Source organism: Osmerus mordax, chromosome 3, assembly GCF_038355195.1.
Source record: "Osmerus mordax isolate fOsmMor3 chromosome 3, fOsmMor3.pri, whole genome shotgun sequence".
NCBI lineage: Eukaryota > Metazoa > Chordata > Actinopteri > Osmeriformes > Osmeridae > Osmerus > Osmerus mordax.
The window spans coordinates 12181237-12325415 of record NC_090052.1 but is presented as its reverse complement, the minus strand read 5'-3'; the positions used below and the strand labels follow the sequence as shown (position 1 = coordinate 12325415).

At 41.4% G+C, this 144179-nt stretch overlaps 2 protein-coding genes across 3 annotated transcripts; both read right to left on the bottom strand.

Annotated features, from left to right (window-relative positions):
• Positions 1–26508: 26508 nt before the first annotated feature.
• Positions 26509–85288, bottom strand: ift70 (intraflagellar transport 70). 2 transcript variants are annotated; one of them, XM_067233040.1, is made up of 19 exons: positions 85137–85288; positions 84623–84688; positions 63242–63451; positions 63017–63073; positions 60737–60872; positions 60404–60508; positions 60024–60152; positions 45627–45676; positions 45260–45412; positions 40830–40895; positions 40601–40654; positions 40314–40379; positions 36847–36923; positions 36496–36706; positions 29504–29575; positions 28039–28142; positions 27729–27807; positions 27122–27251; positions 26509–26971 (listed from the first exon to the last, which is right to left on the bottom strand). In XM_067233040.1, the coding sequence occupies exons 1-19, from the start codon at positions 85188–85190 to the stop codon at positions 26835–26837; spliced, it is 1956 nt and encodes a 651-aa protein (XP_067089141.1). In that variant the 5' UTR covers positions 85191–85288; the 3' UTR covers positions 26509–26834. The 2 variants fall into 2 exon arrangements, with proteins under 2 accessions (XP_067089141.1, XP_067089142.1); XM_067233041.1 differs by having other exon boundaries at positions 36847–36917.
• Positions 85289–103554: 18266 nt separating this feature from the next.
• fbxl16 (F-box and leucine-rich repeat protein 16) lies at positions 103555–116119 on the bottom strand. The gene is made up of 7 exons (XM_067233045.1): positions 115968–116119; positions 113831–114533; positions 111724–111966; positions 110771–111036; positions 107969–108053; positions 106780–106843; positions 103555–103703 (listed from the first exon to the last, which is right to left on the bottom strand). The coding sequence occupies exons 1-7, from the start codon at positions 116057–116059 to the stop codon at positions 103555–103557; spliced, it is 1602 nt and encodes a 533-aa protein (XP_067089146.1). The 5' UTR covers positions 116060–116119.
• Between the last annotated feature and the right edge of the window lie 28060 nt (positions 116120–144179).

Genomic DNA, 144179 nt, shown 5'->3' with positions numbered 1-144179 from the left:
CACAAGACGTAGATATTCAGTCAACTCGTCTCATTAAAAGACTAAGAGCACTACTACACAACTACTACTACTGCACCTGCTGCTATATCTTATGCCACTACTACAACTACCATATTTTACGGTAAATAAGGCGCATCGCGTAGAAGCCGCACCCCCCCAGAATGAGCACCTTGTGTTTGTAAATCAGAGTATAAGCCGCACTGGACTACAAGCCGCACTTTATAAGCAAACAATGTTACCGTTGCGTGGACCAATGCTGACAAATGATCACTTGCACGTTCATGCTATGGTTGCGGACAGCTTGGATAGCGATCTAACTAGACAACATTGCCAATCAGGGTGAACACTCAAATTATGTAAACTATAGACCATAGCATTACACATATCAAAACAGAACGAACACAACAATAGAACTCCAAACAATGCTTATTTAACTAAGCTAATGCCCTTAACTTAGTAGCTTTTCAGCTTACCACAGGGAATTCTGGGTACCAAGAGCAATGCAGGAGTATAGGCGATCTTAAAGCATTGTGTAACACACTTCGTTTGTGGATAGTATGTCCAGAAATAAATCCAAGTCACTCATTTAGCGGCAGAATCCATTGTTATGTCTACAAAATTATTTAGATATATTATAAATTTAGCTAGCTTGCAAATCCTGAGGATAGCCTACTGCAGCAGACCTTTCTATGTGACAACGGACAAGGGTGTTTTGTCCCTCGGGAGTTGCCGTAGGGTTGATGCTGAAAGCATTACGTGAAATCTGAGGGCTGTTCGAATGGCAATGTCAAGAAGAGCAGTGGTAAAATACAAGTTATGAAAATAGACCGTGTCCGTGTCTTATTGTCCACACTATCATATACAATTATATCTAAAACGAACGTACAAAGAGCTCTGTTAGACTACCAAAGTTAAATTAGTAATGTTGTTAGCGATGCTAGCGTTATTTTGCTAGATAGCCTAGCCTATAACATTTCACTCGGTTTGCAGCTGTTTGATTAACTGAAATTATTATGAAATGTTATGTTCTACTAGCCATTTGCCTACTTTAGCAAGTCACTGTATTTCCAAGCCCTGATAGTGTAACTGAGAAAACAGTAAATAATTCCTCTTTCAAGTAATAAGCCCCCGTTCAAGTGTTGAGCATAAAAGTAGCTGCACGGTCAGTAGAGATCTTGAGAAAAGCCACTTTTTTGTTCTATAACCGGACTATAAGCCGCTTCGAAATATAAGCCGCTCAAGCACAAGAAAACTGTAAAATCGTAGTACAAGCCGCGGCTTATTTTCCGTAAAATACAGTACTAATTCTGCAGATGCTGCTAATATCTCTTTTACTACTATTGCTTATGGAACTGTTTAATCTAGTACGCCACTGATACTGTATCTGCTACTGCTATTACTATCCCAACTATAATTTCAGCTACTAAAACTAATATTCTCTTCTATTACTTCTAAAGTTTAACAGTTCAGCTTTCAGCTTCTCCCGCATTGTATTTCAATTCTTAGCATTGTTAGATGATGCAGTTCAGATTCCACACTGCCTCTTTTGTGTGACTCACACATTTTTGAAATTCATTTCAGCTTGGGGTATTTTATCATTTATGTATTTTCAGCCATTTAAAAAAAAAAATCCGCTTTCAGCATTCCAACGCATTTTCTGCAGGAAATGCACTTTCTAGTTTGGAATCAGATCCTGATACTTTGGGGTTGGAGGAAGAGCTTCAGGATGCCAATCACCTCCTTCAGGATTTGGAGGTATTGTTCTTAAATGTTTGCATTATTGTGTCATAATAATTTTCTATTCAAGAAAATTAGTTGTGTGTGTTGATTATACTTAATTATGTTAGTTTCATTTTTTACAGCTAGATTGCAGGGTAATAGTAAATCAACAAGCCACTTGACTATTTTAGGCAGTGAAAGTTTACTCCAATACCTCTCTATTAGCCTTTTTCTACAGCAAGCCCCCCGTAATGTATTATTACTAATACAAATAATATTTATGTTCTAATTCCTTTGACCCAAAGCCTGTCCGGTGGAAGAAGCTCAACAGACAAGGGCTTGTTATTCCTCAAAGGCCGCCATCCAGTAGGAAGACCAGTTGCATGCTACCTAGTCAGTATTCTCACTCATATTTCTAATTTGAAATGTTTGCTTCAAGTTTTTGCCTTTTTATTTTTGTTTATGTTCTTTAAGGATAATGTCATTACTTAATTTATTAACACAGAACACTCCAGATGTGAGCCACCAGATGTGAGTGTTGCCAATGTCAACCCAACAAAAGGTACTTACTTGTATGAAATGTGTATGGTAATTGCCTGGATATATTTTGCTTTTAATTTGTTGAGGTGTCATTTATGCAGCCAGAAGTCATACAACCAACAATGTTTGGTTCACTTTCTGGCATAGTTTATTTATTTATTAATTCTTTCCTTTCAGTGTCTGAAACTGAGGTGCTTCCTCCTTGAGCTGCTGGTGGATGGTCTCCTGAGTCAGCTGCTTATGCTACTGATTGGGAGATCAGAAACACTGTGTCCTCACAAAAGTGGAAAGAGGCCAGGCCTTTTCTTATTGAAAATATGCTGGCTAGTCAGGATCCACATCCAAACAGCAGGTGCCAATGTGGCAAACAAGCCAGTGTGAGGTGTCTGGACTGCCTACCTCTCCCATTCCTTTGTGAGGACTGTGATGTTGCTGTTCACACATGTTTGTCCTGCACAACAGAGAGGCAGTAACTGGAGGGTTTTTGCAGCCTTTGTCAGAGTTTCAGCAGCAAATAGGTACCGTTTATAAGTCCTATGCTTTTCATACTATGTATTAAAAATATGCTATTCTTGTTAATGGATTCACAAGAAAAATGCATTTATTCACGCAACATTGTTGATCATGTTTTCCCCCAAATGTCACAAATCTATATCTATAATGTAGACCTCCAGTCAACTGAGGGTATACATTTTGTGGATTGGGGGTGTATGCTGTTATTGTTTATTTAATGGCAATTCAGTATGCATAAGCCACTTTATCTCAGTATCCGACTGCACTATGTTGACCATTCACGCTGCTCATTATTCTTATTTTTTTATATATTTTATTTTATATTTAAATTGTTGTATTCTTAGATTGTTTAGTTCTTAGAAATAGTTAAACTTTTGTACTTTTACTTAATTTAATATCTGTACATGTTTAGTGTTTTGCACCTCCCTGCCACAGTAAATTCCGTGTTTGTATAACATACATGGCGAATAAACCGAATTCTGAGTCTGATTCTGATTCTTTAAACAATTAACATGTACAATTGTTACCATTTGTCTTTCATTGTTAGTGCGGCTGTTACCTATACAGAGGCCAGATCGTGTCTGTGGCTGTTCATCAGGTGAAAGTCATGTTTCACATGGCAGAAATGTGGTTCTTGTAACCATAAATGGTAAGTGGACATTCTGTCACACACTATACACACAATGCATGTTAAATGATTTTAGTGCATGTTGCACCTTGCTAACTTGTTTGTAATTATCCTGGGTACAGTTTTGGCACTTTCCAAAAATGTCTAATGATTCGGATTTACTGGAGGGCTTGTAAACAACATGGAAATAATGCATGTGTTTCTGATCCCATGGCTGAATTTGTAATTTTGTGGCCAGCACGTATTATTTAAAAATGATAAAACTGTAAAAGGCTGTTGCCTACTTCTGGTCTAAAGCATACAGAAGGTTAGGTAACTTACAGGATTACTTAATTCATTGACTGATTGAATTTATCCTCCCTACAGGTCACTATAACCTTGCATTGCCAGTGGTGAGTTGCACCAGCTGTGGCGCGACATGGTCCCCCTCCATTAGGGACATCCATGATGGTGGATACTGGCCTGGCAGAGTGAATTTCTGCACCCTCTTTGCCACTGATGTCTTTCGGTCTTTCTGTGACATCAAGATGGCCGCACCAGGGATGTCACTTAGGCATATGTCCAAATGCTTGACAAGAGAACAGTGCACTTTGGAAGAGTACGTATAAATGTTTTTGCAACATCAGTTTTAATGGTGACTCTAACATATATAAATAAATATTTTGATTATAATTCTTTGCTGTGTTTTCCTTAAACCTACAAGACTGGCAAAATATCAGCTGATACCTTCAGCAAAAGCTTCTCGGAGTGGGTTGCTGTAAGATTTCAGGTGTAGAAGATATGTCAGGAGACATTTTTCAGCTGCCCTGTCTGCACCCCAGAAATGCTTGCCGTCTCCGTTGATGGAAACCGCAAGCTTTATCGCTTTAAATCAAATGCAAGGTACTCTACATTACGTATGACATGTATGGATTAATATAACCCTAACATAGTCCTGATGAACAGTTTATCAAATATGAACATGTAAAACATTTCTTTGAAAACCACTGTATTGTGTCAGCACTTCACAGCAAAGCAACTTTGAAGATGTCTTCATTTTAAAAGATGAGGAGGTTGCTGACTTTGTAAACCACGTCCACAGACAGACAAGTCATGTAGAATTATTTTTGTATCATTGCTGGCATGTCACTATTTTAGTGTAATTAAATAATTTTTGCAGTCATAAATCAAATGTATTTATTGATCTGTAAACAGAACACAGTCTAGTCCTGTTTCTATTAGCAGCTGTAGCCAGTAACAACCTTGATACGGTTTGATCATTCATACTGGATGTAATTAAGGTTTTAATCTTTGAATGTATAGGTGTCAGGAAAAGGGTCTTGTGGATCTTCAGCTTGGACAGCAGCTACGGAGTCATTCAGGAAGTCCACCAGCAAACGGGATGAGGAGGGGCTTGAAATAGCTGTTTGTCGCCATGGAGTCCTCCTCAGTGCTCTAAACATGTATCAAGGAGATAATTTGGTAACCCTTCCTATTTACAGTCCCTTAAGTACTAGATATTTACATAGAAAGTAAAGGGTATGTTTTGTGTTTTATTGGGTATTACCGATTGGTACCAAGGTGGTAAATACCTAGATAATTCGAAGTATTTACCCATTAACTAAATACTAGCGTGCAGATCATTACTGGGTATGTTTTCTGTATTATTGGGTATTACCGATTGGTACCAAGGTCGTAAATACCTAGATAAATCGAAGTATTTACCCATTAACTAAATACTAACGTGCTGATCATTACTGGGTATGTTTTCTGTATTATTGGGTATTACCGATTGGTACCAAGGTGGTAAATACCTAGATAATTAAAAGTATTTACCCATTAACTAAATACTAAAGTGCTGGTTATTACTGGGTAATTTTCACTGGTCCTAATTAGGTAAAGACAGAAGACAAAACTTAGTATTTACCTGGAAACTTATAAATATTGCTATTTAAATACCGCTGGTAGTAAGTTGGTAACTACGGGAGATATATATGGTAAATTATAATGTGTTATTGGGTAAATACCACTGCTACTAAGTAGGTAAAGATGGCCAAGCTCCAGCAGAATTACGAACAAAATACTCTACTATTACCCTGCAGTTACCTACGGTTTATGTCGGTAACAGTCCACGTCTAATGAGAATATAAGATAGTACTTTACAATAAAATACCTTTTCAGATACATTTATCAATGATGGCCTCATTTACTTAGCTGGTATACCTACCTCCGCGGGAAGAGTTTTCCTCTACTGTCATGGTAAATCTTCTTGGATACTGGATATGTTCTTGCGCATGTTTGGACTATTTACACAGTAAGTAATCTGAAACTGGACTGCAAAAGGAAGCCGTGTTTGTTTCCATGGTGTTACCAGGCTCTTACCATACCCTTTGTAAGCGAATACCACTTTGTCAACGTTACCCTTAGTGTGAACTTGTACTATACATTCCAAGGCGATACCAGGGAAAACATGGCTATTTACTCGTAAGTAATCTGAAACTGGACTGTAAAAGGAAGCCGTGTTTGTTTCCATGGTGTTACCAGGCTCTTACCATACCCTTTGTAAGCGAATACCACTTTGTCAACGTTACCCTTAGTGTGAACTTGTACTATACGTTCCAAGGCGATACCAGGGGCATGTACTACGAATCAAGATTTGGCGTTAGCGAGGTAACTTCAGGTTCAACCCAGGGTTTTCTGTACTACGACGGAGGATCACTTGTTACCGGGGTAGATCGCCATGGTTAGCCGCTCACATGCTGAACGGCTAACCTGGTCAGGTAACCTGGAGCAGGTTAAGTTGGAGATCAGAGATCAACCAGTATAAAACCCCCGCCCACTAACTCATTCTTGAGGATAATGCCGTCACCGCTCATAGAAGATCCTGTGGAGCTTGGGGCGCGGAAAGTGAGAGGTGCGCTCAGAAGAGCCAGAAGATTTAGAGACCCACAAAACCCTTTCGCATTCCCTCATGAGTATCTTTATTTTTTTCAATGGCTGTTGCCACCATACTCTGATTAATGGAGTGATGAAAAAGAGATATCCAAAGTGCCCTTTGTAAAAACTTTGGACTCTAATATGTTGACAAAATGAAACAAAGATTTTCATTCTGTCTTCATGCAATGTTCTGATTTCCGCATCATTTGCTCATTTAAACATAAATTTACAGGAAACTAGTAATGAAAACAATATTTGACCTAATATTAGTTATCAACTGGGGAGGTTTCATGTTGATATGTTATCCCTATTCACTGGGGTGTCTCCCCTTAACCCATTCTGTTGTCCTTGGGTTGCTTTGCACCTTTTCCTAATCATTTCCATATCAGAAATGTGTGTTTCTTTTAACCAAAACATTTCAAACCAAAAATGTGTACGGTACCATACAATGCTCTTCAAAAGTTAAATAAATTATCATTTCACTACACTTTCAACAAGTGCCCCCTAGGAGGGGAGACGTTTCAATGTTCTGCACCTTTGTATTATGGGGGGGTTATCCAAAGGATGATGTCTCTGAATTCCCCTAAGGGATCGTACGACAAAGGTCACCTGAAAGAATCCAGACAAGGTCCAAAAGGCACCTTCCACGGTCCCAGATTGAGTGTGTATTCAACAGAGTACTCGGGTGTACCCGTGAAAAACATTAGCTCATTTTGTACTACGCGGACCGTCTATCATCAAGACAAGATATTTCTGAGAGGCAACCGTGATGATTGTGGTCACTTACTTGAACTAGAGGAGGATTGGGAGTGGAAGGATGCGGTTCAGGTATTCAACAACGTTCACAGAGTAGACACATTTTCCGTGGAAATGTTGAAACGTGACTATGATACTACCATGATGGCCGTAAAGGGAGAGTTGATAACTAAAAGGCCTCGACGGTCAACAAAACTCATTGCCATGATAAAGACTTTACACGATTCCGACGGACAAGCAGCGCTTGCTATGAGACAGGGTATGGCGAGGCCAGTAAACAATCCACAAGACCGAAGGACTCAACCTCTCGAAGACTCGCTCACTACAAGTAGCTAGTGACATAAAAGCAATGACACTCAACAGTACTCGGTGGACAAGCTTGCGGCAAAAAGGAGAAAGGTTGCCAGGGTGGAAGATAAAGAAAACTGAGTCTCCAAAGTGACCTCTGTAAGTAATAAAATTTTCCATAGGCACTACGAGCTGGTTCCTCCAACCCACACCCGTCTAAGGTTAAGACCTGTGAAAGGAAATCCAACCGAGACCTGTCAACAGTGCAACCGTCGTCCGAGTCACCTCCTTCCTCAAGTATATAGCCCACTGTTTTACATACTTAAGGCTATTGGTTTATCAGAAGTTTAGAATGTCAGACAGTGTGCACATCTTTCAATTTTTCAACTAGTCAGTTATACATTACACAGTCAGAGACGTACAACCTGGTGTGTTACTTCATTTTTATTTTTAATAGATCTGAGATTCGGATTAGTTGTGGATCATAAAACAAATGTATTCTCAACAGCAACACAAGCGATTGAGGCGGATTGGACAGCAATGTCGGATCGCCCCTCTAATTTATAAATGTCTTAGAGTTATGGGAATGTCCAGAATATGAACTTCCACCAGTTCATAAGCATGTCTTTGGACCAGTACAAAGCACACGGTGACGAGTTTGTCAGCCGTTACGCCAAACTGATTGATATGATAGAGGCGCTGGTAGACAGCGCATTATCCTTGTCTGATCTCAATTCACATCCTCCTTTTGAGTCAACCAAGTCGAAACCTGATATACTTCCAGTGACAGCAACAACTTTCAATAACTTTTTGGACACCCGCGTAGAGGAGAGTGATGTGGTGAAAAGAGACGTAAGCACTGGTAAAGTGGACACCAAGTATCACGCAGTGCACAATTGTGGATTTGTTTGGAACACCAACACGATGGGGTTTGTAAATGATGCATGGGCCAACAGATGTATGATTATTGAATCTGAGTTCCCTGACCATGTGACACGAACACATAGTACCAAGCAGGTTATGTCAACCAAGCCGAAACCTGATATACTTCCAGTGAAAGCAACAAGTTCAACCCGGGTGCCTACGAGGGACGCTGAGGAATTGGACGATACCGATGTTCCATAGCCGCACACTCTCCACAGCAGGACATCAGACCAGGGCCCCGTTCGTCGTAAGGGTTGAAGCTAAGTTAATCAATTGTCCCTTTAGCCCGTTAACATTAGCGAGATGAGTGAGCAACAGCAAATATCGGTTCGTCAACGGCTGATCCGCATCCAAATCATGTGGTTAATTTCAATCAGGCTAAACTTATCAGGGAAATTGCACGTGCACGTCCTACTTCAAAAGGCAGGAAAGGTCGATCACCAAAACCGTGATTTTCTAACGGTATGATGGAGGAAAAAACGAAAGAGAGAGCGGTGATAGGCTATTCTCGCCATCCGAGCAAACTATAATGAGTCTCTACGAAGACAATAAGCATATTATCATGGCTAAGTCAAACACCGCCGCTGCCAGAGCAAGACAAGCAGCTTGGCAAAAAATTGCTGATAAGCTATAAATGCGAAAGTTTTGGGGAAATGTATAGGCTCATCTTAAGTGCCTCATTACCCCAATCAGATCACATTTCTTTAAATGTGCCTGCTGGCAGTAGGCTTAATGGAAATTAATAATCGAATGAGAACTTGCAAGCGAAAATAATGATCTCAACTCTTTCAGAATAAGTAGGCTAGATAAAAACAAGGCCAAAGAGTATCTAATTGATACTAATTCATAGACACTTATGAGGATATATGTAGGCTACTGAGCTTATATCATGTACTATATATGTGTATATGCATGTAGGCCTATGTGTAAATCCCTCTTTGATTTCATTGACTGGGACATGGCCAGGGAATATGATGAATTGATTCATCAGCTGGTTAAGCGCCAAGTACACTTTTTTTACAGCAACGCATGCTGCGGCTTTGCCAATGTTTTCTGCATCGCCTATACTGTATAAAAATTTTGCCTATACCTGACGCAAAAAACCTCAAGGCTATGCAGAGTCTGAAGCACAGTTAAAGTTTATTGTCAATTTCTTCACATGTACATGTAATCATTTAGCAGACGCTCTTATCCAGAGCGACTTACAGTAAGTACAGGGACATTCCCCCGAGGCAAGTAGGGTGAAGTGCCTTGCCCAAGGACACAACGTCAGTTTGCATGACCGGGAATCGAACTGGCAACCTTCGGATTACTAGCCCGATTCCCTCACCGCTCAGCCACCTGACTCTTCACATGAGAAGACATAAAAAGGAATCGATATGACGTTTCCCACTCTCCCACAGTGAAACATATTAAAAGCACAGGCACAACAGATAAGACAAGACATTTCCTAAAACATAGCGTTACATATTCACATACAACAGCATAAACTCATAATAAAGCATAAAGCTTGCTGCGGCGTGTGATATTTGCAATGTACGGCCCGAGAAGGTCTTGCAAATAAATGAGTCCTTGTCCGCTGAATCGATATCGCTCAAACAAAAACTCATCCGTGTGAAATAAAGGATCTTGGCAATCGCGAAGAACTCTATTGGTATGGAAAGCTAATCAAACTAAAATATAGCTCCTTGGTCAACTGGGTCTCTCAAAAAGGGAGCTGCCATGTTATTTTCCGGGGGTGTGGCAAGCTTATCCAGCTACACTTACGTTAGCCTGCTCTGGAGCAGGTTAGTGCTAATTGATATGTTACTATGGTGATTTATCGAAAGTTGCTTCCACAAACCAAAAAGAGGGGCGTTTTTTATCTTAGCCTGAAAATTAGCTCGCTAAATCGCTTAGCAAGCTACGACAAATACCCCCCTGGCCCTGTTGATCAGATGTGACTTTGTTTTTGATCAGCCGTCGGATGAAGACACGCAACTGTTGGACGTTTGTCCCCACCGAATTGGCGAGTGTGATAGAAATGAATCCTGGGCGTTAAACAACCTGGCCATGCGGTAGTTTTCATCAATGTGAAGTTTCAACCACTATAATCACATGTGCCGCCTTGTACTATCAAAAAATAAACTCAAAGACGATGTACACCATGAGGGTTTGTGTTTTAATTATACCACATTACATCCACACATATTTCACATGCATGTTAGACAGATAATAAAATACTCTATTTTAAAACGGCTACCGATGACCTTCTTTCTTCGACTTGATTCCTTTCTACACAAACAATGTAACACCATGATCATATACAGGTTGACAGCCAAGCCTGCGATCATAATTAGTGCATGGCGGAAAGGGATGTAAAATGTCAACTGTATTCATAAAGAGAATAACATTGTGAAATAAACTCTTGATAGTATGACGTGTTATTGAATGTGATGTTGACGATGGCGTCCATTCTTGTGATACAGCTAAACACAAAGCCTATGATAATCTTGCTACGAATGCAGAAGCCTTTTAGACTTCATGTCATGGAACTTGTCAACAGTCCAACCGTCCGAGGGAGCTCATTCCTCTAACCGAGACGAGGAAGTTCTCATTTCTCCAACCGAGACGAGGGAGTTCTCTTTTCTCCGACCGAGAAGAGGAAGTTCTCATTTCTCCGACCGAGACGAGGAAGTTCTCATTTCTCCGACCGAGAAGAGGGAGTTCTCATTTCTCCGACCGAGAAGAGGGAGTTCTCAGTTCTCCGACCGAGAAGAGGAAGTTCTCATTTCTCCGACCGAGAAGAGGGAGTTCTCATTTCTCCGACCGAGATGAGGAAGTTCTCATTCTCCGACCGAGAAGAGGGAGTTCTCATTTCTCAGACCGAGAAGAGGAAGTTCTCACTTCTTGGACATTTCAGAGGAGGTTGGATACTGAGTGGTTGGACACTGAGCAGTTGGATGATTCAGGAGGTTGGTTCTCTTGTAAAGGTGGTTCGATTCAGGCAGGTTGGAGTGTCCAACCAGTGCTAGTATTAAAACACGTCCCACTTCTACTGTCCAATCGGTGGTAGGTGGTGTCATTCAAGTGTGCTATGTAAAAGCTCTCAGACCAGCCGTATCACAAGACACTCTGTGAGGCAGAGAGGTGTCTGGCTGGCTTATGCTTTACAACGTAGGTTACATTATAGTAACGTGTTGTCTATATACAGTCGATTTATAACGTGTGAATGCGACATGGACAAGAAGACGAAATTTGTTGTGACAGAAAAACCTTCGTGGTATTTCACCTTCAAATCGAAAGATGGTTTCCGTTGTGAAAGTACAGAAGGACTTTTTGAAGAAGTTGCCAACCTGATGGTAAGTCAAAAGCGTCAACTATTTGACAGAGAAAAACAATTTAAACCAAAAACGAAATACACGAAAATCAAGGATGTGTTGATAAAGGACATTGGTGCTATACAACAACACCCGTCGAAATCACTACTTCTTGCACTGATGGACTTAGTGGACATTGAAGGTGGGAACGAATTTGAGTCTGTGATCAATCAAGACAAGACCGGTCTTAAAAATGTACTGCTGGCAGGTAGGAACTACAACATGTTATACATACCGCAGACAGAACTGATAAGTAGCAATGGGAAAAAGGTGATTCCTGTTGTTACACAGTACTCTGAAAAATATAACTTTGTCTACTGTGACAACGACAGATCCATGGTCGGAGGCTACGCCGTCGTCATCCCGACTACTGCTGAAGGTGGCATTAAGACATATTTCGTACAAGATGTACTGCTCGTCCCAGGGTACCAAAGTCTCGATGTGTTGAAAGCTGTCACGGGTACCAAGTTTGAATTCTGGGACTTGACTCTTGAGGTGCCAACACATCCCACAGATCTCATGCCTTCTTTTCAACAAATTCAACCCGTTCAGTTATTGCGCACCAAAGACGGAAAGCCGTTAACTTACACCAACGCATTGACGCTTTGCGTGGAATCTATAAACCCCATGTGTTGCGTGGTAGGCACGACTTCCAAGATCCAAGATGGCGCCGATGATGGCTGCCTCGGTCGTTAGGTGCGCTCTTTTTTGTCTTCGCACCAGGGTGAGCTACAACAACGACAAACCCTGGTTTAAAGCTAAACTCAGAAGGTTGAGGTCAGAGAAAGAGGCCGCGTTTAGGAGTGGGGACAAAGACAGTTTCAAGGAGTCGAAGAACAGGTTTAGCAAGGCGGTGAGGGAGGCTAAACGACTGTACTCAGAGAGACTAAAACACCAATTCTCTGCAAACGACTCTGCTTCTGTCTGGAGAGGGCTCAGGCAAATTACCAATACAAGCCCAGAGCCCCCCACTCCACTAACGACTCCCGCCTGTCCAACGACCTGAATGAGTTCTACTGCAGATTTGAAAGACAATTGGACAGTCCTGAACTACCCCTTCCCACCCAGGAGGCCTCCCACCTCCCCCCCTCTAAAGTGACGACTCTCTCCATTCAGGAGGGTGAAGTTAACAGACTTTTCAAGAGGCAGAATCCCCGCAAAGCAGCTGGGCCGGACTCTGTCTCTCCAGCCACCCTCAAGCACTGCGCTGACCAGCTGTCTCCGGTGTTTACCTACATCTTTAACCCTTGTGCTGCCTTCGGGTCACATGACCCAAAGGTTCATAACGAACTACCGTTGTGTTTACCCAATTTTACCCAATACAAAAACAAATAAAAATAATTTTCTTTTAACCATTGCAATGTGGGGGGTCTGAGACAGCCCGACAGTTAAAAGAAAATGCTTCACTTTGTTTTTGTAGGAGGTAAATTTGTCGCAATACGACGGTGGGTCACAATGACTGATGGGTCAGAATGACCCGAAGATAACACAAGGGTTAACACCTCCCTTGAGACATGCCATGTGCCAGCCTGTCTCAAGTCCTCCAACCATCATCCCTGTGCCCAAAAAGCCAAGGCCAACAGGACATAATGACTACAGACCCGTCGCCCTGACCTCTGTGGTAATGAAGTCTTTCGAGCGCCTGGTGTTGGCACACCTTAAATCCATCACTGACCCTCTACTGGACCCCCTGCAGTTTGCATACAGAGCCAACAGGTCTGTGGACGATGCAGTTAACATGGCCCTCCACTTCACCCTACAGCATCCTATGCCAGGATCCTGTTTGTGGACTTCAGCTCTGCCTTCAATACCATCATCCCCGCCCTGCTTCAGGACAAGCTCTCCCAGCTGAACGTGCCTGATTCCACCTGCAGGTGGATCACAGACTTCCTGTCTGACAGGAAGCAGTGCGTTAAGCTGGGAACACAAGTCTCTGACTCCCGGTCCATCAGCACCAGATCACCTCAGGGCTGCGTCCTTTCTCCTCTGCTCTTCTCCCTGTACACCAACAGTTGCACCTCCAGTCATCCGTCCGTCAAACTCCTGAAGTTTGTGGACGACACCACCCTTATTGGGCTCATCTCTGGTGGAGACGAGTCTGATTATAGGTGGGAAGCGGCCAACCTGGTGACCTGGTGCAGCCAGAACAACTTAGAGCTCAATGCTCTTAAGACAGTGGAGATGGTTGTGGACTTCAGGAGGAACACAGCCCCACTCAACCCCATCACCCTGTGTGACTCCCCAGTCAACACTGTGGAGTCCTTCTGCTTCCTGGGCACTATCCCAGGACCTCAAGTGGGAATTGAACATCAGCTCCCTCATCAAAAAAGCACAACAGAGGATGTACTTCCTTAGGCAGCTGAAGAAGTTCAACCTGCCATAGACAATGATGGTGCACTTCTACTCAGCCATCATTGAGTCCATCCTCACCTCCTCCATCACCGTCTGGTACGCTGCTGCCACTGCCAAGGACAAGAGCAGACTGCAGCGTATCATCCGTACTGCTGAGAAGGTGATTGGCTGCAATCTGCCTACCCTCGAGGACCTGCACACCTCGAGGACACTGAGGCGAGCGAGGAAGATTGTGGCCGACTCCTCCCACCCTGGCCACTCCCTGTTTCAGTCACTCCCCTCCGGCAGAAGGCTGCGGTCCATCAGGACCATTACCTCACGACACAAAAACAGTTTCTTCCCTTCTGCTGTTGGCCTCTTCAATAAGGCCAAGGGACCACACTGACTCTAATGACTTCTTGCTCAAAACACACTGCTTTTTGCACTGCATTACAACATGGTATCTTGTACATTTGTATTTTTTGTAATATTTGTATTTTTGTATTTTTATATTGTAATTTACGGCAACTTATATTTTATTGAATATTTAATTATATTCTAATCCCACTTAGTACTGCTAGTTTATGTACCCTTAGTATAGTTAGTCCACATATTTCAATTTTAGGTATATGTTTATTGTATGCACCTTCCTGCCAAAGCAAATTCCTTGTCTGTGCAAACTTTCATGGCGAATAAATCCCATTCTGATTCTTCGGGGGACATGTCAAAGAAGAAACGTGAGATCAGCATGGATTGTTTCACCGAAACCCAAGTAATATTTGATCTGAAACATTTCCACTACGAAACTGGAGGTTGTCTTACTGTTTACTTTAGAAAGAACAGTAAGTTCATGGCTGGCAAGCGAGCAAACCTGTTACCGGTTGTTGATTTGAGAAGTGGCCAAGCTCCTGCTGCTAAACTGTACGTGTCTACTACATTGAGGTTTTTAAGGGCGGTGACCCAACGTCGCTTGAAGGGTAACGGAGAATTGGTGAGTTGCTGGAACAACACGCTGAAGGACTTGACCAGGGATTCATTTATAACGGGAATGGAGATGTGTCAAGAAATACACAATGCAGCCTTGACAGCCTTCATCAAACGTGTGAATGTAACCAGGTGGTGTAATTATATACCAAAGCATGTGTTGAGCAGGATTCAGGACCCCATGATGGTTGAAATTGTAGAACTGGCAATCAAATTCCGGGATAGTAAGATCCCCAACGCCTTCGCGGTGGCTGAGCTGATATACTGTCCAATTGATAAAGTCCTCAAATACCTGGAAATCTGGAAACTTTACTCCTCCGACAATGTCATGCGTGCCAAAGTGAACAATAAGCGCATCGCCACAATCAAGCATGAAATGAGAAGAGAGTGGATGTTGTTGACCGACACAGCATTGAAATACATCCGAAAGAGATTTGGCGAGAATGCCACATCGATCTACTCAGCATGTCGAGAGTTGCTCAAACTGCAACTCCCTGACAGCATAGCCCAGGTCCAAAAAACGTGGCAGGGTCTTGCCAAGCATGATGGGATCAAAGAAAAATACCTGCTAGAGATGTTTGCCACCACCAAGGTGCTGTTTCTGAAACTACACACTTACCAAAACAGATTGAATAAGTCTTTGAAGGTGGGAGTAGAGCGTTGTGATACTGAGAGCAGATCGTCATCTCCGCACCATGACAATCTTCAAACTTCAGATGTGCCATCTAAATGCCAAGCTGTCGAAGACGTCCGTGAGAAAAACGAGGATGTTCCTTCCATTGTCAACTTTATTACTTACTGAGCCCTGGCTAAATGGTGATAATCTTAGGAGGGAAAAAAAAAGATTAACATCTGCTATCAAAACACGGGTTACCGAGCCGGATTACACTCACACACAAAAAGTGACTCCTGCGAAGATGTGGGTCATTTTGGATTGTGTATAAAGGGGGTAAACACTTCCAGGATAAAACACAGACCACCCACAGTCATTGACACCACTGACTCTGAGCAGGAGGAGACGGTTAAGAAAACCTACACCCCCTCCCACAAAGCGGAACATACACAGTCCGCGAAGACCGTCAAGGTACGACACCCTCTTGAAAAAGAAGACGCCATCAACCATCCCAGTACTACAGCTTTAGATCGACGTCCTGGTGTAGAAGATAACTCAAACCATACAGCTCAGCCTGCTGTAGAATCAGAGTCATCGGACGAAGAGGTTGCTGATCTAGAGGCTGACTTAAATTCTATATTGGACACCATAACCGGAAGCTTGCGTAGTGACCTTCACAACGACACCGAGTATTCTGTGTCTATGTGAGATTTCGGTATCATGTCTTCCGCTATGGCTAAAAGTAAAACTTCTCTTCCTGGACCTCAAAGTGCTTACATGATCAAATATTTAGAGGTGTTGGCTAATGGTCTGAGTGTATATCAGTTAGAACGACCTTGTACGGCTGTATCGTTTACTATGCGTCATATTCCAAATCGTAATGTAGCGAAACGGAAGACTCGTCAACCTACTCTGGATAGATACTTCTTCTTTCTCTTTGGCTCTCGACGAAGGCGGTCACATTTTTCTCTCCTCCCCTCCCTGACCTTCCCTGCTTGGCTGTGTCTTGTGTCTTGTCTTTTCTCAAGATACTCTCTCATCATCGCTCTCCGAAACTGTTAGCTGGTCTCTCAATGCTATTGACACCATCTTCTCGAAGAGAAGCTCGGGTTCGGGGGAACCCAACTGTCCGGACGGGACGTTCGCAGCTGGCTACACGATGGACGCGTGGGAGAATTGGCGTGTCGTGTGTCTAGCGGCGCTTTCCGTGGAGGACGTTGAAGACATCTTCATATTCGGAACCATGATTACAGGCTTTCTGCTGTTTGGAATAGGCGCTGGCTTTGTATATGGGAAAATTAAGGAAACGGCTGCAGCCATCAAAAGCCCCGTTAGGCTGCCCGATATGATTGATGCGGTGGGCAGAGTTGTTGGAGCTCAGACTGTGAACTAACGCAGCATTGATTACAACAGGGATAAGTTTGCGGCTCTGCAAAGGAAGATGGAGGACATGGAGACCTTCCTGAAGGGTGGACGTGAAAATTGAGTTGCGGCTACTCATCAAAACAACTACCCCAATCTTATCCACTTTCGGCCTCGTAACCAACACAGGCCTTGGCCAAGGCCGTCGCTGGAAAACAACTCCCCTGGAGAGCGCTGAAGCGAGACTATCTTGCTCCTCCCTTCCCCCCCTCCCCCACCGACATCTGTGGCTTGGTCTCTGCCCGGGTCATGACCAAGGATGTCTCCTGGCCCACACAATCTGCATAGGGAGAATCGGACTGATTGTGGCCTAGGTCGAGGGTGCCAACCCAGACCTACTCACACATTAACTTTCACCTACTACAGATATCACCACACCCCCACCCCCCATTTGAAGATACACAGACTTCTTTCCAGCAGTAGAAGCAGTGATCGTACTAGAGCAATGACACAGATTGTAATTGGGTGTGCTTTGCCTTCGGCAAGGGAACAACCTTTGTTCTCTCACATATATATTATTGGGTGTGCTTTGCCTTCGGCAAGGGCACAACCTTTGTTCTCTCACATATATATTATTATTTTTATTTCTTTTTGCCCCTCTAAAACTCAGTCAATATTTGGCCTACATACACAACCTAGGTGTCAAAAGTTTCGTCTTGGTAGCCATTGAGTTGCTTCTATTGGGATTTACGTTCCGTTGCATGGTTTAGGCTCAACTTAAGTTTTTGTGGCGAAAAGTGAAGCTAACGGTGGCTAATTTGCTAGCCACAGTCACTGATGTTACTAACGTAACTACGTCACTAACGTCACGAAAACACGCGTGACTACCTTTGGCAGAACATTCGTTTCGCATACGAGAAGGGAAAAACTTAAAAGGACGTTTAAATCATAGAGATTAGGTCAATTTTTACACCGGTCTGCCAAATTTATTCATTGATTCAGCTATGAGGCTGCCTCTTGCAGGGGAAATGAGAAGACATCATATTTCATTCTACACTTAACTCGTATTTTGAGTTGTAAATGAGCAGCAAAAAAAAGATGCTTTTAAATCTATGTAATCTTTATAAATAATAAGTATGCATTTTTATATAAAATATACAGAAATATCAGTTGTAAAAATGTCATTCAAAAACGCACCCCTGTCCAACCAACGCATGCAAGCACACCCTACAATTTCCCCAGAAATTGTACCCTCTCTAGTTATTTTTATTTTTATTATTTCTTTTTGCCCCCCTAAAACTCAGTCAATATTTGGCCTACATAGACAACCTAGGTGTCAAAAGTCTACTATTTCACTGAAGTATTAGCATCATGACATTAGCCTGTGTTGCCCGGGCAACACATACTACAGTGGTCTATGATGTATCTGTTTTCAATCGTTAAAATAAACATTCCTCACATATACATTTTCGTTGTAGGATTTATACTGACATTAGTAAACGATTTGTTGGTGAAATTACCATTACCTGTGGTTTCAAACCAGTGTAGCTCACTGCAACGCTGTAGTTAGCTTACGCGAGACACACTACAAAAACATCTACAGTACACAGCTGTTTAGGAAGTCAAACGGCGACAGAACATGTTCGGCACTCCCCTTAAATCAAAAGTCTATCTAACTACTAACCTGAACTTCATTGCCACAGCCTAAACGTTGTCAATCTGTTCATGAAAATAATTAATTTCAGCCTAAACCGTACAACGGAACATTGAATCCAATTCAACCAACGCAATCGCTACCAAGACGAACACAGCAGTAGTCTAGTACTGTACCGTAGTAGTACAATTTACCGGGGTAGCTTATATCGCATTTTGCGTTGTTACTGACAATGATCGCAACCAGTGAGCTTTTTATGAATGAGCGATTTTCCACGAAATAAATGTCAAGCTTATTTACTTTCTTGTAGGGAGTCAGATGGCTGAGCGGTGAGGGAGTCGGGCTAGTAATCTGAAGGTTGCCAGTTCGATTCTAGGCCGTGTCAATTGACGTTGTGTCCTTGGGCAAGGCACTTCACCCTAGTTGCTTCGGGGTGAATGTCCCTGTACTTACTGTAAGTCGCTCTGGATAAGAGCGTCTGCTAAATGACTAAATGTGAAATGTAAATTTACGTTTTGGGTGGCATATTTTCAGTTAGCAGATGGTACTGTTTGAATTGCGAATCCATCTTCTACTGCCGGGTAACGTCGTAGAATAATCTTCAAAGGGGGTTCTTTATTAATGAATGAATGCAATGAGTAGGCTAAATGCCTGAAAATATCATGAGAAGGGAAAAACTTAAAATGACATTTAAATCATAGAGATTAGGTCAATTTTTACACCGGTCTGCCAAATTTATTCGTTTTGATTCAACGATGAGGCTGCCTCTTGCAGGGGAAATGAGAAGACATCTATTTCATTCTACTCTTCACTCGTATTTTCAGTTGTAAATGAGCAGCAAAAAAATAAATGCTTTTAAATCTATGTAATCTTTATAAATAATAAGTATGCATTTTTATATAAAATATACAGAAATATCAGTTGTAAAAATGTCATTCAAAAACGGACCCCTGTGCAACCGACGCAAGCAAGCACACCCTACAATTTCCCCAGAAATTGTACCCTCTCTAGTTGTAAGAGTTGTGTGTAAAGAGTACGAGATGTCAAATTCAATATATGTGATATACATTTAATAGTCTGTTAGACTGAAAGTCGCAACGCTCTGGAAGAGCGCTCTAAGAGATGTCACTCCTCCCTGTGTGTTCAATAGAACCATGAGAATTTTCATCCTATAGTATTCTACAGTCAACTCATCTACAGGCCCGTGTCTCTTAAGCTTTGCGTACATTATTACAGGGGCCCACTTTGACATACTCTGCGATACTGCGTTGTGTGTGAAATAACTGACATTGTCATCAGCTAACCTAGATTGTGGCAATCGATCTACATCGACAACCCTGGATAGTGTCGAGTTATTGAGAGTCACCTTTGTGAACCCCTGTGTGCAATCCAGTGTAGTCACTTCAAGTCTCGATGATCCAAATACTTTGACTCTCATCTGTTTCTAACCACTTTACTCAGCTTGATGTCCCCCACACATTTCGTCATCTGGTCGCATCTGAAAGTCTTCGGCTCCCCATACACTAGCACCTTGGCAGCGCTCCTAGTATGCGGGGATTCCTCCTCACCTATGCATGTCAGCCAGTTAGACATGTCAGAGGAATAATCCCGTAACGTGAAAACGTTACCATCTAGAGTTGAAATGCACGGCATTACCCTTTCGCCAAAGTCTATGTTGCTCAACCACTCTATAGATTTGGTCAGCACATGCAAAGCTGACTTGCTGTCATTCAAACCACTCAGCCATTTACACAGATTCTAGCTAGGTGCTTTGTCACCATACTAGTACAGAGACGAACCAAGCTCCTACAGTCTTTACCAAACAGGGAAGATTGGGACTTGCTGAAATTCTTACTCAGGTAAGAGACAATGTCAATCATCACAGCTCCTTTGCTAATGATGACATCCTTCCATTCTGTCATGTGAGCTGGCAATAACTTCATATCTAAGGAAACCTTGAGTGTGAGAAAGACTTGTAGCATAAAGGCGTATACAGAGTTCGGCGAGTCCACCTTGGTCCAGTCGGTTACAAACTTGCAGCCTTCGAACAACTGAGCATATTGGAAGATGAACATCTCATTCCGGCAAGACCACTTACATAATTCATCTCTGGGACCGGCAAATATAAGAGGGTAGATTTGGCTCAAGGTCTGTGAATAAACAACCACGTTGTCTTTGAAACGTATCACCTTCTCATCCTGACTTTTGAGAATAACCATAGTTGTATCTAGCTCCCCCTCTATCCTTTTACTGGGTGACGTAAAATCACGTCACACTGCAGATTGGACATTGATTCAGGGTTCAACTTTGCGGTCGATTCGTCAGGTGGGTCTGGTACGTCTTTGCCAGTCTCGGCTACATGTGCATCCTGAACGGATCCTAAGTTGATGTCGATTGTATCTGAAGTCGTCTCATACAGCGCTGAAGACTCGTCGTCGCCTCGTTCACTACAACTCAGCATTTTAATTGAATCGTCAATCCGGTCAATGGCATTCAAAAGGAGGACGGGTGGATTTGTTGACAGGTGTCTTGCAGCGTTTACAACGCATCTTTCAGTGTTAGGAATCTCAATGGGTCTAACTGGGGGTCTAACTGGCAGTATGTCATCTAGCAGGTCCGGTGTCGATGTCACGTCTGAAGAGCCATTGTGGCTCAGCCTGATGGTGTCCAGAGCTGACTCTCAAACTCCCCTCCTCTGGATATTCTACGCAAATCTCCGAAGCCATCTTCGAACACCCAACCTCGACTGGGTCATCAGTGTCACCAGCCTTGCGTTTGTTATACTTGCTATTGTCTGAATCTTTGAGTTGTTGTACATTCTTTGATCGCTTACTGCTGGAAGGGTCCGCTGTTTTGTTATACTTGCTATTGTAAACATATTCAAGATCTTTGGCCTTTTTCGAGTATCAGTTGTGAGGCTGGATGAAATCAGGAGCTAACCTAGTGAAATCTATACCGTAATATGCCTTGATGTCAGATCTTATCACTTCAACGGGGAACCCCGCATGGGATCTCTCCGTTATCAGGTTAGTGAGTCCATCAGGGATACAGTCGTCGGCAACTATGATATCGGTTGGTCTATACCCCCCCCCACCTGCACAGACAACGGAATCCGTTTTGACGGTAGATAAGCGGCGCTGACATCTTGATTCAAATGCTGGTATCTAGTGAGGTTGAGTAGTTCTGAAGGAGACAACCTCTCTTGAGGGAAAAGTGTAATGCACAACACTCCCATATCGACAAATGGTTTGTCCTTTACGGTGCAGCCCATTTGAAAGAGCTTTTCCGCTATCATCTGCATGGTGGGTCTGCTGTCTTTGTGTTTTACGTGGAGGATGCGGGCGTTTATAGCTTTCATATAATCCATTTCGAACGTTTCATCATTCTCTGGGTTATAAACCCCGACCAAGTTGGACACATTTTCAGCGTATGTTTTTTTACAATAGCTTTCTTCTGACCCCTTGTATTCTACCAATGGCCAGCCACAGTGTAACTCCAACATCACGCAGTACTAGCTGAACATGTTACTCCCAGTAGCAGAGTTCAAGCACCAGAGCACCTCTGGGGCCATGTTAGTACGGTTACCCCGCGGTTGATCTGGGGTAGAGAAATTACAAGCCGTGCCAAAGTCGCTAATTTTGAAAGTGAAGGGAATGGGTGTTTGACCCGTCTGGTGACAAACCAATACGTTTCTGTGGGTGAAATCCCTGTGCTGGATGGTTCTATATCTCAAGTAAGCCAGCCCTCGAAGAGTGTCGAGTTCAACCGCTGGTATGACAGAGGTGTCATTCATACGCCACATGAATTCCTGCAGCGAAAAGAGGGCTCGTTCCATGATTAACATGGCTGGACCTCCCAACTGATAACCCGTAATTTCACACCAAAAGCCTCCGAATGTGCGCAGGACGTTGGGATCTTTCATTGAGACGCCAATCATAACCTCTTCCATCTGAGAAGCGATGTGCGCGTAGCCATTGAATTATTTGTCTATGAATGGAATTCTCCAGTTCACCATTTCTGGAAAGAGATTGGTTTTTGCAACAAGGTCATTGTCAATTTTAACAGTCACCCCTAAGCCTCCGAGGCCCAACATGTCAAAGTCACATTTCGACCCATGGGCTCTACCGACATCAGCGTATATTTTCCACGGATCAGCCTTTGCAGTTGACTTTAAAGGTTCCCAGTTTCTCCCAAAGTTGTCCATCGTCACAATTGGTATCCTGGGGCTGGTCGTCTTGTAATTCGATGGTAAGTAAGTAAGTAAGTAAGACTTTATTTATATAGCACATTTCATACAAGAATTGTAGCTCAAGGTGCTTTACATAAAATCAATAAAAACAATAATACAAGTGATAAACAATTCAAACAAAAATTAAAATCCCAATAAGATCTCTGTTCAAGAGAGAAAACAACTTTAAAAGTAGGAAAACCCTTTTGAGATAAAAATACTTAAATGCTTCGGTAAAAAGGTAGGTTTTAAGCTGTCTTTTAAAAATGTCTAGAGTGTTTGCTTCCCTAATATTTATGGGTAATTTGTTCCATAGTTTTGGGGCGTAATTGACAAAGGCCAAATCACCAATTTTCTTATGACTGCTTCTGATGACCTCTAATAGGCCTGCATTTGATGATCGCAGTGTTGTAGCAAAAGAAGCCATCTATCACTGGATGCGACTGCTGAGAAAGTGGACGGATCCGCAGAGGAGGATATTTTGTGAAGGTAGGAAATATGAGTGTGTGGATTCTTGGTTATTGCCCGTGTTTGTCCTAGCAGTTTACCCAACTCCTGCGTGTACGGAACCACTGGATTACAGTTGATTACCAAGAACAACACAAGGGAGTTGTACTTAGAGGCCTCAATTGTCTTGGCATAGTCTTGTTTTACATATACAACTAGACAATCTTGTCCTAGGACCTGAGGTTCATCAGAGATACTAACCACTCCAATGTTTGTGAGATTACACTGGTTGACAATCCTATTAATAACCATTACGCTATCTTCGTTGTGGCTGAAGGTGCCATCGCCGGGTTTTATTCCAAGCCAGTCTAGCACACCTGCCACGTTGCTGTAACACAAGGTCTTGACGTGATAGAGATTGTAACGTTGATACATAAGGCTATGTTCTCGGCATGGTTCTCATGAACACTGTGCCGTAATGCTACGTGATAACGTTTTATACGCCCATTGGCTGCGCGCAGTTGAAGTGAAACCGGCGCGAGAAACCGTGGAAACGAACGGAGCGTCCACCAGAAAACACAAGGAAGAAGTAAAACGAAGCATAGCGGATCATAGGAGGTAATAAGAGCTAGCTAGAGTAGTAAAGTAAAGTAAAAAGTTAACTTAATGCGGCGGTGGTTAGGATAAACTTCTGGGGGCAAGAAGAGGAACGAGGCAGGGGATGAGGATTTTGATAGCACTAGAGAAACGAAGAAAAGGTAATGCCAAATGGCTGACGTGTCGGGAATGGCTTGTGTTTGACAATTAAAATGTTGTCATGTTTTGTAAGGATTGCCGCATTTAGTCTACGCATAAGAAAAATTATGTTGCTTACTGACACAGTCTTCGGTAATTTAAATACACTGTTCTTAATAAAGAGTATATTAGGTCAGTTTAATTAATGCCTGCTTAGGACAAAACGTTACTGTAAATGCATGGGCAGGAGTCAATCTCATGGGGATTCATGGACGTTTTAGCCATTTACAATAAATCGTGTCCTTACTTAGTCACGTGTTGGTGATTTCACATACCCTCGCATCATACTTCTGTGCTTCATTTTACTTCATTTTCTGTGTTTTTCATGCCAACAATGTTAATAAAATGATCAAATGCATTCAGTGAAACTCATAATTGTTCTTATTTTCACCGGAAAGAATTTGGCTAGTGGAAATTCTGATTGGCTGGTGATCAAAAAAGTTAATTTAGAACCCTGGATGTATATACCCAGAGCCGATCTGGAATCTCTCCACCGTATGGAATGTATTAGCATAACATCTAACGAAATACCCATCCCTGATCAGATAATATTAGATGTCCGTACTACATATATCTATTGTTCCGTTACTGCATGAGCTCCGCGGGACCTACGATCTACAACTATCAGGGTTTCACGATTAACCAGCTCATCAGCGAGAAGTCAAGAATATCACAGCTCCCTTAGTGGATATACCTGGAAGCTGGCTAGAGACTAAAGTGTGCACAAACTGCCTTTCGGCTCCACCTATCCCAAAAGGTAACTCAATTAATGACTTTCCAAATTTTGCACCCCAGCAGCCAGCTCAGAGACAACCCCAATCTGTAGAGAACCATCTACATCTACCACACCAGCTTCCACGTCAAACAACGACAGAGGTCAGGGATTACCACAGAGGGGGGTATGTCAAGCAACAGGATGTATGTATCCCGTTGCAACGCAACACCAACCACCAACCATACAGCCAGCGGGCGTCACAATTTAAACACTTAAGTAAACCTACGTCAAACCATGTAACCTTTAAAGGGTGTTACAATTCTGACATTGACTGCGAGGACCAGTGTTGATATTGTAAACATATATAGCATACTAACATTGTGTGTACCAATGGAGCATTCTCTAAAACGTACATCTTTGAATTTGTCTAACCCCAATTGCTGACTGGACACGGCTGGGCACTTGACCTCGGTTGGACACTAGACCTCGGTTGGACAAACGTTTTACGGAATATATAACATGCCATTAACACTTTCCACATTACAAAACCATATGTAACAATGGCAACAGGGAGGGGGTTCAGACACGAGTCAAAGTCACCCCTTGAAAACTTAGCCCTCAGCAAGCGCAGTAGATACATGGAATGTGCCGTGTGTTTAGAAGTGGTATTCGATAAAGCCAATCCCAAGGACTGCGTATTTGGCCTTCTACCCAACTGCAACCAGTTTTTGTGTGGCGTGTATTCGCGCGTGGAGGAACGGCAAACCCCCTTCACAAAACTTGAAAGCGTGCCCAGTCTTTGCAGTGCCCAGTCTTTGCAGTGTCAACGTAACAATAAACATCTGGTCCCGTCAAAGGAGAGCAATCACAGAACGAACAGGAGACAACCAAAATTAAACCGAAAGGCCAGTACTTAGACTAGGCCTATCAAACAAACTCCGAACTAAATGGACCTTGCTAAAACGTACCTTTACCCACAGCCTGTATTCGGGGCCAGGCCTTTATTTGTCCGTATCGACCACACCCCCGGCTACTATCTGAAGCCTGGCCTCTAATTGAATCCCGGTCTTTATTTGATGATTAGGCTATTCACATTTTGTTGGTGTTCCTTTTTCTTATTGTTGCAGTGGATATAACAATTATACATTGATATGTGGATATAATAGTTCAAACCTTTCAAAGTGCCAATACATGAATCTGTATAAGCCCGGCATGAGGTGTGTAGCCAACCAGTGCTTGTTTAAAGCTGTCATAACCGGGTTCATAGGAAGATTAGATAGATACTTAGGAACTTCAGGAACTTCAAGCAAGGCGCAAAGTCTGCGTTAATTACACGTGGTTGACACACCTCTTAATTGCCCACTGTGCGTTCCATAGTAAACAGTAGACTGTTGCAGATGAAACGTATCGAGTTGACAAACAAAACCCAAATGCAGATAAATACACTGCACTCCTACACGCATGTCTTAGAAACAAGACTGTTGTACTCAACATATCGTTGTTGGAACTTTTAATTAGCGTAAAATTAATTCGTTATTTTCTGGTTGAAAGGTTGATAATCAGAAAATGTTCAGCAAAAAAGAATTACAGAATTTGTCATGTAGCATGTTTTGTTTTCAATTTGCAAAGTCACATTTGTGCCTACTGAATGCAACCCTCTTCCATTTCTGTAACTTGGGACTACTAAAAAGCAATACCTGCATATTATTTGATAGATGAAGACATAAGACTATCGTGTACATACATTTTTTATTCTGTAGAAAAATAACAAAAAAACAACAATGGTTTGTATTATTACCGGTTTGAACATGTTTTAAATAACTATTTGCCAAAACGATCCCAACTAAACTAACAAGTACCTAAACTATACAAGTGCATGAGAGAAGTCAAAGCAACTATCATAACCTCCCTAGACATTTACTGATATGGACTGGGAAGAGAAATGTCAAGGTCCATTGTGGTAGTTGTCTTCTATTGAAGATCATAAAGAGTTTTTAGTTTGTACATCCCACATTCTATCCATGCCTTGGTATAATGACATCATTCATTTCATTCCATTTGATTACTGGTTCCATCCAATAACCTCATAGAACAAAGCCTTGAGCAGGCGTGACTCGTAGGTGACCGTGTTCTTGCCAATGTGCACGTGGTCCTCCTCCAAGGGCTGCTCGATCATCGCTGGCTCATTTTTACCATACACTGCAGAAGCAAAGAGAGTCAGGTATAGAGATGAGGAAAGCGAGAGAATGTGAGGGAAACACTTCATTCTCAAGAGGACGGTTGTGGAAATGGAAAAAGGCTTTGTCTTTGGTGAAAAGTCTGTGTTTGTGTGTGTAAGCAAGGTCGTACCTTCGCAGTGCTCCAGGAACTGAATACCCTCCTGCACGACAGAGTCCCTCAGCATAATCATGTGCTTGGCCATGTTCTCCAACAGGGAGAGGAAGCAGCGCTTGGCATAGAACCATGTGTCTGTACCCAGCTTGACACCCCAGAGTGAAGAACCAGTTAGCGAAGGGGAAGAAAGTGAAGTTCATGGACTGGGTTCTCAAACAGTCTGCTTGATCTTATTCACACAGTTTACCACTGAGAAATAATTCCCTTTCATAGACAATTCAATTGGTTTGAATGTGCTAACTCCAACCACCGGCTACCTTGGCTGAAAAACTAAATGCACCCTTGACAACGATGAGAACCAAGGGGGACCCAGGTGGCCTGGTGACAAACGTGTTAGTTGTGGGTTAACTTCCTGTAGTTTAAAATCCCAATATAAAATCCCACAATTGTGATTAACACACAAGTCCTGACACTATTTTTATACCCTCCCCCACAATCCAGTGCGTTTCTTCTGCACAGTGCTCTTTTAATTCCACAGCAGGTTTCTGAAATAATGGTTCAGACCATGAGTTATACTGACACCTCTGATGGGGGATTGTCAACTATAAACAAGATGTCCAACCTTCTTGTTGTAGGGCTCCAGGCTCTTGATCACGCGGGTGATGCCAAAGTCATAGTTTCCCTTGGCACAATACAAGGTCCTGGGAAATAAACGTGGATTTAAGATGGCAGGCCACGGCTGTAATATGTTCTATTTGGGACTGCATAGTTGGGGGTGACTTACAAGGTGTAGGGGTAAGGATAACCAGAACTACTGTACCTATCTCAGCTAAAGGTGGGGTTCCCAGTGTCTGCTGTGGTCGACTTTGAAATGAGGAGGCTTTGATGATGCTTCATCTTCGTCAAAACAGCCAACAAGTCAAAGCACTTACCCGATCACAAGGTTGACTATGCAGAGGTGGAAGACCTTCTTGTCTGGGTCATCATAGGAGATCTGCTCCTCCTCTTTCTCGATCTTCCTCATCAGTTCTTCTGCCTGAGGTGATTGGGATTTTTTTTTTACAGTGTGTACATCTAACTCGCATGCCCCTGTCCTGGTTAGTGTTTACACAGCCCTCAAGCACATAAGCAGAAATAAAAGTGCATGCATGCATGTCAGCGGAGGCCAGGCCCGGGGTGGGTAATCGGGAGAATCGGGAGAGTTCCCGGTGGGCCGCTTCACTTTTGGGCCGGTTGAGGATTTTTTTGTCGTTGACATTTATCACGTTAGTCTATCTTCTCTTAAAGTAGGCTACACAGTTCCGCATTCTGACACCGCAGCATCTGCATGGGTTGTACCATGTGAGGGAGTTCTCCCGTCCCAAATAGAGTTGGTTGGGTCCATAGCCCGTCTTTTCCTAAACGTTTTCTCAGATAGGCTACCGATAGCTGGGCCGGGAGGCCCTACCTTAACGATACGCGTCAGGGGGGATGGATGGGAGCAGGGCCGGAGTGATGGCATCACTAGACAAGGTTTTACCAATTGAAAAACGTCTATGTTTATTTTACATAAAGCTCAAAAGGCCCTGGCGGAGGCTGGTGACAAAAAAAAATTGAGGAGGACTAGAGAAAAAACAACCATGTTTGTAGCAATAACCCAACTAGCAACCTAATGCAAATGTACAATTTGCAGATGGCTGAGCGGTTAGGGAATCGGGCTATTAATCAGAAGGTTGCCAGTTTGATTCCAGGCAGTGCAAGGAACTTGTCCTTGGGCAAGGCACTTCACTTGGGGGAATGTCCCTGTACTTACTGTAATTCGCTCTGGATAATAGCGTCTGCTAAATGACTAAAATGTAAATGTAAAATTTACTATTTACCTAGGGTAACGTAATGCATCTTAAGTGTATCCCCATCTTCCATAACTCTAAGTAGCAAATATAATATCATCATACTGAATAGAAAAAAATGGGCCAGGTGAACGAGAGGGAAAGATGCATCTAATCACTGCCGGCATGGGAATGAAGTGAACAACACATTTTACCCTCATAACACCCTCTGTTTAAAAAAAGGAAAAACAAGATACAGATAATAACTTAATTAAATTCACTCATACACACCAGCCCATGAGCCCATATCAAGGTTCAAACTTGGGCCCTCTGACCTACAGTACGAACGCGACGACCACCTCTGTAAACATCACTTTCAGCCAGCTACGCCACCGAAAAGCTAGCTCTTTGAAGGAGAGGGTGTACGGTATTTATACTGAGGGGTAAGTTTAGAAAATTCAATTCAGTTAGACATGCACACAAACTAACGTTTACAGGTTGTAATGCTGATACAGCATGCACACACCCACAGAGGTGTACAGGTACTGTGCTACGTGTACACACACACACGTGATTTTTACAAATGTACCTCTTCATTCTGGCTGGTCATGATGTAGGATACACAAAGGTTTGCCAGGACCACAGCACTAACATTTAGGATCTGTAAAAGAAAAGAGCAAGTCAATAAATTAGATTGAAGCAACAACATTCAACAGCTTACTGTGGAGGTGTGATAGATAATGACTGTAAACGGCACTCCAATTTGTGCAAAACGAAAACCTCTCATGCAAAAGACTTTGAAAGATCAGGGCTGCGTTTACAGATAACGATTGATCTTAGTTATTAAGTGTTCTCTATGAGCAAAATAACAATTGATCGTTATATTTTACATGAATTTCCCAAACATGCTCGTAACAAGAACGGACATACCTGTCTCTTAAGAAAAACTTAAGAAGCTTTCTGGATGCAGAAATGTTATTGTTCTGTCGCAATTTCAATACTTTTGTTAAATAAACTTTTACCAAAATAATTTATTATTCACGGTACACAAAAATGATTATTTACTGTTGGTACAGAAAACATTTGACATTTATCATAATTATTGGGTGTGCTTTGCCTTCGGCAAGGGCAAAACCTTTGTTCTCTCACATATATATTATTTATTATTGTAGCATTCTCACTATTGTTTTCCTGTTTCTCCTGTTTCTCTTTATTATTGTTGGAATGCTGCCAAGTATTGTTCTTTGAATCTTTATTCAACTTATTATTTTTATTGTTGGAATGCTGCTTCAGCATTCCAAGTATTGTTCTTTGAATCTTTATTCAACTTATTATTTTTATTATTATTATTTATCTTCTATTTCTTCCATGGCACCTTTCAGCGCCTTCAAATCTTCAGCTATTAAAACCGTTCAGCTATCAAAAAAATCAGCAGTTTCAGGCCATGGGTGCTATGACTTTTCAGCTTTGTACCTCTTATGCTTGAATTAATATAAATCAATATCCATAATATTTTTAACATGGGTTTCCAATAGTTTTCTTTGAAATCCTCTCAAACTTCTTTAAACTTTTTCAACTTCCAAATCCTTCTTCTTCCTCAATCTTTCAGCTAGAGCCACCATTTAAACTTTAAAATGTTGACAAAACCCTAAACTATTTTTTAATTAATTCAGCTTTTTGACATCTATTCAACTTTTTTGAATCACTGATTATGTTTCATGACTTTTTCAAGCCGTTTCTGAGATTTACATGGGTGTTTACGTGAAACCCTAAAGTGCAGACTGAAACGCTTAGAGTGGAGGGCAGCTTCGGATGTTGTTGAAAAAATATTTCTAGTTTGCCAGCATTGCCACAATTTTCGCTCTTCATGCTTCATTTTTAGATCAACAGATAGCAAATTTTGTGCTGGTCGTAGACAATTGTCTGTTGAATCCAACAGACGTACACATTTGTTCAGAGCCCCACGAAAGCGAGACAAAGTCCAACTCTCGCCCCATAGAGACCAATGCAAATCTGGTGACAAAATCGTCAGAGAAAGCAAAAAGAACAAGATTTTGAAACTGCCGGTAGAGTCGTATTTCTGACCGCACAGACATATAAAGGACATCTCTGGTTTCGGCAGAGTCTTGGGTCTCGGAAAATATTTAAAATATAAAAAATATTTTTTGGATTGGACGTATAGTTTTGCGTCTAGGTTAACTTGTTTGAGGTGTGGATTCTAGCTACATTTCTGTTATTCTCTGCCCTCAGCGCGTTAGCAATCATAGCTGCACCATCACCGTGGCAACGACAGACACGCACCACTCAGTCTCTCACACAGGTGATTTGTATTAGCTGATTAGTGGAGTCACAAGACAGAGCTATTCAGTCAACTCGTCTCATTAAAAGACTAAGAGCACTATAATTTCAGCTACTAAAATGAACTACTTCTACAGTTTAACAGTTAAGCTTTCAGCTTCTCCCGCATTGTACGCTATTTAAGCTCTTAGCTTTGTTAGATGATGCAGTTCAGCTTCCACACTGCCTCTTGAAATTCTACTATTTCTTCGATTGCTTCACACCGAGGTGAAATCAGTCAGGGAGGGAGTCAGGTGGCTGAGCGGTGAGGGAGTCGGGCTTGTAATCAGAAGGTCGCTGGTTCGATTCCCGGCCGTGTCAAATGACGTTGTGTCCTTGGGCAAGGCACTTCACCCTACTTGCTTCGGGGAGAATGTCCCTGTACTTACTGTAAGTCGCTCTGGATAAGAGCGTCTGCTAAATGACTAAATGAAATGAAATCAGTTTCATATTCGAGATTCAACAGACATTCATATTCGTACCTCCGTTCAGGCTCCGCGTCATATTTAGGGACCGGGGTAAAAGAGTTGACAGTCCGAATGTTTCTTCAATATCTTTGTCAGAAATGACCACAGAAACTTCAGACCAGTTTCACATTATTCTACTCCTAGCTGACCAAGTTGTCCAAGCTTTGGTTTGGTGATAAAGTTGATTATTGATTAACCCGTAGCCAACTTTATCACCAAACCAAAGCTTGGACAACTTGGTCAGCTAGTAGTAGAAGAATGTGCAACAAGTTTGAAGTTTCTATGTTCATTTTTGACAAAGATATTGAGAAAATACTGAAATATTGGTGTTTTTATTGATTTGTTGGCAATGGGTTAATCAATAATCAACCTTATCACCAAACCAACGGTTGGACAACTTGGTCTGCTAGGAGTAGAAGAATGTGAAACAGGTCTGAAGTTTCTGTGGTCATTTCTGACAAAGATATTGATGAAATACTGGAAAATGTGTGTTTTTATTGGCTATGGGTCAATCAATAATCAACTTTATCACCAAACCAAAGCTTGGACAACTTGGTCAGCTAGTAGTAGAAGAATGTGCAACAAGTTTAAAGTTTCTATGTTCATTTTGTACAAAAATATTGAGGAAATACAGAAATATTGGTGTTTTTATTGACTTATTGGCTATGGATTAATCAATAATCAACTTGGTCACCAAACCAAAGCTTGGACAACTTGGTCTGCTAGTATTAGAAGAATGTGCAACAAGTTTGAAGTTTCTATGTTCATTTTTGAGAAAGATATTGAGGAAACAGAAATATTGGTATTTGTATTGATTTATTGGCTATGGGTTACATTTAGTCATTTAGCAGACACTCTTATCCAGAGCGACTTACAGTAATCAACTTTATCACCAAACCAAAGCTTGGACAACTTGGTCAGCTAGTAGTAGAATAATGTGAAACAGGTGTGACGTTTCTGTGGTCATTTATGACAAAGATATTGAGGAAACACTGAAATATTGGTGTTTTTATTGATTTGTTGGCTATAGGTTAATCAACAATCAACTTTATCACCAAACCAAAGCTTGGACAACTTGGTCTGCTAGTAGTAGAAGAATGTGCAACAAGTTTGAAGTTTCTATGTTCATTTTTGACAAAGATATTGAGGAAACACTGATTTATTGGCTATGGGTTAATCAATAATCAACTTTATCACCAAACCAAAGCTTGGACAACTCGGTCAGCTAGTAGTAGAAGAATGTGCAACAAGTTTGAAGTTTCTATGTTCATTTTTGACAAAGATATTGAGAAAATACAGAAATATTGGTGTTTTTATTGATTTATTGGCTATGGGTTAATCAATAATCAACATTATCACCAAACCAAATGTTGGACAAATTGGTCAGTCAGTAGTAGAAGAATGTGCAACAAGTTTGAAGTTTGTATGGTCGATTTTGACAAAGATATTGAAGAAACATTCTGACTGTCTACTCTTTTACCCCGGTCCCTAAATATGACGCAGCGCCTGAACGGAGGTACGAATATGAATGTCTGTTGAATCTCGAATATGAAACTGATTTCACCTCGGTTTGCTTCACAACGTTCAAACTTATTCTCCCGCATTGTATTTAAGCACTTAGCTTTGTTAGATGATGCAGTTTAGCTTCCACACTGCCTCTTTTGTGTGACTCACACATTTTTGAAATTCATTTCAGCTTTCAGCTTGCGGGTATTTTCTAATTCTGTAGCCTCTGTCAATAACTGTCTCTGGAGTGGGGGGTGGGGGCTTCATATCCAACAAATTACACCCCTGAACTTTTAAAACAGATCTAATGGCCTACTACAATTGTAAATATCCTATGGCTTCTTCTCCAATTGGGCCTCGATACACTGCAATCTAATATTTTCTGCCCATTCTGCACAGTTTTAAGGGACTTTCCACACCAGCACCCTTTGCCCAGTTCCCCTATTCTGCCCTACTACATGTGCTTTCCAACACCAGTTACAATCAACCCTGGGCAGGGGCGGCGGCAGAGAATTTTTTATGCAGGTGTTGAGGGGGTGCTAGCAGTCACAGAGCCAGAAGGGTGGCCGGGGTGGCACTGGACCCCCGTGATATCGGACTGGCCACCCCAGGTGCCACCCCAAAATGTAATTCGCTATCCCTGGCAATTGGATGCTGATTGACATTAATTTATCTTGTTAAAAGAAGCGTTTCTTTTGACATCTGGCAGCGCATTTTTTCAATCAAGAATATTTCCACAGTTCACCAGTCAAATCACTACGCCAGCGTAGGGGTGTCATGATACCAAAAATTCAGTAGTCGGTGCCAATACCAGTAAAATAACACGATTCTCGATGCTGATTTCGATACCACGTAAAAAAGATTTTTTAAGATTCCATGTACTTGAACTTCTTTATTAACCCGTAAAGGAGTAGCGTCGCACATATGTGATCGTTCGAATGCGGGTCTCACATATGCGATTTCAAACATTCCAACTGAATATTTTCCGATTGACAAAAACTATGCGACAAACGCTTTAGTATGGCTTCAAAATGTACAAATGAGAAGGCTAATTCAACCAATCCGTCCGACTCCGTCCGTCCGTAACGGAGTCGGAGAAGTATAATTCCGCATTAACAAGTAACACTAGCATGGTAGTAGAATTGCTACGAGTATTATGCTAGCTAATTTAGCCAGGAAGCTAACGAAAGCTAGCTAGCTACTGTACCGTTTCGGATAAATAACTTGCGCTGTGTGGACCGTCGGAAATATTTAGAACTCGCACGTCTAAAATACTTGAAAAATATCAAAACAATACATAAAAACGTGCAATATAGCATAGAATAAAATAATAAAGTGCAATTAATGCTTATAGTGCAACAAATACTGGAACACTGAAGCGTATGCTGCACCCATCAGTTCTTGAACCGATGCTGCTAACACTGGCATCGTCGCTAACGGTGCCTACGGTGCTTCAAAAAAATGGGCATCGTCTGTGTTTTGACATTTTAGAACCGGAAGGTATCGGTAGTATCGGTTCTCGTGACATCCCTACGCCAGCGTCTGATACAGCGCCAGCGACGGAAGACAAGAGCATCATATTACAGTTATCGTTTTAAGGTTTAGCATTGGGGTTGAGGCTTCCTGAACAAAATGTTATGAAAGTTGAGTTGCTGGGCCGCAGAGCCCTAGAAAAAGATGCATATTGGCAATTTGGTTCCATAACAGATTCAGATAAGAGAAATGTATCTGTTTTTGTTTAGCACTTAGCACTACCTTAGTAGCTAACAGCGCAGTTCCTACTGTGGTGTAGTTGATTCAATTTCGTTTTTTTCATTTTCATTTATATAGCACACTTTTAAAACAACAACAGTATCATTTAGCCATTTGAAATCTATTGTAATGACCTGACTAGGTCAGAAAGGAACAATCGTCCAGGCATAAGATGAGGTTCCCGAATTGACGTTTATTAACCACAGGGTACACAGGCTACTAGTAAGCCAAACAGCTGGTTGGCCCTAGCCCACGCCAAATGAAAGAAAGGTAGCCCACAAAACAATAGTGACCGTCTCTTGTGAAACCCAGACGTAACAGAAAGAACAGACACTAAACCTGGTCTTAACTTCGAATGCGCCAACCCCCCTCCATGCCCCATCGCCAACCATCAGGATGCCCGACATCCGAACATTCCGGGCATTCCCGTGATTGGCACACAGCAGGTTGATTGGTATGTCGGACCCCGCGAACACTACTGGTAAACAACCAACTAACAGCCTAACATATAACACACGTCTTTCTGTGTGGGGGCCACACTATTTTTGTACTTTAACTGCTAAGATTCCTTGATGAGATGCCTTATCAATCTATTAACGTTACAAAAGATTAACACTGCAGTCAGATAGCTACCCTGTTTGCTATTGTATAATGCCTGTTTGAAATAAGTATTTCAGAGTAGGGCTAGCCATGATCTAGTAACTTAAAGGCTGGTAGTTGATTGAAGATAATAATGGGGATATGTTTAAGATTGAGATTGGACTCAAATGTGGGTAATTGAATGTGTAGGCCTACGTGTTATTTTTTGCTTAGGGTTCACTTCAAACATTAAAAGAAAGGGTGAGATAGCAGACTTCAAAAAGCTCCAAGACAGATGGAGTAGAGCATCATTTTCGGGCTTTACCCTTTGGTTTTATAAGGTTCAACGTTTAGCCTACAAAGACTTAAATGTCTTTGTAGAATTTGGCATGAAAGAGTGTAGCCATGCAAGCAAAGATGCCAGGTTGGTTAGAATTGTGAAATGTTTATTGTAGGCCAACAGAATCGAGTATTCACCCATGTAATAATTAATTTAGCTCGATAAAAATATTGAACTAAGTTTTCTTGTGATCCCATAAACGTACTGTTGAAAGCTACATATTAGCTCTTTTTCCGTGGCACACTGCAAAAGTTGGAAAAATTATACTCATGTGACACACCACCACATCCAAATCCGTCCGAGTGCAGTAGACTAGCCAACATTTTTTTTTTAAGAAAAATGAATATATCGTCATTTACACCGTTACCATCCTTGCTTAAAAATTATATTGTGATATAAATGTTAGGCCATACTGCCCAGCCCCATTACAGCATTTGTATTTCTTTAGAAGTAACTTAAGTAATTGATTATGGGTCAAGTCCTCATATAGCCTAGCATGATAGCTAGAAATATTGACTGGGTTGGTTAAAGGCTACAGAGGTAGTGACCAATGGCAGGTTAATTGATCTTTCTCTCCCGAAATGGCTGCCGTCAACTCACGTTGTTGTAGTGTTTCTTGACGATGGGCTCGTAGAAGCCGATGGCCTCTTTATACTTGTTCTCCTGCATGAAGAGCACGTGGGCCACGTTAAGATTCCATGTGTCGTGCTCGTTGCAGAACTCCACTGATTTACGGAAGATCTTCTCCACCACGTGGTAGTTCTCCCTGTTCCAGTAGATCTTGGCCTGAGCCATGAGGACTGGGATATACCTGCAGATGTGCACATTAACACAAAAATTTGCTCAATGTACCGTGAATCAGAAAGAAGAGTAGGCAAAACAAGTCAGCCATGTGTACGCTAACACAAGTTTTAGTTTGCAACAAACTAAAAGCTTCGTTTTTCTACTCACTTCTCCAATATCTCGTCATAGTCTTGCAGAACCTTTTTTAAGGCTTCATCGTCACGAGCTAGCCGGGCTTCCTGCACCTTAGAATATTTTTTTAAATAACAATCAGGGCCGGATGAAACCTAATGCTTTTTTAAACATAGTCCGAAATGTTTCATCTTTGATGTTTCCATGTGTGTACTACCGTATTTCTTCGAATAAACGCAGCGGCATTTATTACACAATGACAATTTTGGGTGCAGCGTTTATTCGAGGGTGGCATTTAATTAGTAAGAGATTTAGAGAATTGCAGCTGCGGTGCGGCCATAGACAAACAAAGAATAGACAAGGAGGTCAAACACAAAGCAGTCTAAAATGAAGCCCCGCGTGTCTACATTGTGTAGAAATCAGAAGCAGCATGCCGAAACTTTCTTACACTTTAGCTTTCTAACAGAAAGCAGTGCAGAAAGCACTCACCAGCAGCAACAGATCTGTGGCACGCGAACTTGGGGTTGATGAAAGGCGAATTTGCCAGTGGTGACATTAGCTACCTCGCTATATTGTAGGCTACAATTGTCGAAATTACATTATAACTAGAGAGGGTACAATTTCTGGGGAAATTGTAGGGTGTGCTTGCTTGCGTCGGTTGCACAGGGTCCGTTTTTGAATGACATTTTTACAACTGATTTCTGTATATTTTATATGAAAATGCATACTTATTATTTGTAAAGATTAAATAGATTTAAAAGCATTTTTTCTTTGCTGCTCATTTACAACTGAAAATACGAGTGAAGTGTAGAATGAAATAGATGTCTTCTCATTTCCCCTGCAAGAGGCAGCCTCATCGTTGAATCAAAACGGATAAATTTCGTCAGACCGGTGTAAAAATTGACCTAATCTCTATGACTTAAACGTCATTGTAAGTTTTTCCCTTCTCGTGATATTTTCAGGCATGTAGCCTGAATGCATTGCATTCATTCATTAATAAAGAACCCACTTTGAAGATTATTCTACGTTACCCGGCAGTAGAAGATGGAATCGCGATTCAAACAGTACCATCTGCTAACTGAAAATATGCCCCCCAAAACGTAAATTAGCTTGACATTTATTTAGTGGAAAATCGCTCATTCATAAAAAGCTCGCGGATAGCGATCATTGTCAGTAACAACGCAAAATGCGATATAGCCCTGTGTGGAGAAGCTGCCCCGGTAAATTGTACTACTACAGTACAGTAGACTACTGCTGTGTTCGTCTTGGTAGCGATTGCGTTGGTTGAATTGGATTTAACGTTCCGTTGTACGGTTTAGGCTGAAATTAATTATTTTCATGAACAGATTGACAACATTTAGGCTGTGGCAATGAAGTTCAGGTTAGTAGACTTTTGATTTAAGTAAGGGGAGTGCCGAACGTGTTCTGTCGCCGTTTGACTTCCTAAACAGCTGTGTACTGTAGATGTTTTTGTAGTGTGTCTCGCGTAAGCTACAGCGTTGCAGTGAGCTACACTGGTTTGAAACCACAGGTAATGGTAATTTCACCAACAAATCGTTTACTAATGTCAGAATAAATCCTACAACGAAAATGTATATGTGAGGAATGTTTATTTTAACGATTGAAAACAGATAACGCTACATCATAGACCACTGTAGTATGTGTTGCCCGGGCAACACAGGCTAATGTCATGATGCTAATACTTCAGTGAAATAGTAGACTACTGTTTCCGAAAGTAGATGTACTTCCTTAATAATATCAGCTTATACTGTACATTACACATGACAATTGTGTGTCATATCACAAAGTAAAATTAGTAAATAGTTATCACCCTAGCCTCTTTGCTTGTGGCGTTTCTGCAGCTGCCTTGCAGTAAAGCTATAGTTAGCCTAGCTATCCCCCAAGTTAACAGATGCGAAACGAATGTTCTGCCAAAGGTAGTCACGCGTGTTTTCGTGACGTAGTGACGTTAGTAACGTCAGTGACTGTGGCTAGCAAATTAGCCACCGTTAGCTTCACTTTTCGCCACAAAAACTTAGCTTAAGCCTAAACCATGCAACGGAACGTAAATTCCAATAGAAGCAACTCAATCGCTATCAAGACAAAACTTTTGACACCTACGTTGTCTATGTAGGCCAAATATTGACTGAGTTTTAGGGGGGCAAAAAAAAATAAAAAAAATAATAATATATATGTGAGAGAACAAAGGTTGTGCTCTCGCCGAAGGCTTGAGCACACCCAATAATGTATAATTTGTTTTCAACCAATGTCATAATTTTGAATTATATAATTGCATTCAGTATTATTTACCCTCGTGCTGCCTTCGGGTCACATGACCCAAAGGTTCATAACGAACCATCGTTGTGTTTACCCAATTTTACCCATTACAAAAACTAATAAAAATAATTTTCTTTTAACCTTCGCAATGGGGGGGGTCTTAGACAGCCATACGGTTAAAAGAAAATGCTTCACTTTGTTTTTGTATGCGGTAAAGTTGTCGCAATACGAAGGTGGGTCACAACTCTTATCAAATAAAGTCACTTAACCCTTGTGTTATCTAGAACCCGAAGATAACACAAGGGTTAAGTGACTTTATTTTGAAGGCCTTTTGGAACGCTCGTAAGTGAGAGAGTCGACAAGCTAACAGCAAGCGAAGCACACGGACAATTTAATGCTCCGATAAAAGTTTATGGTTGTTATCGGATGTTAGCGATCTAAGGAAACTATTATTATTATTATTAACTAAACTATATTCCCTTGTGTACAGCATGCAGCCAACGAGGTATGTTGTTTTGTGTCTGTATTTTACATTGGTGAACGTTATTTATATGCTGCGCATGTCATTGTATGTTCATAGTAAGCTAATGTGGTATTTATTTACTTGTTATACTGTGGGTTTAGTTTCACGGTGGATTTGGAGAAGAAGCTTCAAAGCTGTAGCAAGAAAGCCATTTGTGTCTGCCAGTGCTTCGAGGGAATTATAAAAAACTTGTGATTTACTTGTGTGATAAATACTGTGTTTTAATTTAACCAATTAGATAAGCGTTTTCAGATTTTTTTGGTGCGGCGTTTAATCGAGGGCAACGTTTATTTGAGGGCGGCGTTTAATCGAAGAAATACGGTATTTGTCTAAAATCACTGCTAATGGGAATCCAAACACAAAAAGTCACTTTGAACTTGTCTACAGTTACAGGAGGCAAATGCTCCCAAAACACATACTGGAAAAAACTTTTTTAATTTTTTTGAAATGCATGCTCAGAACACATTTGGCATCCCCATCCTCCATAGTAAAATCTTATGAGACTTCAAATACGCCAAGAAGTTTTCTTACCATAGAACATAGTATGCTTGAGTAGGAACTATTGAGAACAAATCTTCATTGCGAACACTGCCTTCATGCACACAGCAAGATTCTTATTGGTGACTTAAAAATTCATTTTGGAGCTAAGGTATCCCTTATAATAATGAGTGTGTCTAGCCAGAAAAAGATGGAAAAATTTAACCTGTTTTCCGAGCTTGCGCAATTGTTCTGTGAGCTTGGCGTTCATCTCGTCAAACTTCCTAAAGGCCTGTATTGGTTAAACACGAGAAGCACATGTGATTCTTAAATGGAGAATGATTCTCAAGTATAATCAAATTGAATGGCTTCAAATTTCTTGACAGAAAATACACAGTTCTTGTCGGATAAAACTAGCCCCAAATTGCCTATGAATGAATGGCATTGGGACGAAAAAAACGTAAACATAAACTTGTGTGTCTGTTTTAGTTCATGTGTGTGTGTGTGTATTACCTCTTCTGGGGCTGTCTGGCAGGTCAACATGGCGTCTAAAAACTCATACAAATACTGAAATGACAAACAATACACCATATGAACCATCTATTAACACAGACTTTCTTGCTCCATCCAATACCACTAAGCAGTGAAGGGTGAAAAATTAAGAATTGTTTGAGGAAAACTATCTAAGGTTAGATATTAAAAAAGGAAGAATGATCAAATACAAGATACGTGTACTTCATACCGGTGAGAGGAACTTGTAGGTGAGGTGAGGGTTTTCGGCCAGCACATCGGCAGCTAAGTCAAAGTACTAATAGAGGGAGGGATGAAGAAAGAACAGGGGGGTAAGAGAGAAATAGGCACAGGGAGAACACAGAGAACCCAACAGAGACAGTAATACAATTTTAACTAGAGAGGGTACAATTTCTGGGAAAATTGGGTGCTTGCTTGCGTCGGTTGCACAGGGGTCCGTTTTTGAATGACATTTTTACAACTGATATTTCTGTATATTTTATATAAAAATGCATACTTATTATTTATAAAGATTACATAGTTTACAACTGAAAATACGAGTGAAGTGTCGAATGAAATGGATGTCTTCTCATTTCCCCTGCAAGAGGCAGCCTCATCGTTGAATCAAAACGAATAAATTTGGCAGACCGGTGTAAAAATTGAACTAATCCTAGTCCTTTTAAGTTTTTACCTTCTCGTGATATTTTCAGGCATTTAGCCTACTCATTGCATTCATTCATTAATAAGGAACACCCTTTGAAGATTATTCTACGACGTTACCGGCAGTAGAAGATGGAATCGCGATTCAAACAGTACCATCTGCTAACTGAAAATATGCCCCCCAAAACGTACATAAGCTTGACATTTATTTAGTGGAAAATCGTTCATTCATAAAAAGCTCACTGGTAGCGATCATTGTCAGTAACAACGCAAAATGCGATATAGCCCTGTGTGAAGCTGCCCCGGTAAATTGTACTACAGTACAGTACTAGACTACTGCTGTGTTTGTCTTGGTAGCGATTGCGTTGGTTGGATTGGATTTAACGTTCCGTTGTACGGTTTAGGCTGAAATTAATTATTTTCATGAACAGATTTACAAAGTTTAGGCTGTGGCAATGAAGTTCAGGTTAGTAGTTAGATAGACTTTTGATTTAAGTAAGGGGAGTGCCGAACATGTTCTGTCGCCGTTTGACTTCCTAAACAGCTGTTTAGTGTAGATGTTTTTGTACAGTAGTGTGTCTCGCGTAAGCTACAGCGTTGCAGTGAGCTACACTGGTTTGAAACCACAGGTAATGGTAATTTCACCAACAAATCGTTTTCTAATGTCAGAATAAATCCTACAACGAAAATGTATATGTGAGGAATGTTTATTTTAACGATTGAAAACAGATAACGCTACATCATAGACCACTGTAGTATGTGTTGCCCGGGCAACACAGGCTAATGTCATGATGCTAATACTTCAGTGAAATAGTAGACTACTGTTTCCGAAAGTAGATGTACTTCCTTAATAATATCAGCTTATATTGTACATTACACATCACAATTGTGTGTCATATCACAAAGTAAAATGAGTAAATAGTTATCACCCTGGCCTCTTTTCTTGTGGCGTTTCTGCAGCTGCCTTGCAGTAAAGCTATAGTTAGCCTAGCTATCCCCCAAGTTAACAGATGCTAAACGAATGTTCTGGCAAAGGTAGTCACGCGTGTTTTCGTGACGTTAGTGACGCAGTGACGTTAGTAACGTCAGTAACTGTGGCTAGCAAATTAGCCACCGTTAGCTTCACTTTTCGCCACAAAAACTTAACTTAAGCCTAAACCATGCAAAGGAACGTAAATTCCAATAGAAGCAACTCAATCGCTACCAAGACGAAACTTTTGACACCTACGTTGTCTATGTAGGCCAAATATTGACAGAGTTTTAGGGGGGCAAAAAAAAATAAAAAATAATAATAATAATAATATATATGTGAGAGAACAAAGGTTGTGCTCTCGCCGAAGGCTTGAGCACACCCAATAATATATATGTGAGAGAACAAAGGTTGTGCCCTTCTCGAAGGCAAAGCACACCCAATTAAAACTCACACTGGTGCCAAAAGCACAAGGCCACTCCACCAGTGATCCTTTAAACTCCAATGCCACAGGGAGAGGGCAAAGCCCACTGCAAATCTCTAGCTCACAGCATGGGCTCTCGTAACAACTTGGTAAAACAGCATGCAGAAATACTATGTGGGACACCCCACTATCTCAATAATGGTGGATTCCAACATGACAATGCAAGCCACTTCAAACATCTGTAAAGGTCATGGAAATACAATCTGGGTCACGATCGTACACAATCAACACAACGTGTTCACGTTAGAGAAGGTGGAGTCGGAGGCTGATGGAGGATCAGATTCGATTTCCCTGGGATAGGTCACTGAGGTAGTCAAACAACTCCACAGTGGCAAAGCCCCGAGAATTGATGAGATCCGACCAGAAATGCTGAAAGCTTTGGATGTGGAGGGGGTGTCGTGGATGACAAGTAGGGTTGGGTATCGTTTGGATTTTTAGGATTTCGATGCCGAACCTGTACTTTTAAAACGATTACGATTACGATTCTTGAAAAAGTGAAATGACATCAAAGAAAGGCTCTTTTGTAGTTTTTTTTTTATTGAAAATTATTTAATTTAACAATATATTAACTTTTTAAAGTAGCCTACTTAAATATATAATAAGTATTCAAACTTTATCAGTTCTTATGCAGAAAAATGACCATATTTGCTTTCTCTTGCAAGATACAACACCTCTTCCTGACTTTTGACATGTCCTGCACAGGAGAAAACTCTCTCAGTTGTCCCGGGACCAGGGACTGATGTCCGCAAGCTGTCGAACATGGTGCATCCCTCTGCTTTAAGAAGTATCCCGTGTGTCGCCGCATGTTTTAATACATTTGACGTGCTTCCCCCTTTGCACGTAATCGTTTTGAAACATTTGTTGCATTTTGTGATGTCCGAATCCTTGGCTGTGAAATACTCGACCGCCTCGCTTTAGGCATTTTAAATGCATTAAAAGCTAGCTAGCTAATGATAGACTAGCAGAGCCAGTGTAATATGTTTACTAGCGATCACATGCAGTGAATGGTTAATATGCTTTTACGTCCGTTTTGGTGAGCCCAGAGGGAAAATATGGCATTTTAAAAGTAGCCTACATTTAAGGTAGCTAGCTAATGGTAGACTACAGAGAAAGTGTGATATTTTTACGTCCGTTTTGGAGTGACAGAGGGAAAATATTTCAGTCGACACATTAAGTGGAACCGAAATGAGGAACCGAAATTTGAGTTCTAATCTGGTCCGATTCCTACCAGTTGCGTAGGAACCGGGTTTCGGTACCCAACCCTAATGACATGCCTCTTCAACATCGCATGGAAGTCTGGGACAGCGCCTAAGGAGTGGCAGAATGGGGTGATGGTTCCCCATTTTAAAAAGGGCGACCAGAGAGTGTGTGCCAACTACAGGGGTATCACACTTCTCAGCCTCCCTGGTAAAGTTTACTGTAAGGTGCTGGAGAGGAGGGTTCGGCCGATTGTCGAACATCGGATTGAAGAGGAACAATGCAGGTTCCGCTCTGGTCGTGGAACGACGGACCAGATCTTCACTGTCGCAAGGATCCTGGATGGGGCCTGGGAGTATGCCCATTTGGTCTACATGTGTTTTGTGGATTGGAAGGAGTATAACCGGCTCCGCCGGGAGATATTGTGGGAGGTGCTGCGGGAGTACGGGGTGAGGGGGGCCCTTCTTAAGGCAATCCAATCCCTGTACACCCAAAGCAAGAGCTGTGTTGTCTCGGCACAAAGTCAAATTCGTTCCATGTGGGGGTTGGTCTGCGCCAGGGCTGTGCTTTGTCACCAATCCTGTTTGTGATATTCATAGACAGGATATCGAGGCGTAGTCAGGGTGGGGAAGGGTTGCGGTTCGGTGGGCTGGGGATTTTATCAATGCTTTTTGCGGATGATCTGGTCTTCCTGTCATCATCGGTCTGTGACCGCTGGCACTAACTGGATAGTTTCGCAGTCGAGTGTGAGGCGGATGGGATGAGGATCAGCACCTCTAAATCTGGTCATGGTTTTCAGCAGGAAACCGATGGAGTGCTTACTCCGGGTAGGGAATGAGTGTTTACCCCAAGTGAAGGGGTTCAAGTACCTCAGGGTCTTGTTCGCGAGTGAGAGGGAAATGGAGCGTGAGGTTGGCCGGAGAATCGGGGCAGAATTGCATTCGCTCTATCGCACCGTTGTCACGAAAAGAGAGCAAAGCCGGAAGCCAAAGCACTCGATCTACCGGTCAATTTTCGTTCCTACCCTCACCTATGGTCATGAAAGTTGGGTCATGACCGAAAGAACGAGGTCGCGAGTACAAGCGGCTGAAATAGGTTTCCTCGGGAGGGCGGGCATCGTCCTTAGAGATAGGGTGAGGAGTTCAGTCATCTGTGAGGAGCTCGGAGTAGAGCCGCTGCTCCTTTGCGTCGGAAAGTAAGGATGCCCCCTGGGCGCCTCCCTAGGGAGGTGGATGGAGGTGTGTCCATCCATCGTCAACCGCAGATAAGCGGTTGACGATGGATAGACGGATGAATGGACGTTAGAGAAGTACACAGAGCAACAGTTAAAGTCCCATTAGAGTATGGCTACCTCGTATCGGCAGTAGAGCAGCAGCAGGTTTCCAAAGGTGACAGGGGGAAAAGGGATTTGCTGCAGCAGGAAGGCCAGCTTCTCAAAGCCCTCTGACGGCTTCTTATCCATGTTCATCAGCGCCTGGTTGTGCAGGGTCACCGGGTCCAGCTCCTGTCCATACACACAGACATGTTCTATCTAACACACACTATATACACAATACTTATACTTATACATGCGTGTAGCACTGGCGTATCGAAGGGGTGGCAGAGAATTACTTGCCACGTAGTAGGATAGCATGTTGCTGTATTATTAAAAAAAACACACACCTAAGGCTGAGGAGGATAGAGAAATGGGCGAGGTCGCGCACACACACACACGGTACCTCGTCTGATCTGGGGGGCATGTCCGTCAATGCTTCTTGTGCGCCGTCATCTGGAGAGATTTCAATATCAGGACAAAGTCAGAGTCACGTTCAAAGTCAGACCGTGTTATTTGGTCAATCATAGTCTGTATATACTTTGCTTTATACAGCAGTGTTTCCCACACATAGACTAATTCATGGTGGTGCATCACAGAATCAACACCGGCCGCCACATATTGCGTTTTGTTATAATCTTTTACATTTTGTTATGCTATTTAAAACACGCAGCGTATTCGTTCAGCTGCATTTCCTTTCTCTGCTCTCCCTGTCTCTCGGTCACTCACGCGTCTCTCTCACGTACACACACAGTCCCAACGTCAGCAGACGTTAGCAAAGACACATAGATCCGCCATTCTCGACAGACAGCGATATCAGCGAGCCCTCAGCATTAGTACCATAGCTAAAAGTTTTCGCTAGGTACATATGAACATGTCTTTATCTGCTAGACAAGTGGGTTCCTCTTCGTTCTTCGTTCCCGGTAAATTGTAAAGCTAGCTAACTAGAGAGCGTATAGTGTCTTGCTGAGTGAACACTGGGACCGCCATATTGACTGCGAGTAATCAAGGCTGTTGTTTATATTGCATTTAGCTAAAACTTGTCTCACAGGTAGAGCTTAAGGGCAGCAGTTAGATAACTTGTATATACTGGTCAAAGAGTAGCTAGCAAGTGAGTCAGTTTCGGTTTCAGGGTACTCGAGCCGCCTTTTGTTTGACAGTAATTGGGGCCGTTGTATCTGGGCATTAGCATATTTAACCCTCGTGCTGCCTTCGAGTCACATGACCCAAAGGTTCATAACGAACCATCGTTGTGTTTACCCAATACAAAAACAAATAAAAATAATTTTCTTTTAACCATTCCAATGTGGGGGGTCTGAGACAGCCCGACAGTTAAAATAAAATGCTTCACTTTGTTTTTGTATGAGGTAAATTTGTCGCAATACGACGGTGGGTCACAATGACTGATGGGTCAGAATGACCCGAAGATAACACAAGGGTTAAGGCGCCTAGCACTGCAGAGGCAGCCTCGTCTGGCAGCCTCGGCGCACAAAGACTCGGTCGAACAAAGACAGGGAGTCTACCTGCGGGAGTCGTCCGAGGATGGCCGAAGAGGCGGATCACCTCTTCTGATAAGCATCACCCTATTTATATTCTATTCTACCTAGAACATATTCATAGCTAGCATGTGTTTCCTTAGAATTCCTGTTCATTACACTACCCGTAGACGTAAATATGTCACAAACTATATACGGTCAACTTCTAACCTTCACTACCTATCTAGATCTTCTCCACCTGTCCTCTCTCTTTCTGTAGGGCTCTGGAACTGCCAGTCTGCTGTGAACAAGGCAGACTTCATACATACGCCCTTGCACTGACAGAGACATGGATCCGCTCAGAGAACACTGCAACTCCAGCTGCTCTCTCCGTCAACCACTCCTTCACCCGCTCAACCGGGCGGGGTGGTGGGACAGGTTTGCTTCTTTCCCCACATATTAAATACACATCCACACCACTCTATGTTACTGCCAAATCATTTGAACACCATTATGTGATGCTAACTGATCCTATCAAAGCATGCTTAATTGTTCTTTATCGCCCACCAGGACCGCTAGCCGGCTTTGTGGAGGAGCTGGACATGCTCCTCATCATCCTCCCGGATGAAGGAACCCCGCTGATAATCCTCGGGGACTTCAACATCCACCTCCAAGGAACGCAGGCCGTCGACTTCTTGTCTCTCCTGACCTCCTTCGACCTGACGCTGCTGAGCACACCGGCGACCCACAAGGCAGGCAAACAGCTAGACCTCATCCTGACACGTAACTGTATCACTGACTTAACCTCTGTAACCCCACTGCACATTTCTGATTACTACTTTATCCAATTCTGTCTCTCTCCCTCCAACTCCTCCTACCTCCCCTCCCCTCGTAATTTTCCGGCGGAACCTCCGCTCCCTATCCCCCTCCCATTTCTCCTCTATTGTAACAGCCTCCCTCCCATTGATGAGTTCTCGTCCCACCCCACTAACACTGCCACCAACACCCTGTTAACCACTTTAATTGCATCACTTGACTCTCTCTGTCCCCTGTCAACCAGGCCTGCACGATCTTCTCCCTCCTGCCCGTGGCTTACGGATGTTATTCGTGAAGAACGGTCTACCCTTCGGGCAGCTGAGAGGAGATGGCACAAGTCCAAAGACGGTCTGGACCTTGATAAGTACCACTCCCTCCTTAAATCCTTCTCTTCTCACATAACTGGTGCTAAAACCCACTACTTTCTGAACAAAATTGACTCTGCTTCAAACCCCCACAAACCTTTCTCTACCTTCTCCACCCTTCTTAACCCACCTCCCCCACCCCCCCCCCCCCCTCCACCCTGACAGCAGACGACTTCCCCTCTGCCTTCAAACAGGCCTGTTACCCCTCTACTCAAAACACCCTCCCTTAACCATGCCGTCCTCCAGAACTACAGACCAGTATCATTGTTACCCTTCTTTTCAAAAACAATTGAACGTGCTGTATCTAACCAACTGTCAAACTTTCTCTCTCAGAACAACCTGCTTGACCCCAACCAATCGGGCTTCAAGACTGGCCACTCCACAGAGACTGCCCTCCAGTCTGCCAGAGCGGCTTCAAGGTCGTCCGTCATCATTCTGCTGGACCTTTCTGCAGCGTTTGATACGGTTAACCACCAGATCCTGCTCTCCAGACTTTCTGAGATGGGCATCACTGGCACTGCACTCCAGTGGATCTCATCCTACCTGTCGGGAAGATCCTACCAGGTCTCCTGGGGAGGCAAACTGTCAGGCCCTCGCTAGCTCTCCACTGGTGTCCCACAGGGCTCCGTCCTTGGACCCCTCCTCTTCTCTCTGTACACCACCTCACTTGGACCAATCATCACCTCCCATGGCTTCTCCTACCACTGCTACGCTGACGACACGCAGCTGTACCTGTCGTTCCCCCCGACCGATCCGGAGATCTCAGCTAGGATTGAGGCCTGCCTCACAGACATCTCCACCTGGATGACCAAGCACCACCTCCAGCTGAACCTCGCCAAAACAGAACTTATCATCATCCCAGCCAAACCCTCCATCTCCCATGATCTCTCAATCACCCTGGGATCGGCGACGGTGACCCCTTCATCCTCTGCCAGGAACCTTAGGGTTACCATGGATGACGAGCTCTCCCTCACAGCCCACATTGCTGCAGTCTCCCGGTCGTGTAGATTCACCCTCTACAACATCCAGAAGATCAGGAGATACCTGTCTGTGCACTCCACCCAGCTGCTAGTCCAAGCACTTGTCCTCTCCAAGTTGGACTACTGCAACTCGCTGCTCGCCGGTCACCCAGCATGCGCAACCCGCCCTCTTCAGAGGATTCAGAACGCAGCGGCCCGCCTTTTCTACAATCTACCCAGACGCTCCCATGTTACCCCGCTCCTCATCTCCCTCCACTGGCTACCCATCACGGCCCGCATAAGATTCAAGACCCTGGTACTGACCTTCCGAGCAGTGAACGGGACTGCACCCGACTACATCAAGTCTTTCCTGCAGCCTTACACCCCCACCCGCCACCTACGGTCTTCTTCAGACAACCGCCTGGTGGTCCCACCGCTCAAGAGCGCCCGGTCCCAACACAAGCTTTTCTGCTGTCTGGCCCCCCAGTGGTGGAACCAACTCCCCACCTCCATCAGAGACACTGACTGTCTCCCCACCTTCAAGAAAAGGCTCAAGACGCACTTGTTCCGGGAGTACAACGGTACTTAGGACTGGTTTGCTGGACCCAATGTTAGTTTCCTCAAGGATCACAATGACTCTTGCTTGTAACAGCTGCTGTGAAACGACAGCTTTCAAAAACATTCCCCGCTGTGACGTCCCAACGGGGCTCCATATTTTTTTGCTCTTTGTCACGCCCCGACATTTACCTACAGACCAGCCCACCGGTGTTCTGGCCCAGGCCAGGAACATAGGCTAAATGGAGGTTGCGTAGATCTCAGACACTAGTTTATCTGCGCGCGGCTCTGTGTAGCCTACTTCCACGGGAATTGAAAGAACAACGTTTTCCAAGTTTTTCTAAGGATATTGAAAATGGACCACGGTCGTCCAGGCTGTACAGGGAATGCTGACAGTCATAGTCTTCCCACGGAACCAAACACTCAACGGGCATGCCTGATGTTTGTCTATGAGAAGATCCCTGTGAAGTTCGACACTCATTTATTCATTTGCTCGAACCATTTCACCAAAGACAGTTTGAATGAAAACCTTGGACAATTTATAGAAGGATTTGCTAAGCCGCTGTTGCTGAAAAGAGGTGCTGTTCAAATGCTCATCACAAACGCAAGCTGTAAGTATGATTTTGTCGCTAACAGTTAGCCTATTAGCAATGCTAACGTTTGCTGTATCCAGCATAGGTAGAATGCTGTTTCTAAACACATCAACACACCTTACTTAGCAAATTACTCTAGCTGTAGTTGGCATTAGAAGGAAAGCTTCCGAAAAATACCCAGAAAACGAATAGCAGTCTAGCCTATTGCTAACGCCTGTCTCGATTATCTATTTGAAAGAACTGGAGAAAGGCAGGTGCTAGATACAGGATACGTTAGCATTGCTAATAACGGTTAGCGCCAAAATCATACTACAGCTTGCGGTTGTGATGAACATAAGGTCGGAACGCACCTCTTTTCAGCAACAGCTTCATAGCAAATCCTGCTTTACATTGTCCCAGGTTTTCAAACCCGTCCTTGGTGAAATGGTTCGCGCTAATGTGTCGAGGGTCAACCTGCACAGGAATCGTCTACGCTACGGTATAATCAGAATCAGAATGGGATTTATTCGCCATGAAAGTTTGCACAGACAAGGAATTTGCTTTGGCAGGAAGGTGCATACAATAAACATATACCTAAAATTTTAATATGTGGACTATCTATACTATACTATAGACAAACATCAGCCATGCCTGTCTAGTCAATGTTAGCTAGACTCTAGCTCATCTGCTTTTTATTAACGCTGATTTGCAAGGAATGCTAGATTGTAGGGAGTCAGGTGGCTGAGCGGTTAGAGAATTGGGCTAGTCACCAGGTTCGATTCCCGGCCATGCCACATGACGTTGTGTCCTTGGGCAAGGCACTTCACCCTACTTGCCTCGGGGGAATGTCCTTGTACTTACTGTAAGTCGCTCTGGATAAGAGCGTCTGCTAAATGACTAAATGTAAATGTAGATAGCGAAAATATCTACACTGTAGGCATGTAAACTAGTTTAGCTTGCTGACTCAAGAGCATAGGTAGAATGTTAGATGATTTAGCCTAGTTTATTGGCAATGGGGCTAACGTTATATCATGTTCCTGACTGTGTCTCATTCAAATAAATAACCTGTGTTGTCATGTACATCGACAATTCAAGGTGCATGTTTGTCCAGATCTATTTTTCAGCAAGATAGCTAGAGCTAACTGAAGGTGAGTTGAATCACGATAGTTTGTTTGCTAAGTTGTAGTGCTAACGTTACCCACCTAAGGCGATCCTGTTTGCTTCCACAACAGTTTTATGTAGTCAATCTGTTGAAAAATGTGTTGTGTAGACACAATAGATTTATTTGTTTGTTTTTATTTCAAGTCTCCACCTTCGTTGTTTCAGTGAGTGCTGTGGCCGTGTTGCGTCTTTGCTCCGCAGCTTCACTCGTTGTAAACCAACCAATCAGCGCGCAGGTCATCTATATATTCATGAGCATACCATAAAAGGAGAAAACCTAGCCTTTTTTCCCGGGAAAATTTCACTGGATGTATAAGGGGGCATACAACAGCACCTGGGGCATTTTCAGCTCAACCAATATTACCTACCCTATTCGGAGACCTTAAGGAACAGTGTGAAATACCCAAAAAAAACAATCACCCCTTTAAATTGTTGTACTCGCTGTGAAATATTTTTTACCGTTGCTTGCTTTTCTACAGGTACACTTGCACATATAGCTATTCATGTTGTTTAATTGTAACTTGTTTAACTACATGCTCTTATGGTTCTTCCCTTTGGCACTTATTTTGGTTGTTCACAATACGTGCTTCATGTTTTGGATACCCGCAATGTTTTTGGGGCTATCTTGTTGTTATTATCAGTGATCTATGCACTTTGTAAAGCTCTCTCTTGGAAGTCGCTTTGGATAAAAGCGTCTGCTAAATTAATAAATGTAACTACTACACTTCTGTAGTAGTGCAGTAACTACTACACCCCACAATTTCCCCAGAAATATTTTCAGGTTTCAACCAGTGCTGCTCAAGCAGACAGGGTCAGGGAGAGAAAGAGATAGATTCGTTAGGCATTGAAGAAAGAGTAAGAGAGGAGGACCGCATCCAACATGCTGCTGTGAGAGAGCCAGCTGAAGCAACGGGTGAGGTGGACAAACAGATGTAGAAACAGGCAGGTAAGAAAGCAGGTCTCAGGATAAGGGAACTCATTTATATTCTTCCGTTTCTGGCAGATATGACTTGAATGGGGTGTGAATTTTGTATAGAGTGTTAAATGTGTGTATTTTGGGTTGGGCGTGTGATTAATTTTTTATTAATATTATTTAATATAATAAAGTTCTGTGTAACAAATTATTAACGAAGGAATCAAGGCCGTAGCCATGGAGTTAACATTGGGGGGGACGAATTACATTTTTTATGATCATTTCGGACAGTGTGCGTGGTTGCCTGTCGTAGCGTAGGACATTTCTATATTTTTATATCAATATATTGGGGGGGACATTTTGACCAGATTTAAATATTGGGGGGGATTTATATTATGATTACGGCCTTGGGTCCGTGTACTTTGCGGCCAATGGATTTTAGTTTTGAAATAAGAAAACCAAAATCGGGAAACGAGCTGTTTCCCGACTACCATTTAGAAATAGGAAAACAAAAAACGGAAAACGACCCATTTTCCATTTTCTGTTTTGATAATAGAAAACGGAAAACAAAAAAACCACCCGTTATCTGATTTTCTTTGATGTGCTTAAACATGGAAATCGGGAATTAAAATGTATGTGTGGAAATCTTCTTTCTCAATTTTGCGTAGATTTTTGTGTTGTGACCCCGAAGTTGCTCCCACGAGCTTGACAGTCACATATTCAAGATGTCAGCAGAGGGCGCATAGCAGACCAGATGAATGATAAAATTGCTCGCAGAGCAATCGAGATTCAATGCAAAATTGGATTACATCGGACTGAAGCATGGTTCCAGAGTCTCATCAGCCACCTCACAAAATAAAGGTTCTACACCAAATTTTTATATTTTTCTAAGAAAGTCAGCGACGGGATATATTTTATAAATTATTTTAAAGTGAGTCTTTTGGGGAAATGGGCCATTTAATGAATATAAAATGTTTTTGTTTTTTTTATGGACAATGCAACCATATTCGGAACCTGTACACATTAGTTCGAATCGAACTGGCAACCTTCGGATTTCTAGCCCGATTCCCTCACCGCTCAGCCACCTGACTCCCATTTACTGTCAAATAAAGTACAATCATTAATAAAAACATTTGGTAAAGTTGGTAAGGGTCTTATTCTTACATTTAACAATGTGCTTTGAACTAACTGTAATAATGGTATCGGTATTGCTTTACAGATCTTGTTGTATTCTCTATAAGTACAGTTTAAATTATATTTGTCGAAGAAAGCTATATATTACAAAAGGTTACCAGACATCTATAACATCATTCACAAACACAATGCCCTTTTCATACCAATCATATTTAAACAATGATTTCCTATTGATTACAATGACCCTATTGTTCCATAAGGCTCAAATTTGTTAAGATAGAAATTTTTAGGCTCGAAATTTTTAAGCTCAAATTTTTGGGGGGGCTCAAATTTGAGCAACCTGAATTGCTGAGTCTTGAATTTTTGGGTCAGATTTTTTTTTTTCTTCATTGAAATATATGAATTTTCTGTTGTTTAAATTATTCAAAGTATTCAATGCCTTTTAAAATTCAAAACATTATGTCACTGATTTGCTTCCATACAAATGGCAGCGCGCCCTCTGCTGACATCCTGAATATGTGACTGTCAAGCTCGTGGGAGCAACTTCCGGGTCACAACACTAAAATCTATGCAAAATTGAGAAAGGAGATTTCCACACACTATTTTAATTCCCGATTTCCATGTTTAAGCACATCAAACAAAAACGGAAAATGGGTAGTTTTCCATTTTCCTATTTCTAAATGGTAGTCACCAAACAGCTCTTTTCCCGATTTTGGTTTTCTAATTTCAAAACGAAAATCCATTGGCCGCAAAGTACACGGACCGCCTTGGAAAGAATCATTTTGAACCCGCCCCCCCCCGTCTGACATGTAACAACCCCCCCACCACAAATTGCTTTCTAATCTGTGGGAAACACTGTACAGTATATGTCTATATATCACATAACTAGCAATGATAATCAGCTTCCAATCTTGAAAATCCATTCCCAGTCCTGAAACTCTGCGTGCACAGTAGTTTGCCACTTCATTAACCTTGTAAAACTCCTGAAAACGCCTAAACAGCATACCCAAAGTAAATTGAAAGCTGTTCTTGAACCATTTGGAGTACATGCATGTAAATGGTCTCTTTTGAAAGCTGACACTGAAGTTATTTCCCCTGTTGTCAGGACCCCTGTAAGTCCTACTGGTGTTGGGTAATAGAGGCTTGAACACAAGGAAATTTTCTAAGTCTGCCTAGATTTTGTTTTGAAAACAGAGGCCTGAAGAGGTCTAGAGGTGGTAGGTATTAGCTGGAAGACAGCATTGGACCACAGCTTGAAGCCTTACCCAATTCAACTCAAAACTCGAATATAATACCATGAAAAATGAATGTTATACACGTTTTTCTAGGGGTACATCCAGGTGTTTTCTATAAGTGCCCTTTGGAGACTCCAAAAGGACCCTGGGTAACCATGGCCACATACCTAGCATAAAAAGGCTACAACTTTTGAACTCTTTCACCTACAGTCATAGGTTTGGGCTCTAATGAAAGGTGACACTTCAGATTCACCATTAGTGTTGCTGAAACAGAGTAACTGAAGCATTAGAGTGCTTTTTACCTTCTTGAAACTAAACTGTGCATATAAAAGAGTCAAAACAAGTGCTATTGTGGAAAACTCACCTGTTCAAACTGGCATACTCTATAACTGGACCCTGTGCACTTCACTTGTTTTTATGTTGATGTTCTGTTTTAATGTTGTTTCTATCTTTCATGCTTTCATCTTTCATCCTGTATTCTTTTATTGTAAGGTGACCTTGGGTGACTTGAAATGCGCCTCCAAATAAAATTTAAAAGCAGTTTATATAAGACACACCAAACTATTTACATACAGTGAATTGTGACACTAATTATTTACAAACAATTTCACAAAATGTTTTGGGCAACATGCCAGTCATTGTAGCAGTCACGTTTGGGGACAAAGCCACATCACAGGTTGAGCACTTCACTGGTGTCTTTACACAGTGCCTGCACTTCAGCCGACCAGCGGTGCTCTCTACACTGATATGCACTGGCATGTGACTAGCTGTGGGTTGAGGCACGATGGAAGATGAGGGACCAGGTGAGAGGTGAGACCCCAATTCTGCCAGCTCAACAACAAGGGTCTCTCTGAAGGCCTTCTGGGTCAGAGGTACCTGTCCTTTTCCTTTTGCAATGTCTTTGTGAAGGAGGAAGGCGTTTACAATTGAATGTCTTGTGAAGTACTTTATAGTATCCTATCAGTGCATCAGAAAGGTCCACTACACCCATGCACTGGTTGTAGTCCTTTATCACTGGCGGAACTGGGATGTCTTTCAGTACCCAGCGCTGATCTGCACCTTTGACCTCCTCTGCACCGTGTCCTGTGCATGTGCCGTGTGGAGCGTTGAACACAGGAAGACGTCCCTTGTGTCTCGCCACTGGACATTTACATTTACATTTATTCATTTAGCAGACGCTTTTATCCAAAGCGACTTCCAAGAGAGAGCTTTACAAAGTGCATAGGTCACTGATCATAACAACAAGATAGCCAAAAAACATCGCGAGTAGCCAAAACATGAAGCACACATTGTGAACAACCAAAGTAAGTGCCAAAGGGAAGAACCATAAGAGCATGTAGTTAAACAAGTTACAATTAAACAACATGAACAGCTATAAGTGCAAGTGTACCTGTGGAAAAAAGCAAGCAACAGTAATAAAACAATATATCACAGCGAGAACAAAAATTTAAATCAGTTACCACTAACCACAAGAGCAACAAGTCTCTAAGCAAGAGTCATTGTGATCCTTGAGGAAACTAACATCGGGTCAAGCGAACCGTTCCTAAGTACCGTTGTACTCCCGGAACAAGTGCGTCTTGAGCCTTTTCTTGAAGGTGGAGAGACAGTCAGTGTCTCTGATGGAGGTGGGGAGTTGATTCCACCACTGGGGGGCCAGACAGGAGAAAAGCTTGTGTTGGGACCGGGCGGTCTTGAGCGGTGGGACCACCAGGCGGTTGTCTGAAGAAGACCGTAGGTGGCGGGTGGGGGTTTAAGGCTGCAGGAGAGACTTGATGTAGACGGGTGCAGTCCCGTTCACTGCTCGGAAGGTCAATACCAGGGTCTTGAATCTGATACGGGCCATGATAGGTAGCCAGTGGAGAGAGATGAGGAGCGGGGTAACATGGGAGCGTCTGGGTAGATTGTAGACCAGGCGGGCCGCCGCGTTCTGAATCCTCTGAAGAGGGCGGGTTGCACATGCTGGGAGACCAGCGAGCAGCGAGTTGCAATAGTCCAACTTGACTATTGCAACTCGAGGAGGGACAAAGAGGAGGGAGTCGTTCCTGATCCAGCGAATACTGCCGCGGGGAGATTTTGTATCCAAACTGTTCACTTTTGTTTTCGGGAATCCAATTCTGTTTGTGCGGATGGTTCCGCATGCCCAGATCCTCTTCTGAAGGAGGTCTCGGAAAAGGTTGGGACTCATATATAAATTGTCAACAAAGAGCTTGTACCCAGTTCCCAGCAACTGTGTGTCAATTAGCTCCATCACTGACTCATAACTCAGACCCTTGCCACTGTTTCCCTGGAGCTTTCCCTCGTATACAAAAAAAGTCCCACGTGTATCTTGGAGTCAGCCAAAACAAACAGTTTGTATCCCCAGCGAACAGGCTTATTTTTCATATATTGTTTTAGGCCAATGCGGGCTTTGGAGGCAACCATCCTCTCGTCAATGGCAATATCCTGGCCTGGGTGATAGTTCCTTTTGCAGGCCTCTCCTGGTAAACTGGGTTGATCGTGCAAAGACGGTTGAAGGCTGCTGTGCCTCTCCTCTGCTCATTATTAGCATCGTCCGCCATGCTACTCAGGTGAAGAGATCGGGAGATTCGGAGGAACTTCTTCCCGGTCATTACCTGTTTTGGGAACGGGAAGCTGTGTAGTTTACCCCCTCGCCAGTAATCAGTAAATGTAGAGCATTTTACTAAACCCATGTAGATGACCATGGAAATGAAGGTAAACATGTCCTGCAATGTTAGATCAATCCAGGGGTGAGTGGGTGTTGAGTGGTGAGTTGAGCCAAACTCATTGGTGTTTAGAAGGACAGTTTGTAAAACTGAGTTGGTCCAAAAAAGTTGGAAAAGCTGCAAGGCTGTGTAGGTCGCTGTTCGGATGAGCTGAGGTCCAGGTGACTTTGTCGGCATGAATGTAGGCTGAGGGGGTGTTATGTCTGGAATGTCAACATCATTCCATCTCTCTCCAGACGGGCTCGTTGACGCTCCAGCTTTGGTTCTGCTGCCCCTCCCCCGTCCTCTTCCTCTTGGCCTTCTCCTGCTGGCAGAACGTCTGTGGGGAGTTTGAGGCTCATCACTGGATGAGCTGCTGCTGTCCTCCTGTCCTACTGCTGTACGGGGCCGCTTGCCGAGTTGAGCAGGAGTATCTGGCTCGTAGTCCTCATTAGATGTTTTCCCATAATGACAAAATAAACAAACAGTCAGTTACAAAACATTCCCATCTTTTCTGTATTCTACCTTTTCACAGGTTACTGCCTCAAACATCAGCAGTTCACACACTGAAACAAAGACACACACACCTCCCCCAGATTCATTTCACACCTTTAAACAAAGAGACTCACACACCTCCCCCGATGCAGTTCAAACATTGAAACAGAGAGACACACACACACAAACTTCTGTTGTAACTTATTATACTATATATACAAATATATAGCTTTTCTGGTGCTAGAAGAAATAGTGTGCTTTGGCTATGTAAAAACAATGTTATACCATGACAAATTGAGCTATCTGATCTGATTCAGTGAAACAACATATGTATGCATATAAAGTTACAAAAACAATTACGAAAACAAAATGTTGCCGTGTGTTTGTTGTTTCTTTGTTCCATGTTTCACTAAATAAGATATACTAATAGTTACTTATTGATATGGTATAAAACATTGTTTTTACAACTCCAAAGTAGCTCTATTAGTATCTTATTCAGTGACAAAGAAACAACTACAAATTATTACAAACACACGGCAACATTTAGTTTTTTGATTTCAAACTAAAGCTTATTTGTGCGGAATATACAGTAAAATATGTTTTATAATATAAAACGAAACTTACTTATCCAGTGTAATATCTCCTCCTCAGATAAATTGTCTGATAAATCACTTTCACGTCCAGTAACCTCTTCCAGAACTTCTGTGAGAGAATACTTGGATTTCTGCATCTTCTTTGCCATCAATTCGCTGTATGACCTTACTTGCTCAGAGCGCACGACGCACAGACAATATGAACCTGCTTACGCAAGAAACTTTAGCTTATACACGTTTTCACTTCCCTGGAAACCCCCATATCATTGTTTTCAGAATTCGATTGGCTAAAGGACGTGTCAGTCATTTCCACGATTGGTTTTGATTGGGCTGAGCTTTAAACAAAGAAAGAGAAGGTGGGTTTTGATTGCCCGACAATTCAGATGAGGCACTGGTTGGCTGTTAAAGGCCTTGGCCAGACAATGGAAGCTCTGATTTGGTCAATCTTGGTGTCAATCGAAAGGGGAGAATTCAACAGACATTTTGATGCCTTCATATCGTAAATACTGCAAATGTTTACTCCTCGACAGGTCTGCAAACGCCTTTGTAAACCGAAATTTGTTAAGACGTTTGTTAACTGAGACCGTAGATAGAGGTTTACAAACAAATCGTTTTAACAAATCGAGGCGACAAAGCGTTTGCTGACCTGTCGAGGAGTGAACATTTGGTTTCTTATATACTACAACAATACGTGGGAAGATCCCAAATCAAACACGTCGAATCTGGAGCAGACGCCATGTTGTCAGAGCAATCAGCTGCACTTGCACCGGTGACGTCACTACATCTCCAAGGCAACATATCAACAACTCTGTGGAGTTTCAATAACACAAATACTTTATTTGGTGAACAGAACAACTGTCTGGCTGAGATATCACAGAAATTAACTTTTTGACAATGTACCGATGTACCAACTCTGTAGAGTTGGTACATCTGCTACAGTTGCTACATTGCTCCAAGGCAACCGCTTGTTGCTAGGTCCGTAAAAATGTTTATTGACCTCTGCGAACTTTCAGGAGGTTTACAAACGTATTTATTAACTTTTGAGAATGTCTTCTGGACCAATAAGAACAGCGTATTGGTCCAATTATTACACTAGTATATTAGAAACTCCGTTGCTAACCGGAGAAAAGACCACTTATGTGAACAAGTTGTTTCTTCCGTCGGCTAACTTGCATAATGAAACAAAGCATAATGGCTATTTATGAATGTAAAACATTGTATTTGGACGAACTACTTGACATGGTTAGATACTTTGGACCCTTGGGAATGTACACAGATCAAGTTTTGATGGGTTGTTTGCATACCTGGACGACACTGAACCTTTGAGGGTAAGTAGAAACGTTTGGCTTTGGCGTTGTTTACAAATGGGTGACTGGACACAGACGTTGACTATACTTGTTGTTGTAACTCGATCTTGAAATGGTTTACATATCTACAAGCACAAGAATCGTAGCTTTCCAATGATGTACAACATGTGTAGCAGTTAAAAAAATATATTTGTTAAAAGTGAGTGCGCAGTAACTGGGGGAGGAGGGGGCAGCGTTTCGGGCCCGCGGGCGGGCCAGGATCGTAGTCAGGTAAAAAAATAAAATCATACTTTGACGTTTCATTCCATATTTCTGGCCTACACTTGGTATTTCTATATACTCATAATGCAGCCTGCTTCATTGTCATTTGATGATTGATTGTGTATTGTGTATCCAATTTAGCGTAGAGGGCACAGAGGAGCTGAATGAGGTCCTGTCTGAGATCCTTCAACATATGTGGGGGTGGAGTGTCCTTGGGAGTAGAGGGTGGCTTTTGATCGTGGTGGCGGTCAGACACTCACTGTTTTTTAACTGGTACTCGATGGCGGCCTTCAGGTTAAAGCCCTCGATCAGGGCGGTCTCGTGAAGTCCCAGGGTGTTTCCCACACTCCTTACATCGATGCCCTCCGTGGTCATGCCCACACTCAGCTCTGAAGACGTACACACACACACACAGGTGCACCAGCCACACACACACATTTTCAGGTCACATGAAAGTACATGGGTCACACACACACATATGCATGGGCCACAGAAACACACACACAGACAGACAGGTCTTGCACACGCACGAGGGAGTCAGAAAACACAAATGCATCGACAGATGAAAGGAGAGGATACCCGCATAACACGATCCATCCCTCTAAAACAAGACTAAAGATGGCCGCATGGATGCTTTTACCCGGGTGCTCCCTGATGCCACGCTCTATGATCTCACTGATGTACTTGAGAGCCTGAGCATACTGCTTCATGCTGTAGTAGCACAAGCCGATGTTGTAGGAGAGGTCTGGGACAGACAGTGGGGAGAGATGAAAAGGAAGACAGAGAGACAGGAGGGCAAGAGGTAGAGACAAATAGATCAAGAGAGGAATAATAGTTACTTTTACCATCATCCAAGTGACTTGTGTTTTATGTGAAACGGTCGCGGATGCGTTGTCGTGCATTACAAATGGTGCTTTTGTTTCTATCCGTCAACTGTGTGTATGTGTGTGTCTGTGTATGTGTATGAGGTCACCTGGTTGGTAGCCGAGCACCTGCATGGCAGACATGAACTTTTTGCAGGCCTCCTTGTACTCGCCCTCCTGGTAGAGCAGACAGCCCATGTCAACATCATAGTCCGGGTCGTCCTGGGGAAGCTGTTCCACCAGCGTCTGGAACAGACGAGGGGATGGGAAGACTGAGACAGAAGAATACGCTGGAAGTTCTGCAGACCTTTCTTTTTCTCTCTTTCATTTTCTTAATCCATCATTTCATTAGTGCGTCCTGTCTACTATGTTCGGCCAACCCTTTCTCACTTTACTGGCCAATGGAGTCCACCTGTTTTCATTAAAGCTCTATAATGTGATGCATTGAACTGTACAGTGAGGGGTAAATTTGTTTGATCCCCTGCTGATTTTGTAGGATTGCCAACTAGCAAAGAAATTATCAGTCTATAAGTTTAATGGTAAGTTTGTTAGAACAATGAGATACAGAATAACAACAAAAAAGGAGGAGTAGAGCTGAGGATACAGGCAATGACAGCCATCATCACCAGTCTTGCCCTGGAGAGGCTTTGGCCAGAAGAGAACAGGCCTTACACCATGAAACCAAGGGTAGTGAATATCCATAAGCAGGGCTTGAAATTAACTTTTTTACTTGGTAGCATTGGTGCTCCCAACTTTTAGAAGTTAAGAGCAGCAACAAAACTTTAAATTATCCTATAAATACATTCTGAGCCACTCGCTATCTGAATCGTACTGTACTAATGAAGCTTAGCGCAAGTTCAGTTAGGCAAGACCGATCCCTGCACTCTGGCATACTCGATAATGTTTCACACTAACTCCCACCACTAAGAACGCTTTCCCTCTTTCCTATGTCGGGCTGTCATCTGGGTTTCAGTTCGCTTAGCGCTCCCGTCTATCAATCAACGCTGTCAAATCTCCCCCGTTGCTGTCAGCCTATCAAAAGGATCCAGTGCCTTTAAATACGATTCTCTCCCTGTTTAGTTTGTCCATGCTATCAAGTGCGCGGCCCTCCACCTCCCCGTCACCACCCGGTGCCTTGTCTCTGTTCTTCAACTCCTTGGCTGGGTCGTCGGCTGTCGCCAGCGCCACCAGTGTCTGGACTCCGTGGGGGATTCTTCTTCGGATGTTGGGCATTTATCATTAATTCCCCGGGGTCTAAGCTCCAAACACTTGTAGTACATTTATCATTCTGTAATAAACATCACTTTACTCATTCCAGGTCTCTCCTGATTGAACTAGTGCTTTCTTCCAATCAGGCATATTTCCCTTCTGGGAGATTTTATTTTACAAACTTATCTAAAAATACAATCAAAAATATTTTAACACATATATAGCTTAAATAAATGTTATTTATTTATTTTCTTTACTGAAGTTACGTTACCAGTATTTTCACTGAGTTCGCTATAGTATAGCTAGCTTGAGTAGCCTTCAGTCTACTGATACCTCTAGCTAAAGTTACTATACTAGCTCTATTCACGATTAATGAAATATAATTAGTTGGCCATCAACATCACAAACTGTAAAATATAGCTAACTTCACGTTAGCTATCTAGTTTAATGTAAATTTTCACTTGCACTATCTGGAGGTTCTATACTCTGCCCTGTTTGCCACTGCCAGGCAGAGCTGAGAGTACAGAGTGCTCCACTGTACTCTCGCTGTTGTTTATTAGGTTGTCATGACTTTGTGAGTGATTGACTTCCTGTCACTGTTCAGTTGCTCATCCTCCAAGCGGAGAGAGCAGCAGAAGACAATTTGTTTGAGTTCTGTGGAGCGAACAGTTTGTGATATTTCATAAAATTCAGAAGCAGCGGTGGCAATGATTTTGTAGCGGTGGGGCGCCGCTGCAAAATGCATGGAAACACGTATTTTTCCATCCGAGTTCCTGGTGAGTAGGTACTTATTGTAATTAGCTTGTAACATTCCATGTTACAGGAGATTCAATCTCAGGCTGAGGTGATCCCTGACCTAGCCCTCCGAGAGAGGAGCGTGAAGCGAGGTACTCAAGTCTGACAGACAGCTAGGGAAAAATTACAAGGACAGGACATGACAGAGCTTTCTACTTTGATATAGGCTAAACAGAGCCTACAAAACGTTGTATGTTGTAGTAACACTTACAAAAGGAGAGGGAAAATATGGAAAGAGAGAAAAGAAGAGGAGAGGAGAAAACAATGTCTCCAAAATAAAAGTATACATACAGAATGAAGAGGGGAGGGAAAGAGTAGTATACAATAAACTATCATGTAAAGATTAAGTAATGCAAGTAGATCATTAGTAACTTGAAACGTTTCACCTTTGCTCCAGAGTACTCCTCCTCACCATATTTGATAGCTGCTTGCAGTTTAATCATCTGGGTGCCAAATTAATAAAATTTGGGTTGGAAAAAAACAAGAAAAAAACCAAGAGAAATAAAAAAAGATTACTTACTCCATCATTACATCAGTAACAAAACGGCAGTCGTTATATAAATAACAATAATTACTCTTAATGTACAGGTGTGTTTTAAGACCTACATTACCTTAGTATGGCTGCTGGGGTTGTCCAGGAGGAAGGTGGCCTTCATTGCCTCTGGGTATGCACAGGCCCCATACAGTGACTGGGCGTAGTACAGTTTGTATTCCTCCACCTCGGGGTGAAGTTGGGTCAGCTGCTCGTAGCACTCCGCCGCATTGGTGAACTCCTGCATGTGATAGTAGCAGTAACCCAGCAGAGACAAGGCTGCCCTGGACTGGGAAAACACATGTGGTTTATGCAACTACACTCACTCAAGAGTGTCTATATACTTGCAGTTAAGTTGTTAAAAAGTTTAAAGAATGCCTCCACAGGTCTCTAGACTGCAACATGTGCGACCTGTGGAGAAATGAAAACATGTTGCACCAACACCGTCAGGGTATATTTTGGCAGATTGTAATCGTAATGCAAATATAGAGCTCTGCTCTACCAATTAAGGCTTGGCAATTCGCGAGACACACCTACTAGTGTTTTCGTTGGCCAATTCCCATCACAGACTTGGCAAAGGGGAGACAATTGATACCAAGTCCCCACCCCTCGCACCTCGGCTTGACGTGGATGTTGGTGGTACTGCCTTTCCGATTAAGTACCCGGCTCGTCCGGTTGATTTTATTGTACTAACTCTAGTCAACCTATCCAAAACTATGTTGTCCCACCCCCCAAAAAAGAAAAATCTATTCTCGAACCTGGCTCATACCACTAGCTTTTTCATAGAATCATTTTTGCTCAATCCAACATGGGTAAACTAGTACCCCATTTACTTGCTTACGCCAAGAAAAGTTTCTGGGAACTGTGCTCGCGGGTACGAACAGGGCACAAGCACAAAGGGGAACATTAGCGAATCGCCGATTTACCTGGAGCTGACTGAGCACAGGGAGAAAGGGCTTGATAATCTACATATGCCTGTCCTGCTGTAGCCAGTTTTGCAAATAGTTGGCACACATACATGAAATGTTGTTTATAGAGTTTATTCCTGTTATTTTAAAGCAGATTTTTTATATATATATAGCTGCAAGCAGCAATGCGGGTTCCTCCGCAAAATGGCAAAATATTATTCAAATGTACATTGTAGAAGGTCAAGAGTTGGACAACAAGAGAGCAACATTACTTTATATTTGGCCAACAACAACAACAGGCTGAATGGAGATTTGAACTCAAGAGCATGTGGTTGCAAGTCAGCCTCTCTATCCTCTGCTACACATCAACTGTTGAGTTTATATGAATAGAAAAGCCAGGGTAATAGCTTTGGTCAGCTTTGGGACAAAGTTTCAGCAGCTGTAATTCATTGATCTTTTGACATATCAAGATGAAATTGCTATGGTACTTCAGAATGATGTCATCCTGTTTAACTAAACAGATAATGAAAATTATGACAGGGTCAAAGACTGGCTGAATTTGAACCTATGACCTTGCACTTTATAGTACACTGTCTCAGCCCATTGAGCTATTCTCAGTATTGGGAATTGTCATGGTCAGTTACTATATCAAAAAGTAAGCTGTTTCTCCTGTGGTAAGCATTGTTAGATTTGGTCAAAGTTTAAACAGCTCTAATTCAATCATATTTTGACATACCAAGGTGAAATTGTTTATGGTACTTCAGAGTGATGTTATCTTGAAGCCTATTAGGTTTGAAAAACCATCAGTCAAAATTATATTTGATTTATTGACACAAAGATATTGAGGCCATGTGGAAATGTACATAAATACACCCCTTTCAGCCATTTTGAATTGCATTTCTTATTCCATTTCACCCTATATAAAGACATTCTACACATCTGTAACAAATTCCAAGTCGATTGGATATATAGTTCATGAGGAGAATGGTTTCGAAGGTTGTACCAAATGTTGACAGGACAGTCGTGATTTCCCCTGCGCCCCAAGTGATTTCCCCTGCGCCCCATTACTCCAAAATGCCTGAAAATTGGTATGCCTTATTTCTTATGGGGGAAAAAAAAGCCTCAAGGACCCATAAGGTCCGCCATGATAGATTTTGCTGTACTGTCCAAATTTGTCCAAAAAAACTTTCTCCTCATGAACCATAGATCCAATCGACTTGAAATTTGTTATAGATGTGTTAAGTACATGTCTTTATATAGGGTGAAATGGAAATGCAATACAAAATGGCTGAAAGGGGTGTATTTATGTAATTGTACACATTGCCTCAATATCTTTGTGTCAATAAATCAAACTTTGACTGATGGTTTTTCAAACATAAGAAGGGTTCAAGATGACATCACTCTGAAATACCATAAACAAATATGCAAGCAGCAATGAGGTGGCCAAGCAGGTAAAGCAGGTAAAATGAACGAAAAACATTTTACACATCCTCAGAATAGGGTTCTGAGGAAATGCAGCTTTGAATCCATCAAAGATTTGCTGATACGACCCAACTTCCTGTTTGCCGGCTTTGCCGCAGATTTTGATTGGCTGTACCGATCAAACCGTTTAGAAAATCTAAAATAATTTGGATAGTTTGTGTGAAGATTGCCATGACTATATACAGCTAGACTACAGGTAGCTAGCGACTGCGTTGTACCTGGCTACCTTTGCAGTGGCTTACAGTCTAGTAACCAGTGACATGGCAGGCTCGTTGGCTGGATTCGAACCTCTTACGTTGCCCTTTCGAGAACACCAATTTATCCTAGTGAGCTATTCTCAGTGCTGGAAATTACTGTGTTCAATTACTGTGTAAAAATATAAGCAGTTTTTCAACTGGCAAGCGGTTGTCACATTTGGCCCAAGTTTAAACAGCTGTAATTCAGTCCTATTTTGACATGCCAAGGTGATTGTGGTCTGAAGATAATCTATGCCAAATTATTTATAATTTTTTTAATTACGTAAAATTGCAGCCGCATCAATTCATCTGGTATCACAAGTTCACATGCGTCAGGGAATCGCCCCTTAGCGGTTAGATGACACAACCTTTGGTGAACCTCTTTGGAACAGGGTCCCGAGCACCTGTACCAAGTTTGATGTCAATTCAGCAAATATTTCCTGAGATATGATCTCACTTCCTGTTTTGGCGGCTTCATCGCCAACTTTGATCAGCTTTACCGGAAAAACAGTTTTGAAAATCAACAACCATGTGAAAACGTTTGTGAGGCTTGATCTGAAGATAATTGGTGCTTATTGCAGCGCCACCTAGAGGTGAAATGGCATGACCTATTGGACCTCTTTAAAACAGGGTCCCTAGTCCTTATATCAAATTTGGTGTCAATGCAGTAAAGAGGTGCTGAGATATGACCTCATTTCTTTTATGGTGGCTTGGTTGACGACTTTGATTGGCTGTTCCAGTCAAAAGTGTAGAAAATCAAAAAAACGTGATGTCTTTTGTGAGGCTTGGTCTAAAGATGATCTGTGCCAAATTTGGTGAAGATCGGACAAACCTTATAGGAGAGGTAGTGAAAAAACTTTATATTCAAAATGGCGGCCACATCAATTCAGCCACATCAAGTTGATTGGCTGTAATTAACAAACGGTTGCGAAAATCAAAGCTCCAGGGGATAACTTTTGTGAGGCTTGGTCTGAAGATCATCTGTGGCAATTTTTTCGTCAAGAATTGTATGAGGAGTAGCGAAAAAACGCTTTTCCTTTACATTCAAAATGGCGGAGAATCTATATAACTGGGTATGATGTCATAGAGTGCGTTGAACTCGTCTTGATCCAGGGAATCCAATGATACCCCATTGGTGGCGCTAGATGGTTGTAATGGGAAACATGAAACTTGGTGAAATTGATGAGGGGACTGGTCCCAAAGAGTGTGCCATAGACTTCTGACCATGTGACCATGTGGTTGGGGCTGCCATAGACTCCCATGACAGATGTGTAATAATAATAATAACTAGAGAGGGTACAATTTCTGGGGAAATTGTAGGGTGTGCTGCTTGCATCGGTTGCACAGGGGTCCGTTTCTTATTGACATTTTTACAACTGATATTTCTGTATATTTTATATAAAAATGCATAGGGCCTACTTATTATTTATAAAGATTACATAGATTTAAAAGCATCTTTTTTTTGCTGCTCATTTACAACTCAAAATACGAGTGACGTGTAGAATGAAATAGATGTCTTATTTCCCCTGCAAGAGGCAGCCTCATAGCTGAATCAAAACGAATAAATTTGGCAGACCGGTGTCAAAATGGACCTAATCTCTATGACTGTTAGTTTCCTCAAGGATCACAATGACTCTTGCTTAGAGACTTGTTGCTCTTGTGGTTAGTGGTAACTGATTTAAATTTTTGTTCTCGCTATGATATATTGTTTTATTACTATTGCTTGCTTTTTTCCACAGGTACACTTGCACTTATAGCTGTTCATGTTGTTTAATTGTAACTTGTTTAACTACATGCTCTTAAGGTTCTTCCCTTTGGCACTTACTTTGGTTGTTCACAATGTGTGCTTCATGTTTTGGCTACTCGCGATGTTTTTTGGCTATCTTGTTGTTATGATCAGTGACCTATGCACTTTGTAAAGCTCTCTCTTGGAAGTCGCTTTGGATAAAAGCGTCTGCTAAATGAATAAATGTAAATGTAAATGACTTAAACATCCTTTTAAGTTTTTCCCTTCTCGTGATATTTTCAGGCATTTAGCCTACTCATATTGCATTCATTCATTAATAAAGAACCCCCTTTGAAGATTATTCTACGACGTTACCGGCAGTAGAAGATGGAATTGCGATTCAAACAGTACCATCTGCTAACTGAAAATATGCCCCCAAAAACGTAAATAAGCTTGACATTTATTTAGGGAGAAATGGCTAATTCAAGACAAGTTTGCTACGAGCAAGCTAGTTGCGGTGGCTAGCCAAACTTCACTGAGTGAGGGGATTGTTTGAAAGCACCGGAAATGAGAATGTTTGTTTTGACAGAGTTTAGGCTGTGGCACTGAAGCCAGCGACGCACCACACAAGCTTGAGTTTAAACTTTACATACATTATTTAATGTGACATTACTTACTGTACATGCAAGTCTTGATTTGCTTAAATGTACATGTATGATGCTGCTAGTAGTAGTACACCACGGCACAATACGATACTCGCTGTGCAACAGCACATCAATCCATGCGTCGTTGCTAACGTGTGCTGACGTAGCTAGCACTGAGTACCCTTCGTTGACTAAAGGCACTTTTTGCCACAAAAACGTTGTAACCTCCTAAACCGTGCAACGGAACGTAAATACAAGCAACGCAATCGAGACAAAGACGAATATTTTTACACAGGCGTTGTCTATGTAGTCCAAATATTGACTGATCCTTAGGGGGGCGATATAATAAACAATAAATAATAAATATATATATGAGAGAATAATAAGAAAAGGTAGAAACACATAAGTGGCTTCGCGGCTTGGCCACCAATAATAATAAGAAAAGGTAGAAACACAAACACTTCTACGGCTTCGAAAAAGTTCTGGACCACCATCCGGCGACTCAGGAGGGGGAAGCAGTGCACTGTCAACGCTGTATATGGTGGGGATGATGCGCTGCTGACCTCGATGGGGGACGTCCCGGATTGGTGGAAGGAACACTTTGAAGACCTTCTTAATTCCACCAACATGCTTTCCGACGTCATGGGACGTCAACATGCTTCCCGAGTCTGGGGACATCGGGGGGGGCCCTTCTATCTCTGGGGCTGAGGTCGCAGAGGTGGTTGAAAAGCTCCGCGGTGGCAGGGCCCCTGGGGTGGATGAGGTCCGCCCGGAGTTCCTTAAGGCTCTGGATGTTGTAGGGCTGTCTTGTTTGACACGACTTTGCAACATCGCGTGGACATCAGGGACAGTGCCTCTGGACTGGCAGACCGGGGTGGTGGTTCCCCTCTTTAAAAAGGGGGACCGGAGGGTGTGCTCCAACTTTAGGGGGATCACACTCCTCAGCCTCCCTGGGAAAGTCTATTCAGGGGTTCTGGAGAGGAGGGTCCGTCGGATTGTCGAACCTCGGATTCAGGAGGAGCAATGTGGTTTTCGTCCTGGCCGTGGAACTGTGGACCAGCTCTACACCCTCGGCAGGGTCCTGGAGGGTGCATGGGAGTTCGCCCAACCAGTCTACACATGTTTTGTGGATTTGGAAAAGGCGTTCGACCGTGTCCCTCGGGGGCTCCGGGAGTACGGGGTACCGGATTCCCTGATCGGGGCTGTCCGGTCCCTGTATGACCGGTGCCAGAGTTTGGTCCGCATTGCCGGCAGTAAGTCGAACTTTTTCCCGGTGAGGGTTGGACTCCGCCAGGGCTGCCCTTTGTCACCGATTCTGTTCATAACTTATGGGGGAGTCAGATGGCTGAGCGGTTAGGGAATCGGGCTAGTAATCTGAAGGTTGCCAGTTCGATTCCCGGCCGTGACAAATGACGTGTGTCCTTGGGCAAGGCACTTCACCTTACTTGCCTCGGGGGAATGTCCCTGTAGTCGCTCTGGAAAAGAGCGTCTGCTAAATGACTAAATGTAAATGTAAACTTATATGGACAGAATTTCTAGTTGCAGCCAGGGCGTTGAGGGGTTCCGGTATATTTGGCTGCACTGTCCAAATTTGGTACAACCTTCAAAACCTTTCTCCTCATGAACCATAGATCCAATCGACTTGAAATTTGTTACAGATGTGTAGAATACAAAATGGCTGAAAGGGGTGTATTTATGTAAATGTCCACATTGCCTCAATATCTTTGTGTCATTTAATCAAATATAATTTTGACTGATGGTTTTTCAAACCTAATAGGGTTCAAGATTACATCACTCTGAAGTACCATAAACAAATTCACCTTGGTATGTCAAAATATGATTGAATTAGAGCCGTTTAATTTTTGGCCGAATCTAACAATGCTTACCAAAGGAGAAACAGCTTGCTTTTTTATATAGTAACTGACCACATTATTTCTTAACACTGAGAATAGCTCAATGGGCTGAGACAGTGCACTGCAATGTGCATGGTCACAGGTTCGAATCCAGCCAGAGCCTTTGGGCCTGTCATGATACTGATCTATCTGTTTAGTTAAACAGGATGAGATCATTCTGAAGTACCATGCGCAATTTCACCTAAAAATGTCAAAAGATGACTCAATTACAGCTGCTTAAACTTTGTCCCAAAGCTGACCAAAGCTAATACTCTGCCTTTTCTATTCATAAAATCTCAACAGTTGATGTGTAGCAGAGAGGATAGAGAGGCTGACTTGCAACCTCATGCTCTGAAGTACGAATCTCCATTCAGCCTGTTGTTGTTGGCCAAACATGAAGTCATTTTGCTCTCTTGTTGTCCAACTCTTAATCGTCTACACTGTACATTTTTATAATATTTTGCCATTTTGCGGAGGAACCTGCATCGCTGCTTGCAGCTATATTTAGACGTTTCGTTTGAATAGAAAGTTGACAGTAGGCTATGGAAAGTCTGCATTATGGGAAATTGCGGTTAGCAAAATAGCTATTTTGTTTTCTTTGCCAGACGAGAACAATGACGAAGTATTCAAGTTTACAGTTTATTTAATCCGATACAATGCGTTGGAAATCATACTCAAAACATGAAGCAAAAACACTTTAGGCCGATATGGTGAGTTCCATATAGAATAGGCATATATTTCTAAAAACCAAGTGAACTGTATCGTATTTAGGGCTGGGCGGTATGACGGTATATACCGTGCGACGGTAGAAATGTGTCTACCGGGAGAGATTTGGCTATACCGTTTCAACTGCGGTATACTTTTATACTATATTTTTGTATTACACGTGTCAATTAAATGTCTGGTTGTTGTATTGTACATAAGCCATCATATAAATCGCATTCTTGCGATATTTAGAATTGTAGTTTAACTTTTATTTGATATGCTATTTTCGTTTGACCTTGAAGCACATTTGCGTTGGTCTGACGGAAGGAGTGTATTTTGTCTAAGCTTACCACATTCATGCAGATGCTAATTAATAATAGATTTGATGACCCATTCTGCAGGTAACCAATTCGATTTGCTGTAAAATTATTGTTGTAAAATTACACTGGTGGCGTTGCTAGCATTCTTGATCAAGAAGTGAAGGCTAACTACTTACTAACTGAGAATGAGGTCATGCGGGAAATATCAAACTGAGGCTTTAACATATCGCCTGAGCTTTAACGAGGTTGATACGCCGAAACCGAAGTTAGATATGAATAGTAAAACTCAGACTCCGGTCGCTTTCGCTCATTACGGGCATTACGGATCTGTATTAGGCTGTGAGTAGGTCACCATGCGGATGGCATGACCTGCGCATCAGCCATTCGGAACGCTCGTACTCGTAACCTTTTTGAGTATTTTGTTGTTAACTCAAGTGTTGTCATGTGAGGCAGTTGTTTTTGTTTGTAATAAATAATCGAGTGTGATGATGAAGTATGGTATGGTTATTTTGTACCATTTCTTAATTGAATTTACAGAACAATTACTATACCGTGATATATACCGTAACCGTGATATAAAATGACTCATACCGTGATAGAAGATTTTGGCCATATCACCCACCCCTAATTGTATTCAGCATTGATTTTAGTTTTCATGAAGTTCACATCATGTTGGCCCATCTGCTTCTTGATCGGATTTGTACCCCATTCTGCCAGTTTTCTGACTCTACTGCAATGCCTTAGCTCAGTGGTTCCCAACCCTGGTCCTCAGGGAACACCTGTCCTGGATGTTCCCTGCTCCAACACACCTGATTCAAATGAATGGGTCGTCATCCAGCTCTGCAGAACCCTGCTTATGACCATTCATTTGAATCAGGTGTGTTGGAGCAGGGAACATTTTGCGACTGGTTGTCGCAAAGTATGACTTGTACAGATATTTGCAAGCGTGCACGAGCCTCGGAGCTAGGAGCATGGCGAGCCACTGTTCTGCGCAAGACCGGACGAGCCGGAACTGCTAAGATGGCGCGGCCCCTTTCAAGCTCTCGCTTATCTCACTGCAACAGGCCACATTTCTACACTGATGTACAAAGCTACTGTGATATACATTAATGATAACTGACTCATTCAATTTAGACATAAGAACTTAGATTCTTGCAGAAACAAAGCACAAGACTGACTTTGTGTGATAATATTTCTGCACATGCACAATCGAGAGCATCCTGACAGGAACATCACTGCCTTGTATGGGATGTTGATCTTAAATCTGGTTTGCTGGTTCATTGAGTTGGCTCTGATTAGGCTAGGCCTTCTATTAACCTCTTCATCCCTAGGCCTATTTCTTAAGTCCCGCCCCCGAAAAGGCACGCCCAAATCTAATGGAGTATCTTCAAAACGACAAGGGCTATAAACATAATGTTGGTATCAAAAAGATGGTAACGCATGTGAGATGTATCCCGAATTATCAATGTGGGTATTAGTGTGTCAGAGGACATGAAGCTAGAACATTAAATTAAATTGTGGAAATCTAAATCTAAAAAGTAAAAAAATAAAAATAAAAAAGGAAACCTTTGCTGAGACCCCCATGACATCTCAAAACTATATACAGTGATATTAGGTCCTAAAACAGGTTCCTTAGTACCCTAAAACAGAGGTTCCCAAACTTGCTAAAGCCCTGTTGGCGGTCCCCAGCAGAATGAGTTTCAATGATTGCGCTCTTGGATATCTCTCACGCTTGGATATCTCTCACGCTTGGATATCTCCCGGTTCGATTGGTATATCATGTGACCCCTCATCATGTGACCCCTCTATGGAAAGCTAAATATTAGCTGAATTACACGAGAACTGAGAGTCTGGGAGTCAGGTGGCTGAGCGGTGAGGGAAACGGGCTAGTAATCAGAAGGTTGCCAGTTCGATTCCCGGCCGTGCCAAATGACGGCACTTCACCCTACCTGCCTCGGGGAGAATGTCCCTGTACTTACTGTAAGTCGCTCTGGATAAGAGCGTCTGCTAAGTGACTAAATGTAAAATGTAAAACTGTTTAGGAAAAACAGTTGCTTAGAACGATATAGTCACTAAGGTTCAAGCTAATATTATAGTTATTAGGAAACAGTGTTTGCGATTTGAAATTACTTCAGAATGTCAACAAGGCATGGAACTATCTTACCGAGTGGAATTAGTCGACCAGACACTACTTTTTACAACAAAAATCATACAAGGTAGGACAAAGTTGTTGTTGTGATTTCAAAATTGTTAAACTTTTGGTGATATATTTATGGATTGTTTCGTGTGTGTTAGTGTTAGCCCAACATGTTTGGCATTTTTAGGAAGGGCTAAATAGTGGCTTTCAATTGGCGTATTGCTTTTGTGGCTACGTTGAGAAATATCTGTTCATTGATCACTAGGGCTGTCAATATGCTCTTGGTTGACTAAGATTATTTTAGTCGGGCTGCCGTATGGCAGTGTGAGATCTGATTCCCGCTTGTGTCACCATTGCTGAATTAAATACATTTTCTAGAGAAATTGTAGACTACATTATTTAAGACAAATAAAGCAACTCTAAAAATATATAATTTAAAAGAAAAGGTGTTACTGTTTTCCCTTTCATTAATCTGCGCTTAGTTTTTTTGCACAGGGCACAAGCACAATTGGCTACTGAACTACAAACTCTGCCATAGCCTACTTTGTCGGTGTTATTCGTCAAAATGGCAAAGAAATCTGTGGTATGGCAGCATTTCATTAAAGTACATTTACAAAGTACCGGGTGACTCGAAAAACGTTGAATGCAAACTATGCCAACAACGGTTTATTTTTCATAGTTCAACGTCGAATATGATGTAGCCTACCACCTGAAAACTGTAAGTTGGCCTATACTTCGCTCATGCTAACGCGCTGGGTTGAAAATGAATATGCCTATTATAAGAATCACATCCAAATCGAATTACATTATCTTCTCCGGCCAAGACAACAAAATCTTTCTCTGTTGCACCGTTCCCCACTAGGCTTCTACGGAAGTTCACATGCTGCACTTTTTCAGGCAGTGATCAGCGCGCTCTGACGATTTGCATGTTAAACAAACAATATTTTTTATTTGTAGTACATTGTAAGAGATAATACATAATAACCAAATAGGCATTTTGTATTATATCGGCATTCGGTAACAACAGGACTGGTGACAATACTTATTATTAGTAATTAGCTTATTTTGTAGCGGCTGAATCTGGAATGTCTAGCAGCTAGATTGAGTCATATCGGGAAAATGTTTGTACATTTATGTTTCTCTAGTTGTCAATCTCCCTTCTTACATATGTATTTCTTTCATATGATCTCTTAAAACAGTGAGGTAAAACATCACACCAAAGGGTTTGATGAAAAACATTGGGACATTTATAGAAGAAGAGAAAAAAAAATCAAATTTCGATTAGTCGATTTTCAGAAGTGTTTAGTCGAGTCTTGGTCGACCAAAGAAAATCTTAGTCGGGGACAGCCCTATTGATCACATTTACATGGGATCAGCAGTGCCGCAAATGCGGACGTCGGTTTGGTTGTTGCTACTTCATGCAATCCATGCATTTAAATTATTTGCTTTTGGCAAAAACTGTTTTGATTTACAGATGAGATCCTTGTCGTTCCAGTGGTATATAACATGACTGCTTTCGCGCATGTTTACAATCCATAATTACCCGATGTATGTGACGTATGCAGCTAGGTCCCCGGTACCGGGTACCCTAGGGATGAAAAGGTTAAGTCGCCTTATACAATTGACCAAGACTTCTGAAATTTGATTGAGTTTGATATATTCTTGGGTAAGTGTTGCAAAGAGTGAAAGTTGACATTCCTTATATGAGACGAGACTTAGTTGTAATACGTAATTCTCTACCAAGGGCCTATTGGGTTGTATACTAGTGATGTGTCATTCGTGAACGATTCGTTCATTTTGACGGGTAGTCTCAGAGTGATTCGTTCAAAAAAGTAAAACAAACAAAACCTGTAATTATCACTTGTGAACAAATCTCATTCACGCCTTACTATACTAAACCTAGCAGTCACGCGAAAGTGAATTAGGTAAACAAATCCTTTCCGTTTCCTCTTCTGAGCCTATACAGATCACGTGAAAAATGATCCAAAGTGTCGTACGCGAAGACGCCGTCGGGAAATGAACAAATCCTTTCGACTTCCTCTTAGGGGTGGGAATCTTTTGATACCTCACGATTCGATTCGATTCTTGGGGTCACAATTCGATTAAAAATCGATTCACGATTTGTTATCAAATTTCTATTAAATATATGCCAAGATTTGATTCCAGTTTACTGTTACTTGTTACTATTTGACTGTGATAGGCAGTTACAGTTTTTCTCAATTGCTAAAACACTAAAACCCATTGGCTGAACAAAGTTCTCAGTTGCCTGAACTCATGTAGCTAATTGTGCCTGTCTGTTGTCAATACCTTAAACCATTTCACATGGTAAAATACAATTTGCAGATCTCACTTAGAATTTTCAGCAAAACTCTAAACACATTCTCATTTTTAAAACACATTATGCACTCTAATGCACATGTCATCCATGCTGGTAAACACAAATGGCAACAATCAAATACAAATAGAGAAAACGTGTCATTGACTAAACACAACCACTCAAAATTGATTTCACTTGTTTCAAATGATGTGACACAACCAATATAAGCCAGTTCAGAGAGCAAACAGGTCGTTGAAGGTGGGAAAATATTGCTTGTGATGTCGACAAAGTGCTCTGGCCTGACCCAGCCCAAAGACAAGAAGTAGCATATTGATCACGTTTACTCCTTTGATTTTTGTCCCTTTTATTATTGTATACTGTAGTACAGTGCATTGTAGGCTGTATACTGTACAATTAACAAATTGTATGGCCCTGAACATTGGGCCTCATTCTCAAACATTTTCTGAAGTTTCTTCTGAAATGTTTCTTACGGGCTTCGGAAAAACAACGTAAGAAAAAGACATCCGCCAAATTCATGAACGCTTGAAAATGTGTTCCTACGCAGCAGAAGTTTTCTGAGCTGTGCTCCCCCGAAAGAGTTTTCTTAAGTTGAAAGCGCGTCCTCGTGCTCCTGAATTTGCATACATACACGCCTCGACAGCTCCTTATAAGGGCACGCAACAGCAGTGACGTGTGCAGTCAGAATCAACACCATTAGGAAAGCAAAATTAAGTCCAAGCGAAAAGCAATTGTGCCATATTGTATGCCTAGGGTGCACACTCGTCCCTTTAAATAGGTCGAGTGATCAGTGATAATTGGATGGCCTGGTTGAATTTATATGATGTTCAAGTCCAAGTGCAATTTAAAGGTTTTATTTGTCACATACAACATCATACCAGTAAGATGAGCAGTGGAATTGTGCTCCACTGGATCTCACAGTGTGCACACTAAGCAAGGTAAATTATTATAATTATTTTAATCCGAGGATGTCTGTAGAGTTGATGTGAACGCAATCACCAACGATGTCTCACAAATTCATTAACACTTCTAACACGGAGAGTTTTCTTAAATGCGATTCCCCTTGTGTTTTTTTAAGGAATCGCATTTGAGACAACTGTGGCTGATTTAAGACTGCTATTTCGAGTTCGGAAAGTCTTCTGAAGTTCAGAACAAATCCCAGATGAGAAAACTTTCATGAATGCCAAATGTTTTCCTAAATCCAATTCAGAAGAAATTCCTTCTTAAATTCTTCTTAACTGCGTTCGAGAATGAGGCTCATTGTGCTTTCCATTTGTAACAGTAACTACTGACTGCTCAATAGATTTTGATTGGTTGCAGGTTCATATCAACAAAGAACAAGAGTGAGTTGTGAGTAGTGAGATGCAGGGTACAGTACTGTATAGGGGTACAAGGAGGAGAAAGAACAAAAAAATTGCAAAGAGCACAGCAGAGTAGTAATTTCTGATCAATTTTGAGCTACTATGATATAACATGTTTTCGTTCATCAAAAGACAATGACGGATAAATATGAAATTTGTTTTGAGATTACGTAAAAATGTACTTCTCCCAGAGAACTATATGTTTTGAACAATGTGTTTTCTATTTTTTGGTGTATTGTTTACTGACTGCTTGATAGTGTATATAATTTTGATCACTTTGTTTATGATTTGAGAGCAGTGTTTGATTTTGAGCACAGGTAAATCTGTTTTGAGGCGAAAGTTTCATTTTGCAAGAGGATTCAGAGGTTTTGTAAATAGTGCTTGAAGATGAGGTTTTGTGTTTACAGTTTTGAGAAAGTGGGTGACTGTTTCAAGACATGTGTTTTAGCAATTGTGAAAAACTAAGTGTTGAAGAAAAAAAATCCTAATGCATCAAAACCTTGAAATGTATTGTTTTTCTTGCAGTTAAGTAAACTCATTGTTATATTTATTTAAAAAATATATACGATTTTTGAAATTTGTGAATCGATATGAATCGCTAGAAGACTGAATCGCGATTCAAATTAGAATTGATTTTTTCCCTCAACCCCTACTTCCTCTACCAGTAGGCTACTGAGCCTATAGAAAATGCGAAGTTCACGTCACACCGCGTTGAATTCTGGGTAAATGGCAAAACCGTTTTGTTTGGGCGCCATCTTATAAGGTCAACGGACATACAACATCAGTGGGTGTCTTGATCAGCACATTTAGAGCCATCAAATATTTCCAGGGAGGGCCCCTCTGTACTGATTAGGGGTGGAACGGTACACTGAACTCACGGTTCGGTTCATACCGCGGTTCAGACATCACGGTTCGGTACGAGTTCGGTACAGCGGAGGGAAAAGCAAAACAAACTAGGTTCGTCTACGAGTGAATACGGGCACATTGAAGATGACATGTAAATTCCAATTGTGTCAGTATTTCTTTTGGCCCTATTTGTATGTGTATCTAATGGCTGGTTGACCCTTTGAGGAGTAAGTTCTAAATTTCTTGACTGGTCCCCCAGAGTGAGTTATTTATGCGCGTGAATCTCAACGTTCCAGAAATTTATTATGACGCATTAAAATCGAATTTCTATACAATTTCACCATTTCTCGATTCGCATTTGAAAGTGACCTAGTTTGCACCCCGTATTAGTGACGACTACATTGGTTGTTTTGTTTATCCCACCTTCTCGTTACGTATTTCTTCCGCTTCAGGGGGCTGGCGAGACCTTCAAAGTTTTGGCTATTATTCTGATGCCAGAAGTACTTGTATAATTCTAATTATACCACCCATATATTTTGCACGATACTGAGATGAAAGCAACTGTTGTATTTCACAAGGTGATGTTTTTGCCAAACTAGCTAGCTCGTAGTGTAGTAAAGTGTCAATCAACAAGTTAGCTGTTGCTAATTTACTAGGCTATGTTACGTTGTTTGTGTGGTCGGATTATAACGAATACAAAATCATTCAGATACACCCAGTCAGTCTAACTTGATTGCTATACATCGTTGTGTTCTCTCTTCCATCTTGTAAACCTACGGAGTTGACAACCAGACCGTGTTCTCAAAATAAGTTACTGGAAACCAGCAAAACAAAAATGAAACCAGAATCAGAATCAGAATCAGAATGGGTTTTTATTCGCCATGAAAGTTTGCACAGACAAGGAATTTACTTCGGTAGGAGAGCCTACCTAGGCAGCCAATTTCGGCGCCACTAGAAAGTTACAGCATAACATGAGGAGAGAGGAGGAGAGAAAAAGGCAACACCCAGACAATGCTCCTAGAGGAGTACAGTGTGGGAACAGACAAAAACCTCAGCACATAAGCACAACAACATTTACAAAAACACGATACTTGCAACGAGTGGGGGTGGGGGGGGGTAGCCAAGCAGCATCTGGACCTGCAGCCATGTAGGCGCTGGACACAGAACCGCCAGCCACCCTGGCGAAAAGCAGGCGAAGGCGTTGGATGGGGGTGGGGGGGTGGTGATATCTGTAGTAGGTGAAAGTTAATGTGTGAGTAAGTCTGGGTTGGCGCCCTCGACCTAGGCCACAATCAGTCCGATTCTCCCTATGCAGATTGTGTTGGCCAGGAGACATCCTTGGTCATGACCCGGGAAGAGACCAAACCACAGATGTCGGTGGGGGGGGGGAAGGGAGGAGCAAGATAGTCTCGCTTCAGCGCTCTCCAGGGGAGTTGTTTTCCAGCAATGACCTTGGCCAGGCCTTGTGCTGGTTACGGGGCCGAAAGAGGATAAGATTGGGGTAGTTGTTTTGACGAGTAGCCGCAACTCAATTTTCGCGTCCACCCTTCAGGAAGGTCTCCAAGTCCTCCATCTTCCTCTGCAGAGCCGCAAACTTATCCCTGTTGTAATCAATGCTGCGTTGTAAGTTCACAGACTGAGCTCCAGCAACTCTGCCCAACGCATCAATCATATCGGGCAGCCTAACGGGGCTTTTGACGGCTGCAGCCGTTTCCTTGATTTTACGATATACAAAGCCAGCGCCTATTCCAAACAGCAGAAAGCCTGTAATCATGGTTCCGAATATGAAGATGTCTTCAACGTCCTCCACGGAAAGCACCGTTAGACACACGACACGCCAATTCTCCCACGCGTCCATCGTGTAGCCAGCTGCGAACGTCCCGTCCGGACAGTTGGGTTCCCCCGCACCCGAGCTTCTCTTCGAGAAGATGGTGTCAATAGCATTAAGAGACCAGCTAATTAATTCCATGCTTCTAGTTTCGGAGAGTGATGATGAGAGAGTATCTTGAGACAAGACAAGACACAGACACAGCCAAGCAGGGAAGGTCAGGGAGGGGAGGATAGAAAAATGCGACCGCCTTCGTCAAGAGCAGAAAAACGATGCATTCCTAGCACATTAGTCTGACTGGATGCACCTGCATTATTTTGTACTCATTATAATCCGACCACACAAACAACGTAACATAGCCTAGTAAATTAGCAACAAATGCTGATTGTCAACCATGTGAGCCATTGGCGAGACTGGATAATGACTCCCAGACCCCTTGATGAAAGGCGATCAAGCAAGCTCATGCAGTTTGGAAACCTTCAAACCTTTTTGGTTGGCTTCTACTTTTCAACAACCTATTGAAATGACAAGACAATAATGTATGACTGTAATGTTTCATAGGGTATTGAACACACCTCTTGTCATACCACTTGACTGCCTGCTGTTGACCGTTTTCTATATATTAAACATCTCCCTTTCTAATTTTACAGGTGAATGTGAATGTTGGCCCGCACAGGAGAGCAAGAGACAGAAAATGTTGAAAGATGGTTGCACTGCTGTACAAATTGTCCATGTATAGTACATGGCCTTCTCTCAGGTGTTGAGCAAGTAAGGTCAGCACAAACCGACTATTCCCTGCTGAACATCAACTAGACCGTCGAGCACTTAATTCCTTGGTGTACCGTACACCAACGATTAATTGGTACACCAATTAATCGTTAATGGAAAATGTGGTTTTTATGTTGTATTCGCAACGGTCGGCGCTCTTGGTTTTCAGCATGCCCTGGCCTGCGGCAGACAGAAGGGGACTTAGTTGGGGGGTTCATTTTGTTCACGGAAGCATTGTTACTTTAAGTTTCTATTGTTGAACTCTTGTGTTTATTTTGATATGTGTAGTGTTGGATGTTAGTTTGCTTAGTTTGATTGTTCACACTGAGGGTGAAGGTTAGCTAGCTAGATCGCTAGCCAGGCTGTTACAGCGCAGGGCAGATGCAGTAGGCTATCGCAGGATGCAGCCTATGAGGTTTATTGCTAGTTGAAAGAAATAAATGTTTCCCATTGCAAATAATGGTTTGAGTATTTTCGTGTTCCACTACCTCTTTTCACGTAACTGACAGCTGCAATACGTTAAAACCAGACGTTATGTCTAAACTTGCTCGCACCTGTGAGCCCAAATATTTTACCGCGCTTGTACACATATTTTTGGGCGCACTGTAGTAGAGCCTATATGTATGATTATTTAAGGGAAATCATGAGAAAACAATAACATTTCATGCATCAATGTTTACAATAATCTCCGTAGGCTACATCTTCATTTTCAACCACTTGTATTACAAGATAGAGGACAACTTAGTGCATATGAAATATACATAATTGTGGGCAATGTAGAACAGCAGCCAGATTATAAATATATTATTTGGTTAGAAAGATATGACCCTTCTAGTAATTAGTGGATAAACCGTAATTCTCCATAACAAAAAAGGTTTGACTTTCTTTGACAATCCAATTGTCCAAACAAGTTATAGATATTTAGCTTAAATGATAGCCTACATAGTGTAGCTAGCTAATGTTTATTTAGCAAGTTTCACAGAAATCTGCAAACAACGAGGCATATACAGGCTACTACGGTCAGTAGCTGCCTGTCACAAACTCAGAAACCGGGTCGTGTAATTTTGTCCTGACTCCCATTACTCCAACAAATGCTTCGTAATAAAAAAGTTTAGATTTTTAATTTACAAAATTGACAACATATGTTAAGAAACGTGTTTTTACTCGAAATATTGCCTCAGTTTTCAATTTGAAGCAGTACATCTAACACTGTAGGACATCTCCCATGCCATGGTATCCTCTCTGACTCTGCTTAGGCAAAAGATGGATAACGATACATTTATTAATTCACGCCCATTAACCCCTTAACCAAATTAGATGTGCTTTTAGTTTATGTTGTCACGAGTATCTGGCAGTTTTCTAGGGCTGTCTCCGACTAAGATTTTCTTTGGTCGACCAAGACTCGACTAAACACTTCTGAAAATCGACTAATCGAAATTTGAAACGTTTTTTTTCTATAAATGTCGCAATGTTTTTCATCAAACCCTTTTGTGTGATGTTTATCCTCACTGTTTTAAGAGATAATATGAAAGAAATACATACGTAAGAAGGGAGATTGACAACTAGACAAACATAAATGTACAAACATTTTCCTTATCTGACTCAATGTAGCTGCTGGACATTCCAGATTCAGCCGCTATGAAATAAGCTAATTACTAATAATAAGTCTTGCGTCACTAGTCCTGTTGTTATCGAATGCCGATATAATACAAAATACCTGATTGGTTATTATGTATTATCTCTTACAATGTACTACAAATTAGCCGATTGGGGAACGGTGCAGTGCAACAGAGAAAGATTTTGTTGTCTTGGCCGGAGAAGATAATGTCATTCGATTTGGATGTGATTCTTATAATAGGCATATTCATTTTTCAACCCAGCGCGTTAGCATGAGCGAAGTAGGCCTAGGCCAACTTACGTTTTCCAGGTGGAAGGCTACATCATATTCGACGTTGAACTATGAAAAATAAACCGTTGTTGGCATAGTTTGCATTCAATGTTCGAGTCACCCGGTACTTTGTAAATGTAAATGTACTTTAATGAAATGCTGCCATACCACAGATTTCTTTGCCATTTTGACTAATAACACCGACAAAGTAGGCTATGGCAGAGTTTGTAGTTCGGCAGCCAATTGTGCTTGTGCAGTGTGCAAAAAAACAAAACAAAACAAAGCGAAGATTAACGAAAGGGAAAAAAATAACACCTTCTCTTTTAAATTATACATTTTTAGAGTTGCTTTATTTGTCTTAAATAATATAATCTACAATTTCTGTAGAACATTTCTTTAATTCAGCAATGGTGACACAAGCGGGAATCAGATCTCACACTGCCATACGGCAGCTCAACAAAAAAAATCTTAGTCGACCAAGAGCATATTGACCAGAAAATCGACTAGTCGACTGAGTGGGGACAGCCCTACAGTTTTCAGAAATATTGAAATTGGTGATTGGACGGCGAAGATATTGAGGCAGGAGCCATGGGAATTTAAGTTCCCATATTCGGACAGGCCGGTTGGAAAGGGCGTGTAGCCTGCAAAGATGGCGGCGATCCCAAATATGCAACAAGGCGTTACGTATCGTTAACCTAGTGATGTAACTTCGCATTCTCTATACAGGTCACGAAAAGAACGATCCAAAGACTCGTACCCGAAGACACTGTCGGCAGAACAACGAATCATTGACCCAAAGACACGGATCGGCAGAAGAACTAATCTTTAACCTGAAGACACGGTCAACAGATGAAACAATCTTTAACCCGGAGACTCAGTCGGCAGATGAACTTATCTTTTACCCGATGACACGATGTCGGGAGGTGAACGATTCATTCCTTCTTTTGGGTACCAGTCTTTGGATAATTTTTCACGTGACCTGCATAGGCTCAGAAGAGGAAACAGAAAAGATTTGTTTACCTCATTCACTTTCGCGTGACTAGGTTTAGTAAGACGTGAATGATATTCGTTCACAAGTAATAATTACAGGTTTTGTTATTTTAACTTTTTTGTACTTTACCTACAGTTTAGTGCAGTGTAATTGTTTGCCGTGATAATTAAATGCTAGTGTGATAATAAATAACCATTTCAAATCATACAAACTGTCATGATGCATTATTTTAATGCAGGATTTTTTTTTTTTTTTAAATAGCAGGTTTACATGCACTAACATATACATGAGAATATGATACTTGTTTGCAATGGACGTATTCAGCCCCCCTCTCCCCCCCACTGATGTTGAGAGGGCCTGGCTTGGAAAGTAGAAAATTGAAAGGAGGTTGTTTTTCATGGTTTTGGAATGTAACCTTAGTTCTACTGATGGATGTATTTATGCTGAAGGATAAAATTGTTACTCTTGACAATTCTGTGCTTCAAACTTTGTGGTAATATTTTGGAAAAGGCCCTTTCCTGTTTTGGCTTTATTAAGCTCTTATGCACAAAGCTAGGTCCATACAGAAATATTTTGTAGAGTTTGGTGTGAAAAAGAGTAAGAGTTTAAAAAAAGTTTATTCAGTACAATAAAAAAACTTGTAGCTTAATAATTTGCAATACATAGGGTTAAACAAATGCGTTCTGATACAGTGAGCATATCTACGTTACAATGTCGCACAAAAAAGTCAAAGTCATAGCTTAATTTTTCACATCACTGATCCTTGGTTGTTATTAATTATTAACAATGGGTTGATAATAAATTGCCCAAAAATCTAAACTGCTACAGACCAGTAGCCACAATCAGTCTCATTAGGCATCTATATAGCATTCTACTATCGGCTAAAGGCTATAAATATAGGCTATCATTAGTGTTATAGTCACATTTACATTTTAGTCATTTAGCAGACGCACTTATCCAGAGCGACTTACAGTAAGTACAGGGACATTCCCCCGAGGCAAGTAGGGTGAAGTGCCTTGCCCAAGGACACAACGTCAGTTTGCTTGACCGGGAATCGAACTGGCAACCTTCGGATTACTAGCCCGATTCCCTCACCGCTCAGCCACCTGACACCTGACAGTTGTTTAGCCTATATGTAGCCTAGTATTATCATAAAAAAATATAAGAAATTGGCCTCTCCGTGTGGTCATTTTATATTAACTATTTATTCATTGAATTTAAAGAAAATGTGCCATATCATGATATGTATAGTTATTGGGAATTCTTTGTTGGGAGGGTCCAGCTGGGGCAGGAGAAAGGTGGGAGCAGATAGTCAGTTGGTTACAGCTACAGTTGGCCTGGATGGATGTGGTTCCTAGACGCATGATAAAACTTAAGCTAGCTAGCTACTTACCTTCATCTGTTTCTGAAGTTCATTGCTTAGGATGTTGATGGCTTCTCCATACCGCCCATCCTTGATCTATGCAAGAGGGTGGAGAGGAAGGTCTGACGTATGTGCTGACAGCTAGCTACAGTAACTTTCTAGCTAGCTCTAGCTTGCATGGTGATATGCCGTCGGCGCCGCATGAAGTCGAATACTCCTAATGTTGTCGCATGACCCCACCACTGACGTAGCTAACATTACAGCTGGCTAGCCAAACGAAAGTTAATACTGTAGCTTGCCCAATTTTGAAGTGGTAAAGAGTGCTACAGAACACCAGCTAGCTAGTTCGCAAGCCTGTCGTTGGACAGACAAGTCTGTCGTAGGACGTACGTCATCTCACGTTTGGAACACATTACTATAATACAGTATGTACCGCCAGCTAGCTACAGTAGCTCTAGTTAGTCAACGTTAGCACTAGCATTATCTTCCCCTCAGAACAGAAGCCAAATAACAGCATAGACCACCATTCTGTAACCATTCTCACCATTCTGTAAACTGTGCCCGTATATTCGCCGTCCTTAATATTTGTTAGCGTCATGACTTTTTCTTTCGAAAACAAATAATACTTTGTAATTTTCGTTTTTTTACTGCTCCACCTTGCTAATCGTATTTGTTTCCTTTGTGAACGCACACAGCACTTAGCAACGGCACCGGAAAGCGTATTGCCTCATTTCCGTCAGCAGGTACAGTATGTGCCTGTAGAGCCGGAGAGCTCATCCTCATGCATTCCGCGTTGCCGGACAACGGAGTCGAACGTCCGCACATGGCAGCCATCTTGCTACAGTCAACTCGCTCACCCATAACATTGTGTTGGTGCTACATGTACTTTTTAGATGACCATAACAATTTTCATCCGATTTTTAAACGGTTTGGTTTGTTATCAACGTCAGAGATGTCGTTATGCCACTGCATACTTCTATTCTATTTGTACAAAAATAACATAATTATTCATATGTATGCATACTTCTATTCTATTTGTACAAAAATAACATAATTATTCATATGTATGCAGTGGCATAACGACATCTCTGACGTTGATAACAAACCAAACCGTTTAAAAATCGGTAGAAAATTGAGCAAGTTATGGTCATTTAAAAAGTACATGTAGCACCAACACAATGTTATGGGTGAGCAAGTTGACTGCGATCACTCCCAGTGGAACTCTGGTGGAACTGCAACACAATTCGGTACAGGGGCTTAATAGGGAGTGGGCAGGCTCTCCTTAAAGATCCTGTAAAGTGGACCTGGAAACGAGTTTTAAGTTCACCACACCACAGAATAATGTGTTATTAACTACCCATCCAAATTCGAATGAAAAAATAACACCGACAAGTATGTTAAATTAGGCTTTGAAATCGTGAAAAAATCATTAGTCTTCTCTGCTTGAGACTGGGAAGGGCGTGTCGCCTGAAGGACCTGAAGCTCCGCCCCTCGCTGCCTAGTGCCTACCTCCGACCCAGATAATGGACGCTATGTCAAGCCGAACAAAACCGTATAGAATTTGAATTTATTTGTTCAATGAGTGAAACATACAGATGCATATAAATGAAATGTTCCCCTGAGCTGTAACACAGGAGTAAACATTTACAGCAGAGACAGCAGACAGTGAGCTCTCCAACTACTTCTAGCACATTAGCTACCATTTCACCAAAATACCATCATTCTACACCGAGTAGCCTAATATCAAGTTAGCGGTTTGCACTAATTATAGCAGAGATTACCTCTGGAAAAGTTATCTAGTATAATTATAACAAGCACACAGTACTGAGTGATGAACTGCTGGCGGCGGTGGATGGTCCAGGTGCGACCGGAGGATGAACGGCCGGGGGGGCGATGCTCGGTACGGCTCCGCACTGCAAGAGAAGCCGTGTATTGGTGAACCTCGTCTGTCTCTGGTCCATGTTAAAACTGTCCGCCGTGAAATGGTCAGTGGCGCAGAGGCGGCTGTTGGAGTTTATCCGAAGCTTTCCATGAGCGTGGCTCTTCACAAAATCTATCCACCTATTTTTCCTTTCATTATCAATAGGGAACTTAAATGGAGTTGCAGCGCAGCTGGAGTTCTTGCATCCAGGGAAGATTCAGTTGCGGGTGGTGGGAGACATCCTGAAGCTAGCTAGCTAGCTGATGTAAGCTACAATAACAGTACAGCAGGAGGAGCCATTCAGTGATCTGACGTAGATGGGGCAAAATGACGTAGATAGGGCATTTCTTTGGCTCCACCCATTAAAACTTGATCTGAAAACAGAACAGAAACTGTTCTTCGGTCTAACTCCACATTTCAGTGCGACAAAGTTTTAGCGCTTTGCACATGCTTTCAGGAACAAATTTCACACATATATAATGTACTTAGAAGCAAAACATGGAATTTACTTAATTTACTTACAGGATCTTTAACAATTTCTTCGTCGCTGTTGATGTCTTCAGTATCGTCTGGATAGTAAAACTCAGCTGACTCCTCGATATCGCTCATTTTGAAGTTGACGTCAGAGCAGGGTACAGTAATCCGTATCAGACCGCTGACCGGCGATGAGGTCAATACGCGGCTGGCATGACTACCCATTAGCCAATCAGAACGCTCGTACTGTCGTTGCCATAATAAATTTAAATAATGCCCATATACTCACTTGGAACACGTACACCTCTTGCATTCAGATGACCACGCATTAGCTTGTAGCCAGTGTTTGGATGTCTTCTGTGAATTTCACTTATAATATGGTCTAACTCCTCATCATTCACAGCTGAATAGAGGTCTGTCTTTCTGCACAAACAAAAACAAATAACATCAAGTAATGTTACCTTAAACGTAATATTCTTTCTAAGTGGATGAGAGCGGCAATTCATAAACTGAAAACTAAACTTATTGTAAATACCTTAAACCGTTTAGTTTCATGCGCCTCCTGATGGTCCTCTTTGACACTCCGAACATCGCTGCAATTTGACCAGCGGGTAATCCACAAAGAACTTGTTGCTCCAGAAGCATTTTCTTTTAACCGTTGGGCTGTCTCAGACCCCCCACATTGCAAAGGTTAAAAGAAAATTATTTTTATTTGTTTTTGTATTGGGTAAAATTTGGTAAACACAACGATGGTTCGTTATGAACCTTTGGGTCATGTGACCTGAAGGCAGCACAAGGCTTAAATAGTGAAATAATTATATATGTATTTTACATAAAATGAATTGGTATTTTAATTAATTCATGACACATTTAAGAACACATTTATGTATTTAATGTCTATTTTAATTAATTAATGAAACATTTAAGTAATTATTTAATGGTGTATTTATTTATTTAATGGTGTATTTATTTAATTCATTGTGGCACTTTTAGTCCTCCATACACACCGCCCTCATCGAAACATGTATTTCAAGAAAAGCTGTAGCATTTAATTGAAGAAATACAATATAAGACATTATTTGTGTAAAAAATCTTGGGTGCCCAAGACTTATGCACAGTACTGTATGTAGTTATGCTAGTTTAAGACCACAATAGCTATGGAAATAAGAGTGAATGGAATTAGGAGGGAAGCTTTGTCAACATACACGTTCTTGTTGTTTGTATATAATTTGAATAAGAATGTGTACACAAAAGCTGGGGACAGTTCTACTGTTAGAGGGGCCAGTTATATTAAACATTATGGTTGTCATATAGTTTTCTTCCCAGCATTGCAGGCATTTACAGGCAAAAGCAGTGGCGCCCCAGAAATGTTTCATAGGAGTGACGAAAAAGAGAAGCAGAAAAGTGCAACACCCTCCCACTACCATTATCTCTAGTTCACTCTCCTGAGTCTCATCTATGTTGTATGCCTGCAAACTGCTATAGTAGGGGCCGACACGAAAGTTATAAAGTGTGGGGAGGGTTTGACAAGTGTGATGACTGTATTTCTCACAGATACCATGGACTTGGACATGGAGTTGGACCAGTTACTAGTCACATTGACTTGATGGGTGTGATCTGTGAAGAATGAATGGCACCATGCAATGGTGAAGGGCTATAACCCAGGATTGATTGTAACTGGTGTTGGAAAACACATTTAGTAGGGCAGAATAGAGGAACTGGGCAAAAGGTGCTGGTGTGGAAAGTCCCCAAAAACTGTGCAGAATGGGCAGAAAATATTATATGACATTGTATCAAGGCCCAATCGGAGAATAAGCCATAGGATATTTGGGTGTGCTTTGCCTTCGGCAAGGGCACAACCTTTGTTCTCTCACATATATATTATTGGGTGTGCTTTGCCTTCGGCAAGGGCACAACCTTTGTTCTCTCACATATATATTATTATTTTTATTATTCTTTTTGCCCCCCTAAAACTCAGTCAATATTTGGCCTACATAGACAACCTAGGTGTCAAAAGTTTCGTATTGGTAGCGATTGAGTTGCTTCTATTGGGATTTACGTTCCGATGCATGGTTTAAGTCGAAATTAAGTTTTTGTGGCGAAAAGTGAAGCAAACGGTGGCTAACTTGCTAGCCACAGTCAATGACGCTACTTACGTCACTAACGTCACGAAAACTCGCATGACTACCTCTAGCAGAACATTAGTTTAGCAGCTCGTTAACTTCTGGGAGATAGCTAAGCTAACTGCTTTACTGCAAGGCAGCTGCAGAAACGCCACAAGCAAAGAGGCCAGGGTGATAACTATTTACAAATTTTACTTTGTGATATGACACACAATTGTGACGTGTAATGTACAATATAAGCTGATTTTAATAAGGAAGTACATCTACTTTCGGAAACAGTAGTCTACTATGTCACTGAAGTATTAGCATCATGACATTAGCCTCTGTTGCCCAGGCAACACATACTACAGTGGTCTATGATGCATCTGTTTTCAATCGTTAAAATAAACATTCCTCACATATACATTTTCGTTGTAGGATTTATTATGACATTACATTACAAGTAAACGATTTGTGGGTGAAATTATCATTACCTGTCGTTTCAAACCAGTGTAGCTCACTGCAACGCTGTAGCTTACGCGAGACACACTACAAAAACATCTACACTACACAGCTGTTTAGGAAGTCAAACAGCGACAGAACATGTTCGGCACTCTCCTTACTTAAATCGAAAGTCTATCTAACTACTAACCTGAACTTCATTGCCACAGCCTAAACGTTGTCAATCTGTTCATGAAAATAATTAATTTCAGCCTAAACCGTACAACGGAACGTTAAATCCAATTCAACCAACGCAATCGCTACCAAGACGAACACAGCAGTAGTCTAGTACTGTACCGTAGTAGTACAATTTACCGGGGCAGCTTCTCCACACAGGGCTATATCGCATTTTGCGTTGTTACTGACAATGGTCGCTACCAGTGAGCTTTTTATGAATGAGCGATTTTCCACTAAATAAATGTCAATCTTATTTACGTTTTGGTGGGCATATTTTCAGTTAGCAGATGGTACTGTTTGAATCGCGATTCAATCTTCTACTGCCGGTAACGTCGTAGAATAATCTTCAAAGGGGGTTCTTTATTCATGAATGAATGCAATATGAGTAGGCTAAATGCTTGAAAATATCACGAGAAGGGAAAAACTTAAAAGGACGTTTAAGTCATAGAGATTAGGTCAATTTTTACACCGGTCTGCCAAATGTATTCGTTTTGATTCGAACGATGAGGCTGCCTCTTGCAGGGGAAATGAGAAGACATCTATTTCATTCTACACTTCACTCGTATTTTCAGTTGTAAATGAGCAGCAAAAAATATATGCTTTTAAATCTATGTAATCTTTATAAATAATAAGTATGCATTTTTATATAACATATACAGAAATATCAGTTGTAAAAATGTCATTCAAAAACGGACCCCTGTGCAACCGACGCAAGCAAGCACACCCTACAATTTCCCCAGAAATTGTACCCTCTCTAGTTACAATTGTAATAGGCCAATAGATCTGTTTTAAAAGTTCAGGGGTGTAATTTGTTGGATATAAAGTCCCCACCCCCCACTCCAGAGACTGTTGGTGACAGAGAGGTGCAGACTATCAGTTAAACATAGTCATGCATTAAGAGTTGGTGCATGTCAGTTTTATACAGAGGTAGCCTTTCAAACCTCTAGGTTTAAAAGAAAATTCTCATTTGATTAGAACTCTCTCTCTTTTATACATTTATAGTTGGATTCGACATTTAACAGACATTTCATTCATTTAGCAAGTTCTTTAACTCAAACAACCATAACACAGTACATATCGTGTACAAAACTGAAGTCAGATTTGGCGAGATTGCTAGCTTGGATGTTATCTTTACTTATACCATGGTCTGGGTGAATACTCGATTTTGATTTGTTACAGGGGTGTCCGTTATCAGGTGATAATGTACATCCACTAAGTAGTTCCAGTAAAATGGTCTGTTCTCCATTCTAAATTATTGTGCAGGCTACACAGTATGAGCCTGTACAAAGTGTCTGAAATAAGTAACCATAATAACAGGGACGCAGTCAAAGCCTCCGTTTACAATTTTGAAAGACTTTAACAAGCTAACATGAACTTACAACAATGACAATTTTTCCTTTTAACCTATTTGGAAAATGTTACTTTTCTGAATTTACTGTGTGTGTGTCACGCAACTGCTCATCTCACATCACATTCACTATTCACCTCGCTACTGTAGTCTAGTCAATCTACTTCAGACAGGCTGCGGCCAACAGGACAAGCCGATTATTTTGTTCGTAAAAATCTTTATTTGATTTGGGGACAATGACATGGCTGGATAGCTGGCTAGTCTTGTTGTCAAACTGCCTACTGTCAAATTACAATAACCGTTTGGAGAATATGTCAACTTTGATGCGATCATCTCACATCCATTTACTATTCACCTCGCTACACAGGCTGCGGCCGTACTGTAGCCTAGTACAGTACTAGTATATGGCCGATACTTTGTTCGTGAAAATCTTGATATTGATTTGGGGACAATGACATAGCTAGCCAGCAAGATAGTCTTCTTGTGTACTGTCATATTAATTTTTACTGTTTGTCAACCGTACACAATGTTATTGCCTTTAAATCTTGCTAGCATAACGTTAGCATTCTGGCTAATAGCTCAGTCAAAGGAAGGCCGGTATGAGTTGTAAACGGACTAGAGATATCAGAGTTACCGTTGAAAAACTTTTTTTTTATTGCAAGACGCATGAAAACATAAATTAATGTTTGTAAAACAAATTCGTTGGCAAGTGACAAATCTAACCAATCAACACCGAATTCACATATGAATTTATTTAAATGTAAAAAAAATCTGATCCAAAAATTTAAGGCTCGGAAATTCAGGTTGCTCAAATACGAATAGTAAAATTGAGATCCCCAAAATAAAAAACATAAAAATTGAAGCTGCAAATTAGAATGGTGAAATTATATAGGTAGAGCAGTCGAGCCTCAATGACAGCAGATGATTTGCACTGTCCTAGCACAGTTTTACTCATGGCTGTTGTCATTTGTATTGAATGAGATTCGAGATGAGATCTACTCAGGCAAAGTTGCCACATTTGCGGTTTTCTTGCTAAATTGGCGAACTTTCAAAACAGTTTCACGGGTGAAAGTGTACTGATAGCGGATGGCATGTTTTTGGGCTACTTCTTAACATCATGCAGCCACTGCATTTATGCCTTGGGTGATCTGTGCTGGGAGAGAGGAAAATAGCACGGATGGGTAAAGTGTGTGGGGAGAGCAAACAGTAAGAGTTCATAACCTACACACACTTCCTTTAGTAATGTGTCTCCTCGCTTTCATAAAGTAATAAGTACCTCGACTTTGTTTATACCATGGTCTGGGTATTGATGGCACTCCTACTAAGTAGTTAACCCTGTAAGACCCCTTGTTGTAATATTACGTCACCTTTAGTTGTACAAAAAACACATTTTCCAAAAATACCACATTTTCATAGCCATTGGGTCTTATTGTATTGCCTTGCAATGCCATTGGATACTAAATGTGTATATAGATCTGGCTATAAGGCCATGAACTCATTCCCCCAGCCAACTTTCCTGGAAGCGAATCTCCTTGGTTCATTGGACTGGATATATCAACATTAAAGTAAGTAAATTCCATGAAATAATTTTTGGGTGATTGTTAGAATATGGAGTTCATGTAAATACTAAGTTATTGTGGAATTCATGCATCACATTTGATTTTCAGCCTGTTTTGTCTTTGTTGTAATTTTACAACGTTGGGTCAAAATGGTAGCTAAAATAGCAATTGCACCTTGCACTCTACATGGAGACATTACACTTCTCGAATGTGCAGATACAGGATAAATACTTACAGAAATATAATGTATTTGATGATTCACACTTTACAAATGGGTTATTTGTTAAATTTTCAGTTTAGACCAGACTTGAAGATTTGTAAATCAATGTTATTTCTATGTTAGAAGTTAAATATAGTCAACTGTTTTTAAAATCAGTACTTTGCTTGTTTGCCCAAATATCTGCTTGTTGCACAAGGCAGATACTGTTTGTGGAATGCTTTGGAGGATGGTTGTTCAGGGACAAGTGTAAATGTTTTGGAATGTGGGGGTTGCATGTATTGTGCATTGTTCAAGGACAGGTGTGAATGGTCTGCAATATGGGGATGTAAGAGGTCTGGGGGGTTGTGTCTTCCTTTTAGAATGTTAAATAGAGAGCACATTAGGCTAGCCAGACAGTATTGTGTGCCTTCAGTGGAATGTATTGCATGAATAAGATTCATTTGCATTGAAATTAGGTATACTTGAACATACTCTATTATTTCCATTTCAGAATGACACCAACAAGGAGAGTTTACTTCAGTATGCATGATGTCATTGATGCTATCCAAAATGGAGAAAGTGATGTTGACATGGAATCAGACACCAGTGATTCGAGTGATGAGCAGGTGGTTGAAAATGTTGAGGAAGTGGAAAAAGAGAATCAGAGACCCACTGATTGTCCAACTAATGATGATGATGGTAAGGACATCGAGCAAACCAACACAAGCCAACCAAACCACAACATATGCGCTATCAAGTGATATGACAACAGGGCAGTCACACTTGTGTCATCCTTTGCTGGCATTGATCCTGTGCAAAAGATTCAACGCTGGAACAAAGCCACCAAATCTTACATTGAAGTTGAGAGACCTCATATTGTGGGTGCATACAACAAATACATGGGCGGTGTGGATTTGCTGGACTCATTTGGAGCCAAATACAAGTTCCTCATGAAATTGAGCCGCTGATAGTTACATCCTCTGGCACACTTATCATTGCTGTGATCAACGCCTGTCTCCTCTGCAAACGGGACTGCAAGGCTCTCAATATTCCCAAGAAAAAGATGTTGAACAGGAGACTGTTTCAGGCGCAACTAGCTTCCTCTCTCATCCTGACAAACACAGCTGTCAACACACCAAGGAGAGGGTGGCCATCTTCAGCCAGTGGGAGCCCTTTGACATTGATAACTGTGACACCTCTGAGACCTGTGACTGCTCAGAGGAGACCATCCTCAGGTAATGGGGGTCCACCAAATGGGGTCCCAGCCAAGAGGGCATATGAACCACCAACGGATGTGCGCAGGGACATGGTCGCACATTTCCGGTGAAGACAACGAGAGGAGGCTGCAGACACTGCATAAAAGGATATTCTAATATGCTCTGCAGAAAGTGCAATCTCCGTCTCTGCTTTTCAGAAGAAAGGAACTGCTTTTGGGACAACCATTGCACGTGAACAACGAACGGCTTTGAAGTTTTCATCCTGTTTTTAAAATATTTATCTTTTTTTTTTTTTTATATAAAAAAATTCTGATTCATCAAAATATGACTGTTGGGTGATTATTATTAATGAAATGTAGTGTTATAGTGCTATGTAAGCAATCCACACTCCAAATTAACCATTAGTTGTTTTGTGTATTTGTTCTGACAGTTTGAGAGCAAATGCTGAAATTCTGCTCCCAACTAGGCCCAGCGATGCATTATTACGTTTCCCTAAAAACTTACAAAAACATATTTTTGGAATTAATCCTTCTTTATCTTCATCAGAAGACTCTAACAACATCATATTTTTTTTTTTAATGTTTGGATCTTACAGGGTTAAAGTGAAAGTGTTCAAAAAAAAGTGCGCTGGCTACTTACATTTAGTCATTTAGGAGATGTGCTTATCCAGAGCGACTTACAGTAAGTACAGGGACATTCCCCCGATGCAAGTAGGATGAAGTGCCTTGCCCAAGGACACAACGTCATTTGGCACGGCCGGGAATCGAACCGGCAACATTCTGATTACTAGCCCGATTCCCTACCCACTCAGCCATCTGACCCCCTACTTACTATCAGTGCCGCTGTGCGTCGGACAGTTCTGGCCTCCCCATCGTCCCCTAACATATTTGAGGCCATTACAATAATTGGGTAGGCAAAGACAAACATTAGTTCTTTCACATCAGTAGTTATGTAAGATGAGGGATTTCTTGCAAGGAAAAGAGGAAAGAATGAATTGTTCTCAGAATCTGAACATGGCCTACTCCATTGCCACCACGTTTAGTCCTGATGTTCAAATGTTGTGTCACTCTTTCTGACTAAAATTGCGGGACAGGAAGGAACAACAGAAAAAATGCAGGACACAGCGTTCATTTTTTTTTACAACTTTTACTAAAACGGTGCAGACTGGAACCAAAACATCTCAAAAACAACAATGCTCGTCTAACAAGGCACTGCAGCCATAAATCAGAGTTAACCAAATTTATTGTAATTAAGAAGAAAGAAAAGACGTATTATTTACAGAAAAGAATGAACCCCATTCCCCGAATCCTGCCATACAAATCTTTTACAACCCTGATGTTTCAAATAATGAATAAATACACCAAACTGATAGTTGTTAGTTGGTGGAAGAGATGTAACTCAAAACGACATGCACCCCACAGCCAAATGTAAACCATAATTCATTTAATGGACAATCAAGGAGGGTAGAATTTATCAAATTACTGCCATGGTTTAAACTTAAGTTTTCAACATAAAGTGGTCAGTCAGTTGAAATTTGTCTTTGAGATTTCCCACAATTAAGAAAACAATTCAAGTGTTACACTTGCAATAACGCCCATAGTCTTGCTTCTGCTTAAAAGTACATTTGTTAGCTTAAAGAAATCTTTCTTCTGTATTACAAATATACATGCTCATGGTTATTTTCATTCTCCCATAGAGCAGAGATCAATCCTTCTCCATGGCTGCTAAGTAGACAATAGGCTGCTCTTATTAACTTGTCCTTTAAATCCAGATTCACTTCATTTTGCATAAAGCACTCTCTTTTTATCAGGTTCAATATATTACCTTGTTACCCCTGAACTCTACCACCATGAAACCCTTAGCATCATCCTCTATAATTTTACCATCATGGTTTTGTTGTTATCAGTCATTAGTACAGTTGTACATTTTATGAGTTGGTCTCCTGTAACTGTAAAAATACAGAAAATGCCCTTTAAAAAATGGTAAACAATGAACACCAGAAAAATAAGTTGTTTAAGGATGTTAAGGTAATGAAAGAAAGAGGGCATAACAGCTTAGTGGCCTTAACATGGGTTATGTCAAGATTACATACAGGCTATACAGAAATATCCAGTGTCAAAATGGTGACGATGGATTTTGAACTCTGTACGTTTTTGCTAACGATTTGCAAGGCAGACATATTTAGCATATTTTTAACACAACCTTGCCACGAATTCAGAACCACAATTCAATTAAGTTAATTTGAGTTTTCAGTATCCAGAGATGGGTGCATTGACACAATCTCAATATGCGCTACAGTTTTGTTTCTTTAACTTGTAGCACAGATACACACAAACACACACACTACTTTGTGGTAAGCTCTGCGTTTCAGATTTTTTTTTGCCCATCTCCAGTGCTCTTTATAACCACTTCAGTATCTGAATTAAGTTTTTTTTCCCACATTGATGCTCACAAAGGATAATTCACTACCCTTTTCTCCCTATCCCATTACCTTTTGCACTTTGTACCAATAGATATACAATGTTACAGTTCATGTTATTAACTCTGATGAAAGAAGGGAAAATGAATAACATGCATAAATACAATCCCACCACATTACTTCCCAATTTCATCAACTTCACAGAAGATGACAGCCTATAGTTTAGGGACAGATGTGAAGAGTTGATGTAGACAACATTGATTTAATACTCAGATCTTTTGACTGAAAAGCCTCCTCTGACAATAACGTTTTTTATTTGTTTATTTACCATTACATAAGATTGATACCAGGGGCGCACAATTGGCCGACCTCGGTCGGTCGAGTGAAGGTTCTATCTGGACCTCGACACATTTCTCATAAATAATTGTTAAATTAAATACTGATGAAGCAACCGTTATTTTCAATGAACACATACTGCGCTGACTCCCAGCGCTGTCTGAAGTCCCAGACAGCGCTCCATACTACGATGTGTTATGCTATTACGTGCATTATTTAAATCACATCATGAATCTCAAGACAATCAAAACAAAAGTTTACAGTGCATGTTAGGAGAGACAGTGAGAGAAGCAAAAGCTGAAGCGAGAGAAGTTGTAGAATTGCGAGCGCAAAAGTCAGGAAAGTTAATACAGAAAATCAAACTTTCAAAGAAGTGGACAGACAAATATGCCTTTATCCTTACCGCAGTGAGTGTCAATACTTAGTTTATCAGCTATAGGGCCTACATACAAAAATGACGCACCAAATCATATCGCACGTTAGACACAGGACTCAAGTCTCATACATTCACCGTGAGACTCATGCATTTCAACCAGCTCACATCTCACACGCCATATCTTGTATTTAATTAAGGGATAACTCAGGGCCGGCCAGACCCAATAAACAAACTAAACATTTGTTTAGTGATTGGTTCAGGGCACCCCCCAAAAAACACACCAAAAAAAGGCCAAGGGCCCCCTACACTATTTTAGTTTGGGGCCCCAAAACCCTACGGTCGGCCCTGGGATAACGTGTCCCGCTACATAAAATGTATGGACGAGGCGCAGGCATACAGAGGGACGTTTTCTGTCGAGTTGATAGTGGTCTCGAGTTATACAGAGTCGATCAGAAACACCAGCACCAGATTTTTGGTAATGGTTTGGACCTTTGGGGGGAGAAAATGTTAGTCAATAGACCTCTTTGAATTGTAATTGTGCACCCCTGGTGTATACGGTATACTGTACATATATTACCAATGTACTATTAATTTATTACCAAGTACTCTTTTTGGAAATGGTTCACTGTCATCAGCTCAAAATGGTGGCAGGAAGAGAAGAGTTGAATTAATCCTGGGTCAAGTACCAGTTAGAGTCAAGTACCCATATGATTTACTTGAAGAGTTAGCATATTTGGAACTGTTACTGCAGATGTTGGTGTTCTCTGTACAGTTTACCCTGCTTTGCAATTGGTATTTTAACTATGTCTAAAAAAATAAGCAACCATTCAGACCTGCATATATTTCAGAATACAAACCCCACTGCCAGCCTGGGAGAACTAGCTTCCCCATTGGAAATGTTGTGGTTTGAATCTCTTAAATCGGCATACACCGTCCGCAAGACATTACACTTAGCAACATAACAAGAACAGCTATGGTCAAGAAGCAGTACAAATACTAAGTGTCAGTTGCTTTCAAGCCCTATGTACCTCTTGTCAAGCCTATCAGTGATGGCTGATCATTCAAATAAACTACCCAACACAACATGCCTCAGCATTAACACAAGGTAAAAAACAATGCACACACAGCCTTATTCTGTAAGCGGTACACAGCCATCGATTCATTGTACCACTAGCCCAGAGTCTCTAGATACTGATGTCAAAGAGTATGTCAAACCTTAAATATCCTTGGTCTATGAAAAACACGTGTAACATTTATGCCTCAATATACTGCTGCAGCTTCAACTCCAGCTCCACACTGAATGTGATGCCTTGTGTGCCAAATGTTGGAGTAAGAATGGGTAACAAGAGATTGTTTCCTTGGCTAGCACCAGCACTTTTTGCCTTACAACACAGCAACCTTAAGATCACTCCAGAACATTCCAAACCCATGACAATCTTGATTTAAAGTAATAAATAAATCACAAATAATTGATTTAATAAATAAATTAATAAATAAATAGTTTAAGACAAAAATTCACAAACAAATCATCCCTGATGAATGAGTAAACAAAACAGAACATTCCCTTCACAAAAACAATCTTGCTAATGGATTTCAGGTAACTTCAGACACCAAGCCTAGCAAGCATCAGAGGTGTGTCATATGCAACATAGTTAAATTGGGATTAACATTGGGATGTAATACCTTTAGATCATTTAGATCATACCTGCACCATCAACCCTTTCCTAAACATAGCATATCTTTCTATGAAATGTACTTCTTGATGACTGTATGCCTCAATACAGAGTTACTCTCTCAGCCCCTTTCCGTCAGACCAATAATGGATGCCAACAGAGTACTTAAATCCACATATCCAGTTCCTAAGACTGGCTACCTCAACAAATTCACTTTTAATCGTTGTGTTGCGACAACTTTACGCAATACAAAAACAAATAAAAAGCATTTTCTTTTAACCTTCGCGATATGGGGGGTCTGAGACAGCCCGACAATTAAAAGAAAATGCTTTACTGTTTTTGTATGCGGTAAAGTTGTTGCAATACGACGGTGGGTCACAATGACCCGAAGAGAACACAAGGGTTACGTAAATGTTGAGGATAAATTAACTGTTTATGGAGTTTCAAGGTAACTGTCCCTGGACCCCTCGTTTGGAAGGGGAAAGCCCCCCCTGTGTTGTCCCTACACTAAGACAGCAATAGCAATAGGACAATGTAAACAGGGACAACTAAGTAACTTATTAGGTTCTACTATGCTGGTCATCATCTTGGGCAGACAACCCTTTGGTAGGAAAAGGGATGGTGACTGGACGTGTGATTTACACAATCTGAGTCTAGTTAAAAATAATTTTTCCCTTACTATTCTCATCTCACTCTCAAGGCACCTTTCCTCTGATACACTGCAAAAAATTGCTTAAATGTGATGAACACCAAGCTATATTAAGAGACTGTATTTAGCTTGACAATATTTCTTGTAATAAATATTCACATTATTAATAATAAACATCTCAAATAATTAAAAACAAACAAAAGAAAACATTAAAATGTCAGTTATTTTAACAACTTCCAATGAAAGTCTGCTTCTTTAAACAAGACTATTCATTTGATATTTGCCACTTCACAAAGTTTTCTGTGGGAAAATGTTTGCTTGATTTCAAATGTTCCCTCAAAGTCTTACATTTGATTAAATTCAAGCTATTTCATTAAAATAGCATACTGATATATGCTTAAATATTCTAATGATGACCAAAACATAATATGCTTTACTCTAGAGAACATACTATATCTAATATAATAATAAAAAAAATACAGTGTAATACAGGGGTATGAAAAATGAAGTCCCATATGTCTAAAGCTCATTCTAAGTTTCATTTCAAAGCGATGCTTAATGGTCAGTTTGCATTTGGCATACACACAGAGGTGCAGCAGACATGTGTACAGTGTGTATAAGTGACTGATACAGTGTGTATACAGTGAGGGAAAATATGATTTGATCCCTTGCTGATTTTGTAAGTTTGCCCACTGACAAAGAAATGATCAGTCTACCATTTTAATGGTAGGTTTATTTGAACAGAGAGACAGAATAACAAATAAATCCAGAAAAAGGAATGTCCAAATTGTTATAAATTGATTTGCATTTTAATTAGTGAAATAAGTATTTGACAAAACATGACTTGGCAATCACAGGGGTCAGAAGTTTTTTGTAGTTAGCCACCAGGTTTTCACACATCTCAGGAGGGATTTTGTCCCACTCCTCTTTGCAGATGTTCTCCAAGTCATTAAGGTTTCGAGGCTTACGTTTGGCAAATCGAACCTTCAGCTCCCTACACAGATTTTCTATGGGATTAAAGTCTGGTGACTGGCTAGGCCACTACTAGCCTGGCTCTGCCCTCCTACATACTTCCGCTCAATTTTGAATTTGCTTCTGTACTAGGTCTGGCCATGAGGTACGTAAGTCAGATGTCTCCGGTTAATTTTCTACCGGCCAATCAGCGAACAGAGGGAGTGGCTGAGAACGATGACGTTGATGTTGTACGCTAGTTTTTGTTGTAGTTCCGTAATGGCGGCGGAGAAAGATGCGAGCGAAGCCATTCGGTCCGTTGTAGCAACAGTCCCGAATATCCATAAGCTAAAGCCGGAGCAAGAACAAGTTTTGTTGGTGGCCATGATGTTGTGGCCCTCCTTCCCACGGGGTTCGGGAACAGTTTGATTTTCCAGCTACGGCAGCTAGCTCTGTTACAGTAGTGGTGAAGGAATTGGCTAAGGCGAACGCTAGCGATTGGTTATGGCAGCTCAGAGTGGCTCGGGGCAGATCCAATAATTTTAAACTTCAACGAGTACCCGCCTACAAGGAAGTCAACGCTTGTCAATGGAGCGAGGCCAGACTCTCTGTACAAATGAAATGTACGAGAGTCTGGTTAGGACCAGGCTAGGCCACTACAGGACCTTAATGTGGTTCTTCTTGAGCCACTCCTTTGTTGCCTTGGCTGTGTGTTTTGGGTCATTGTCATGCTGGAATACCCATCCACGACGCATTTTCAATGCCCTGGCTGAGAAGGTTTTCACCCAAGATTTGTAGGTACATGGCCTCGTTTATCGTCCCTTTGATGCAGTGAAGTTGTCCTGTCCCCTTATCAGAAAAACACTGCCAAAATATAATGTTTCTGGGCTGATTCCTCACCGTTCTCATGATTGCAACTCCACGAGGTGAGATCTTGCATGGAGCACCAGACCGAGGGAGATTTACAGTTCTTTTGTGTTTCTTCCATTTGCGAATAATCGCACCAACTGTTGTCACCTTCTCACCAAGCTGCTTGGCGATGGTCTTGTATCCCATTCCAGCCTTGTGTAGGTCTACAGTCTTGTCGCTGACATCCTTGGACAGCTCTTTGGTCTTGGCCATGGTGGAGTTTGGAATCTGATTTATTGCTTCTGTAGACAGGTGTCTTTTATACAGGTACCAAACTGAGATTAGGAGCCCTCCCTTTAAGAGTGTGCTCCTAATCTCAGCTCGTTATCTGTATAAAAGACACCTGGGAGACAGAAGTCTTTCTGATTGAGAGGGGGTCAAATACTCATTTCACTCATTAAAATGCAAATTAAATGTATAAGTATTTTGACGCATTTTCTGGATTTTGTTGTTGTTATTCTGTCTCTCACTGTTCAAATAAACCTACCATTAAAATGATAGACTGATCATTTCTTTGTCAGTGGGCAAAAGTACAAAATCAGCAGGGGATCAAATAATCTTTTCTCTCACTAAGTGAAAGACGTTGCGCACGCATGTGCGTGCATGTTTGCACACTGTAATGAACTGTACTGTGACACTTTACAGCTGTAAAGCATGTGACAATAAAACCAACTAAACCATCCATCCAGGTGCCAGTAAAACCATCCTACTAAAAAACCATTCCTGTGCATCCAAGTAAAATGGTGTCCAACTGGTGAGAACAGCATCACAGCCACACAACAACACATAGGAAACAAAGGTTTAGTTGCCATGTCATCATTTGAGAGTGATCATTATTCATCAATACTGAAGTCAGGCCGAAAGCCACTAAATATTAACTTGACACAAAGAAGGACTAAAAGTTGCTTTTGGAAGAAAGAATAAAAAAAAGCCAAGCTTGAAATAAGATAATCTATTGTATGTACAGTTTGTGGCCGAGTCCTTTATGTCCACAAAGTGGATCATTTCCCCCTCTCTCCTGACCTTTTGTTTTCAACCCAGGATCTGATCAGATGACCACAATTTTATCATCAATTGTAAACCTGGAAGGTGGCCGCTGGGACAAAGAAAACAAACTCCCAGTGTTTGCTAGGTACAGTAGCCCCCCCCCCCCAACCCCCCGAAAAAAGTTAATAAAATTGCCCCCCAAAAAATTTCTTTACAAAAAAATTATAATGAGAATAACATCAAACAGAGGTCGAAAAAAGAAAATGCATGACAAGAAGCAAGTTAAGCGTGCAGCTTCAATGCTTAAAATCTAATTTTTCTTGACTTATATTTTTGGATCAGACAGAAAATTGAAAAGAGTTGTAGTCTTGAAAGAAAGGTGTGCAGGTCCAAACATGGTTGACACCCAGCCTTACCGCCCCAAAATGTCAGACACATTTTGCCAAATCCCTCATTCATTCATTCATTCTCTCTTTTTTCATTCAATCTTTCTTTCTCTTTCTTGTGTTCGTCAGTCTTGCCTTAAAACAATTCAATCTTGCCTTAAAACGAGAGCTCTACTCGCCTTTCAGACTTTTATGAAAAATAATGTTTACACAGGACAATGGGAACCCCAAACCTAGATCTCATCTTGTTTAATTACCTGTTTAATTTCCCATGGATGCATGTGGGTGTGTTCACAGTGATCCACAAATCACACTTTTCCCTTTTTTCTTGATGAAATCCGTATTTGTACTGAACATAAATGCTAACGTATTGTCATCCCTCGTAAATCCACAGGATGTTCCAATTCCATCCCCTTTTTTTGTTTTTCTGTAAATGTTATTTGAACAGTGTTTCACAGACACTGACACTGAATGGCATCCCCACGTTTCCCTCCTGGTTTCATAACAGGAGAGAGAACTCCATCCATTCAAGAATCATCCATCATCATTTGCAGGGGTGAGGGATGAAATATTCACAATCAAATGATATTCTAAAATATCATTCAACTGTGTCCAATAAAATGATCTGTCTGGCGGTCCGTGGATAGATCTTTTTGAGTTGGGGGGAGAGGTGAAGGGGGAAGACAAGCCACAGGCGCACAAGGAAGGGTGGTAGTTTGGCTGTCTATGTGGGTGTCATTAGGTGGAGGAGGAAAAGGAGCAGGAGAGGCTGGTGGGCCTACTCAATAACCATGCAGCGAGGCAGGTGCTGGGAGTAGTACTTGAAGAGCTCAGCCGTTGCCCCAGGACAGTTGGTCAGCTCCAATTCCTCCAAGTCCTGGAGCTGGATTAGGCCGGATAAGCCAGTGGTGGTCAGGAGGGGACAGCCTATGGGAGAGAGTGATGAAGAGAGGAAGAGATGACAAGAGAGAGATGGTTAGCTACACCCATCTATTAACGCTTGCAACTTCTAGAGTACCTGTTTCCAGCATGCAAAACTGGATATCAGCAGCAGGGGGCAGATTTCCATGGCGCAAGTCCAAAGACGGTCTGGACCTCGATAATTATCACTCCCTCCTCAAATCCTTCTCTGCCCGCATAACTGATGCTAAAACCCACTACTTCCGGAACAAAATTAACTCTGCCTCAAACCCTCACAAACTTTTCTCCACCTTCTCCACCCTTCTTAACCGACCTCCCCCACCCTCCCCCTCCACCCTGACAGCAGACGACTTCGCATCCTTCTTTGAGAAAAAAGTGGCTGACATTAGCAGTCGGTTCCCTGAACCCACCTTTCCTACCCACTCACCCTCTATGACTGACCCAACTAAATGTCTAAACGCTTTCTCTCCCCTGTCCGAGGCAGAGATCTCTGACCTCATTCTCTCTCATCGCCCCACCTCCTGATCCCTTGATCCCCTCCCCTCTCTTTCAAACCATCTCTCCCTACATCATAACTTTTCTTCTCCATGTCCTTAACTCTTCTCTTACTTCCGGCACTTTCCCCTCTGCCTTCAAACAGGCCAGAGTGAGCCCACTACTCAAAAAGCCCTCCAGTAACCCAGCTGTCCTCCAGAACTACAGACCGGTATCACTGCTACCCTTCTTTTCTAAAACAACTGAACCAACTGTCAAACTTCCTCTCTCAGAACAACCTGCTTGACCCCAACCAGTCGGGCTTCCAGACTGGCCACTCCACAGAAACTGCCCTCCTGTCAGTCACCACGACCCTCCAGTCTGCCAAAGCGGCTTCGAGGTCATCCGTCATCATTCTGCTGGACCTTTCTGCAGCGTTTGATACGGTTACCCCGCTCGGTTACCCTGCTCCTCATCTCCCTCCACTGGCTTCCCATCACGGCCCGTATCAGATTCAAGCCTCTGGTACTGACCTTCCGAGCGGTGAACGGGACTGCACCCGACTACATCAAGTCTCTCCTCCAGCCTTACACATCCCTCCCCCCCCCCCCCCGCCACCTACGGTCCTCTTCTGACAACCGTCTGGTGGTCCCACTGCTCAAGAGCCCCCGGTCTGTGGTGGAAATCTTGGAATACAGTTATAATGTGTGTGTTTTATATATGAGGAATGTGTTTTAAGGGAAGTCTAAAAGTTTGTTAAGAAGCTTGATACAATGAAAGTTGATTCAACTCATTTGGCAGAGATGCCACCTGTAGTTTTATAACACCTAACTAGGAGACGTGAAGTCTAGGGACGGGAAGTCTGGGTGACCTGGGAGAGTTCTTGTCACCTGGGGAGGATGAGACAGCTGGTCTGGAGACAATGTGGATTCAATTGTATTGTTATTGTGATCTGAGGGAGCAGTTTAAGATAGATGAACTGATCAAGCTGCTCTGACCCTTCCACAAAGGACAGTTGACCATTTGACTGGTGAACTCCTGTGGCTTTAGTATCTACTGGTTTGGGGAGAGATGCCACATCAAAGAACTGTGGGACACTTGGTATGGAGTCAAACTGTCACTGAGCAGTCCTGACCAATCACAGAGTTTGCTACATGGATGAATTGACCATCAGAAGAACCATTTGATCTAAAGTTTATATAAGGCAGGGTTTTAGGGTTGTTCTTCATCACTCTTGCGAACGACCTGTGGCTAGCACCTCCTTCGTTATGACTGATCACAAAGTACTTTGTTAATGCTTGATTTGTACAAGCAAAATAAATTTATTGAAACCGCCATCTCTTGACTATTCAAATCTACACAGTGCCACTAGAATTCTGCCATTACAGGTCCCAACACAAGCTCTTCTCCTGTCTGGCCCCCCAATGGTGGAATCAACTCCCCACCTCCATCAGGGACACTGACTGTCTCCCCACCTTCAAGAAAAGGCTCAAGACGCACTTGTTCCGGGAGTACAACGGCACTTAGGAATGCTTGGCTGGACCTGATGTTAGTTTCCTCCAGGATCACAATGACTCGTATTGAGAGACTTGTTGCTCTTGTTGGTTAGTTGTAACGGTTTCAAATTCTTGTACTCGCTGTGAAATATTTTCACTGTTGATCGTTTTTTCTACAGGTAAACTCTTGCACTCTTGTGGGGAGTTTCATGTTGTTCAATTGTAACTTGTTTAACTGCATGCTCTTATGGTTCTTCCCTTTGGCACTTATTTGGTTTTCCACAATGTATGCTTCATGTTTTGGCTGCTCGCAATGTTTGGGGCTATCTCGTTGTTATGATCAGTGACCTATGCTATTTTGTAAAGCTCTCTCTTGGAAGTCGCTTTGGATAAAAGCGTCTGCTAAATGCATAAATGTAAATTAGTGTGCATATGGGTTTTCAGCTTTCAAGGGTCACAAGTGTTATTTTCCACTGGTCAAAGAAATTTGATTAGTTAACTACTGATTAGTTAGTCAGCTGAAAAAGTGACAGCTTTAAAATCCTTCTGAATTAAGGCCTCGGTATACTCTAGTTTCGTATGTGTACGCATATACGTAAAAGCTACGCATGCGGCATTGTTCACATACCACTGCATTCTTTATGTCAGTGGTTCCCAGCGCCCCCCCCCCCCCCCCCCAAAACAACATAGACAAAAAAAACAACAACGTTGTTTTGTCTCCAAGTGGCGTCTTGGCTTGTTCGGCTTCAAGCTGTCACAAGCTAGCACTTTAAGACAGACAACACCCTGCGGTCTCTCCTCATTACCAAGCCCAAACAAAATATGCAATTCAATTGAATGGGTCGTTATCTAGTTATGCAGAAGCCTGTTAACGACCATTCATTTGAATCAGGTGTGTTGGAACAGGGAAACATCTAAAATGTGCAGGACAGGGGGTACTTGAGGACCAGGGTTGAGAACCACTGGCACAGATTTCACTTAAGATTAAAAGTGGTGCTGCGCTTCTGAAGAATTTAGATTTCTAATCTTTTAGATCTTTAATCAAGTTAAAGTTTACTGAAAAAAGAGGGCTGAAGAGAAAGGGAGAAAAAAAAAAGAGATCGAGAGGATACCTGCAAGAGAGAGTAGGCGCAGACTCCTCATGCCAAACAAATGCTGCAGACCGAAGTCCTGCACCTGTACATGAACAGAATCAAAGAAAGCAGGATGGATTGATATAAGATGAGGCATCAGAAATGTATAACTCTTTAACCATTTGCATCTGTATCAAACAACGTCTTATTATTTAAATGTTATAGGACCGAATGGTGAGTGTGTATCTTTGTGTGTGGGCCCAGACTATATACATTATGTGCATTGTGTCTGTTAGTCTTGTCACAAAAAAACAGTACTCTGGTACCAAGTTGGTAAAAAAACAACAACAAAAAACTGTTTGATACCAGAAATTCTGAAGTTACACTACTACAAAGTACCGGGTCCAGTGTTTCCCCTAGGTTTACAGCTTTTGGGGGGGGGGGGGGGGCGCTATATAAAAAATAATAATATTGGGGGCGGGGCGCCCCCCTAATATAATGGTAGGGGAAACACTGGGGTCTACCCGGTACCCAAGCAGCTTTGCCCCCAAAAAATCTCACCAGAAGTTGCTAGTGGCTCTCTGAAAGATCGCAAAAAGAAATTGCCACTAGGGAAGGCGAAAATTCTAAATCTAATGACAAAGTCGATAAATTGGCAACACCGGACAAGCAGCTAGTGCTGCATGGGCTCCACTAAAAGTTGGCGACAAGAATAGTGGAAGAGCCACGTCTGGATATATTTTGGGTGTGAGGCAGATGACAATAAGAACATAGTAAATCACCAGAAACCCAATACTGGTGCATACAAAAGGAGAGGGCACAACAGGGTTAGGCTTTTAAATGACATAGTTTGCCCAAATTTGTGTTTTTGGAGTTTCTACTTCTACTTTCTACTTATTTTCAAGTCAAAATTTCTATTTTTGAACTCTACAAATGATCTCTAAGTCATCTGCTGAGTTCGCTTAATGTCTACACTCAGTCCACACAATTTTTTTTCCTTCAGGCCTAACATGCATTGTGATTGTATTAATGTTCTGTTGTTCTCATAAGTAGGCTACAGCCTTAAATATTGTAAGTGACTGTTACTGTAAACAAATGAGAGTTGTTCAGTAACCTTTTTTTGCTTTGGTATCGATGGTATTGAGTACCGTGAAATTTAACTGGTATTGGTACCGACTACTGAAATGTTGGTACAGTGACAACACTAGTGTGTGTGTGTGTACAGTACCTGACAGCACCAGCGCAGGTAGAGGCTCCTTAGTGAGGACATAGTGGAGAGGTACCCTAGACCTGTGTCTGTGATCCGTACACACCTGTAAAGCAAGTGAGAGAGGAGAGACAAGCAGATCAGTTAGTAAGAGTGCAGTCAGCCATTCTTTTACAAAACACAGATAGCAGTAAGCACATTTGTTTCAAAGAGATGGAAACCAAATGTACTGTATCTCTATGGTTAGGGTATTGATGCATTGTAAAACAAAGGTCACTAATATAACTCAGTTGTTAAAATGACTTTATTCTCATAATTAAAAGGTAGACTGTTACTTCATCATATATTGAGGAGGAGTACAATAACAAACTAGAGAGAGTACAATTTCTGGGGAAATTGTAGGGTGTGCTTGCTTGCGTCGGTTGCACAGGGGTCAGTTTTTTTTATTACATTTTTACAACTGATATTCCTGTGTATTTTATATAAAAATGCATACTTATTATTTCTAAAGATTACATAGATTTAAAAGCATCTTTTTTTTGCTGCTCATTTACAACTCAAAATACGAGTGAAGCGTAGAATGAAATAGATGTCTTCTCATTTCCCCTGCAAGAGGCAGCCTCATAGCTGAATCAAAACGAATAAATTTGGCAGTAAAAATTGACCTAATCTCTATGACTTAAACGTCCTTTTAAGTTTTTCCCTTCTCGTGATATTTTCAGGCATTTAGCCTACTCATATTGCATTCATTCATTAATAAAGAACCCCCTTTGAAGATTATTCTACGACATTACCGGCAGTAGAAGATGGAATCGCGATTCAAACATTACCATCTGCTAACTGAAAAAATGCCCCCAAAAACGTAAATAAGCTTGACATTTATTTAGTGGAAAATCGCTCATTCATAAAAAGCTCACTGGTAGCGATCATTGTCAGTAACAACGCCAAATGCGATATAGCCCTGTGTGGAGAAGCTGCCCCGGTAAATTGTACTACTACGGTACAGTACTAGACTACTGCTGTGTTCGTCTTGGTAACGATTGCGTTGGTTGAATTTGATTGAACGTTCCGTTGTACGGTTTAGGCTGAAATTAATTATTTTCATGAACAGATTGACAAAGTTTAGGCTGTGGCAATGAAGTTCAGGTTAGTAGTCAGATAGTTTCCATATTGAAAGACTTTTGATTTAAGTAAGGGGAGTGCCGAACATGTTCTGTCGCCGTTTGACTTCCTAAACAGCTGTGTACTGTAGATGTTTTTGTAGTGTGTCTCGCGTAAGCTACAGCGTTGCAGTGAGCAACACTGGTTTGAAACCACAGGTAATGATAATTTCACCAACAAATCGTTTACTTGTAATGTAATGTCATAATAAATCCTACAACGAAAATGTATTTGTGAGGAATGTTTATTTTAACGATTGAAAACAGATGCATCATAGACCACTGTAGTAGCTATGTGTTGCCCGGGCAACAGAGGCTAATCTCATGCTAATGCTTCAGTGAAATAGTAGACTACCGTTTCCGAAAGTAGATGTGGGCCTACTTCCTTAATAATATCAGCTAATATTGTACTTTACATTTCACAATTGTGTTTCACATCACAAAGTAAAATGAGTAAATAGTTATCACCCTGGCCTCTTTGCTTGTGGCGTTTCTGCAGCTGCCTTGCAGTAAAGCTATAGTTAGCCTAGCTATCCCCCAAGTTAACAGATGCGAAACGAATGTTCTGCTACAGGTAGTCACGCGTGTTTTCGTGACGTTAGTGACGTAGTGACGTTAGTAACGTCAGTGACTGTGGCTAGCAAATTAGCCACCGTTAGCTTCACTTTTCGCCACAAAAAATTAACTTGAGCCTAAACCATGCAACGGAACGTAAATCCCAATAGAAGCAACTCAATCGCCACCAAGACGAAACTTTTGACACCTAGGTTTTCTATGTAGGCCAAATATTGACTGAGTTTTAGGGGGGCAAAAAGAAATAAAAATAATAATAATAATATATATGTGAGAGAACAAAGGTTGTGCCCTTGCCGAAGGCAAAGCACACCCAATTATGCAAAATGGCTGGTAAAGTGGGGTGGACATTTGTGCTGAAGTTACTTCTTCCGAGCAACGAGGGAGACAGAATTGATTGATCTAAAATTGTTAACTTTCTGTGACTTGATCTACGTTGATGATTCATATCAATGATGATCCTTGGACCTCTCTCTGGTTTCCGCTTTTTTCAGTAAGTACTGTACCCAAGAAATTGTTCGATGTTGCACTTATGATATGACGTTGAATTTGCAGAACTGTTGCACTCTTGTAGTTGAGATGTTAATATTGCACAGTATTTGAGATATTATTATTGTTCGCCCTGCCTGGCAGCTGAGACATAGTTACCTTGTTCCTTGACTGACCACCAATTTTGCACAAACTATGGTCTTTTTTAAATTAACATTTTTCAGCTTCATTGTGATGGTGACAGTGGAAAGAGAAAGAAAATGTAGGGGAGAGAGAGCCTAAGTGGAACGCTCTCTACCCGAAGAGCCACCAGGCCCAGCCCCCAAAATGATGCTTGATCTTCTGATGTCCTCTCTATATGCACAATTTTGTGTGTCACTTTGGATAAAAGCATCTGCTAAATTAATAAAATGTAATGTAGTGTGAGCGATTTTCAAGGATCCTGTCTATACAAACTTTTGCCCTGTGTGAGTTCCACACATGTGGATACAGATACATTCAGGCAGTAAACCCTTACCTCTAATCACTCCCCAGACATTCTCCATCCTGTTCATTATATCCAGTGCTAGTCCATACACCAAATCTTTAGCATAGCACTCACCTGTCAAGCACCAGTTCCTCAAGCTTATGCAGGTCGCAGGCAATATACTCCAGAGCCATGTCTGTGATGCGCGGGCACCAGGACAAGTCCAGACTGCGGAGTTTACGTAGGTTCTCAGCCACTAGTTCCACACCATCGTCCGTGATCTTGGAGCAGCCAGAGAGGCTGAGTGCAGTCAGGTTGGGCAGGCTGTGCACCATGTTGACCACGCCATGGTTAGTGATCTCCCAGCACGAGTGGAGCCGCAGAGTGTGAGTGGTGTAGCCCTTGATGGGGAGTGAGAAACCGAGTTGATGATTATCTGCATTAATCTGGACACTGTTGATATTATTTACCCTCTAATTGTTTTGAGGAGGTATTTTATCAGAAAGCAGCATTAGAACTGAGATAAATGCATAATGCTATGTCTCATCTAAAGACATTTTGACAAATTGTTTTTTCTAGCTAGTTTGAGGAAATGTCTGCCTGCTAATTTAAGACGTTATTAAAGACCATGGCCAATCTGCTCCAACCAAGCTTGCCTATGGCCAGTGTTTTGGGTCCTACAGTACCAATCTCTCTACTGATAGCTTTTGCCCAAATGAGATCCTTAAAAAAATATATATGTTTTTTCTATTTCAAGGAAAATCCTGTGTGTGTTCCCATCCGTAGACATCCTAAAACAAATATACAATTAACAGTTTTTCTGTAAAACCTTTTTCAGTTCATTATACATTATTTCATTATACCATTTTCAGAAATTGAGGGATGGACCCACAGGCTTGTCTGGGGTATAAGCCTCATTAAGGTTCTAACATTAATGTATTTTCTGCCTGGTGCAAATAAGCACTTAAAACCTGTATGTAATGGGATTTGGCATTACTTATTGCTGGTGTAAGCTTACAATCCTTATTGTCATATAATATATGATTTATTGAGTGATCAGAATACAGTTGATGCAAAAATGAGCTTACCTGTTTAGCTGTGAAGTAGGCCATAGCTGTGTCAGTGACATGATAGGCTTGCAAGCTGAGCTCTGACAAGTTGGGCAGTAGCTGGGAGATGGCAGCAATGGCGTCATCTGCTACGTTGATGCAGTCGCTAACACTAAGGGAAGTTAGCCGTGCATTAAGACTGGACCAAAGGCCTGCCTCTGTGAAGTCGTTACACCCAGACAGCTCCAGGTGCATTAGGCCCTGCATCTGCTCCAACATCACCTGCAGAGAAAAAAAAACATACATAGGATGCACACACATATTCAATGTTATGGTGTCGTAAATGTTTCAGGTGCACCTTCTACAGACCCAGCTAAGGACACAGACTAACGCTAAAGACAGCTACTGTACATTCACACACTTTCATCTGAATGATGTGGGGGGTCCAACTTTCTGTCCCCTCTTTCACATGTATCCATCTCTTTCCCTTCTCCTCTCTCCAAGAAATGGAGAGACAAATGTTAAAACCACAGCACTTAATTATGTTTATTCATAAATACTGTAAATTATCAGGAAAACAACATTCAAACAGCAAGCAACCTAATTATGTTTTGGAAAGCATTTTACAAAGGACTAACCATACGTATAGTCTTGTGCCCCTTGCACATATGGCATGTAATTTCATTAAAGTCATTAAAATAACTTGCAGAGTTAAGGGAGGTTGAACAAGTACTTCAGAGATGACAGAGAATTTCAAGATCTGAGAAACATAGGTACCAAAGCAACTGAGAAGAACTGTCATCACCAGCTGCATCACGGGCAATCTATAAATCCAGAAATCTATGTGTGTGCCACCAATTTTATCACAGGCACTGTGCACGATCTATAATTCAAGTAATCTGTGTTTCACTGGCATCTTAATCACTGACTGCATCACCGGCGTTGTGCACTAGTACACAAAAACCATTGAGCAGGCTGCACTCGAGAAAGTTAAGTTAAGTTTCTGTCCATAACAAGGTATAACATTCAAGTAGACAGGTGCAGTGTTGAGCAAACGAATAAAGACCCATTGTTGTTCACAAAACCTTGCTCTAAATCAAGTGACCACCAGGTGGATCATGTGACATGGCATTCCAAAGGGCTTACATAACAGGTGGTGACCCAGCAGAATTCCTCTTATCCAGAAATAGTCACAGCAGGCAAGTTCTAGTTTATCATTTGTGCATGGATGTAGATGTGGCGTACATAAACGCTTGAAATTGTGACCATTTTGGTCGCATATTCTCCCAAAATTGTGTCTGTGCGACCTCAAAATATATTTGACAGCATTTGTGTGAGTGCAAATAATAGTTATGTGCGACCTGTTTTAATTTTTTTTACAAAAGGCTCGCTAATTAGCCTACTGCACAGTATGTGCCTGCTGTGAGCTGATACAGTGGTCCACCATTCAATCCAACGTTACATAACCAATTGTACTTCATCTTTACGTTCTAGACTTCAATGCAGATTTTAGATTTATAATCTAATATTAATATTAGCCATCAGTCACTCCTTGTCACTGCGCTCAGTTGTCACGTGACAGGGAGCTAACTAGCGCGCAAAATAAATCTAAAACATAAAGATTTTAGTTGTGGTGCTCCTTTAGGTGGGTTCTCCTAACTTTTTAAAGTTAAGTTTTACCACCAAGTAAAAAGGTTACATTTAGTTTAGTTTAATCATGCCCATTTGTCAGTGGCCAGGTAACAAAATGTGTGGCATACAAATGTATGCATATGTTAAACTAAATTATTTTTAATGTTTAGGTATAAATATGTACAGAACAGCAATCACGTGTAATCAATATAGTGCCTACCAAGTATCTAAACAGGACTATACATATTTACTTAAACATCTGAATGTTTAAGTAAATATAAGATAACTGCCCCTCTTAAGCCTGATTTAAATGAACCCTGACATAGTCAGTTTTATTTTCAGTGTTGCAGGTTATAATACACTTACACAACACAGGGATGTGGTGCAAAACATTGATAGTATATAGTACAATGTTACAGGAACACCTCAGGACAAACTTTCAATGCATTTCTTTCATTCTCTTCCACAGTCCCCACCAAACCCTGTCGGCTTCCAGGAACACCACTAAACTCACCTCGAGACCTGCATCTGTTATAGTGGACCTCTTCAGACTGACTGACTTCACACCTTTCTTTGACAGAGGGTAGTTGTCAATGAACTCGCATATGTCCAGATCCGACACTCCCACCAGGCAGAAGGCCTGGAAGCCCCTAAGGGCAAAGGCTTGCAGGCTGACAAACTCCTTTTCCCCACTGGGCAGCATGGCATACAGCTCCTTGGCATGGAGGATGGGCGTCACACCATCCCAGAACTTTGGCTGGTATAGCACCTTCCTCCAGGTCTTACACACCTGGGCCAGTATGCACTTTTCAGCCGTGGTGAAGTACCAGAGCAGCCGGTTTAGAAGCTTCTCGTCCAGGACCAGCTGGCGCTCCAGGAGCAGGGGCTTGGTTAAGGTGAGGGGCAGCTGGCGCAGCTGGGAATGCTTGAGCCCCATCAGGGGGCTGCTGCCATCCAGGTCAGCCCCCGGGAGCGAGACAGCAGTAGGGGGCAAGGGGTTGAGGGGGTCAAGGTGATGATAGGGCATAGGGGATGGTGGGGGCAGGATGGAGGGCACCGAGGAGGACTGGCACAGGCGGTTCTTGGCGGCAGGTGTACCCTTGGTGATACTGGCGCTGCCCAGGCCGTTAGGTTGGGGGGGAAGTTTGACCATGCCGTTTCGAGTCATGCAGGGAGACTTGAGCTCGCTGGGGGTGGACATGTTCAACATTGGGAACCTGGAGAGAGATGGGGGATAGACAGAAAGAGCTAATGTATAGTGAGTATATACACAATAGAGTGACTCAGAGGTGTTTAGCAACAGACAGCTCAGTGCCAGTGTAATGTCAATTTCAAATCTTTGGAGCAGCACGCTACTTTCCAGCCAATTCTGTTCCAGCAAACCCTGTTCCAGCCAATGTCCTTCAGTTAGGCAAGCTTTCCTCCTTAAATTTTGTGAAACCACTGTCAATCAAACTTCCGGAGGAGGAAAGTATGCATGTTCAGACAATAGTTGGGGGCACGGTTTCTCTTATTTGATCAGATTGATCTTATTTCATGAAACTTTAGTATGTCAAACTGGTGTCTACTAACTAAGTAGTAGACACCAATTATAACTAATTATTACAATGTCTTTTTTTGCACACTTTGTAAAACATAAATGTAGTATGATCTTTGTAAATGTAGCTTTTTATTAGCTAGCTACAGCAAGTCATTTTATTTGCAACATATTGTGTGACTTCTAAATCTCGGAGTTTCCATCTCTGGGTAGGCTACTGCCCACAACAGTCTATGCATATTAAAGGCTACAATTATAGCGATTCACTAAATTATATAAAAACAAAACTTCAGAAACAAATGTCGTTGTCTGTCATCGTTGCTTTTTGCCACTATAGGCCTGCTGGCCTAACTAACTACCATTAGCCTAGTATTCCATAACAATTATGTAACATTTATTGTCAAATTAGGCTGGAGCTGCACCTAGCGGCCAGCACACGCTTTTCCCTCTCCTACAACGTTGTTTTCGACAAGCTATTGTTTAAGTAGTCTACTATTGATTCCGCAGTAAACAATCCATGAGGACATTGCATTTGCGTTTAGATATTATAGTTTTACTTTGCGACACCCCCTTAAAGCTACAGTATAGTTGAAATACTGCGATAGCCTTTAGTCGACTGCTTTGTGCTAGCCCTATAGCAAAGGAAGCATCACTGCTATTATGTAATTATTTATGCTGTTGTGGTCTACATTAGCAATTAAGAGGCCACTGGGTTTAGTCTGGTTATTTTCCCATGAACAAAGCGGGGTACCCTTATGTTGATAATAAGACACGAGAAAAATTGTGAAAACAGACGCACACAATACACTTAACTCCAGTAGGCTATACTATTCTGTCATGATTGTGGCGATCTGGCCTATGGGCACACGTATAATGACAGTTCAGTTAAATTGTCTCAATTCACGGCACGGATGACACAATCACAGGGGTTTCAACGATGTTGACCCATCTATAGCCCGAGACAATAGGCTTGTCTATAACATGTAGGTAACGATAATCACATACAAATAGCACGGACAGGGCAGCATCTCTAGCAAGCAGGGATGCTCGCTCCGCAAAACAAAAAGACTTGTGCGATGCCCAGTATCGTCTGAATCCGCATTGCACTCCTTACCTTTCAACAAAACCGTTACGGTTCCCAGTGTGTCGCCTCGTATCCAAACGAAACAGGGCTCTATATTTACAGCATCGCCATGACATCAGCATCCGTGGGGAATGGCGGAGAAAAGGATGTTGTCAAATTGTTGCGGTGCCATTCTGATAACGTGCACTAGGTTATAGCGTTGAATGCGACGATAAAAGAAAAATACTGTCATTACTGTGTGTATAATTGGGAACATGGTCTTTCCTTATCCGCACATCATTTCCACAATGTCAGCGAATCGAACAATCTAAGATTCGCCAGCAAGAGCAAACATAAATAGAAGCCGGCATGGGCCTTACCAGCCAACCTTACATCAGCAAAACGGAACACAGACAGCTTAAAGGGAGCTGCGGTAGCCTTGCCTCCTAACATTGGCATACCCTTTCAACCCAAGCTGTGACGCTGGCAGAAATACTAACAAATCGTACACACAATAATTTAAAGTAGCACATTTGCACCATTGTTTGTATTAGTCTACTTATAATGTAAATGAATTGTGTTGATTATGTTTTATTGGCCGTTGAGTATAGCTTTCTATTTACTTTCGTTTTTTAAATGAAACAGCGCTTATGAAATTGTCCGGAAAGCCAATTAACTGATAAACTAAATGGTCTCAATCTACCAGGCATATCAAAGCTTCAAACAAAACAACTTCCCTTTTGTTGTCTTATATTCTTTCACATTTCAAACAATTAACTTGAACACTATCCAATAGATTGTTTTCCTTTTAGAAGCAGAGTAACCTACACTTCTGTTTGAAAGGGGGTCTTCAATTTCAAGTTCAGCACCAATGATAGCACACAATGGCCCACCTCCAGACCTATGGAAGCAAATCGTTACCAAAATTCAAATGCAAACGCATTTCCAGAAATGCGTTTGCATTTTAAGAATGCGGCTGCATTATTTGACTCATAAATGAAATTAGTAATCAATCATCCTATTTGCATTTTAATTTTCTTCTTCAAGAGTGCTCAACCTTTCACTTAATTAAAATGAAAAAGAAATACACATTTGAGATTTAATTTTCAAAACATGTTCACGTTCTTAAAATGAAAATGCATTCCTGACCACAATTCAAATTCAAATGCATTTCCAGAAATGCATTTTCATTTTCAAGAACGTTGCTGCAAAATCGTGACCACAATTCAAATTCAAATGCATTTCCATAAATGCATTTTCATTTTAAGAACGTGGCTGCAAAATCGTGACCACAATTCAGACTCTGATAATCAATTAAAAGGAAATAATGTTATTAATTCTTTTTTTGTGCGGCCCGGTACGAAATGACCCACGGACCGGTGGGCACCGGTTGGGGAACGCTGCTCTAAAGACCCGGCAATTCAATCAATTTCCCGGCACATTTGCAATGTAATGCAATGCAGATGTGCACGCCGCTCCCTACCGAACAAGATGGGTAGCTCGGTCAGCAGGGAGCTGAAGAAGAGCGGCTACTGACGTCACTCTGCTGCGCCGCTCAGAATGCTTTTTCGTTCATTTTGCATTTCTGCAAATGCATTTGAATTTAAATTGTGGTCACGATTTTACAGCCACGTTCTTAAAATGAAAATGCATTTCTGGAAATGCATTTGAATTTGAATTGTGGTCACGATTTTGCAGCCACGTTCTTAAAATGAAAATGCATTTCTGGAAATGCATTTTAATTTTCAAATTTTCCTTTTCAAATTGAATTTTGGTATCTATTTGCTGGGGCATGTTTTGAAAATTAAATCTCAAATGTCTATTTCTTTTTCATTTTAATTAAGTGAAAGATTGAGCACTCTTGAAGAAGAAAATTAAAATGCAAATAGGATGATTTATTACTAATTTCATTTATGAGTTAAATAATGCAGCCACATTCTTAAAATGCAAATGCATTTCTGGAAATGCATTTGCATTTGAATTTTGGTAACGATTTGCTTCCATACAGACCACCCCACAGAATAGAAGTTTGTAGTTTGTAGGAATGCTTGGCTGGACCTGATAGTTAGTTTCCTCCAGGATCACAATGACTCGTATTGAGAGACTTGTTGCTCTTGTTGGTTAGTTGTAACGGTTTCAAATTATTGTACTCACTGTGAAATATTTTACTGTTGATTGTTTTTTCTACAGGTACACTCTTGCACTCTTGTGGGGAGTTTCATGTTGTTCAATTGTAACTTGTTTAACTGCATGCTCTGCAGTAAATGTAAATGTTCCAAAAGTACAATATATTGTACTTTCATCTTCACCATTCAGAATCACTCATCATTATTTTCTCTCACTTAACGCCCATATAGACATAGCACTATGAACTGAGGACACACACAACCGGGCAAGGAATCATCAAGCAAGAGAAAGAAGGGGATGCAGCTTAGTAACCCATGGAACAGTCCAGTGGCCCACATTATATTGCCATCATGTCCACTTTTGTTCACTGAATAAAACCCACACCAGCAGTGCTTTCCAGCAGTCACAGCAGTATGGACCTTCTGTTGGATTATTTTGTGGTTTTATTAATAAACTGAGGTTGATCAGAAAATACTGGACATAGCCTGAAACGTAAGCAGTTAGAAGTTTAACAAACAAACACAAAGGTATACATTTGCGGGCCTGGCTTAAGCGATAATGCACACACACCAAAGTGTTTCAGCAACATAGCCCTTGACTGAGAGCCGTGGTTTAGGCCACCTACTGTACAGTTTATATTGTATCCTGTATGTATAACCCATAGATAAGTGTAGACTCCCACACTAGCTTTTCCTGGGATTCTGTTAGCATAACCAACCACCATGGCTGTCTACAAAGGGGCATGGAAAGAAGTACTGTACATACAAGGACATCGCTAGACAATTTTTACTGGGGCATGTGCCCCAGTATAAATCTGCTGTTCCCTAGTTTTAACAATTTACTTTATTAGTCAGTGCAATTAATTAGATGATTTTAATCATCCTGGAAAAAAGAAATGCACTATCCCAATCAACGTTGTAAAATCAATGCAGTTTAACCGTGTACACAAAGTGATGCGTGCTTGCAGAATTCCATGTCCACAGCAGCGGCACACAGAAGTCCAGGGGACAGATATACTAAGGCACGTAACCGTGAAAATGGGCGCAGAAACATGTGTATGGGTGTTTCTACGAGTTTCAGATTTATTATAAAACATGTGGCGTGAGAATCTGGTATCTTCTGCGCATTTAAGAACCCATGCGTACGCCATGTTTTGGATTGTACCGCGACACGGAGTGACAGAAGGGCAGAGAAAGTGCATGCATAACAAATTACATTTTACTTGGTCTACAATAGGAGTAAATTGTATAAGTTATCCCAAAAAAATCGAATTATATCGCTTTAGCCAGAAAGAAAACATGTGAATTCGGGCCACAAACTTAAAGCCTACTATCGGTGCGCAGTGCTTTAGCGCTTTTGGAAGACATCGCCAATGGGAGATTAAGGCGAACAGGAGTTCATGGATCGTGAGAGGAATTAAAATCAGCTCTGTTTCATCTCAGAGACAGAAGATTTCAGATTCAGTAAAGTTGACATTTTCCATAGTTTTTTTGTTGCACTTATAGCTGTTCATGTTGTTTAATTGTAACTTGTTTAACTACATGCTCTTCTCCCTGTACACCAACAGTTGCACCTCCAGTCATCCGTCCGTCAAACTCCTGAAGTTTGCGGACGACACCACCCTTATTGGGCTCATCTCTGGTGGAGACGAGTCTGATTATAGGTGGGAAGCGGCCAACCTGGTGACCTGGTGCAGCCAGAACAACTTAGAGCTCAATGCTCTTAAGACAGTGGAGATGGTTGTGGACTTCAGGAGGAACACAGCCCCACTCACCCCCATCACCCTGTGTGACTCCCCAGTCAACACTGTGGAGTCCTTCCGCTTCCTGGGCACTATCCTCTCCCAGGACCTCAAGTGGGAACTGAACATCAGCTCCCTCATCAAGAAAGCACAACAGAGGATGTACTTCCTTCGGCAGCTGAAGAAGTTCAACCTGCCAAAGACAATGATGGTGCACTTCTACTCAGCCATCATTGAGTCCATCCTCACCTCCTCCATCACCGTCTGGTACGCTGCTGCCACTGCCAAGGACAAGAGCAGACTGCAGCGTATCATCCGTACTGCTGAGAAGGTGATTGGCTGCAATCTGCCTACCCTCGAGGACCTGCACACCTCGAGGACCCTGAGGCGAGCGAGGAAGATTGTGGCCGACTCCTCCCACCCTGGACACTCCCTGTTTCAGTCACTCCCCTCCGGCAGAAGGCTGCGGTCTATCAGGACCAATACCTCACGCCACAAAAACAGTTTCTTCCCTTCCGCTGTTGGCCTCTTCAACAAGGCCAAGGGACCACACTGACTCAAATGACTTATTGCCTAAAGCACTGCTTTTGCACTGCACCATAACATGGTATCTTGTACATTTGTATTTTTTGTAATATTTGTATTTTTGTATTTTTATATTGTAATTTACGGCAACTTATATTTATCCCACTTAGTACTGCTAGTTTATGTACCCTTAGTATAGTTAGTCCACATATTTAAATTTTAGGTATATGTTTATTGTATGCACCTTCCTGCCAAAGCAAATTCCTTGTCTGTGCAAACTTTCATGGCGAATAAATCCCTTTCTGATTCTGATTCTGATTCTGATTATGGTTCTTCCCTTTGGCACTTACTTTGGTTGTTCACAATGTGTGCTTCATGTTTTGGCTACTCGCGATGTTTTTTGGCTATCTTGTTGTTATGATCAGTGACCTATGCACTTTGTAAAGCTCTCTCTTGGAAGTCGCTTTGGATAAGCGTCTGCTAAATGAATAAATGTAATGTAATGTTGCCTCAGCCATTTCTTATTAAGAACCATTAATTGTTCACAATGGGTTAATTGAAAAGTATCTTGAGAAAACTGACAAAATATGGGCGTTTCAACAACCAAGTATCACAAGTTCCGTTGAATCTCTGAAGACAAACATTCGAGTAAGAAGTGTTCATAAATCTGAGAAAAACGTTGCATACAGAGTTTACGTTTTCTCCGTATGCATACTTTTACGGATGAATTTACACAGAGTTTGAGACATGTGGCCCCAGGTGTCTGCATGCACGTCAGCATGAGGTAGGTTAAGAAAGCATGACAAATCTAAAGAAAGTTTCTAAATAATAAGCATACCGATTATCTAATCTTATTTTCACCAATAATGTTTATTATTGGCTCCTGTTGATAAGGATGTTACGCTCAAAGCCGTGCTCACAAAGCGTTATCGACCTTCGATGCAATGGGAACCAATTATTGATTGGTCGTTCGCACACAATTCGATCTTTTTGAATGAATCTTTAAAGTGAACAAAATTAACTGAAGGCCCCCAAAAGATTTGTCTGTTTTGAGTCTGTCTAAGTTATGCTTTGGACAAATTGAATGAGCTAAAAGAAAGTAGGAAGCAGTTTAGAACGTTTCCCAAAAGCATCGTAAGCTTAAGTTGATCGTAGAATCCATTGTACACTGAGTCCGAAATTCGTGTCCGAAATGTTCGCACGTTGAAAAAATAAATACGACCTCATGTTATGTCAATCGCGCTTACACATTGCCTCCGAAACTTTCGTCCGTCAAAAAAAAGTTTGGATCGGGTTCGATTTAATGCGTTTTACGCATCGATAGCCAGCATTTTGATAGGTTTTTGGGCAATTCAGAGCCACAGAATGTTGAGGCTGACGATTGCGAAAAAACCCATACGAAAATTTCGCACTCAGTGTGCAAGGGCCTTAAGATCCATCATTATCGGGAAACGCAGCCCACGTTCGTTCAGTTAACTTTTCTTTGTTCGCAAACAAGAGAATCACCGAATGTCGAACGAGAGAATCTTCAGTGATTCGTTCAGTGAATCTCTTCAGGCATGCAAACTCCTCACCTTTAGGTGATACTCACCTTTTTGAAACCGAAATGGGTTACCTACGTGATTCGTGCAGATCCGATGAGAAAATATTGGGGGGACGGGACATTTAACCATAAATGTCTTTATGGTTAAGAGAAGATGACAATTTTGCTCTCAAAGTGCACCAGATTGATGCGTTTAACACATTTGAATACATTTTCTTCCGGGGGAGCACGCCCCCGGACCCCCCTAGAGGGTCGGGAGTTCGCTGTATCCTTCTCACATTTTTTTACCCCTGACCTGTTTGCATGCCTGTCTCTTTCACGAACGAGAACGAGAGTATCGTTAAGGGATTTGTTCAGTGATTCGTTCAGTGATTCTTGTTTGTGAACGAGAGAATCACTGGATCTCGTGCGCGAACAAGAACAAATTAAACGAATCAGTGAGTGCCCTTGGTTGATATTGTGCTAAGCATAATAGCCTACCAACTGCAGTCTGCAATGTGTATGACGTCCTTTAAAAGGTCCCATGACATTCTGTTTTTAGATGTTTTTATATAGGCCTTAGTGGGGTAATACTGTATCTGAAGTCTCTTTCCCGAAATTCAGCTTTGGTGCAGAATTACAGCCACTACCCGCAGTCCCACAATGAGCTTTCCTCAGGACGTGCTGTTTCTGTGTCTGTAGCTTTAAATTCTAATGAGGAGGAGAGAGGCAGGGCAAGGTGGAGGTGTGCTGGCCTGTGTAGAGACAACAAGGTAAAATTAGTACTCAATTTATTACTTTGTATATATTCCAGGTGCAAGAAGATAGAAGGTAAGCATTTTTAGTCTCATCTGATCACCCTGGTTTGCAAAGGTGCACACTCATAATCATTTCAATGAGGGGAAAGGCGGATATTGCAAGCGCCATTACACCAACAGAAGAACGGTTATCCAAATAACAAAGAAGGGTACAACACTCGCATTACAGTGTGTGTATTCACACACATACTTGATGCTATCTACCTTTACATTAGCAACACTGGGCTGTTAGCTGCAGAGCTAATGTTACAGCCACACTCTAAGGTTAACATGCTAGGTAACCATATACAGTAAAGCAACAAAATTATATAGCGTTAGTTGTCCGAGGTTTGTAGCTGGACCAAGGAGAGTTTGATCCAGACTTTAATTTCAGACGGTCAGCAAGGCCAGCTTTGTATTGGCCCAAGTTGAGGAAACAATTGTCGCTGAAATGTTTGGCACAGACATACAAAACTTTGGGAAGTTGTGTCGGCGCATTTCCAGAGAAAATTAAATTAAAACACTGATTCTTCAGAGGCTCAGATGAAGGAACTAAAAAAATACTTTGGTTTTCATTTGTACATCCAAACACTGAGCAACTGTTCTTGTACTTCGTTCGTTTGCAAGCCATGATGTCTCTCGAGGAAAAACCGATATCGCACTTGCATGGTCGTAGTAGCTCAGTTTCTCATGGGCGTGCCAAGCAGAAAAAGGGGAGGTAACCTTCCCTCTTATGACATCATAAAAATAGAATTTTTTTGTACACCCTTCGACTGGTTAGCTCCTGCGATTTCCAAACAGCAGAAATGTAGTAGTTAGCTAGCTCTACAATTTACCAGGGCTAGGTCTGAATCTAGGAGCAAAACGAAGCACAGCTACCAGCTGTATGCAGGTAGCAAAATGGTGTTCACTTATGTACTGAACCAGACTATTTTACTTACTGTAATATAATCCTTAACCGTGCAACGATACAGCGACGCATTACACAAGCTTCAGTTCAAATATATTATTTCATGTGACATTACGTATTGTACATTCAAGTCTTAAATTGCTGAGCAAGAGCGCAAACACAGGCAGGGATACTAGTACAGTAGCAACGCTAGTGCTAAATAACTATTTAGCTGGTCGGCTCCATGACGCTGGGTAAATAGGGCTTGTGAGACTGCTCACCAAAAGAACGAAGGGGAACCCACTTGTCTAGCAGATTAAGACATGTTCGTAGGTACCTAGAGAAGTAAAAAAAAACTCCCCACTGCCACAAACACAACCTCGAATCTGTCAAAGCATCTTCAACGGCAACACGCTAACTCAAGACTATAGCTATAGATCCCCAGACCCTGAGTGACACTGACGCCGATAAAAGGTTGCCATTGACATTGTTGCCGACACCAGCCAAGCAGCCACGACTTGACTTTCAACATCAGCAGGTAGACAACAAGCAGAGATAAACAGGCTTGTAGCAGCTTAATAAAGAATATATTGTGCTTATTAAAGTTCTGTCTTATGATCTGAGAAGTGTGCTCAGGATTAAACATGGTGTCTCACACAGGGTGTGGGAAGCAGGCTGTTCTTTGTGTCTCTATCTCTTCATTTTCAGAAACAACCTTGAAACCGGGTGGAGACGGTACCCGAGCAGGTGGGACGCGTAGGCAAGAACAACTCCCTGATGCACGAGAGAACAAGCTCAACCCTCTTTTCATCTTTCTGTTTTAATTGCACTGTATAAATATATGCTGGGGAGGGACAGATAGCCAGTTGGACTTCGTGAACCAACACAAACTCTGTTGCGGGTAGGGAAACGTAGACAACCCCAGAGCTCTGTACTTGTTGATTTCCAACTGCTGCATTAAAGCTGATATTATCGGACCTCTGCGACTCCAGACCACTCTTTCTAGAACACAGATTTGTGTCATTGAATACCATAATTACATATTTGAATAGACACAAAGAATTTCAATCCTTCAATACATAGTAGAGGAAATGTTGCCATTTAAAGTTTTAAGCATTATTTTATTTTGAGACATTTTGCTTACTGCCAGTACTGTAGCCTTGTAATGCTTCACAACTTTTAGGTTGATGTTCACAACTTTCTGGTCAGCTTTGTGGTATTAAAAAGCATAAAAGAGAATTTGAGTTGATTTGGGCATATATATTGTTATTTGGAAAGTGCATCTCAGGTGATGTTACGGAGTAATCCAAAAGTAATGTAACTAGTAGTGTAACTAGTTACTTTCAGCAGTGAGTAATCTAGTAAAGTAAAGCATTACTTTAAAAAAAAGTAACTAGTAATGCGTAATTTATTACTTTTTTTGAGTAACTACCCCAACACTGTTTAGCACTGGTGAAATAAACTTTGAACAGTACTATTGGCATTCTACCGACTGAGGCAGATAACACAGCTAATTAACGAGCTAGCATCAGCTAGTTTCCCGTTACGTTACACCAGAGCAGAAAAATATTTCTCTGGGGAAAAGCCGATTAGCCTACTACAGGTCTCTCAAATCTTACGCATTTGCTGTGAGACTCACACATTTAAACCATTTCTCACGCCGAGAAGCGCAGATTTCTGTGTAGTTGATAGTTGTCTCGAGTTATACGGAGTTAAAAACCAGACAATAAGAAATAAGAGTATTCTGACTGGTTGCATCACAGTGTGGTATGGGAGCTGCACAGACAGGGACCTCAAGGCCCTACATAGTGTGGTCCGTTCTGCTGAGTTCATCATCGGCAGGAAGCTCCCAGCCCTACAGGACACCTACCACACACATTTACATTACATTTATGCATTTAGCAGACGCTTTTTTCCAAAGCGACTTCCAAGAGAGAGCATGTTGCCTCAGGAAAGTTGGCAGGATTCTAAGAGACTGTTACAATCCATCCTTCAGTCTTTTTACCCCGTTGCCTTCTGGCAGGCGTTACCGCAGTATTCGGTCCCGCAAACGCAGACTGCCATCAGGCTTCTGTATGGACATTGATATGGACATTGATTCACTTCATACTAGTCACTTTACACACTGTCACTTTCAGCTACTGGTTGCATTATCAGTAACATTGCACTACTGTACTTCACTGTACTTCGCCATCAGGCTCCTGAATGGACATTGACATGGTCATTGATTTACTTCTTACTAGTTACTTACACACTGTCACTTTCAGCTACTGGTTGCAATTTCAGTAATATTTGTACTTCACTGTACTTCACTTAGTTTATAATAGGTTTATAGGGTTAGCAATAGGTTATTACGTGTATTTAGGGTTTAGTATATTGTATTATTTATATTTATCTGTATATTTAGGAGGTTTACTTATTTAAGCTTAGCATAGCTGTAATTTATGTTCTGTGTACTTATGTTATGTTATGCCAGGTGCTTGCGTTGTCTTGTCTTAAGAATTTCAGTGTCCAGTCTGACCTTGTGTTGTTCTGTGCATCTGACAATAAAAGACTTGAACTTCAGATGTTCCTTTGCAAACTTCTGATGCTGAATTTTGTGGTGAGGGCACACCAAAGGTTTTCTTCTGGTGACTCTTACATGAAGGTCATACGTGCAGGTGTTACCACACCAGTGAACCATCACCCCAGAGTCTGCTAAATGTTCCTGAAGGTGAAACTGAGTTTTTGATTAGCCTTTCAAGCAATCCTACGAGCAGTTCTCTCTCTGAAAGTTTTCTTGGTCTTCCAGACCTCAACTGTTCCTGTCATAGAATTGTTCTGCCACCACACTGTTAATTATATAGGGATATTCCCATAGATAAACATCAGCCATGTGTCTAGTGTCTTGTTCTTTGGGAAGATGGTGAAAAGTGTCAGGATTCCCGGTACAGCCTGGAACACTGCATTTACAGCGCTCCATTTTCAATATCTTGAAAACGTATTATTTGTAGTTCCTGTGGAAGTACCGAGCAGCGCGCAGTTAGCTAAAAAGGTGTCGGAGATCTACTTTCCTGGACCAGAAAACCAGAGGGCGGGTAAATGTAAATTTTGGGGCGTGACAAAGTTGATGCTACAAGTTGTGACGTCACAACTTGCACTGTTTCAAAAGCTAGCGTTTGCAAGTTGCAGTTTCAAAAAGTGACATTTTGATAGGAAAGAGGTTTCAATGGACTTTGAGGTTCACTGTATGTCTATTTTACACACCAAACTGTCATTTTTCAACTATGACAAGGTCAAATTGGTTTTGCAATCAATCGGCCCTTTAATCAAGTCAAAGCAATACGATACAGTACTGATAGCACAGATTTTTGTAATGTTTGCATGAAATATCTGCCATTTGAACCATTTGTTATTTAAAATGTAAATTTAATTTACATTAAGTGACAACATGCACAATGCTAGTCTACATACCTGCTAATTAAACTCACTGTTGAAACAGACCTTAGGCTATATTTTTCGAAACAATAACTACTCATTTTAAGCATGACTGTGTTAGAAATACACAATAACATGTTGTTCTCCAAAATCCTTTCAAGAGGAGAACTTTAGTGGAGAAAATAGAAATAAAAGAGCTAGCCCATATCAACCTGACATCAAAATTACTGAACAGGCGAGCGAAAAGGATAAATCATACACGAGAGGTTTCTCCTGCAATTGGTACAACAGAAAGGCCTGGCTAGCTGGATGCAGTCATGTCAATGCCTTATTTAGCTTCCCGTGCTTGCTTTTTAAAACATTCGGAACAGATACATAATGGACTGTTACAGGAGTTAGGGACATGAAACATTTATATGAGAAGATAAAAAAACATGAGTGCACAAAGGCACACATGGAGTTCTTATCGCTACGCAACTGGACGAATTAGGTCACCGGATTTGGGTGAGGAAACACAAAAAAGAAGTGGATAAGAACAGGCTCATGTTCTATCAAAGATAATTGATTGTGTTCAATTAATCTATAAATCCTTAATATTTAGTCTTACAGTAATAGTTTCCTAATATTACCAGAGAGAGTGGCTAAAGGGCCCAGATTTCTGTGGTTTCCAATATTTCTGAACTGAGTGTAATGATAATATTGATTGTCCACAAATGTGGACATTTGTCTATAGCTGTGTGCATTAATTAAATAATGACTATTTCACAGAGCACTTGTATCCTGCAGTTTGTGTTCAATTGTATTAGGATGGTTACTGAATTGACTGAATATTTCACAGCCACTGTACACACTTATGCATTCAATTGTCAATATATAAAAAAATCCTGTGTCTTTAGCAGCAATAACTATATTGCTTTTAGCCTGGGTTATATACATTTACATTGAGTCATTTAGCAGACGCTCTTATCCAGAGCGACTTACAGTAAGTACAGGGACATTCCCCTTTGTGAAATGTAGTTATTTGAAATAAAGTTCCTCCTAGTTAGATTGGGGGAAAAAATAGTTGAGACAACCAACTATTTCTTATCATTCTGAAAGTTTAATGTATTTTACTTTTAGTTGTTCATAAAATATACAAATTAAATTCATAATATACAAATAATTATTTTAAAGAATTTGTATTCCAATATACTGAAATAAAAATAAATAAATACACCAACTTCAAACAAATTACTGTTTTTTCTCAACAGATACAAAACCAATTTAAATTTAAAACAAATATTTGTCTTTTATGACTATAGAAATACAACCTCAGGCTATGAGATGCAATGGATCAAGAACAATTTGGCTATGCACACAATTTCCTCTTTTTCTCCAAGCTCCATGGTCCCCAGTGACAATTCGTGTTTTTATTTCCATGTGTCTATTCAAGCTATGTAAATAATGCATTCAAGTCTTCCAAAGACTCCTCACCATCCATCATGATTCTTTCCTAACTGCAATGTCTTCTTTTGAAGCAGCTGAAGTGCTTGTGTGGCTAGCTTCACTTGTTTCATTTACAGTGGTTTGGCTGACATGCCTGGTCAGGCTAGTTGCCACATTTAATTTGTTGTATTTCAGAGTGAAGGAAGTCGTATCGAGGATGTGCTGCTCCACATTTTCTGCATCTTGTAATTGATAGTCGCAGGGAGTCAGGTGGCTGAGCGGTTAGGGAATCGGGCTAGTAATCTGAAGGTTGCCAGTTTGATTCCCGGCAGTGCTAAATTACGTTGTGTCCTTGGGCAAGGCACTTCACCCTACTTGCCTTGGGAGGAATGTCCCTGTACTTACTGTAAGTCGCTCTGGATAAGAGCGTCTGCTAAATGACTCAATGATAATTATGGTCCACTTCTTGCATATATGTGTGCAGAACAAATGGTGGTAGTGATGACTATTTCTTCACTCAATTGTGGCTTCAAAATCACGGTGCCGCTGATACTGGAAGTATAGGCGTCAGCTTTTTGCAAGAACTGGCATTTATCGGTGTGACTTCACCTTCTTGTTGAAGGTAGGCTGCCTTCTACCACATCTACAACACTGTCTCCTTTCGTCTAGTTTTACACATGTGATGTTACCAGTGGTTGATGTTAGACTTTATTTTGTTTATTCAAGTGGAATTCCATCTACACTTGCTGGCACATTGACATCATCGATATCTTTAAAGATCATGGCTTTAGTGCACGTCAGATAAAGCGTTCTCGTCTTTCGTGTCGATAGGTTTGTCATCTGGTAGGATTTGCCCATTTTTAAGGCCTCTATCTGATTGTGATATAGGAATAGTTTTACTTTGGATGGCTCATCTGCTACAATGCACTCAACTTCAGTACCTACACCAATCTCATTTCGTGGCTTGCTTTAATGTCCATCACTTTCACGTGAATTTCTCCAATCTGTAAATAAGACAACATTTAGTTTAATTTATTGACAGATTGTTTTACATTTCAAATCAAATCCTATTTGTATAGCCCTTTTTACAAACAATGTAACAGAGGGCTGCACATATACACCTAGAACTTACACCATGGTATGGCTATAGGGCCGATACTTCCTTCAGGCTAAGCTTCTGGTTTTCGTTTGGCTTCTTGTTTGGGAAGTTGAGTTGAGTTACAGATATTGTTTGTCTTTTGACAAGGACATTGTAACTGTCCTTTCCATGTTGCGATCCATTCAAGTCTGCAGAACATAAATAAAAAAACAAATATTAGTAGGCCTACTGCATCAATCGAATTAATGAATTCCTAATATGAACGCCTTAAGAAATCTTTTTTTTCCCCTCTGCAGGACACTAAGCCTTTACAAAATCACACGCATTTGGCGGGTCGCGGTTGCAAATTTTCAAATGTATGAAAAATATGTCAACATAAATGTAATAACCTGTAGGATTAATGTACTACGTACGATGGTGTATTAGGGCCATTGTTGGTAATTTTTTTTTTAATTCAGAGCTGGGGGGTACTATTCAAAGAAAAACGCATACATTTGCGAGAAAAAACTTTTTCTGAGATTATAAAGCCAAATTTTCAAGAAGAAAAGCCAGAATCTTTTCAAGGAACTTCATCGCTTCACTTTGCATGGTCAACCTCATCACAGCACAGACGCCGCTTGCCATGTATAAAGCCTGCAGTAATGGATGACCTAATCAAATTATACTTTTCAATAGGATTCAGAAATACTCCAGATTTTAGTCCCGAATCACCAGATTGTAATAAGAATACGGACTTTGAAAAGACATTGCCGTGATTTGGGCCTATTCAGAAGGAAACATCACACTGATTTGGATGAGGTGATAGCTTTTGTGCATCAGGAACTACAACACAATGTACAGATACAAAGATATCGCTGGTTACATCTACGGGCAATTCAAACGGGATTCGTGGTTCAACAGGACACAATACGACAGATCATCAAATGAGTTGATCCTCAAGGTGTGGATCTTAGAAGAGCGCAGCGTCTAGGCTGTGTGCTGTTGAACCACGCACCTATTGAAAAGTATAATTTGATCAGGTCATGCAGCCTTTATACATGGCAAATATACCATTTTTTTTTTTTTACAAAATGACGTTTTTTTTATCGCAAATGTACGCGTTTATACTCCCCGGAATATTACCGTCCTCCTCCGGCTCAGAATGATTTTTTTTTTACCTACAATGGCCCTAATATGCTGTCATAACTACAAACTCTTAAGGTAATTATACTTACTGAGAGTTTTCTTTACATTCATCAATTTCACTGGTGTCTTGTTTACAGACGCTTTCTCGAAGGCGTCATGCTTGTCTGATAAAAAGACCTCTTTCCTCTGTGAAAGTCGTCTCGGTTTTTTGTAGGACACAAGTAAAGTAATTAGTTTTTTGCTGATTTTTTTTATCGGACTAACGTTATGCACATAAGCAGACACAATGTTGTCGACAGTGAAGTTTACCCATTTTAGATGGAGTTGCCATAGGCCTATAAAAAGTCAAAGCTTTTAGCTGCAGCAGATCTACCCACTAGCCTACTCAATGTATTTTCCTTATTTATTTTAAAATATTTACATTTTGAGAATTGATCGGATATTGTTTTTATTGGGGTAAACATGGTTGGCCGTTTTACGACGGCATAATAGGGCCATTGTAGAAAAAAAGAAGGAAAAACTAACTGTCACAAATTTGCGTGAAAAAAAGTCTTAATTTCTGAGATTAAAGTCGTAAATTTGCGAGAAAAAAACTTGGAGACTCTTACATTATAAAGTCAAAAAAAAAAGAAAAAAGGAAGGAACCTCATCGCTGCACATGCATGGTCAACCTCATCACAGCACAGACGCCGACGCTTGCCATAATAACGCCTGCAGTAATGGATGACTTGATCAAATTATACTTTTCAGATGATTATTTTTTACCTACAATGGCCTTACGCCGTTGTATCGTTTACCAGCGTCATGAAGTTAGGTACTTCACTCACTGAAACATCGAAGGTTGAGACTTGAAATAAAAACATACAAATAAATCCATTGTGTCTACACAACACTGTTTTCAACAGCTTGACTAGATATCATTTGAAATTATTTTGTTAGTTGTTTCCACTTCTGTTGTCGAAGCAAACTGGATCGATTTAGGTGGGTAATGTTAGCACTACAGCTTAGCAGACATCCCAACCTGCAGAGACTCATTTCAGGGAGGTGGCTCTTCTTCGGCATGACAAAGGTACAGACCAGAGCCAAAAAAGGTGCAAACATTTTTTATTGTGAGATTTGCATAGGAAAGAGGTGTCAATGGACTTTGGGGTTCACTGTATGTTCATTTTACCCACTGAACTGTCGTTATTCAACTGTGACAAGGTAAATTCAGTTCTGCAATCAATGACCCCTTTAAGGGCATTAGCTTAGTTAGACAAGCATTGTATGGAGTTCTATTGTTGTGTTTGTTCTGTTTTGATATGTGTAATGCTATGGTCTGTAGTTGAGATAATGAGTGTTCACCCCAGGGGCGGAGCAAGGGTTGTGTCTCAGGGGGGGCGGAAACTGATTGGGGGCCCCCCTGTTATTAATATTTTGCAGTGCAATAAAATATAACAATAAAAACCAGTAACCAATGGCAACCTCTATTGTGAACAGAACATATTAGCCTATATAATAAATGTGTTCAGTCATCATAGCCCCTAATGTGCAAACAAAATGTAAGTCTAGGCCAGTAGCCTCACATTCCGCATTCATTAGAATCTCTCACACACAGTAGGCCTACACAAATTCATGCATAAAATGGGTTTAATGATCTGTCCATTTACCAAATACATTATATTCAAATTCAACGATGAGAGGTCATAAGCCCCCCAAAATGAAGTTAAAGACAGTAGCCTAGCCTATAGTCATCTTAACAGTGACAACTTATAATAAACAAATATAGACCTATATAACAATTCTTTCAGCAACAATGTGGATGAGCTACACGCGAACCAAGCCCCCATGAGAAAACAAAACGAGTGCGCAACACACACGCGTGACGCGCACTGCAGTAGGCCGCCTACAGGCATGCTACAATTGAACTAAAAATCCATTAGACTACAATCATTTTCTTTTCCGAACTGACATGTATTGGGATATTCAAAACCAGCAAACTCATGGCTTACACACAGGTCAAAACAAAAACACATTATTAAACTTAAGTGTAGGGCTTTCTAGAAATGTGTTTTATTGCACCAGTTTTATTATTTTCTTATTAGTATGCTATAACTTAGTTCCAGACTCAGTTTCCCAGAGTCCTAACGCTTATATTCTAGCTATGCGCAGTGATTGGGTATAAGCCAATCAGAAATGAGAATAAACATGTCTTTTAAAGATCCTGTAAAGTGGAATTAAAAACGAGTTTCAAGTTCACCACACCACAGAATAATGTGTTATTAACTACCCATCCAAATTCAAAAGAAAAAAAAAACACCGACAAGTATGTTAAATTAGGCTTTGAAATCGTAAGAAAATCAGCAGTTTTCTCTGTTCGAGACTGGGGGGGCGTGTCGCCTGAAGGAGCTGAAGCTCGGCGCCCTCGCTGGAAGGCGCCGCCTCTCTCAAGTAAGCTACCTACGAACCTAATGGACGCTATGTCAAGCCGAGCAAAACAGTATAGAATTTGAATGTATTTGTTCAATGAGTGAAACATACAGATGCATATAAATGAAATGTTCCCCTGAGCTGTAACACAAGAGTAAACATTTACAGCAGAGACAGCAGACAGTGAGCTCTCCAACTACTCCTAGCACATTAGCTACCATTTCACCAAAATACCATCATTCTACACCGAGTAGCCTAATATCAAGTTAGCGGTTTGCACTAATTATAGCAGAGATACCTCTGGAAAAGTTATCTAGTATAATTATAACAAGCACACAGAACTGAGTAATGAACTGCAGGCGGCGGTGGATGGTCCAGGTGCGACCGGAGGATGAACGGCCGGGGGGGCGATGCTCGGTACGGCTCCGCGCTGCAAGAGAAGCTGTGCGTTGGTGAACCCCGTCTGTCTCTGGTCCATGTTAAAACTGTCCGCCGTGAAATGGTCAGTGGCACAGAGGCGGCTGTTGGAGTTTATCCGAAGCTTTCCATGAGCGTGGCTCTTCATAAAATCTATCCACCTATTTTTCCTTTCATTATCAACAGGGAACTTAAATGGCGTTGCAGCGCAGCTGGAGTTCTTGCATCCAGGGAAGATGCATTTGCGGGTGGTGGGAGACATCCTGAAGCTAGCTAGCTAGCTGATATAAGCTACAATAACAGTACAGCAGGAGGAGCCATTCAGTGATCTGATGTAGATGGGGCGAAATGACGTAGATAGGGCATTTTTTGGCTCCGCCCACTAAAACCTGATCTGAAAACAGAAGAGAAACTGTTCTTCGGTGTAACTCCACATTTCAGTGTGACAAAGTTTTAGCGCTTTGCACATGCTTTCAGGAAGTCATTTCACACGTATATAATGTACTTAGAAGCAAAACATGGAATTTACTTTACAGGATCTTTAACTATACTAGTTTTCGACTTGGAGGGGGTATCCCAGAATTCGACAGAACGAGGGACGAGGGAGCTACGTTTGGCTGCTCGGCTAAGAACACAAATGTTTTGGAGACTTAAACTGTTGGTTGCCTAAGTATTGTACGGCAGTTACGAATTGTATGTGCACGATATTTGTTTAGACTACATTGGTCTAAGAAAAGAAAGTGTTTTTCTTGTTCGACGGTGAAGCTGTGTTTCCCGACCACGAGGACAACGAACATCGGAAAGCAAAGATTGCCTACATCGCATGTGGCTTTCCTGGACTGGACATCATTTTTACTGCTTGGTGTGTGTTGGTGAGAGTTTTGCCATATTCGGGTGAAGGTAGCGTGAGTACTTTGACAAAGACAAAGTAAAGCTAGTGAAGGATAGAGATATGGGACTGTGTCACATCAGCCTTCGCTAACTATTGAGTTAGCCGACTGACATGGTTCACTGACTCAATCGGATTCCACAATGTGCACCAACGTGTCGACTGGGCCCCAACAAATTTAGTATCCAAGCTTGGTTAGAATAACAAAGGTGTCATTTCTGTTTCATTTCAACTGTCACATATGGGTTATGTGTTGGTAAACTGTTAAACTGTTAGTGTGAAAGGGTATACACTCAGTCTGATTTGATATGTACATTTGATGTTTGATAAGTGGATGGTATGTGATAGTTGTTGTTTCTGAATTCATATTCAACCAAAATCCCTTAAAGGATAACCAACAAGACAGCAATAAATGTTGTTATGATTTAAGTCTCGTTACATGGTTGTTAGTCTACCAATCTCTGAATTCTCTAGTTCTACTTGGTAAACAGATTTCACTTGTCGAATCATCCTTTAGCTGGCAACCCAGGATCCTGTTTATGTTATACGACTGTGACTCTAGTGTGTCAGGAAAAAAACACTAGAAAGGGGTTACATAAGTTTTACAAAGGCAGAACATATGCAGACATGAAACATAGGCCACAACAAATGCCCTTGCCTATTTAAATCATAATCTGTCTGTTCTTATCTTTAGTAAATCTGGCGATTATTTTGTTTGTCAATCTCGATTGTTGAACAGCCGCTCCTCTCCCATGCTTGATCGCAAGACTCTTTATTAATTTCAGACGGCTGAAAGTCCTCTCTGCCTTAGCACTGTTTACCGGAATTGTCAAGTAAATGCGATAAAGAATGGCAAGGTTGGGAAAAGCACGGTTCATGTTGTTGTCAATGAGAAATGGTAGGATGCTGTGTGTGTTTAGTTCATGTTTTTCCATGCTCAGTTCACGGTACATAGTATGAAATCATCAACCACATCATTGGCCTTAGACAGATCCTCCGAATAGAACTCCGCAAGCGCTCTAACTTTCCGAGCAGCATCAGGGTGACAAATGTTTCAGGTTCATCACAGCAAATTTGTCAGCCATTCTCCTGAAATCAGCAAAGCGATGCTCAAACTGCAAAAGTTTACTCAACGTCTATGCTACTGTACGTCTACAATGTCTACGTCAAGTAAACAAATTGAAAATGTAGAAAGTGTAGAAAGATTCCATAAAGAAATTATGAAAAAAACTAACAAAATGTTTTTTCTAAAATCATAGATCGCGGGGCCCCCTCGGGGGCGGGGCCCGGGGTTTTTGGTGCCCCCCCCCTCCGCTACTGGTTCACCCTGATTGTGAATGTTGTCTAGTTAGATCGCTGTCCAAGCTGTGCAATGTAAACATGTTCCTGGGTTAATAAACAGTCGGCCTATATACCAGTGCGGCCTAGACTTCGATTTATAAACACAAAGTTCCCATTCTGGTGGGATGCAGCTTGCGGCCTATTTTCCGTAAAATACGGTATATTAGCCTACAATCGGTGTGCAGTGCTTTAGCACTTTTGGAGGGCGCCAGTGGGAGAATAAGGCGAGCGGGAGTTCAGGGATCATGCCGATTTATTGACCCATAATGATGGTTGATAAATCGCTATAGATATCCGAGAGACAATTATTTTGGATTTCTGTACTGATTGAGCTGGGCCTTGTGTTGGAATGGCCAACAAAAGTCAAGCACATTGACTGTAGTCAATTGAAGTTCTCTGCAACTGGGACCTTTCAGCGGCAGCTGGCAGACAGTTCAGGGATAAGACAATCCACCCTCAGTCGTGTGATGTCATGATCCGCTTGTCGCCAAGGTACATTAGATTCCCTTACACTGCGTTGAGTGTAAGGGTGTCTTCCCGAGTTCTCTTTTTCTCCGTATGCATACTTTCATGGATTTAATGAGACAGAAAGAGAGAGAAAGAGGCGCAGGTAGGAATGGAGAACAGGAAAAACTGAAAAGCCTCTAAGGCCAAAGGTAAACTGGATAGAGAACTCACTAATAATCAGATAGCAAAAGTACAAACATCCTTCACTTAAGTAGATTACCGATACTCATGTTTAAAAATACTCATGTAAAAGTTGAAGTACTGACTACACTAAAGAAGTATGGCCTCTGACATATACCTAACGCTGCGTTCACAGTGCAGTGTTTTTTAACGCTCGGAATCGCTCGCCTTCCCACAGTACACCACGCTTGGGGGCGTGTAAGACAAGTTAATACAGAGTTGTAGTTCTCTAAGGTCACTGTTGTAGTCATGGCCAAGCGTGCAGATTTGGGTTCATGTACTCACAATATCGATCAAAATACCACTTTTACACAACATTTATGTAAGTGCAAGATTTTACTAGTGCAAGATTACAGTAGAATACATGTTACGCCACCGGTCACTCAACCAGTCGTTTGTAGGCTGGGCTAGCGAGCTAGCAGTGGCACAGAACAGTCATGTAATGTGACGAGACTGAATTTAAAAGTAGGCTATAAAAACACACTAGGAACAATGACGACATCGGCAACCATGCACCATGCATTATTAGTTTAATGTAATATTTAAATTCAGGCTCGTCACATTAGTAACTTTGTTCTGAACAGAACTGGGTGTGCAGACACATACGAAAAGTTTCTCCTCCATCTTGAAATTGTGAAACCTAGAAATGTTTATCATGACCAACGGTTGCTGTGTTACAAGAAACAAGAAACCAACCCAATTGGCCAACGCTAGCATTTTCACGCTCCTCATTTACATAAAGTTGAGAAAATCCAACTTGCTCCGCTCCACTCGCCTACCCACAATGCCCTGCGCGAGCGTCAACGCCTGGTTTCATTGAAAATGAATTGGAAGCCGACGCCGCGCGCCGCCCGCTCCGCTGCAGTGTGAACGCACTGTTAGTAAAACGTAGGCATTACTACTACCTAAGTGTCACGCTGGTAACTGGACCTCACATAGGGTTGCCAACTTTGTCACTATGAAATACGAGCAAACGGTGGTGCCGCAGCAGTGCGGTTAAGGTTTAGTGTGAATATAGGCCTACAGAGTATTTTTTGAGCCATTTGTCATAACGATACCTATTTGGTGAATTGCTGCATTTACTTCTTCCGCATACTGATGCGCGTGAGGGGGGGCTGTGAGTGGACGATGACAAGTGTCGGTGATCATTCTCAAGTGTTCTGATAAGCCAGTGGTTAGATCAGTGTAGCAGTCAATAAATGGGACAAGGGAGGTCACGTATCGAGACAAATTACGGGACAGTTGCCAACCCTAATCTCACATAATACATTACAATACAAAAAGACACTAGAGACACACAGCGCATTCGCTATGGCAGTGTTTTTCAACCTTTTTGAGCCACGGCACATTTGTTACATTGGAAAAATCTTGCGGCACACCACCGACCAAAAATGTTACAAAATGACACTGTAGCCTAATACAGTATATATAATTGGGTGTGCTCAAGCCTTCGGCAAGCACAACCACTGTTCTCTCTCATATATATTTATTATTATTATTTATTTTCCCACCACAAAAAAAACTTGGTCCCGATTGAGTTGCTTGTATTCGCACGAACGTTCCATTTGACGGTTTAGGCTTGAATTATTTTTTCTTGTGGCAAAAAGTGCCTTGTTGTGTTTTCCGCCTGGCCTGGAAGGACAGCCAAATGGAGTACAAGCAAGTCCTCATCAGGTCCAGATCAGAATATTTCTCTAAGTTGATTAGTAAGAACAAACACAACACTAAGTTCCTATTTGATACTGTTGCAAAACTCACTAAGAAAAGAACACTCTGTGTTAGTTCAGATCTCTCTCCCAATGATTTCTTAGACTTCTTTGACCAAAAAATCTATGCAATAAGGGACAAACTACAGACTAGTCCTGGAGGAGTGGCCATCAACACTGAACTTTCCTCTATACCAAGCATGCTGCATGTTGAGGCTCTCACTCACTTTAACCCTATTTCTATGGAAGCGTTCATCGAGCTGATAGACTCCTCGAAACCCGCTAGCTGCCTTCTCGATCCCCTCCCTGCCAAACTCTGTAGGGAACTTCTCCCTATTATTGGACCACCCATGCTTAGTATTATTAATGAATCTATTGTAACTGGCCAAGTCCCCAACGATTTCAAACAAGCTATTATTAAGCCCCTTCTTAAAAAAACAAACCTGGATCCAGGTTGTCTTAGCAATTACAGGCCAATTTCAAATTTTCCATTTCTCTCCAAAATTTTTTTAAAAGGCTGTGGCACAACAGCTCACTGAGCACCTCTCCTCAAATCAGCTTTATGAACCTCTCCAGTCTGGATTTCGTCTCCACCACAGCACTGAAACTGCATTAGCCAAGGTAGTCAATGATCTATTATTAGCCTCTGAAGTGGGCTCTATCTCTGTCCTGGTTCTTCTAGACCTAAGTGCAGCTTTTGACACTGTGGATCATGAGATTCTCCTGGAACGTATGGAGAACTATGTTGGGATTTCTGGTACGTCACTTAAGTGGTTTAGATCGTATCTAACTGATAGATCACAATATGTCCATTATGATGGCTGCTCATCCAGGAGCTCCACTGTAAAATAGGGAGTACCGCAGGGTTCAGTTCTAGGCCCTCTGTTATTTTCACTCTATATGTTGCCTTTAGGAAACATAATTAGAAGCTCTGGGGTAAATGTTCACTGTTATGCAGATGATACTCCGCTATATATGTCTATAAAGTCTGGAGAATATCCACATGCTATGGAAAAATGTTTTTCTGGGTTAAGAACTTGGATGACTGCAAATTTCCTTCTTCTTAATTCGGATAAAATCGAGGTTCAAATTTTCGGTCCTAAAATATCCAGAAATAATGTATCCAATCTGACCTTAGACCTTAGACGGCGTCAAAGTCTCTCAAAGCCAGTTGGTAAAAAATGTAGGAGTCACAATGGACCCAGACCTTTCGTTTGAGTACCATATTAAGCAAAGTACCAGAACTGCATTTTTCCATCTACGTAATATTGCCAAAATACGAAAATTCCTCTCAAAGGATGATGCGGAAAAACTAATAAATGCATTTGTTACGTCCCGATTGGACTACTGCAATGTGTTGTTCTCTGGCCTCCCAATTACCTACCTAAAACATTTACAGCGGGTGCAAAATGCTGCTGCTAGACTATTGACTAGAACAAGAAAGTTTGATCACATAACATCTACTCTTGTCTCTATACACTGGCTCCCTATCCAAGCCAGAGCTGACTTCAAAGTTCTACTACTAACCTACAAATCTCTGCATGGTTTGGCACCACTGTACCTCTCCGGTCTCCTTGCACCCTATTGCCCCGCAAGGACACTTAGATCTCAAGATGCCGGCTAGCTGGTGGTTCCCAAAATTAAGAAAGAAACTGCTGGAGGTAGGGCGTTCTCATATAGAGCACCTCTTCTCTGGAACAAATTACCTGTCTCAATTAAGGAGGCTGTAACGGTTTGGACATTTAAAATTAGGTTAAAAACGTTATTGTTTAGTCAATTCTACGATTGTTAAAGGTAAGTATGTGTGTATTTACTTCTATGTAAATCTGGGGTGTGTGTTTGCCTATGTGTGTATCACATGTAACTTTTAAATTGTAATTATAGCTTATATGTTCACATTGCCCCATCTGGATGTTACATCTAGATGTTACAAATAAAGTAAATTTGTTACTGTATATTGTTACTGTTATAGTTTCCGTTGCTGTATATCGTTACTGTTATTGTTTCTGTTACTAGTTGGAGGCAACGGGGGACGGGTTGTTTTCATCCTTATTATATAAGTATAACTTATTTTAGAGTTCTTTCCCCTGGAACAGATTTCATGTTCCAACCGAGGGGGCTGTCGCTGTCTTGGTGTGTGGGGCTGCATCAAATACCCCTTTTTTTGCTCTGTTAAATTGCTGCACCAGTCCACACTTGACCGGTGGGGATCTCATTCTATTATGACTGTAACTGTTAGCTGCTCCTGGCATTCTCTAATCCCTGCTCTCCTCTCTCTGTCCCCCCCCCCCCACACACATCCCTTGTGGTGTGGGGGGTTTGAGATGTCAGCACCTGCCTGGTCGGCCAACGCTGGACCTGGTCGCAAGTCTCCCCGTCCTGTCCTACATCTATAAAGTAGAACAATGGATTTTGGTGTTTCAAAACCCATTGACACTGTATGACTATGTTTAGCCTGTGTTCTGCTCCTCTCTCTCTCACCAACCGTCTCTGGAGGAGGGGATCCCTCTCTGAATTGCTCCCCCCAAGGTTTCTTCCATTTTTTCTCCTGTTGGGAGTTTTTCTGGGAGTTTTTCCTTGTCTTCCTTTAGGGTTTAGGTTGGTTGAGAGGGGCAGTTCTATGGGTGTATGTGAAGCCCTCTGTGACATTTTTGCGTGTAAAAAGGGCTATACAAATAAATTTGATTTGAACCATCGCGAATATTCCCATTAAAGACTGTAAAATATCTTGGCATAAACATTTCAAAAAATCCCTTAATTAGACAACAAGACAATTTCTTGAATAAGGTTGATAAAGCCATAACTATATTTAACCTATGGCTTCAGAGAGACCTTTCAATTATAGGTAGGGTCCTCCTTTCGAAAGCAGACGGGCTCTCTCGCTTTGTATACCCATCTCTTTCATTGTACGTCAGTGATATAACTATAAAAGAGATAAACAAGATTTTCCAAGATTTCATTTAAAAAAATAGACCTCACAAACTGAAAAAACGCCAACTTTGTAACTCTAAAGAGGAAGGCGGATTAGATTTCTTAGATTTCAGTAACAAAATATATACTTTTAGAGTTAATTGGCTTAAAAGATGTCTTTTGAATCCTTTATCATTGTGGTATTTCATTCCTAATCATACCTTCCAAAGAGTTGGTGGTCTTGATTTTCTGCTGAAATGCAATTATTTACCTGATAACCTCCCTTTCAAGTTGTCTAAATTCCATCAACAAGCTCTTCTCGCATGGAAATTATCATTTGTTCACAATTTCTCTCCTCATAAAGCATTGCTCTGGAACAATAGCGAAGTCACTGCGAAAGGTAAATCTTTATTTTTGCCTAAATGGCATCAGAAGGGTATTTCATATGTTGTCCAACTGTTTGATGGATCTGGTACTTTGTTATCCTACGGTCAATTTATAACTGAACGATTTTCCCATTCTACCCAAAGAATTTAAATCTGTAATTTGTGCTATTCCCTCTGATTTATCACAACTTATTAAGAACCATTTGAGTCATGAGACCGTTGAACTTCGCTTACCCTTATTAATTTTAGATGGATACGACATTACAGACAGACGATTCAACAATAAACATGTACGAAATATCTTTCAAAAAACAAATAAACAAATAAAATAGTCCCTAAAAGTTTATTTTTTTGGAGAACACATATTGACGACATTGTATTTCTCATAAGGTAAAGGAAACTCACTTCAAGATACTACACAATATTTACCCTGTTAATGTAACTAAGTTTTCAGACACCAGCAGTCCTTGTACCTTTTGTGTGTCTGGAGAGGAAACCTTAATTCATTTATTTTATGACTGTACAATCACAAACAAGTTTTGGAATGATTTATCTTCACATATATTCAACAATAATTGTCACACATTTTCTATAAAAGATGTTTTCTGTTATTACCAAAATCCCACTGATACTAACTTAGAATTTGTAGTTAATTACTTAATACAATCTGCAAAATGTTACATACATAAACAGAAATACTCTAATCATAATCCAATCTCATTTTGTATCTTGACCTAACGTTACTATTGCGGTCGCTTAAATATGTAAAAGACAAAAAAAATGTACAATTTTTGAACCTATCTAACAGCTTCTTTTCTGTTAACCCTGTAACTTTATAATGATGTTATCACTTATCTTTTTTTACTTCAATATTGTCTTTATATTGTATCTGACTGTAAGAGTATATTATGTTCATATATATATACTGGAATGTCTGTACACTTCTTGCAATAAAATAAAAATGCAAGTAAAAGTGGAAATGTCAGTAGGTCTTTTGTCAACATGCCAAGCGTAACTATTAGTGTTTTGGTCATGATGATTCTGACAATGTAAAAAAAAAAAGTTTAGGTCATGATGAATTAAAGGCTAAATGTAATTTAAAAAATAAATAAAATAAAAAAGATACAACGTTCTAGTAAGACAGACAGGGCTCCTCAGCATTAGTACCGTAGCTAAAAGTCTAGGAAAGTTGAGGCTACTCGGTTACCCTTCGTTTTTTTGGTGAGCAGTCTTACGAGCCCTACTCACCTGGCGTCATCGAGCCAACCAGCTATATGCTACCTGCATATACCTACAGCTGGCAGCTGTGTTCCGTTTAGCTCCTAGATTCAGACCTAGCCCCGGTAAATTGTAGAACTACCTAACTACTACACTTCTGCTGTGTGTTTGCTTTCTTCCTTTTAAAAAATGTCTCCATCACCATGACCTGTCATGTGCGTCATTAATTCTCTTGTCTCTAAGAAGGAACAAGGCAATTATCTACCTGCTGCCACCCGGACGAATATTACATTACTCTGCCAGTCACTATATTACAGACACCCGACAATGGCATATTATTTGCAGATAATAATTAATAAAAGTTTATTTATTTATTTTTATTAAGTGAAATTTGATAATTTCTCACGGCACACCTGACAATCTTTCACGGCACACTAGTGTGCTGCGGCACAGTGGTTGAAAATCACTGCGCTATGGAATCCTTTTTGACGCTGACAATTTCGAAAATCTCCCTCATATGGCCATGGGTGATCAGGAATGTCTATTTTCAGTCATGTCGACATCGCTAACTCCTTCTGTGTCATCCATAACATTAGTCAGTCTTGTTGTCGTCTGCCTTGCCCCATGGTAGCTTGGCAGACTAGCTTACATTTGTTGAGCGTGATAGCCAAGAAATGAAAAAAGGCGCTCAATGACAAGAAATAATATTTATCATGATACCAAATGAAGCCCTGTGGAATTTTGGGGTATTTCAGAAACTCATTTTCATTTGTTATTTTCTTTGAAATTGTATGATTCATAATATTAAGAATGTTTATGTAATGTTTGTGTTACGAATTAAGTTAATATTCACATTCCTGAAAAAAAGATTCAATCAGAGGTCAGGGTGAGAGGTCTTGGGGTGAGGGAGAGGACAGACCCCCACCCAGGGCTTGACATTAGCGCCCACCCACCAAATGCGGGTAGAATTCGGCTGTGGCGGTTAAAGCAGTCACTCTTACTAGCCACTTTGGGGGGTGGAATTCTATATATCTCTCTCTCTATATTTTTTATTGTAGTCTTCTCAAAACACACCTAAACAGGGTTCTCGAGCCTCACACATTGACTGTGAGACACACGCATTTCAACCAGTTCACACGCTCACATGCCACACCTTGTATTTCTCACGCTGAGTAGGCAACGCCAACCAAGTTGTTCTGCTGACGTTGTATACATTAATGGACGAGGCGCAGGAACACGAAGGGAAGTTTCCTGCTGCCAGCACGTATCGTTTTGCCCTGTGTTAAACAGTCTCGGCCACCGTACGTTCGTTACTAGGTAAGCAACAGACGCGCAAACACGTGATGGAGAAGGTAAGTTGGAAGAAAGCTCGTCTACCATTTTTTATATTTACTCCAGAGAGGCTAGAACATTTGGTGATATAGCCCATTTTTGGCTAAATTATTATTGATGCGGTCAAAAACTCTACATTACATTTATGCATTTAGCAGACGCTTTTATACAAAGCGACTTCCAAGAGAGAGCTTTACAAAAGAGCCTCAGGTCACTGATCATAACAATGAGATATCCCCAAACATTGTGAGCAGCCAAAACATGAAGCATACATTGTGGAAAACCAAATAAGTGCCAAAGG

Bases quoted from the DNA above. Each gene is read 5' to 3' on its own strand.
- ift70 (XM_067233040.1), bottom strand. From the start codon at position 85,190: ATGACGCTAACAAATATTAAGGACGGCGAATATACGGGCACAGTTTAC. The intron at 45,677-60,023 runs GTGAGTGTCTGA...AAATCTCTCCAG, and splicing joins CGAGTACCAGTTAAAAAACA to ATGACGGCGCACAAGAAGCA. The intron at 27,808-28,038 runs GTAAGTGCTTTG...TTTATTTCCCAG, and splicing joins ATAGTCAACCTTGTGATCGG to GACCTTGTATTGTGCCAAGG.
- fbxl16 (XM_067233045.1), bottom strand. From the start codon at position 116,059: ATGCTGATGTCATGGCGATGCTGTAAATATAGAGCCCTGTTTCGTTTG. The intron at 111,967-113,830 runs GTGAGTTTAGTG...TTTTCTCTGCAG, and splicing joins TAACAGATGCAGGTCTCGAG to GTGATGTTGGAGCAGATGCA. The intron at 103,704-106,779 runs GTATCCTCTCGA...TCTCTCCCATAG, and splicing joins GCGCCTACTCTCTCTTGCAG to GCTGTCCCCTCCTGACCACC.